Source organism: Gorilla gorilla, chromosome 22 (genome assembly GCF_029281585.2).
Source record: "Gorilla gorilla gorilla isolate KB3781 chromosome 22, NHGRI_mGorGor1-v2.1_pri, whole genome shotgun sequence".
NCBI lineage: Eukaryota > Metazoa > Chordata > Mammalia > Primates > Hominidae > Gorilla > Gorilla gorilla.
Genome location: NC_073246.2, coordinates 43,310,710 through 43,453,486, shown reverse-complemented (window position 1 = coordinate 43,453,486; position 142,777 = coordinate 43,310,710). Strand labels below are relative to the sequence as shown.

Genomic DNA, 142,777 nt, shown 5'->3' with positions numbered 1-142,777 from the left:
GCATTGTCACCTTTCCCAAATCTTTCATTTCAGGAGAGAGAGAGGCACGTGGCTCCAAACAGTTCTGTGAAAAAGCCTCTGCGTCCTGCGTGTTGAGCCATTTGCAGGACATCCCAATGCCCAGCAGTGAACTCTGCCAGCCAATTTTAAACACAGCCCTGAGCCGCTGCCGCAGCCCCTCCATGCCTCTCAATCGGATTGTGAGGGCAGCGCCTGGGACTTGCCAGACTCTCTGTCCTCCGGGCTCTTTCAGGACCCGTCCCCTTCAATCTCTCCGTGCCCCCTTCTCATACTCACGGGTCCCTCCAGTCCTCGTAGGGTCTCCTTCCCACCTTTCCCTGTCAAACTTCTCGAAATCAACATCCGCTACCTGCAGCTTCTCACCGTCCCCCTGCACTCTGCCTCTTGCCATCTGGTGTCCACCTAGAACTCAGTAGAAATTGCTGCGGAGGGAAGAGATGGGAAGGACATCTTCTTTCAAGAGCCAGTTCCTCCTCCACCACCTGGACACACCCAGGGTGCTTGACACCTGGAGGGTAAACATCTTCCAGCCTGGACTCCCAGGACTCCAGGACCACGAGCTTCCTGCTGGGGCAGCCAGAGGCCCAGCTGTCCAGACCCAGGGGTCTTCTTCAGGCAGGTCAAGAAGCAAAGGGGAGGATGAAGAAGAGGAGGTGGGAGGCAGGTCACCTCTGGTTGGAGCTGTGCCAAGTGGCCTAAATGACAGACTTTTCTTCCAGCTCCCCTGAGACCCCTGTTCAGCACTGTCACCTGAAGACTTGGCTGTGCACTGCTGATGGCCCCCTGCGCCATCTTGTTTCTCTCTGAGGTGCCCCAGCAACTCTGCAAATGACCCAGCAGGACCAACTTCCTGGTCCCAAGGCTGTTGGATGGAGCTTAGGAGAGAGGGTAGATGGAGCATCGCTCATCCAGACACCTCAGAAGGGGCAGACAGCAGCACGCAGAGTGCCAAAGGGGAAGAGATGCGGAGCAAAGAACTGGAAACTTCTCAGGTGTGTGTACTTGGGGGCATGGAGGGGGAATGAGTGTCCTGGTGGGAGAGAAGGCAAAAGAAGGTGCCCATCTAAAGAAGGGGCATGTGCTGCCAAAATCTGAGGGTGAGAACAACACCAGGGCCAGTGGGTGAAAACGGGAGGGCATGGGCCTTCTTAGAGCAGTGGTTGTAGAGTTCTAGGTGGACTCCAGCCTACAGGGCACTACAGATGAGGAGGTGGTGAGAAGCTTTCAGCAGCAGATGCTATTTTGAGAAGTTTGCCCAGGAAGGGGAGGAAGGAGACAGTGTGAGACACAGTCGGAGCAGATGGAATGGTGTGGCTCCGGGGCAGCGCCCACCGCCTGCAGGTGTCGTATCCCAAGGCTGGTGACCCTCCGAGGCAGCTTGACCAAGCCAGCCCTTTAGGAGCTGGAGTGGTGGAGGGGCCGCAGTGAGGATGACTTCATAATTCACTCCTTAGAGAGGCCACGTGAGAGGAGGAAGTACAGCTGGGCGAGGCCCTTGGACATTCAGGTTCCAGGCCATTCACCCCGTTGCTGCCCCAACCTGGACAAACTTCCAGGCCAAAGGGGAACAGCAGCCACAGCTCCCTGCTAGGGGATTTCCCTGGGTAACTGCAGGGCTGGGGAGCATTACACGGCCACTTAATGGCAGAACAGGTGACTCCTTCAGGAGAGCTGCCTCCAGAACCTTCCAGGCCAAGATCCGCCTGCCAGCTGTCCCCCTCCGAGAGGCTGGAGGAGCCGGGCCAGGCCACATATGTGGAGCCCGAAGGCCCGTGTGGCGCTTTTCCTATTCTGTTGAGTGGTAGTTTGCTTTGTTTTGTTTTCATTTTTTTTTTTTAGTTTGTTTTCTTACTTTTAAGGCAAAAGTTAAAACTGCCTACATTAAATTCTGGTTAAAATTCAACATGCTGCCTGCCACGTGTCTCTGTGTCTGGGCGGCTCAAGCCACTGCTCCCTGGGCGGTCCTACTGCAGCCTTTGCCTGCCAGTGCTCCTCCGGCCCACACCTTGCAAACCCGGTGATGAAGGCTCATTCTGGCCCCCATGGTGGTGACCCCAAAGCTGAGTCCCTGGCCCTCCCTTGTCTGTGTTATTTTGGGGGCAGTGATGATGCCTCATGGTTGATGGTGATGCTATTGTGGGTCATGCTTCTTTCTCTCCTCTGGCTGTGATCTTGGCCTGAGCAGACCAATCCAATGGTGCTCCTTATCTGTGAGGGTGTGTGTGTGTGTGTGTGTCTGTGTGTGTGTGTGTGAGAGAGAGAGCGCAACAGAGCGCACACCAGCCATCCATCCCCCTGCAAGTAAGGCAAGTGATCCTGCCCCAGGTGGGGAGAAAGCTGGGGTCCCCTCCACACTGCTCTAGGGCCATAGAGGCAGACTTCAGGCACATCCAGTGGTGCAGGTGTGCTGGCCTTGGGAGTCGACACACGACAGGCACTCTGTGCTGATGGAGAATCCTGCAAAATGTGGCACTCCTCAAATACCCCCAAACGTGGCAGAATCTGGTAAAGCGAGGATAAAGGGGCTGGAGCAGGTTGGAGCAGAGAGGAAGGGAGCAGGAAGCCCGAGCAGAGCCCGGTTCCGCCTCAGTGCTGGGACCTAGGGAAGCACATGGCCTTTCTAAAGTCTCGGTTTCTCAGTTTCTCCATATGTAAAATGAGAGAATCAAACCAGAGGATCTCTAAAGCCCACCTACCTAGAGACTCTGCAGGGGACTAGTCACCTGACCCTGCCAGCAGGACACTGCTACCTGGGCCCCTGAGCCACTGCTGACTGCCGGGGAGGCTCTCTGCCTTGAGACTGGATGAGCCCTCATGGTGACAGCTCACTGATGACCATAAAGTGTTCCAGGAAAGAAACAATAAATGAGACACCCCTGTTTATCAGAGCCATTACTGAGCTGTGTGGTAGGTTTCAGGTCAGTAGAGAAGTGACTTTTGCCCAGAGGAGGTCGGCCCGAAGGGACCCAGCGGACACACCCGGCTGTTAGAGGAAGAAGCTGCAGGGAGAAGTGCCCACACCCACAAGGTTTAACAAAGTGTGACCCACCCCTGCAACAATTTTCCTGGGAGCTGATTTAAAATGCAGATGCCCGGGCCCTGCCTCAGACCCACTGATGCAGCGTCTGTGCAGGTAGGACCAGGGAATCAGCATTTTACACCAAGCGTGCCAGGGGTTTTTACGCATATGAAAGTGTGGAAAACCCTGAGAGGCTGGGCAGCAGTTTGATTCTAGAAGGGAGTGCTTTAATTCCTCCAAAGTTGGCCAGCTTTTATTTTAGTGATAAGGTCTCACGGAAGTCGACTTGGAGATGCCCTTGTTTAGACAGCTGGGTTAATGAGCGCCTTGCTTTTTGTGCTCACATAAATAACCCTTTTCCTGTTCACTGCCTTCTGGACTTACAGCATCACCGTCTTGTTCCCTAGGCATTCACATTGGCAACTCCTGTTCCAAGAATAATTATTTATGACAGATTTCAATTTTCGGGGCAGGGATGGTGTCTTACTCATCCTGGGCTTCAGGGCATCTGTGTAACAGACGCTCCAGGTAATGCTTGTTGAAATGAACTAAAATGAAATGCTTGAATGAAGGTCACTAGGCTTTCAAGGAAGCCCCATGCAATCACCTTATTGTCCAATAACCACCCAGTGCCTTGCCCAGAGCGTGGTATCAAATCGTTGTAAAACACACATACGTATAAGATTAGTTGGATTTCCCCACCATAGTTAAGGAAGTAACCGCACCAAACGATAAACTGACTCATCCAAAGTCCCCCCAGAAAAAGCTTGGCTGAGACTAGATTTCTGAACCACCAACACCCTCGAATGAGCTGGCTGTTCCAGATGTGAATAGTAGAAATAGGCCAAGAAGAAATAAAAATAAGCAATTTTCTAAATTACCAACACACTCTCGATATTGCTAATTTGTTCAGAAAACAATAATTTGTTTAATGCACTGATTCTTTACCTAAGATAGTCATGAAAATGAGCCAATTCTGTGCCTTCTAAAGAACTCAGTGCTGTTCTTTCTAAGGGGTCTCCACAACTACTCAGTAGACTCAATGCTCCCTTCTCCTTTTCATTTCTTCCGGTGTTCTTGACCCAGAGAACTAATTCGGTGGTTCTCAAACCTGGCTGCCCCTGGAGAGATTTGAAAACTCCTGTAGGTGAGCCTCATTGCTTACAGATTAAAGTGGAACCACAGGGACTAGTTTCTAATGTGCAGTGAGATTACAATCCATTGATGTGAATAACATGAGGCCACCAACCGGCCCTTCTCCCCAGAACAAATATAAGTTACTTGAAAAAGGAACGGGAAAAACTCACTTGGGAGAGAATAAGACAAATGAAATTCAAATTGTTCAAAAACCCTCACACCAAGCAATGAAACTGTCACGCAGAGGATCCCATCCCCAAATAATAGTTCATTGTTAACTGGCAGTTGACTGATTTTGGTGCTTTTGGTAACCTCTTCTGAATTCAGTTTTCTTCTTCTGGAGTAATTAGGTGAAGCAGTGATGTCAACCCTGGCTGAACACTGCAATCACCTGGGAAGATCAAAAAGCAACACCTCCTGCGTCTAGGTTTGGTCTGGATATTGGAATTTTTTAATGTCCTGGTGGTTTTAATGGGCACGCAAGGTTGAGAACTACTTATTTATAGTTTTCATCAAAAGTCTGTCTGGTAAACTCTTAAGTCTTTTTCAGTCTGAAGTCTTTATTTTGAATTCAATCTTAATAAAAATTTGGTGGTTTACAGAATTCTAGATTGAAAGTCATTTTCCTCTGACTTTTGAATATTTTCACTCACCACCTTCCTCTTTTTATTTATTTATTCATTTATTTATTTATTTATTTATTTATTTTTAAGACACAGTCTCACTGTGTTACCCAGGCTGGACTTGAACTCCTGGGGCTCAAGCCATCCTCCTGCCTCAGCCTCCTGAGTAGCCGCCTTCCATTCTTAATGTTGAGATGTCAGCTCTTAGCCTAATCTTCCTGGCTTTGTGTAGGTTTTTTTTTTTTAATCTTTTTTGCTCTAGTGGCCTTTAGATTTTCTCTTTTTCCTCGATATCCTGCGTTTTTAATGCACTGAATCTGACTATGAATTTATCTTTATTTATTCTCCTTGTTTCTCAATGTTATCTTTCTATTTGGAAAATCATGTCTATCTTCAATTTTGGAAAATTGTCAGGTATTATAATTTGCATATGTCCTCCATCATTTCCTGTATTCTCTACTTCTGGAACGTCTATTCGACGCATGTTGGAGTGTCTTATATTATTTTCCATATTATTTTGTCTCTTTCATATGTTTTTACTTCTTTGTCTCTCTGTCCTGTTAGCATTAATTCCTTGGTACAATCTGCTGTTTCTCGCTTTAACTGCATTTACTTGTTTATTGTTTATCTCAATATTTATAGTTTTTTATTTTCAGAATCTCCAATCCTTCATTTATCTAATCCATGTCTTCATGTTGATAGCTGCTCAAGCTGTTCACAGCACCCTATTTTTGTTCTTTCCTATGGTTGTCCCTTCTTTCATCTCTTTGAACATCACGCACAGTTAAATAAATCCTCTGATGATTGGTCTATCATTTAGATTTCCTCAGAAGCGTTCTCCAATTTGTCGCATTTATTGTAAATTTTTTCAAGCCGTGTATTTTTCCCCCGGCTTTGAAACACTCTTTTGCAAGCTCCCATCGGTTGGTTTGTTTAGCTCTCCTTCTTCTCTCACCTCTCTGTTGTGGCTGGTAGGCCTGCGTTTAACTCCACCTCGAACTTCATCCTCTTCCAAGGTCAGACAAGCAGTCCTTATCAAAGCAACCTGGCCTTTTACTCCTGGGAGCAAAGTCCTGCTCCTACTCTTTGTTTCCTAAAGAGGCTGACTCTAAGCTCCTGAAGCACACACCACAGATGCCCCTTCCCATTCAGGAGCTGGGATCCTGGTGGCTCTGCCCATTTCTACGTCTGTGGGTTCTGCCTGCCCCTTCTGTGTATATCCATTCCCTTCCTAACCCATAACATTTTTTATTTTTAGGATGGCTTTGTATGTAGAATATTTTCTCTATGCATGTTAAGATACTTTTGAGTGCAATAAGCAGAAATGGCAATTCAAAGTGTCCTTAAAATAAAGCAATTGACAGCCTCATGCAACTGCAAATCCAGCAGTGTCCAGTTGCTCTAAGAGGCTGCGCGCCCAGCTTGCACTTGTCCTTCCAGGTTGCCTCAGCAGCCCTCTCTGTCCCAGCAAGCTGACCTTACAGACTTCCATTTGAATTCAGCAAATGGGGAGCATCAGCAGGTGATCATAGTAGAAAGCAAAGTGAGTTTGGGTATTTATTTCCCTAGCTGTCTCCCTGTAGGCTCCCCCACCACCAGGCTGGTGCAGCCTCCTCCCAGAAGGCCTATCCATGAGGCTCTCGGTCTTCAGGTTCTGGGAATGTACCTCCCAACCCCACTTTCAGAACTTGGTGGTGGAGAACAGGATGGGGACACCTCCTCCCACATTCACTAACTTCAAGCAAGTACTTCCCTTATCCATTCTACACCTTTTAAAACAGTTGCTTTATTAAACTTTCCCTAAATTTTCCCAATTTCAATGTACCATTTACTGGGACTTTGATTAATTTAAAAGGTCACCAAATATCAAGGTATTTTTGTGTCTCTAAGCTTCATTCTAAAAGTGGTTGGTTGACAGATGGCCACAGCAGTCATAGTGTATACACATGGTAACATTTAGTGACAGAGAAAGACGTCTTCCCTTTACAGAGCAAGGGATTTTTTTTTCCAGCAGCTTCCAGCCAACCTCCCCGCTGTTTCATTGGCTTTAATTGGTCTCCTGTCCATTTCTGAGCCAATTCCTGGCTACCATGGAAATGCCTTGTGTTGATTGGCTTAGACCTGGGGGCTCTGACCAATTACTCTCAAGGAAGCTGGAATTTCAATGGTTGGCTTAGATTCTCTAGAGCTGAGAACCATCCTCTAGGGACACCTTGCCATTTCTGCTAAGTTTGGGAGGACAGAGGATGAAGTGGTGAACCTGAGAGTGTATTTGGATGATTGCTGTGCATTCCCCTTTGCTGTGCTGCTTGGCAGTCTACAGAAATTTACAGTTCGGAAGGCATTTGTTATTTGAAAGTAATGGCCCCTAAAAACCTTCGTCAGTCTCCAGGCCCAAGGCAATTATCCAGACCCAAAATGCCCTCAGTTCCCTTACCTGAGCCAGAACTAAAAGACAGAACACTGCTTGAAAGATTGAATGAGATCGTGTGTCATTCACACCAAGTGGGGAGGCGGCTGGCCTGGTTTAGGCACAGCTCTGTGACCAGCTCCTCCCAACCTGCTTCGTCCACGAGTCAAAGTCTGACCATTGTGAGGGCTGGGGGATTGCTCAGAACGGGTCAGATGCCAACTGAGGGTCAACCTTTCTGTGCAATGTGGCTCTCAGGCAGTATTTTTTGTTTTTTATTTGTTTGTTTGTTTGTTTTGAGATGGAGTCTCACTCCTGTCGCCCAGGCTGGAGTGCAGTGGCACGATCTTGGCTCACTGCAACCTCCATCTCCTGGGTTCAAGCAATTCTCCCACCTCAACCTCCCAAGTACCTGAGACTACAGGCACGTGCCACCACACCCAGCTAATTTTTGTATTTTTAGTAGGACAGGGTTTCACCATGTTGGTGAAACTGGTTTCAAACTCCTGACCTCAAATGATCTACCTGCCTCAGCCTCCCAAAGTGCTGGGATTACAGACATGAACCACCATGTAAAGCCTCTCAGACAGTTTATTTCGGGCTTCATTATTAAGTCATTTTTATTTCCTGAGAAGAGAAATGAGAGAAAAGAAATGAGAAATGAAAGAACCATTTCAGATCAGTCTATATGACTACAAAAATATGATTATTTAATGGAACACATGAAACTTTCCATGATTCTTCACTCCCTTTCCTTCTCTCTTCCTCCCCTTCTACCATCAGTAGAGACTGAAGTGTCCTCACTCTCGCTGGGTGAATCTTGAACTGGAGAATGGAATTGCTGAAAAGAAAACAAAGGATGACAGGGGTGCCTGTGTGAAAGTGTGTGTCTATGTGTACATACACTTGTGCCTTCCTGCATATGTATACATGTAACTTGAGTGTGTGAGCTTGTGTGCATGGGAGTGCACAGTTGCACACACCCCACTGCATACCTCTCCTGAGTACCTAGAAATCAAAAGTAGATAGAATTTAGAGATCAACTAATTCAGAATCTTCCTTGATCACAATGAACTAAATTAGAGCAAAAGACCTAGAGTTCTGCCAGTATCTACCCATGTTCATGCTGCATCAGAAAAAGAATTTGGTGATAACAACAAAATGGAGACAAGGAAATATTCAACTTGCCCTAGAAATGTTTATGAATGACTTATTTATGCTTCCATTGGAAGAGAATATTGGCTTATATATATTACTTGAATTATGAACAACACTCCATACAGTTACAAATAATATGATAGTTTTAATATACCTACTGTGAGAAAATTTTGCCTATATTTTCATCTGTGCAGATTTACAGGCAGCAGATTGTTAATGCCTGAATAAGGCCTGTAGGGATTAGGCTGCATCCACATATGTTTATCTGGCAGAGAAAGTTCAGGTAGCACCTGTGACCTCCAATGGTACAAGGCTCCAGGCTTAGTTACAGGAAAATCCTAGACAGTTCTATTAACATATTACTCCTGAGTTAACCAAACAACACAAATTGATTAACAATTTGTTAACTCAAGAGTAAAATCAAATTGATAATACTAAGACTGATATTAAGAGTAACTTATAAGCAGAAAGCATGAAGCAGCAATGGAAAACCACAGCCAACTCAAAACAACACTAATGATACCACAAATTCAAAATCTTCAGCAATCACAATCACTGAATATGTTCCTAAATATTCTTCCCCCTCAAAAAATAACCTTCTAAGAGATTAGTAGGTTGCTTTCCACTTAAATTCTCATGAAGTCTTTTATAAGGCATTCTTATACTTGCTTTTTAAACTCATGTTTTTATTGTGAAACATAACAGCAATAGCTTTTCTACAAAAGGCCAGTTTCTTTTTCCAGGAGGCACAGTAGCCTGGGTTGACCTCAATCTGTGCTTGCTGGGGACGTCCAGAGTGGCCAAGGGGGTGAATCACTAACAGTAGATAAAGAAGAAAAGATATTTAACACTGATTGAATTATTCCAGGAGGTATGACCTCATATTCAGAGGTGTAGGGTGTTAAAAATAAGCCTTGTTGGAGGTTGCAGTGAGCCGAGATCGCGCCACTGCACTCCAGCCTGGGTGACAGAGTGAGACTCCATAAAAAAAAAAAAAAAAAGCCATGTAAAGACCACATTAAGAGCAATAGGTTGTCTATGTTGTGTAAATTCTCTTACAAAAGGAATGAAAAAGAAACAATGTTCTAATGTTATATAAATAGTACTTATAGCTAGGGATAAAGTTTCCAGCAACAGTATCTTGAAGTCAGCAGAGCTCAAAGAAATTAGAGGAAACTGAAGACCTTATAATGTTCTCTTGGAAAAGATTAGCTCAAAAGGCACGTCTGTGACAAGAAGACTGTATGTCATAGAGGCAAGGAGAGTTAGAATGAAATGGCTTCATCAAATGAGAGCTTGGGGAAAAAAACAATGTGGCAAATTGGAATTTATATACACACAACCTCTGACCTTTCTAATGTGTGTCATGAAATTAACACATTTTATATTTTAAGTAAAGATCGGACTAATCCACACTGTTAAATTGTCTATGGATTTTCTCATAGGATGGTGTCTTTAATGGCCAGTGTGGCCTAGTTCCCGGGATATGAGGCAGCTTCATGAATACGGGAGAAGCGGGAAGCGCTCGGGGCACCGTCGGGGCCACTTTGGAATTTTTTGTAAAGTAGCAGGCTGCTCATTTTAGCTAGGGAATACATAACATTAGTAGTAATCTTTTTTTTTTTTTTTCTTTAAGACAGAGTTTCCTTCTGTCGCCAGGCTGGATTTGCAGTGGCATGATCTCTGCTCACTGCAAGCTCCGCCTCCTGGGTTCACGCCATTCTCCTGCCTCAGCCTCCCAAGTAGCTGGGACTACGGGCGTGAGCCACCACACCCAGCTAATTTTTTTTTGTATTTTTAGTAGAGACGGGGTTTCACCATGTTGGCCAGGATGGTCTCGATCGCTTGACCTCGTGATCCGCCCGCCTCGGCCTCCCAAAGTGCTGGGATTACAGGCGTAAGCCACTGCACCCGGCCTGTAATCTTTAATAATTTATTTCATAAGCTATAGGCAAATAGCTCATTGCTTTACACAAACTAAAATCAACATAACTCTGCCTCTTTTCCAGGTGAAAACCCAAAGCAGGCTGGTTCTTCTTGCCGGCTTCCTCCCAGACCCGTGCCTGGCCGGGGAGGGGCCACACTTGGAGAATTCCTGCTACAGATGGGTCAACATCTGGGAGTGGTGTTTCTCTCAGGACAGAATGAGCTAAAGGAGAGAAACTCTACCTGAGAAAAACAGGAAAAGAGGAAACTTGAGACAACTCAGGGCTTGGGTTCAGTTAGTAGCAAAGAGTTACATCTCTTTGTTTCTCAGGTCGATCAGCTACAGTGTGTCAAATACAAAGCAAAAAAAAAAAAAATTCACTTCTGTGAATTGTGCTGTGATGAACACACCATGCATGCGTCTTTACAGTAGAACAATTAATATTCCTTTGGGTATATGCCCAATAATAGGATTGCTGGGTCGAACGGTAATTCTGCTTTAAGTTCTTTGAGAAATTGCCAAACTGCTTTCCACAATGGCTGAACTAATTTACGTTCCCTTTTCTCTACAACCTTGCCAGCATCTGTTATTTTTTTTGACTTTTTAATAATAGCCATTCTGACTAGTGTGAGATGGTATCTCACTGTGGTTTTGATTTGCATTTATCTAATAATTAGTGATGTTGAACATTTTCATATGCTTGTTGGCCACGTGTATGTTTTCTTTTGAACAGTGTCTGTTAATCAAGCTAAATGTCCATTAACGGTAGATTGGATGAAGAAAATGTTGTGCATATACACCATGGAACATTACGCAACCATAAAAAAGGATGAGGTTGTGTCCTTTGCAGCAACATGGATGGACCTGGAGGCCATAATCCTACGAGAACTAACACAGGAACAGAAAACCAAATACCATGTGTTCTCACTTATAAGTGGGAGCTAAACATTGAGTATACATAGACACAAAGAAGAGAACAACAGACACTAGAGTCTACTTGAGGGTGGAGGAAAGGAGGAGGATGAGGGCAGAAAAACTATTGGGTGCTATGCCTATTACCTGGGTGGTGAAATAATCTGCACACCAAACCCCTGTGACATGCAATTTACCCATGTAACAAGCCTATACATGTATCCCTGAACCCAAAATAAACGTTAAAAACAAAAACAAAGAAGGAAAAACCCTTTGCTTATTGGTGCACTGGGCCTTTTTACCAGTGGAGGCTTTCAACCTGTCTCATCTGGGAGTTACCTGGGAGTCACCTGGGAGGTGAAAATCCTCCTGAGGCCTGGGTCCCCCAGGGATTGGGACCTGAGCAGTAAGCACTTCCATTACTAAGCCTGTCAGTCCACAGGAGTCACCTGCAGCCTCCAGGCCAGAGGGCTGACCACTAGGCTGAGGGGCGCGTCTTGTCCTCCAGTTCTACTTGGACTGGGCTGCTGATGGGATCACATGCAACCACCCACGGCTAAGGCAGCCTTTGAGAATCACCTTGAAGACACACTCCCACCCACTCCTGGGGCAGCAGTCTTTAGATCTTTACTTATAGAATTTCTAAAGTGTTTTGAAAGACCACGACCCTTTTGTACTTTTAAAGCTGATATCTAAACGCTTCTATCATACATTTAATTAGTCAAGTAGGGAATCAGCGTAATTTGAATATTGACATTTTAAACAAAATTCACATCATCTTTAAAATGTATCCAATGGAATCTAACTAGCACAGCAATCTGACATCAGCCGCTAGTCGTTTAAAAAGCGTGAAAACCAGCTCTCTGACAGAAATTTTATGGGAATGCTTTTCTCCGTGAACTTGCATTTCTATTCTATGGCCTCTACTGATTTTATCTAAATGTAATACATTAAATATTGACAACGTTGAACTTTATCTGGAGGTTAGGAAATCCTCTTACCCTTTTGTGTTCCAGAAAATGGCTTACTGCAAGGAATGACCTTCCCATGTGATGTACATGCAAGTCACCGATGGTCCATGTTGACCTAGGACAAGGCCAGTGTGAGGCCTTCCAGCTTTCTATTCTTTGGCCATCAGTGATTAGCTGAGTTGCTCTGCCCACTGATCAATCAGAACAAAAGCCTCATTAACCAAACTTTGGTTAGGCTTCTTTCCTTCCCTGGGCTCCTAAACTTGGACTGCCCTCAGCCTGCGCCTGCAGGCAGCCCCTTCTGAGAAGAGGCTGGCCTCAGGTCAAACCTTCTTTGACCATGTGCCTGCCATCCATGTCACTGCCCCAGACTCTGCTCTTCCTAGTTTTGTTTACTCCTCTCTACAAAAGAAAATCCCTTTGTGCCTACCTCTTCAGATACTTGCAGGTCTCATGGTTGGAGAATAACTGCTTCCAATTCCCAATTGTAATTCCCAATTACAATAGTTTCCTTCCCTCTTTGTAACAATATCCTACCCCACTGCAATGGCTTCCCTCCCGGTTTGCAGTAAGTTCTCCTCCTCCATTGAAATAGTCCTCCTGGGCCGGGTGCGGTAGTTCAGGCCTGTAATCCCAGCACTTTGGGAGGCCGAGGTGGGCAGATCACGAGGTGCAGAGACGGAGACCATCCTGGCTAACACGGTGAAACCCCGTCTCTACTAAAAATACAAAACAAAATTAGCCGGGCATGGTGGTGGGTGCCTGTAGTCCCAGCTACTTGGGATGCTGAGGCAGGATTATGGCTTGAACCCAGGAGGCGGACCTTGCAGTGAGCCGAGATCGTGCCACTGCAGTTCAGCCTGGGCAACAGAGCAAGATTCCGTCTCAAAGAAAAAAAAAAAAAAAAGGAAATAGTCCTCCTCCCCCATTGAAATAGTCCCCCTGTCCCTATTGTAATAATCCCCCTTCGCATTTGCAGTAGTCCTCCTTCCCCATCGCAATAGTCCTCCTCCCCCATTGCAACAGGTCGTCCTTCCCCATTGCAATAGGTCCTCCTTCTCTGTTGAAATAGTTCTCCTCTCCCATTGAAATAGTTCCCTTGTCCCTATTGTAATAATCCCCATCCCCCATTGCAATAGGTCCTCCTCCTCCACTGCAATAGTCCTCCTTCCCCATTGAAATAGTACCTCTGTCTCTACTGTAATAATCCCTGTCCCCCATTGCCATAGTCCTCCTGTCCCTATTGAAATAGTCCCCCGTCCCTAGTGTAATAATCTCCCTTCCCCATTGCAATGGTCCTCCTCCCCCATTGCAGCAGCTCTCTCGCCCATTGCAGTAGGTCCTCCTCCCCCATTGCAATAGTCCCCTGTCCCTATTGTAATAGTCCCTCTTCCCCATTGCAATAGTCCCTTTCTTTCTGTTTGAATATCTTATCCAGTAAAGTTTCTCCTAAGTCCAAATTTATTTAACAATATTTATTTCTGTCTTTTTTTGGATTAACTTGTCATACTCCCCTAGAAGAAAATGCAAATTTAAAACTATCTGAGGCATAGGGCCCTGATAACTCCTGAATTGGAGTTATCATCTCAATGATTAATGCACAGCTGGTGACAACAATAAGTATAGCATAGATATTGTTACAATTGTAACTTCTGTGTTTAATAGCATCTACCAGAAAAGGATCTGTTCATGAGGTGGCAGGATTTGAGAACTCATACCCCTCCACACAGACACACCCAGACACAGACACAGACACGGACACACACAGACACAGACACAGACACAGACATGGACACACACAGACACAGACGTGAACAGACACAGACACACACAGACACACACAGACACAGACATGGACAGACGCAGCTCCCAGTCTGAGAGGACTTCACCATCCTGTTGTCCTTGTCACATTTCTTGACCATTCCGGGCACCTGCGTCCTGACAAATGGTTTGATTACAGTAACTCCCTGAAAGACCCGTCAACACTGCAGTGGAAGATATCAATGGACAACGCTAAGATTCTTCCAAACACCTCGCTTCAAAATCCTCTTCTGGCTGTTCCCACCAGTCCTCTGAAGGCCCTAGCCAAGTTCTAATCATGTCCGCCTTCACCTGCCAGGCAGTGAATGTCCTGCCTCAGGCCACCCTTCAAATTGACCATAAATTCCAATATTCCCTTCCCCCTTTGGAGACACTCCCCGAACTCCATGGGGCTGGGTGCCAGCTGGGCACAGCCTGAGCACAACCAGCTACTTACCGACGTGCAGGGGTAGAAATCCAGTTGACAGGCTGAGCATCCGTGCATGGCAGGGGCAGAAATCCAGTCCACAGGCTGCTCTGAGGTTCCCATTTTGTTTATGCATCCGTGCGTGAATGAGACTGCTCAGCACCAATTTGGCCTCTGTTCTCTGATGTATCAGTGGAAGTGCTGAGGAAACAAGCTTGCCTTGGACAAGTGGATGGGAACATGGGGACTTTGCAGAGTCATCCCACCCACTCTGTGAAGTCCTCCCAGGTTACACCCCAGAATTCACGATGAAAGCCACACTTTTAAGTTCCCAGCCCTGCTCATTTACTAGGTGTGCAACCTCAGGCAGGCTATTACAGCCTCCTGTGCCTCAGTTTCCCCATCTGTCATCTGGCAATGTCTGCCTTATGGGATGGGGAGGATTCGTGGGTCCTATGGTCAGTAACGATCAATGTGATTTTAATGGTCTCTCAGGGGGCAACGAATTTAGGGCTTTCATCTGCCCTGCTTAAAGCCAAGAACTGGAAACTTCCTGGTTTGCAGGATCAATACCTAGTCATGGGGTGCTTGCTGTCTCCACACCCCAATCACCTCTTCCCGCTTTTGGGGAGGGGGAGCTGGGTGAGGTCAGGAGGTGGAAGTGGAGGGGGGCTGTGTCTTCAGATGCCTCTCTGGCAGGGTGCTTTGGGTTGGGAGGCCCATTTGTAAAATGAAGATCTAACTATTGATTACCTTAAAACTATCCTCACTCGCTGCAAGTACCCTCTCCCCGCCCCCACCTGCTTTAGGGGCTCACCCAAGGATGTTAGAAGCCCCCTATTTCAGGAGCCTATCTTTCCAGCCCCACCTGCAATCTTTTACTAAGAAATCTTCCTTCACTTCTGGGAGAGCCCTGTCTCAGCTTCGGGTGTGTCTTCTCTGACGGCAACAATAGGACATCTGCATTTAGATACAGTTCTTCTCCCAGGAGCTTGGCCTCCTCCAAGTTCCCTTTGCCCCTCTTTGCAAGGATCTGGGAGATGTGCCTAAAGGATCCTTTCTCTGCTGCAACTTCTAACAGAAGTGCTGGTGGCCTCTTAAAGGGGGTATGGTGGGAGATGTTTCTTGACCTGTGTTGTCAGAAGCTCATGCATTCAAATCCCAGACGAGCTGCTTTAAAAAGCATGTGGGGCCAGACATGTTGACTCACACCTGTAATCCCAGCATTTGCGAGACCAAGGCGGGTGGATCACTTGAGGCTAGAAGTTCGAGACCAGCTCGGCCAACACGGCAAAATTCTGGTTCTACAAAAAATATAAAAATTAGCTGGGCATAATGGTGCGCACCTGTAGTCCCAGCTACTTGGGAGGCTGAGGTGGGAGAATCCCTTTGAACCGGGGAAGTGGAGGTTGTAGTGAGGCCAGATCGTGCCCTTGCACTCCAGCCTGGGTGACAGAACAAGACTCCATTAAAAAAAAAAAAAAAGCCAGTTACTTAGCCTCTTTGAGCACCTTTGCTGCTTTCTATAAAATAGAGATTCCACAAACCTTGAAGGCTGTAAGGATTCCTTAGGTAAGAGCAGAACCTAGGCTGCAATGGATGCTCAGATAGGTCTCAGGTTGGGAGCTGGGCCACCCACAGAGGAAACAGCTCAGCAACTGTGCACCCATGCCAAAATAAGTCAGCTGCCACTCTCAGGGCCTCTGCTTATTCCTGTCCATCACCGGCCAGGACTCCTGGCACCCCAGAAAAGGAGACAGGTGTCTTCTGTCCATGCACCCCCAAGAGCCTCTACCCAGCCCTGAGTTCTTGCCAGCCTCCCTGCCAGCAGCCTCCCAGCATGGCCCAGTTCTAACTGCAACTGTTTTTATAGAGCAAATCTGTCGCTCTAGAATAGAAGTGGTCCCCAGGCTGGGGAGTGTTGGGGATGGGGGCCAGGTAGAAAGCAAGTCAGCTTTCCTCTGCCTCAGGCCAGTTTGGTGTTCCCCACTCTCAAAACCCCCTGCCTTACAAAGCTGGGCCTCAGTAGCATTTACCAAGTATTTCCCCACTGTTTTGTCACGCCACCTGGCCTCAGGACCAATTTGCCACCAATTGAAAGTCTGTTTCTTGGATTTCTGTTTTATGCCATTGGTCTGTCTGTTGTTCTCTGAACAGTTCCATACTGTTTTAATTTATGTATTTATGATGAATTATGATACCTAGGAAGATGAATTTTCCTTCTTTAAAACTCTTGGACTTCTGATTTTCATATGAATTTTATAATCAGCTTGGCAAGACACTTGGAAAACCCTTAGAAACTTTGCTCAAAATGGCATTGCATTTGCAGATTCATTTGGAAAGAACAGAATTGACATCATTATGATATTGAGTCTTTCTGTTTATTAGCATGGTATGTTTTTATTTAAATCAGCTTTAAGTTTTCTCTTGCAGATTTTTTGTTAGATTTAGGGATCAAATAATTTTTGCTGCAATTATATGGAATCCTTTTTTGGATTACATTGTGGGGTGTAAACACCTGCTGCTAATTTTTATATGCTGGTTGTGTATCCAAAACCTTGCTAGACTCTCTTGTTAGTGCTAGTAGTCATATACTCTCTTGCATTTTCTAGTAGCCAGTTATATCTACTGCATATAATGACAGCTTTTCTTATTCCTCTCTAATTCCTTCCTCCTTTCCTTTCTTCTAAAAAAAAACCTTAGCCACTCAAGTTAACAGAGTTTAATTGAGCAAAGTTTAACTGAGCTTGCAAATGGGGCAGCCTCCCAAGCCAGAGTAGGCTCGGAGACTCCGGCACAGCCACGTGGTGGAAGACAATTTAAGGACAGGAAAAGGAAAGTGACATACAGAAAACAGAAGTGAGGTACAGAAATAGCCACCTTGGTTACAGCTTGGCATTTGCCTTATTTGAACATGGTTCGAACAGTTGGCCACCTTTGATCGGCCAAAACTCAGTGACTGGCACGAGAGTAGGCTATGGTCTGCTTACAACTCCATTTAGGTTATAGTCACCAGGTACAGAGAAACCTTTGGGCTGAACTTAAAATATGTAAGGAGCAGCTTGAGGCTAAACTTGATTTAACCCTTCCTTCCTCCTTTCCTTTCCTTTCCTTTCTTTCCCTTCTTTTCTTTCTTTCTTTCCTCTTTCTTTCTTTTTCTCTCTCTCTTTCTTTCCTTCCTTCTTTCTTTCCCTCCCTCCCTCTCTCTCTCCTTTCTTCCTTCTCTTTCTTTCTTTCCCTTCCTTCCTTCCTTCCCTCCTTTCTCTTCCTCCCTGCCTCCCTTTCTTCCTTCCCTCCAGTTTCTTTTCTTTCTTGCTTGCTTGCTTGCTAGAATCTAGCACAATATTGACCAGAACTGGTTATAGAGAGCATCTGTAAAGATAGTTTATAAAATTAATAGACTTTTGCATTGCTATGATAAATCCTACTTGGTCTTAAGTTTTTAAAATATATACTGCTGGATCTAGTTTGCTGATATTTTATTTATGTATGTAAATAAAATATTTGCATCTAAGTTCATAATTGAGATTAGTATCTAACTTACACTGCTTTCATTTGGTTTTGGTGTTCAGACTCAAAATGCTTCAACTTTCTTTTCTAGTCTATGTAACTGTTTGCATAAGATAAGCGTTCTTTGAATTCTTGATAAAAGAAAAAAAATTCTGTAAATTTGGGCTTAGTATCTTTTTAGGCTGTAAGGAGGTATTTGATGCAGATTCCATTTCTTTAGTGGTTGCATTGATTTACTCAGGCTTTTACTTTCTTCTTGAGTTAATTCTGGCGATTTGGGTTTTTTTTTAGAAGTGTACACATTTTGTGCAAGTTTTAAAATGTACAAATATAAAGTCATGTATATATTTTGTTAAAATGTTTAATCTCTCTTTTTATCTTCCCTATTATTCTTACGTAGTTTGTGTCTTTCCTCTTGTTTCTTTGGTCAGTCTTGATGGGAAATTATCTATTTTATGCTTTTTGTTCATTTTAAGAACCAGTTTGATTGATTCTCTTTATTGTTTTGTAGGTTTCTATTACATTTACTAGCTTGTATAGGGAACTCTATTAATTGTTTCCTTACAAAGTACTCACATACTTTGTAACATGTTATGTAATCAATTTTAATATATGTTACATGTATCCTTTAAAAGATCGTAGATTGCCATTTTATTCTTATATGGAGTTCTTTATCCCTGCTTATGCCTTTTCCTTTAAAATCTAATAGGGGAGAAAAAGTAATATATTTTTCTCACCCATCGCTAGGTTCATGGCCCAAACCCCTATAACGAAAGACAGATGTAAGAAGAGAAAAGCATACAAAATTATTTAGTGTCAGGTTTATGTCACACGAGAGCTTTCAGAAATAAAGACCCACAGAAGCAGGGAAATGGTGTATTTTTCATTTTGTTTTGTTTAGAGACGATGTCTTGCACTGTCGCTCAGGCTGGAGTGCATTGGTGCCATCATAGCCCACTGCAGCCTCAGCCTCACATGCTGGGGCTCAAGTGATCCACCTCAGCTTGCCCAGTAGCTAGGACCACAGGCATGCACCAGCACACCCACTTTTTTTTTTTTTTTTTTTTTTTTTCCTGTAGAGACAGGATTTCACTATATTGCCCAGGCTAATTTCAAACTCCGGGGCTCAGGCAATCCTCCTGCCTCATCCTCCCAAAGTGCTGGGACTACAAGTGTGAGGCACCATGCCTGGCTGAAACTGTGTATTTCTATAAACAGTTGTGGAAAAGTATGACAGGGGACAAATGGGGTTTGATCTAATGGTAATACATGAAGGTTTATGAAGTTTTTTAAATACGTTTAATGAAGGTTAAGGGAGCTTAGCCAGACCTGTTTGTTCAGATTCTTCTTGGCATCTCTGTGTCTTCCTTCCTTTCTTCCGGGTAGAGGAGGACTCCTCTGGGATGAGGGTCTTATGACCTATTCCAGGAGAGAAGGAAGGAGGAAGCTCAGAGAGCGAACGTCCTGCTTCTGCGAGATTCTCAGTTTCCTTCACCTTAAAATACTCAGTGTGCCAGGGTGTCCTATTCTGGGGCAGCATATTCTGAGCCCTGGGATTTTATTTGTCTAATTTTCATATGACTACAGCAGCTTTCTTTAGGTTATTGTTTACAAACACATTACCTGGGCTTACATCTTTTAAACAGCATATGGCTGGATTTTGTTTTTCTATTCAATCTGATCATTCCTATCTTTTGTATGTGATTTACATTTTTTTGTGGTTGCTAATATATTTGGGATTTCTCTAGTTCACCTTTTGATTTCTGACTGAATTTTTTCTTCTTTCCCTTTTTCTCTCCTCTTCTACTTTCTGTTGAAGTAATAAAATTTTTGCATTCCCTTTTCTCCCTTCTCCTGCTTTGGAGCTTTATAAGTTTCAATCCCTTTAGAGATGATCCTTCTTTAACATGCTTAAGTCACCACAAATTTTCTTTAAACTATTAAGAAAATCTGGCTGGGTGTGGTGGCTCACGCCTGTAATCCTAGCACTTTGGGAGGCCAAGGCAGGCAGATCAGCTGAGGTCAGGAGTTCGAGACCAGCCTGGCCAACATGGTGAACCCCATCTCTACTAAAAATACAAAAATTAGCCAGGCATGGTGGCACGCACCTGTAATCCCAGCTACTCGGGAGGCTGAGGCAGGAGAATCGCTTGAACCTGGGAGGTGGAGGTTGCAGTGGGCCAAGATTGCGCCACTGGACTCCGGCCTGGGCAACAAAAGCGAAACTCCATCTCAAAAAAAAAAAAGAGAGAAAAGATTAAGAAAATCCGCATTTCTATTCTCCTTCTCAAGGAGACACTCTGACACTCTTAGCCATGCCTCTGCGGACTCCTACTGCTGCTGTCCCCTGCCGCTTGGGTTTAATCACTCTTAGCCATGCCTCTGTGGACCTCCTACTGCTGCTGTCCCCTGCCGCTTGGGTTTAACCACTCTTAGCCATGCCTCTGCGGACTCCTATTGCTACTGTCCCCTGCCACTTGGGTTTAACCATTCTTAACACACTAAATAGGTGTGTGTGGGGGGGTGGGGAGTGGGCGGGTGAGTGGATGTATTAGTTGTTTTTCCTATTGCTTCTGCAATAAATTACTACAGATGGAGTGAGCTAAACAATACAGACTTATTATCTTATAGTGTTGCAGGTCAGAAGTCTGACATGGGTCTTGCTGGGTCCAAACCAAGCAAGCCAATGGGGTTACGTTTCTTTCCAGAGATTCCAAAGGGGACTCTGTTTCCTTGTCTTTTCCATCTTCTAGAGGCTGCCCCATCCTCTTTCCTCAAAGCCAGCCTCATCGTGTGTCTCTGACCATTCTTCCATAGTTACACCTCTCTTCTCCTGACCCTGGAAAGGTTAATTTCTGATTATGTTAGACTCACCTGAAAACCCCAGAATAGTCTCCTGTCTCAAAATTCTTAACCTTAATCACATTTGCAAAGTGCTTTTTGCTAAGTAAGGGAACATACTCACAGGTTTTGGGATTTAGGGCCTGGGCGTCTTTTGGGGGCCGTTTTTCTGCCTACCACTCTTTCTTCCAAGAGGAAATTTAATTTCCCATTATTTTATCCATTTCTATGTTTACCTTCATTTCTTCAATCATTCAATCACTGGTCTTTTCCTAGCTTTCTTTCTTTCTCTCTTTTTTTTTTTTTGACACGAAGTCTTGCTCTCTCGCCTGGGCTGGAGTGCAGTGGCGTGATCTCCACTCACTGCAACCTCCGCCTCTGAGGTTCAAGCGATTCTCCCGCCTCAGCCTCCTGAGTAGCTGGGATTACAGGCATGCACCGCAACGCCCAGCTAATTTTGTATTTTTAGTAGAGACAGGGTTTCGCCATGTTGGCCAGGCTGGTCTCGAACTCCTGATCTCAGGTGATCTGCCTACCTCTGCCACCCAGAGTGCTGGGATTACAGGCATGAGCCACACTGCTCTCAGCCCTTCCTAGTTTCAATTTGCTTCTTACTCAAGGACATATATTAATATCCCTTTAATGGGAGACAGTGAGTGGGAAAACCACTAATTTTTTATTATCTGAAAATATTTTTATTTCCACTCCACTCTTGAATCAACTATTGCTGGGTATAAGATTCCACTGGGTGGGTTTTTTTGCTCAGTGCTTTGAAGCTCTTCCTCTTTCCGGTGTCTGCTTCTGGTGATCCAAGTTCGCTGACTGCTAACGTTTGTTCCTGAATCCATCTGCTCCCTCTGGTGGTCTTGGGATTTCCCCTCCATCCTTAGCGTTCTGAAGAATCACTGCAGCATCCCTCATCAGACCTCGGTTTGTTTCAGGTGGTTAGCACTTGGAGGCCCCCTGGGTGTCACAGACAGAGCGAGAGCCCTCACCGATGGACTGTGAGGACAGTGACAACGTGGCCTGGGTGGATCACCACCGCTTGCTTTGAACATGAAATTGTTTCACTTGATAGGTAAGTGATTTTTAACCCCGGGAAAGTCTTTGAAGAAACATAGAAATTATAGTTGAATTTACTATGAAATCAATGAAGTTGAAGCTTCAGGCTCTTTAACAGCGTGTGCCCCTTTGGAGTCCCTGGAGCTCGCTTCATAGTCATGAATGTGCGTTCTTTCTCTTAAAGAGAGCCCCGAAATTGTACAAGCTGCAGGCCCCAAAAAGGGTGAATTTTATCAAATCCCCAACAAAGACAATGAAAAAACCAGAGAACCAACACTTAAAAAATTAAGTTAAGGAATAACCTGTGTAAATTAGGGATTTAAAATGTTTGTAATATTTCAGACGGTTTGGACTACTTGAGAATATAGCAAATTGGACTTGTGATTGCAATCTAGTGTGTTTTTGAGGCATTAATTTAGATCTTTGCTATCAAGCTGAAAACAGACCTCTTCTGTTTCTTGAAACAATACTAAACTATTTAAGACAGCTTACAAATAACCACATTTATAAATGAATGCTATTACAATTACACATGTACTTGAAAAAGTTTTGTTAGACAACTGAAGTACTTAAAATGAAACTAAAAATATTTAAAAATGATAAATGCAATTCAAAACATTTGAGAACATTTAATAAAAATTGTAAAGCCCCTTTTCTGAGTGATTATCAAAATTCTCCAGATTTCTAAGTAGAACAAGAGGAATTAAACATGAAAGCCTAAGGAAAAACCATGTTTTAAAATTTGTAGCTGTTGAAACATCAAATATATTTTTTAAAAAAGTCATTGCAAATCGTCTTTCCTATGCATAAAAGATACTCCGGGGCATCATGAAATCCAAATAGAGAAATAGAAGTTATCTCTGTGAGTGGACTTCGCATACCTATTTTAAAGTCTATGTCAGATTTTCTGTAAAATTAATTTTCCTGGAAAGAATGCCTATTTTTTTTTTTAATTGAAGTCAAGCATGGTGGCTCATGCCTGTAATCCCTGCACTTTGGGAGGCTGAAGTGTGAGGACTGCTTGAGCCTAAGGGTTTGAGACTAGCCTGGGCAACATAGTGAGACCTTATTTCTATAAAAAAACAAAAAATTGGCCAGGTGCGGTGGCTCACGCCTGTAATCCCAGCACTTTGGGAGGCCAAGGTGGGCAGATCACGAGGTCAAGAGATGGAGACCATCCTGGCCAACATGGTGAAACCCTGTCTCTACTACAAATACAAAAATTGGTATTTGTATTGAGGCAGGAGGATCCCTTGAGCCAAGGTGTTGGAATCCAGCCTAGGCAATACAGTGAGAACCCATCTCATTTATTTATTTATTTATTTATTGAGATGGAGTCTCACTCGTTGCCAGGCGGGAGTGCAGTGGCACGATCTCGGCTCACTGCAACCTCTGCCTCCTGGGTTCAAGCGATTCTCCTGCCTCAGCCTCCCGAGTAGCTGGGACTACAGGTGCATGCCACCACACCCAGCTAAGATGCATATTCTAATGATGGCTTTTCTCATCTGTGCCCTGCATTGGCATTTGTTCTGGAGTTGTGGTGCCCCACCCCATTTGAGGAGTGCCATCTCCTTATGCAATTTCTTTTCTCTCTGTGGATTTCCGTGACTGCCTCCTCCTGCCTGCTGGTCTCCGTCCAGGACCACGTCTCACCGTGACATTCACAATCCCTGCCTAGAAGTCAGCGGAGTGTCCCTGGCCCAGCATCTCAGTTTTTCCCATCCTGCTGAGACACCTTCTTGTCCCCAGGCCTGCTGGGGACCAGTTTGCTACAAACATTTCAGGAGGGAGGTCTGCAGCACTCTCATTTCAACCTGCACTCCCAGAGTCTGATTCTGACCCTGACTCCTTGTCTCTCTGGATGCCCTCTTGGCCCCATGACCCCTAGCCCCAAACCACGCAGGACCCCTGGGGCAGGAGCCCTTCTTCAGCTGGTGGCTGCAATGTCCCTCGCTGCTGCTGCTAAGCGTTTCTGTCCCATTTCTGCCCCACAAAAGGTGTCCATCTGGATTTTCAGCAGTTTGTTTTTTTTTCTAGCTTGCATTGTATTCATTGGACAGTGATTATCTAGGCAATGGAAATAAAACTAATAAAAGTTTAATAAGGGGTTAATAAAATGTTCCCAGTGGGCTGATCGCTAGCAAGGTGGCAGACAGAAAACCGAGCGAGGAATTCTCTTCTCGTCGTGTCCACAGCAAATGAGAAATTGCATGCTAAATGCCTTGGTAACAACCAGATCTGTTTTCCAGTCTGTGTCTTCTTGTTTTCTCTTTATATAGATTATCTATCTGTGTGTTTTGAGACAAACAAATATGTGAAGCACCAGTCACGGTACCAGATTTTAAACTATTTCCAAACATATCTGTTCCGTTATTATCAGAAAACAATTCAGAACGCTCACGGGGAAGGAGGGACATTCCCAGCCTTACTCTCACTTGACCCCCAGCAGCAGTGGCCTCCTGGGCCCCACTCTGCGATGCACGATTTTCCCAAGTTCCCAGGCCCCGACCTGTATGAGTCCAGGTTCCCAGGCCCCCACCTGTATGGAGCGGCAATAACAAATCCCACAGGTGGGGAGCTTCAACGTACATTTATTGGTTCAAAGTCCTGGAGGCTGAAAATCCAAGATGAAGTTATTGGCAGGGCTGGTTCCTCTGAATCCTCTCTCCTCGGCTTGCAGATGGCATCTCCTCCCTGTGTCCTCACAGGGTCATCCCTCTGTGTGCATCTGTGTCCTCATCTCCTCGTCTTACAGGACATAGTCAGATCGGACCAGGCCCACCCTAATGCCGTCATTTGAACTCAATCACCTCTACAAAGACCCCGTTTCCAAATAAGGTCACATTCTGAGGTACGGGGGTTAGGACTTCAACATATGGATTTTGGGGGCCACGATTTAGCCCAAGCACTCCCTTCACCTTGTTTTCCTCCTGTCCCTCCTTAGAGCTTTCTGCTGTGCCCCAGGGAACTGCATGGGGCTCTTGTCTCCAGCTTCACTTCCTGGGAGATCCCAGCCAGCATTATGGCATTAAAGATTGTCTTGATACCCACACGGGAAAGACTCCCGCGTTCCTGCCCCCAGCCCGGGCCTCTCTGCAACTCCAGACTCGGATATTCAGTTGCCTCCTTGGTGTCTCCCTTTGGGGATCCAGAATTCATATCAGATCTAACTTGTCTGAACCCCAGTGATCATTTCACCACCAATTTACCCCTGTCTGCTCGGGGATGGCTCCTCCATCCTTCCTGGACTAGAAACACCAAGTGCTATCTCTTCACTAATAAGGAGATAAAGGCAATGAGCTACCTGTGTCTCTTCTGAACTAATCAAGTGAGGTGGCTGACAAGTAAAGACACGGAAAGGAAGAGAAAGGGTGGGGACCGTGCACTGGTGCAGGGCAGGTGGGCTGCACTGGCCTTGGTCTCCTCCTCCCGCTTCACCTGCAGAAGCAGAGACAGACGGGCTTGCAGGGGTCCAGGTTGGAGGAGTCCAGGTAAAGGGCCCGCCCAGGTCTCACTGGCTTGAGAACAGTGGGTTCAGACCTCCCAAGCACTACAGAGAAGCTAGGTTGGTTCCAGAACTTTCCTGTTGAGCTCAAATGGGAGATTTCCTGGAAAGCTGGAGCCTAGAAGTCCTGGGAGAAAGCTGCATGGCTGTGGCATTTTGCGAACATTGCAAGAGTAAGCTATTTTCATGGCAGTGCTGAGGATCGCTGTCTGTTTCTCTTCATGCTCTCTCTCCTCTCTGGGTGTCCTGGCCGTAGTGCAGTGGTCAGGCACACTGGAGCAGTGCTAAGGGAGTGGGAGGTGCACCAAAGTTGGGACCAGTGAGTAGTTCTTGTTGTCAGCAGTCATGTGCAGGTGATTTGTGGTTAACTCTGAGCCGTGGGAATGGCTTCCAGGAATATACGTAACACACACAGTGACTGCTGGGTGGCAAAGTGCAGGGCCAGGTGTCTCCCCACCACAGAGGTACAGTATGCCCCATGGTGCCCAGCACTTTAAGTTTTCGGGAAACGGAGTAGAGAAGGGGGTTTTAGAATTCCAGAGCCAGAAGCTACCATGTCAAGAGAAGGCTGAAGTATCCTTCCGAGTGCTCAGCAGGAATGCCGTTTTTATAGTTATTGTCCTAAGAAGTAAGCAAAGAGTGTGCACCTCAAAGCTGTAGTTTAAAAGGAATTATAAAATTAATAAAATTATTATATTATTTTTGTGGATTTGTGATGTTATGATACTGTTAGCTTTTTAAAATTTGTAATCCATTATATTTTCATTTCTCATTTTAAACAAATATGATCTGCTTTGGATCTGCTCTTGTATTTATAATTTTGTATACTATTCCTTAGGGAAGTTCCCCCACATTGTATAAGCTTCATCCTCTACAAAACTAGCATGGGCCCCTTGTAGGCTTCTTGCAAATATGCCGCATCCTCCCTCCAGCAGCACTGAGCGCCCAGAGTTTGTGCAGAGTGGGTGCGTCTTGCCAGTGTTGACATAGAGAATGAGCCGGAATGAGCCGAGACCAGAGAAACCCCGGCCCACCCAGCCAGGTGTGGACTACTTTGGTGCTTCCTTCTCTCTTCAAAGCATTCTCAGATCTATTATTTCACGTGGCCACTGGTTGGGCAGATCACCAAATCCCCACGTTACAGAGGTGAGGCTGAGGCCGAGGGCTCGGTGGCTGGCAGACAGCCATCTCGCTGGAAACTGGGGGCCTGGAGCCTGAATGCAAACATCCTGGGCTCTGGACCCTGCCTGGATGTGCACATGAGTCCATATAATGCACGGCGAGGCTGGCATTTCTGGTGGCAGCCAAGATGTGCCTAAGGAAACATTCTCTCCTCCAGGCCCAGAGGCTGATGCAGCTCCGATGGGTGCATCTGGTCCAACTGGAAAAACCGGCAAGCCAATCCCCCGGGGTGACCGCAGGCTGACCAGGGAAGAGAAGTATTTTCAGATGCAGGTAGTGAGAAAAGTAGCAGAAAAAAAAATGCTGAATCGTTCAACAAGTGGACAAATCATTGCAATCCCAGCTGGTAGAATGACAGAAGTGGATCCTGGGGCCAGTACGGGGCCATCACCTCGACCCCCAGGGCAGTGGATGCACAGCACGCAGGCATGGGCAGAGGACAGGTCAGGACTCACTTCCGTCTCTGTCCTGCCACTTCCTCGCTGTTCCTGCCAGCTCTCCCAGCTTCTCAGCTTGCCCCTGGCTACCAACCCAACTCCCACGTGGAACAGGGAATGCTCTTCCAACAACCTTACCCCTGGCCAGTGCTTCCTTCTGGACCGAAAAATAAAGCTGGAGTTTTGGGAAACCTCCCCCGCCACCATGCTGGGTTGTCTGGGTGCAGATGGATTGCCCCTAGGGTTCATGCCCAGGCACAAGTCTATTGGCACCCACTCAGGGTGGCACTGGCCTGGCTGGTGCCTTCTCCGCATCCCTACCCACCTTGACTGCACCGTCCCTGGCTACACAGTGTCCAGCCTGACTATACTGAAGGTAGACATAGCCCCGTCCCCCTCTCCTCTCCAAATCCAGCCCAGCTCCCAAATACCAGGCAACATTGAACAACAAGCTCAGACCCTGTGCTTCCTCTGGAAAACAGGGCTACTAACCCCACCTCCCAGTGTTATTCCAAGGATGGAATGAGAGAATATTCAGGAAGCATTTATCAAAATACTGGACCTGTGACACATCACTTAAAAATCAAACCTATTTGATTACAGTTCTATTATGAATGATGAAAATTTTAAATTAGAATATTTATTGTAATTACTTTTTATAGTAGGTATCACAGGTTCTACATATCAAAAATATTGACCATAAACTCTCCCTTCTATGGCTTTGCTCCTGCTGCTCTGGGTGTCTTTTATTGATTGCCACAAAACCAGAGCTGATGTGGCACCATGAAATCCACTCACACTCCCAGCTCCTCCCGATAAAATGGTACTCAGCTAATAATGTCTTTCTTAAGGAAGTTACATGACTCTAGGATTTGTAAAAACAGTAGTGCATGTGGTTCTTCTGTCATTTTCTCTTTATTGAATTTCAGGACAGGGAAGGCATTTTCCATATACAGATCAAGCTATGGCTGGGTGGGGGTCCAGCTTCATGTCTGCATCATCGATGCCATGGGTGAAATTATGAGTTTAAAACATTTATTTATTTATTTATTTTTGAGAGAGTCTCTCTCACCCAGGCTGGAGTGCAATGGCATGATCTCGGCTCACTGCAACCTCTGTATCCTGGGCTCAAGTGATTCTCCTGCCTCAGCCTCCCGAGTAGCTGGAATTACAGGCATACGCCACCACGTCTGGCTAATTTTTGAATTTTTAGTAGAGACAGGGTTTTACTATGTTGGCCAGGCTTTACTTGATCTTCTGACCTCAAGTGATCCACCCACCTTGGCCTCCCAAAGTGCTGGGATTACAGGCTTGAGCCACCGTGTCTGGCCAATGAGTTTAAAATTTAGAAACAGGGCTGGGTGCAGTGGCTCACACCTGTAATCCCAGCACTTTGGGAAGCCGAGGCAGGAGGATTGTTTGAGCCCAGGAGTTCAAGAACAGCCTGAGGAACATAGCAAGACCCTGTCTCTACAAAAAATAATTTTAAAAAACCTAGCTGGGTGTGGTGGTGCGTGCCCATAGTCCCAGCTACTCAAGAGGCTGAGGTGGGAGGATCACTTAAGCCCAGGAGTTCGAGGCTGCAGTGAGCTATGATCACTCCACTGCATCTAGCCTGGATGGACAGAGCAAGACTCTGTCTCTAAAAAAACACAAAGGTTTAGGAAAAAAAACAGACAAAAATGCTCAGGATCGAGCCACAGGCTTCTTTCCTAAGTCCTGGCCCTTGGCATTTTAATTCCTCCAGCTGGTTCCATTCTCTCCCACCCCTTGGTTTTACGTCAAGCTATCATCACAGGTATTCTCTAAAAGTAGAAACACTTTTTCTTTGTCTCTTTATCTTGGGGTTGACCTGGGGTCTGAAAAACACACGTGAAAGAATTTTGACCATTGTCAGATGCTGCCCAAGTATGACAAGGAGAGGCTGTGCTTCCTCAGAATCCAGTAAGCATCATGCTGGTGCCTTAGGTACCTCGTGGCTTTCGTCTTTTCAATCAACCTACAGCATACACAGTCTTTGTCCCATCTCATGGATGAGGTAACTGAGGCTTGGGGAATTTAAGCAACTTTTCTAGATTACACATCTCAGGAATGACGGTTCTAAGGGTTAAGACCACTTGTCTGATGTCAAAATCAATGTTGTAACCAACTTGAGCAGAACACACTGGTCAGCCAGTCCCTCTTTATAATCGTCCCAAGCACAGAGTGAATTCCTGGAATCAAGAGGTGTCAAGCGGGTTATAGTGTCTGGACTCCAGGAGCTTTTATCCCCAACAAAACTGTCTCCCAAGTAAAGAACTGCGGCGTTGATTTCCAGAAATCCTCCTGGTCACTGACTGCATTTCTCCCTGCTCTCCTACTACCTTATACCCCAGCAGCCAGCACAGTCCCTGCTACTGAACTGGGAGTGCCCTGATGGATTCTGCTCCCCATCCCTTCTCCAAGCATCCTTCAGGTGCTGTCCTCTGCCCCTCACCCCCACCATGCCCAGCAGACCCCTCCAGCTGGCCACAGCCACCCCCCTATGCCAGCCAGCCGCCTGGTCAGGTGATGCCTCTCTGGCTGCTTCTCATTGCTCCCATGCAGCATCGGAAAGGGAGATCCCATTGGCTTTCACTAACTTGTGAAATAAATGCAAGAGTGCTCAGGACGTGTGGATGTGGACCCGTTGACTCTTTGCCCTTGGGGTGGGATCTATATTCTCTCAGCTTCATGCTGAGGGCGGTGCAGGGGCAGCAGGCTGAGACAGAAGTGGGGGGTTTTGTCAGAAAATTGCCTACGACCCGAAATTCAAGCTTACAACGTCAGTGTAACAGCCACGAAGCAAAGGACAGGGCTGGAATACATCATTTCTTTTCCTGTGTGTGTTTTTTTTTATTATTAAAAGTAATACAAGAAATCCAGGAAGGGTCAAGTGCGGTGGCTCCCGCCTGTAATCCCAGCACTTTGGGAGACCGAGCTGGGCGGATCACCTGAGTCAGGAGTTCGAGACCAGCCTGGCCAACATGGCGAAACCCTATCTCCACTAAAAATACAAACATTAGCCGGACATGGTGGCACACACCTGTAATTCCAGCTATTCCGGAGGCTGAGGCAGGAGAATTGCTTGAGCCCGGGAGATGAAGGTTGTAGTGAGCTGAGATAGTGCCATTACACGGTAGCCTGGCCGACAGAGTGAGACTCTGTCTCAAAAACAAAACAAAACAGAAATCCAGGAAGACAGTAAGCTCTGGGTGCATGCACTATGCAAAAATAAAATAAAATAAAATAAACCGTAATGTTTAGAAGCAGAGGCAGATTGCAGGGTCTTTCCTAATGAAAGAGGTGATATCTTTTCCCTGATGGTAGAGAAGATACTGAGGAAATGACCAAGACTTTCTTCCCTGGTGGCCGCATGGACACCCTCTTTATTTTTCACCTCTGGATTAAGAGTGGCAGGGCCTAGACTCCAGGATGCCTACAGCTTCCTAGCAACAGCAGGAGAGGAAGACAGATGTCTCTGGGGGAAGTCAGTCCCCAGGCGCCCCGGGAGTTTGTCCATGGATGTGCACCCCTCAGAGAGGTTCCTTCCAAATCTAGGTGGGGTTCTGAGAAGCCCAGGACCCCTCCCTGCATTTCAGCGGACTCAGTAGCTGTCACTGGAATCCCTGTCTTACCTTAGAGTCATGTTTCTAAACCTTTTCAGCCTTGGACATCGGGCACTGTGTCCAGGTCTAAGAAGAGAAGGAGCCAATAGCCAGTGGTGTAAGGTTATTTTTACAGCCAACCTAACTCAGATGACTTAAGAAAGGAAATGTACCATGAAATTATAAACTCTTCATCTTTGGTGAACTAAGGACTAAACTCTGATTTTTTATCTTGCCCAAATTCCTATCTAAGGGGTCTGGGAAGTCATTTCCTACAAACTATAAATTTTCATCAGATGGGTTTTATTTAAGCCTATATATCGTGACTGACTTTCCAATCTGACTCTGGCATAACATTATGTGACAAATAAGAAAATCAAAGTATTTTACCCTGAAACGTGTTTCTTTGCCATATTTTGAAATGCCCTGCAAAGATGTCCTTTGTGGGAGAAAATTTGCGTCTGTAAAGAATCTCTATTAACACAGCTAGATCTTGTTTCTTCCAGGCCCTCCCAATCCTGAAGAGATTAAGAGCCTAGCACCTTTTAAAGGTCTGAACACGAAGCATTTGTCATTGATTGTCTCTAAGGGCAGCCACTATGAGACTTTGGAAGAACCCTGGTCTCCACAGTCTTTTATCTTAACCTGAGCATTTCCTTTCTATGGATCCCAGGTCTTTAGACAAACACAACCAGTTGTCAACCAGAAAATGTTTAATTTGGCCGGGCGCAGTGGCTCACACCTGTAATCTCAGCACTTTTGGAGGCCGAGGTGGGCGGATCACCTGAGGTCAGGAGTTTGAGACCAGCCTGACCGACATGGAGAAACCCCATCTCTACTAAAAACACAAAATTAGCCCGGCGTGGTGGTGCATGCCTGTAATCCCAGCTACACGGGAGGCTGAGGCAGGAGAATCGCTTGACCCTGGGAGGCGGAGGTTGCCGTGAGCTGAGATCACGCCATTGCACTCCAGCCTGGGCAACAAGAGCAAAACTCCGTCTCAAAAAAAAAAAGAAGTGTAAATTCACCTATAGCCTGGAAGCACCCTCCACCCATCCCCCACCCCCCCAACTTTGAGTTGTCCTGCCTTTCTAGACCAAACCAATGTATTTCTTAAATGCATTTGGTTGATGTCTCATGCCTCCCTAAAATGTGTAAAACCAGACTGCACCCCAACCACCTTGGACACATGTTCTCAGGACCTCCTGAGGGCTGTGTCATGGGCCATGGTCACTCAGATTTGGCTCAGAATAAAATTCTTCAAATATTTTATAGCATTTCACTTTTTTTGTTGACACGTGGCCGTGTTTTTATGTATTTATCAACAATGGAAGCAAAAGAAGAGGGTACAGGGGGCTCACAGACCATCTCACAGTGGGTGACCTTCAGACAGAGGCACCTAGGGCTGGGTGTGTAGGGAGGGGTGGCCTGGGCCTGCCCCCTAGGTAGGGCTCTCATAGACAACAGGGGGATGCCCCCTAGAAGTCACAATGCAGAGCTGCTTCTCACTCTTCCAGGCTGAGATCTGACTTCTCAGCCCACCAGAGGCAAAAAGAGGACAGTCTCACGGTCCCCAAGCCCAGAGACCACTGGGAGGGGAGCAAGTGGGGTCTGGACCACCGACCTTAGCTTCACCTCAACCCCCAAGAACACCTGCCTCGTTGGAGGTAAGGCCTGGAAATTTGCATTTTTTTAAAGTCTGGCTTTCTCAATAACTCTTATATGGAATGACATTTGAGAATCACTGGAGATATTACCTATATACCCCCAACACACACACATACACACACACACACACACACACATACACACACACATGTGATTGTTCTGACCAGAACCTTGAGCATTCTGTCCCTTATATGAGGTGCTTCTGTCTCTAATCACAGCTGCCCTGGCCAGGAGACCCCTGCTTCCCATCTGGGTCCCCTTGCCCTCACTGACAGCAGGCCCGACTAGCACTGATTCCCGTGATGGCATTTTGTAAACTCCTGTGGCCAGCCAACCCTGCTCGTTAGTGGCACATTCTTCTGTTTTTGTTTGTATGTTTAGTTGTATGCCGTACTTTTGATTCATGAAGATAAGATCTCACTGGCATTAAGCTATTTTTATCTTTTAAACGTAACCTTGAATACCTATGCTCTGATCCTGTGTGAGCTGCCTTTGCAGTTTTATTGTCAGAAAGTAATTATGTGATTACTTTCAACTTTTGGGGCAACAGCCTTGTCAGTCACTTCATCTAGAACAACAAATACTTTATTATTATTATTAATTCTATTATTTTGCTTAATCTCATGCTATAGGCAAGATCATGGCCTATGATCCTGTCTGGTCCTATGCTGTGACATTAGTAGTGGTTTTGTACGTGCCCAGTTATTTTTGGATATTAATTTATGTATTTTTCTTTTGTTTTTCCCTTTTCTCTCCCTCAGGCAGACTGGAGCTGGCTGTGGATTTTATTTCTCAGGAGAAGGAGGTGGGAGCTGGAGAGAGTGACCCGTGCATCTTTCCAGCTTTTCCTTGGCCACCTGGGTGGCATGGGAGCTGGGAGTCAGAGTTCTGCTGAGCTGTAGGACCGAAGGCCACTGGCTCCGCTGCACCTGCGGACTGAGACACCCACCTGCTGAGACCCAGCCTCTGCGTGCTTAGGGGTCCCCTGCTACAGGGCATTGAGGTGAGGTCCGCCTTTGCCCAGTGTGAGAGCGCTGCTTTCAGAGCTTTGAGAAGGCTGTTATCATTTGTTTCTTTTTGAACTTGCCACCTCCCCACTTAGAGAATATTTCTGGGGACAGAGTTTCGTAACTCCTGCCGCATAGTTGGTGCCTGCTCTCGACTACATTAAATCTATTTTCAGTGCCCCTCTTGCAACAAAATAATGCTTTTATTTCTCACATCCCTGGCAACACTGGGTTTATTTTTATTTATCGTTACTATCTCAAGTACGTGGGATTTTAACACTTTAATATCATCCTCATTCCTTTCCTTCCATGTCTGTGCTGTGCACTTTTTCCAGGTGGACAGAAATCGTTTTCACAGCTTCTTGCTCATTCATATCTTTCCTGGAATCCCCCCATTCTGCCTCTTATGGGCAGCCCTAGAGCTCTGTCCACCGGCTGACCCTCCCTCCCTGGGGAGCTCCTCTGGGCCCCAGCTCCAAGTAGCACTTCCCTGGCGGCGCCCCCCAAGTTCACATCTCCATCCCCTCAACTCCAACTGCCTGCCACCACCTGCTCTTCCCGGTTTAATTAGCACCTCAGGTTGAACATGTCCAAGGCCAAGTTCTTGATGTCATCTTGCACATCCGCTTTCCCCATCTCCGTCGGTGGCGGCTCCATTCCTTCAGCTCTTCAGACTAAAATCCCTGGGGTCACCTCTGACTGCCCAGTTCCCCTCAGTCCCCACATTCCATTTGCTAGTCCTCCATTCCCACTCCCCGCTCTAGGATGTCTTGAGCACTATTGAACAAGCCTTCTGCTAGGACCTCCCCTCCTTGGCACTGCTCCTGGCACGTCGTTTGTAACACAGCAGATAGGCTGGGCGTGGTGGCTCACGCCTGTAATCCCAGCACTTTGGAAGGTCAAGGTGGGCGGATCACTTAAGGTCAGGTGTTCGAGACCAGCCTGGCCAACATGGTGAAACCCCATCTCTACTAAAAAAAAAAATGTAACACAGCAAAGAGCAGACTGTTTCTTCTGAAGTGTTAACCAGTATATGTAATTTCTCTGGTCCCAGCCATCCAGAATACAATTTTGAATCCTTCCTGCAGTGTTCAGGGCCTTCCATAATGCACTCTCACCACCCTCCTGAAAGCTCTTCCCTGAGCAGAGGCACCTGCTGCTTCTCCTGGGCATGGACACCCTCCCAGACTCCTGCCGGAGATGGAGCCCCTTCGATGGTCAGGCTGGCCTCTTATCCTGGCTTTACTTTTTTGTTTTGTTTTGTTTTGTTTTTTTAGCACTGGCACTGCACATTCATTATGTGTTAGTTTCTGCCCTCCTTGCTGGGACACAAGCTGCAGGAAGCTGCATGTTCTGCTCTCTTTGAACTTCCCAGCACAGGTGGGCAGTAAATGTGTGCAGCCATCCTGCAGAGCAGATGCAGGGGTGCAGGTGTGGGGCCTCCATCGTTTTCCTCATTGTTTCTTTTCTTTTTCTTTTTCTTTTCTTTTCTTTTTTTTTTTTTTTGAGACAGAGTCTTTCTCCATCACCCAGGCTGGAGTGCAATGGCATGATCTCGGCTCACTGCAACCTCTGCCTCCCGGGTTCAAGTGATTCTCCTGCCTCAGCCTCCTGAGTAGCTGGGATTACAAGCGCCCAACACCACACCCAGATAATTTTTGTATTTTTAGTAGAGATGGGGTTTCACCATGTTGGCCCGGCTGGTCTTGAACTCCTGATCTTAGGTGATCCACCAACCTCGGCCTCCCAAAGTGCTGGGATTACAGGCGTGAGCCACTGCGCCCAGCGTTTTCCTCATTGTTTCTAAGCTAGGGAAGTTAGGAAGCGGAGAGGGTGCACAGAGGGAAGCCAAGATAGTTCATGTGCTTGGCGGCAGCTTCTGACCTCCATTCTGCGGGGAGACGGGGTCTCTGGAGCTCGCTGCTTGGCATCAGGGGTTGACCAGATCCCAGCACCTCCTGGAACAGCTTAGGACAGTGGAATTTCAGTTGCCTGCAGGGCTGCCACTCAGATGCCCGCAGGGCTGGGGAGCTCCTTCCTGCTCCTCTAAAAGGTGGCCCAGTGAGCCAGGTCTTCCATGTTTCAAAGAGAAGCTGGAAAGCTGAATTTTATGTGAAGTCTCCTAGTTTTAAGATGTCAGTTCAAATGTTTGTAAACTTCTGTGTTTCTAGTAAGACACATTGTACCTGGTTTGGCCCACTACAATCAACTGACAGCTTTGTTCTGGATCAATCTAAAGTTGATTGATGCATTTTTAAAAGCTGATGCTTTTATTTCTGGCCTCCAGCTGTATATGTAAGTCAAAGAACAATTAAGATACAAAACTGTGATTCAGTGTTACAACCCATGTAGAAGAGAGTTCAGCCTTAAGGTTTAATTTCTTTCACCTTACAAAATAGGGCGTGGACAGATAACCTCACCATGAGTTTGTTCAACATTTTCTTATGAATATGAATACATCATCCTTTTCATAAGACATTTTAAGGCATCTACAGGAAAATATCATGTTAAATATACATATCCTTCATGACTACAAATGTGAAAGTCATCCCTACATTTGTACCGTATACAACCTGAACAACTACACATGGCAACCCTAGGTATGGATGTCTCTGTCCAGCCCAGCCCAGCCCTAGACTGCTTTGCAAGTTGCCTGAATTCTCTACTTCTTGGAAAATATACCTTGTATTTGCCTAGCTCTTTGTAGTCCACAAGTCTCTCTCTATTCATTGGTTAATTTAATTCTTCATGACCCAGAAATACATTATTATGCCTATTTTATGGATAAAGCAACTAATTCTCAGGGAAGCTGAGCAATCTGTGTATGAGATTACAGAAGTAGTTACAGGTACCGTGAAAGGCAAATCTGTGCTCTGACCTAAGGGGTCCATGGAGCTGATACGCTCCACCCTGCATGATTTGGTGCATCTTCCTTATCCTTTGGGCAGGTGGGTATCCTCACCCCTACCCCAGCACCCACAGTCCACCCTGGGGGTAAGTCCCTACTAGTGTGCTGCCTGGGTGACCAGGAATCAGTGTTTCAGTGAGCAGTTAAAGGCCTGGCTGAGCCAGCTCACAGGCACTGAGCACAGGTGCTTTCACCTTCCACGTGCATCTCACACACGGGGCTGGGTGACACCCAGGAGGCGAGCATAATCACTACACACATGCCTGTGACCTCCTGTCACCTGTGACGACCTCATCATCTAAAAGCTCTAACTCAACCTTGTGCAGGAATCTTGAAATTCTTGACCATTTTTTTAGGATCTCAGATATTAATTTTCAAACTGCCATTAGCCTAAGGGGTTGCAGGTGACTTTTGAAGGACAGAGTAGGTAAAGAAGGAAGTAACTTCCCCATGCCCCGCTTTCTTTTTATAGTAGAATTCTTTACTATTTTACAGCAGACATTTTGTTCCCATGATTGGAAGACTTTTACAACCAGGAACATAGCCAGTTTTATTTTCTTTGTTAGTTTTATTGAGTAGTTTATCACTGTATATTTACATATGACATTGGTTATTGGCAGACATAGGCTCTCCAGATCCCTAACACACCAACACAAAACGAGCTTATTAGTCACGGTGATAACTGAAGCCATGCAGTGCCTGGGAGGCAGGAGGGCAAGGTTGGAACCCCCTGAAGATTGGAGTTGGGATAAAGTGGAACATGCCCTGTCCAGGGGTCGAGGGGTTGATGAGGAGTGAGTGTGGACCATGTTGCACCAGCCCAAGCTTGGTGGAAACAGCCAGGCAAGGGGTTTAAGTGAGAGATTCAAAGAATCTTAGAGCACAAAGTTGCTGCTTTCCATTGAAGAGCTGATGGGTCTTTCTGGAGGTTTCCATGAGAAATTTGCCCCATTCCATTTACTGGGGCTGGAGTCTCCTGGAACGACTTTGCCAGTCACGTGAATGGAAACGGTGGAAGAGCAAAGTCTCTCCTTAATTACACAGGGAGCTGTTTGTGGTGTGGGGCACAGGTGGTTTAAGCTTTCATTTCTGTTTTTTTTTTTCTTTTTTGAGACAGAGTCTCACTCTGTCACCCAGGCTGGAGTGCAGTGGCGCAATCTCTGCTCACTGCAACCTCTGCCTGCAAGGTGTAAGGATTCTCCTCCCTCAGCCTACCGAGTAGCTGGGATTACAGGTGTGTACCACCATGCTTGGCTAATTTTTGTATTTTTAGTAGACAGGGTGTCACCACGTTGGCCAGGCTGGTCTCAAGCTCCTGACCTCAAGTGATCAACCCACTTTGGCCCCCCATCAGTGTTAGGATTACAGGCGTGAGCCACTGCACCTGGCCAAAGTTCTTGTTTCTTAAAGGACAGATTCGCTAAAGCAGCTACAGTTTCCAAAAACCAGTGGGAAAAATGGGCACTTGTGTATTTGAATCTTTAACTATATATTTATAAATATAAATATATATTTAACTATATTTGTATTTATGTATACATACTGTATATATGCCTGTTTGTACACATATGTGTATACACATGCATACACACATATGTATACACATGCATACACACATACACATATATGTGCATAGACAATTAAGTTGTTCTCAGCATGTTATATATCCCAAAATCTGGAAGTAGAGGTGCTCAAGTAGGATGAACTGTTGCTCCTTGATCAGTTGGTTTACTTCCTGACCGGATGTTGGGAGTGATAACAGCAGGCTCACAGTGTAGTGCTTCTTTGTCCCTGAAGAAATGAAAGAGGAGTGACCTAGCCATCTGCGACGGGCAGCCACCCCAGGGTCGCTCCTGTTCAGCACGGAAGCTTGTCGCCCGCATCCCTATGGATCTGCGTGTTTCACGGACCCTTTGCTCAGTCCCTCTTTAGCTATACTTCATGTTTGTTTCTCTGCAAACACAGAGATTCAAGGGTTTTATGAGCCTTCCTTTGGGCCAGCCATTTTCAGGAAAAAACAAAACAAACAGAAAACAGGTGCGGTTCCCTAAGTGGACTCTCTGACTGGGCAGTGGGGTTTTGGGACTGGGAGGAGGTGGAAGGGGCAGGGGGTGGGTAAGTGCAGCAGCAGAAGCAGTGCCTGGCCATCAAGGCTTTGGGAGCCCCAGAGTAACCCAGAGCCTCAAAGGCGTTTAAGTGTGAGCACCGTGGGAGCATCCGTGATTGCCCGGTTGGCTTAACTTATTATTATTATTATTTTTTTGAGATGGAGTCTTGTTCTGTTCCCCAGGCTGGAGTGCAGTGGCGCAATCTCGGCTCACTGCAAGCTTCGCCTCCCAGGTTCAAGCCATTCTCCTGCCTCAGCCTCCCGAGTAGCTGGGACTACAGGCACCCACCATCACACCTGGCTATTTTTTTGTATTTTTAGTAGAGATGGGGTTTCACCATGTTAGCCAGGACGGTCTCCATCTCCTGACCTCGTGATCCTCCTGCCTCGGCCTCCCAAAGTGCTAGGATTACAGGTGTGAGCCACCACGCCCAGCCGGCTTAACCTATTTTTAAAAAATTACTTGCATGTATTTTAGCTGGAAAAAAGAAATGTACAAGGATCAAAAGGCTTATTTTATGATTATAAAGACTTGTGAACGGCCGGGCGCAATGGCTCACGCCTGTAATCCCAGCACTTTGGGAGGCCGAGGTGGGCGGATCACAAGGAGATCGAGACCATCCTGGCTAACACGGTGAAACCCCGTCTATATCAAAAATACAAAAAATTAGCCTGGCGTGGTGGCAGGCGCCTGTAGTCCCAGCTACTCGGGAGGCTGAGGCAGGAGAATGGCATGAACCCGGGAGGCAGAGGTTGCAGTGAGCCGAGATCGCGCCACTGCACTCCAGCCTGTGCAACAGAGCAAGACTCCGTCTCAAAAAAAAAAAAAAAAAAAAAGACTTGTGAACAAAACCTTGAATTTTAGATCTTCAAAAACTTATTCTAGGTGGAATAATGTTTCTCACTTTTCTCCTTTTCAAAGCAATGAAAAAAAATATGATCCTGATTATCTTCACCCCTGAAGAGACTCCTCTTTGTTGGGTGGGAGTGGAGGAGGGCAAAGTCCTAGCCTTAGGGGAGGGCTTCAGTGAGGTCCATTCTATCAGAGCCACCTTTCTGGAAATAAAATTGCATTTGGCAACAGATATACTTTATTTTCTCTTGACAGACAGTAGGTAATGTGTTCTGAAACACATAATAAAAACTGTACTACTCATTTAGAAACAAATTTTAGTAAAATGTTAAAAATATAGGAGAGGTAGATTATTTTTTACCTCTCTTCATTTAAAGCAAATGAAGCTTTAAAACTAGTTTCCTGGGCTTCCAACCACACTGACGTCTTATCCCCCAGAACACAGGCATGTGCCCCTTCCTACTCTGGACCTGGCTGGGGTGGGCAGAAGATGGGAGGGGGCAGGAGAAATCAGAGGTGCACGTTCAACATCCGTACATTGAGGAAGGAAGTCCCTCCCCTCTTGAACCCTTGCAGGATGCCCTTGCCCTGAGGTCAAACTAAGCTCTTTGGATGAGTCTGCAATGCCTCCAGGGTCTCATCGATCCCTGCCTCCTCCTCAAACAGCAGGGACTTTCAAACCTTTGAAAGCAGCAGCCTCCATTTTGCAGATGAAATCTTGCACACCCTCTTCAAAATGGGCCCCAGCCGAGATGGATAACAGAGGGTGTTCAGACTGCTGGTGCCTGTCCTCCCTTGGCCCCCACCCTGGCCATCCCCTCCCCACTGCTATGGGACTGCCCTGCCCCATGCCACAGGCAGAGCTAGGTACCAGGGCTCCTGTCCTGGGGAGGGAGAAGCGGCTCCTCCAAGCTCCCTCTGCCCCACACTGGAGCCCCTGGCTGCCTTTCCTCATCCCTTCCTAGTGCAGGGAACTCCCAGGCCGTGGAGAACTCCCAAAGGACGAGATGATGACAAAGACGCTCTGCTTGATTTAACCCAGCAATCCCATTACTGGGTATATACCCAAAGGAATATCAGTCATTCTATTACAAAGATACATGCACGTGTACGTTCATTGCAGCACTATTCACAATAGCAAAGACATGGAATCAACCCAAATGCCCATCAATGACAGACTGGATAAAGAAAATGTGACACATATATACCATGGAATACTATGCAGCCATAAAAAGGAACAAGATCATGTCCTTTGCAGGGACATGGATGGAGCTGGAAGCCGTTATCCTTAGCAAACTAATGCAGGAACAGAAAACCAAATACTGCATGTTCTCACTTATAAGTGGGAGCTGGACAATGAGAATGCATGGACACAGGGAGAGGAACAACACACACTGGGGCCTGTTGTGAGGTGGGATGTGGGGAGGGAGAGCATCAGGATAAATAGCTAGTGCATGCTGGGCTTAATACCTAGGTGGTAGGTTGACAGGTGCAGCAAACCACCATGACATATTTACCTATGTAACAAATCTTCACATCCTGCACAGATACCCCAGAACTTAAAATAAAAATTAAAATTTAAAAAAAAAAGATTCTCTGCTTGATGGAACTTTAGTCAAGCTCCTGAGCTTTTCTTAGGGCCCATATGTGCACTTCCTTCTAAAATCCAGCTCCAGCAAAGAACCCTGTTAAGTCAGTTTGATGAGAACTCCACCCTCGATATCTGATGGGGTTCCTCACCCTCCACCATCCCCCGGATGATGTTTGATCACCTCAGCCTGTTCTCAGCAAGGGCAGTTTAGCCAGAATCCCCCTCACCCCTGATATTTCCCCTTAGTGATTTTCTATCCAAGGACCCCACTCTGCTCCTGAGCTATCAGTCCCCACTTGCCTGTGCTGTAGTTAGAGTGGAGCCCAATCTCTCCCACCCCGGAAAGTCCCATTGCCGTGGTGCCTGGACCTATTGCGATGGTCCTGAATAGTCCACCTTTCCATCTTTAACAAGGGTCTTTGAATAACTTTTTCAACCATGGAAAGCAGGTGCTGCCTTTCTGGGAAGCATTTGGGCACTGATCTTACCTTGTAGGCCCTTTTTAAAAAAGCCTTGTGACACTTCACCCATCTTTGACATATACAGCCTTTCATTCAAAATGGTGCTTTTTCAAAAAGCCCAGGATGTGAGCTTGAAATGTAATTTTGGAAGCTGACCTTCGATGAAGTTTGTTTAATCATAAACTCTTATTGTTGGAGCTAGTGCTGCATCTCTTAAAAGCTTTAAAGGGTACGGCAGGTACTCATATCTGATTAGCATCTGCACTTCACCAGGTGGTCATTTGTTGTCTAAAAATGTTGACATTCAACAATGTAATGAAAATGTTGGTCCTGGATGATAAAAAAAGTTTTTCACACAGCAAGGCAGAGGACAGTGCACTCTGTTGTGGGGCGCAGGTCTCCCTGCACCACTAACTAGGGCAGGGGTGAGGAAGTGGTGGGCCACACCTCAGCCTGGAAGACGTGGTTTTTCCCAGGTACTTCAGAGGCTCTTTTCAATGTTTGCAATTGTGGGGGCTCAGAATTCACCAGGATTTAACAGGACTGGAGGAGGCCAAATTCACTAGGATTTAATAGGACTGGAGGAGACCAGAATGGGCTCCCCAGAGGCCTCAAACCCCCATTCCTTTCTGTCACCCAGAGTGACATATAAGCCTCCTCCCCACCTTTTTCATGGGGGAAGCTCTTATTGCAATGATCCTGTGTCTCCCCATCATTGTGAATGGCCTGTGTTCGGACCAGTTAGAGTTATGACAGAGGCCCCAGAGCCACCTCCAGAAGACCTGCCTACCCAGTGAGAGGACTTCTCAGCAGCTGGTGACCCATCCTAGACACAGGGGTTTCCCCGTGGAGTTGACAGCAGTGAGGAGGGAGGAGAAGGAGGCCTACAGACAGGGAAGCAGGAGACGAAGCAGACCAGGTGTCTCACCCTCAGCTGCTGCTGCACTCCCCATGCTCTTCCAAACACCCTTCCCCCTGCAACTGCCTCCCTCTGGGTTCTGGAGCTAAGAGAGCCTGCAGGACTTGGGGCCCCTGGGGACAGAATGGGAGCAGAACAGCCCCACCAACAGGGTTCCCTTCCCAAATCCTGACCCCAGGAACCCCAGCTCCTGATTCCAACTCAGCTGCCCATCTCCTAGGGGCTGTGTGGTGCAGCCAAGTCAAGTGCCCTCTCTGAACCCCAGCATTGTCAGCTGTAAAATGGGGAGATCAGTGGGTCCATCTTGCACTGAGGTAATGTAAACTCGAGTGTGGTGACTGGCAAAGCAAATATTCAGTAAAAGGTAATTGTTTTTATAGCATACACAGTGAGCCTTGGGGCTGAGCCTTATAACTTGCTTCAACCATGAAAAACAACAAATATTAAACAACCTTTTCCTTGTTTGAACAACTGGCAACTGGAATTCATCTGAAGAATTTGCTGAAAGCTTGGTGGTTGTATGAAGAGAGCCATGAAAGTCTTTGCTATGGTATGAATGTGTCCCCCTAAAAGCATGTGTTGGAAACGTAATCCCTGATGGAACAATATTGGGAGATGGGGCCTAATGGGAGGTGTTTAGGTCGTGAGGCTTAACTCTTAGGGATGGATTAATGATGATTAGAGGGCTTGAGGGTTTGAGGCTATGTGTTCCAGCTCTTGCTGTCTCACCTCGTGATGCCTTCTGCCATGTTATGATGCAGCAAGGAGACCCTCGCCAGATGCAGCCCCTCGTCTTGGACTTCCCAGCCTCTAGAACCATGAGCCAAATAAACTTCCATTGTTAATAAGTTACCCAGTCTGTGGTATTCTGTAACAGCAGCACGAAACAGACTAAGACAGTCTTTATGTTTTTCTAAACAAGGGATCTCATTCATCCCTTGAGGACATGGCCAAAGGTCCTCGGCACACCAGAGATTTGCTTCACCTGGCTCTTAAAATTGCTGATCATTCCATCTATAGCATTCTACACATCCTGTCTTTACAAAGAACTCGTGAATTCTCTGTCTTGCCTTCTGACTACGAGTACTTGTGGGAATCTTAGAGCTGGTTCACATCAAAACTAAAGTACAGACACTGGGACAAACACTGGGACAAATATTGTTTTATTGCTGACATCATGAATAGCTGCATTATTCCTTTTCAGGTACACACATTTTAAAATCCATTAATGATAAATCAAATGTCACTTTTTTTTTTTTTTGAGGTAGAGTTTCACTCTTGTTGCCCAGGTGGGAGTGCAATGATGTGATCTCGGCTCACTGCAATCTCCCACCTCCTGGGTTCAAGCAATTCTCCAGCCTCAGCCTTCCAAGTAGCTGGGATTACAGGCACCCATCACCATGCCCAGCTAATTTTTTGTAGTTTTAGTAGAAATGGGGTTTCACTATGTTGGCCAGGCTGGTCTTGAACTCCTGACCTCAGGCAATCTACCGGCCTTGGCTTCTCAAAGTACTGCGATTACAGGCGTGAGCCACCATGCCCGGCCAAATGTCTGTTAAGAAACAGATTATTGCCAATACTATTTTGCCCAGTTCCCCAGTTTGTACCCCCACGCCCACTGAATCTCCATTCATTCCCACTAGGGGAAATCACCCTACTGAATTTTATGTTTATTAATTTCTTTCCCTTTTTCATAGATTTAGTATCTAGGCATATATTTTTAACTATACATAATTTAGCTCCGGTTGTTTATGAGCTTTATGCAAATGAGATCTGCAACTGGTTTTCTTGCCTAGTACTTTGCTTCTGAGAGTTATCCATGATGGATACAATGGTAGTTCACCATCTTTCATTGTTGGAGGGCATTGTGTCACATGCATGCACCACTGCACGTTTATCTTTCCTCTTGTCAGTAGGAACTGACAGAATTTCCTATCAGTATTTGTTTTCTTTTTCTCCAGGTTTTGCAGTAGAAATAGTGCTTCTCTGAACATGTGAAGGTTTTTGGTGTGTTGCAAGAGTTTCTTTAGGGTGCATACTTAGCAGCGGGATTTCCGGGTGAAAGATTTTCATATCTTCAACATTACAGCATGATGCTGAAAAGGTTTTCAAAGTGGTTGTATCAATTTATATGCTCATCTCATTCCCTCTGCCCCCAGCAGATCCCCAATTTTGGCCATACCTAATATTGAGCAATTTTAATTTTTGCCAGTCTGGTGTGTATAAAACGGTAACTCATTTCTAAAATTTTGGTAAAATATACATAACATAAAATTTATGATTTTACCATTTTTCAGTGTACAGGTGAGTGGCATTAAGTACATTCACACTGTCATGCAATCACCACCGCCATCTATTTTCAGAATGTTCTGATCTTCCCAAACTGAAATTCTCTACCCATTAAACACTAACTCCCAACCCTTCACCTTCGCCCCTTAGCCCCTGGCACCTGCCATTCTACCTTCTGTCTTTATGACTACTTTGGACTTCTCTAGGGACCTCATATCAGTGGAATCATACAGTACTTGTCTTTTTGTAACTGGCATATTTCACTGAGCATAGTGTCCTCAAGGTTCCTCCATGCTGAGCACTCATTTGGTTTTGTGTTCCACTTGCTATAATGATGTGGTGTGTGTGTGTGTGTGTGTGTGTGTGTTTAAAAGGGATTGCTTAGAGGATTTGGCCTTCTGGGTCAAACTGTGGGATCTCACTAAGAGGTCTCTCAATGGCTCTTGTCTTTGCATCTGATGCTGGAACTTCAAGTCCACAAGGCAAGCATTTGGGAAGAGAAGGAGGTTATAAAATGAAGAAGAACAAGGACAAGCTGGAACCAATGAGCATGAGCTGGAGCCCACAAGGCCAGACCATTGCCTATAACAGTGACAAGAGGGTCAAGATGGGGCTGGGGCATGGGCTCATCATCTTGAACATACACACCTGGCCCTGGAATCAGACGAGCTGATGGAAGATCCAGGGGAAGGCAGAGCAGTTGCAGATTTAGGCATTCTTCTTTGCTTTATTTTGCTTGGTTTCATTGAGTCATCTCCTTCTCGCTCCTCTCATCCCATTTTTTAATTATTTGGGTATGGATGCTAATCATATTTTTTATATATATATATATAAAGTCTTTTTTCCACCAGAAGAATACAATGATTAAAAGGCTTTAATTGTGTTCGCTTTAATTGTGTTCATCGCACTATCGGCTTTCATGGTATGGTTTTCCAATACTTCAGTTCTATCTTTGTGTTGTTGTCATTGTTGTTGCTCTTTTACAAGTTAAATATTGCTACTGGAGTTTCTCTATGCTGTAAATATTAGCTTAGATTTACCCACATTGTCAGGATTTTATTGGTTCACCATTTTCTCTTGCATGTCAGACTTTCTCCTGGGATTATTTTCCTACTTCCTGAGCAATATCCTTTAGAAGTTTTTTTTGTTGTGGTCAACACTGTTTTGTTTTGCCTATAAATGTATTTTCCCTCTCTCAAAGGATATTTTGCAGGATATAAAATTCTATGTAGCCTGGTGCGGTGGCTCACGCCTGTAATCCAAACATTTGGGAGGCTGAGGTGGGCAGATCATGGAGGTCAGGAGTTCGAGACCACCCTGGCCAATATGGTGAAACCCTGTCTCCACTAAAAATACAAAAATAAGCCGGGCGTGGTGGCAGGTACCTGTAATTTCAGCTACTAAGCAGGCTGAGGCAGGAGAATGCCTTGAACCCAGGAGGCAGAGGCTGCAGTGAGCTGAGATCAAGCCACTGCACTTGAGCCTGGGTGACAGAGTGAGACTCTGTCTCAAACAAACAAACAAACAAAATTCTATGTTGACAGCCACTTTTCCCAAAGACTTTAAATATTTTATTCCACTATATTCTAGCTTCAATCTGGATGTTGTCTTTTGTTTTATAATGCTTTTTATTTCTATTTATTTATTTATTTTAAGATGGAGTCTCGCCGTGTTGCCCAGGATGGAGTGCAGTGGCATGATCTCAGCTCATTGCAGCCTCCGCCTCCTGGGTTCAAGTGATTCTTGTGCCTCAGCCTCCTGAGTAGCTGGGATTACAGGTGTGCACCATCACGCCAGGCCCATAATGCTTTTTAGGTCTTCTCTTCACTTCAGGGATTCTGAAATTTCACTAGGATGTGTTTCTACAGGTTTCTCTTTTTTTCTGCTTGGGATTTGTTGTGCTTCAATAATCTCAGACTTTCTGACTTTTATCAATTTTGGAAAATTCCTGACTATTTATTATTTTAAATATTGATTCTGCCCTATTATCTCAATGATCACTTTCCAAAAAACTAATCACTTTTTAGATTTTTTTACTCTATTTTCTATACCACTTAGTTTTTCTCATATTAAAAAAAAAACAACAACAACTTTGTCTTCCTAGGTGAATTTTGAATAATTTCTTCTGGTCTATATTCCATGTCACTGATTCCATCTTCAGCTATCGAAAACTTTCAGCTTTTTACTTCTAGAAGTCCTCTTTAGTTTTTTTCTCTGCAATTCTGCCAGGTAATTTTAAACAATCCTGATTCCCCTGAGGATCCATCCTACCACCCTTTGCTCTAGACCTGTAACTAAACTCAAGTTATAACAGGCTCCTAAAGGTGAGGTCCAAAGTCTGACCCATAAAGAAATGTGCTGCATTCCAAAAGAACTACTTGAGTTTTCTAATTTATACAAACAGGAATCCAGGGAACATGTGTGGAAATGGATATTAAAGGTATGGATAATGGTGGTAGGAACACAACTTTGGATCAAACCAAATTCATTGAGATGGGCTTGCTAAGCAGGGACTCTGCATTGAATGTTGCAGCTCAGGGAGTTAGAGAGGGCTCTAACAGTTTGGTAGGTTGGCTGAAACATGGATCAAAAGGTGACCCACAGCCAGTGAATTGGAAATGCTGGACTTGCCTTGGTTTAACATAGAGAAAAGGATTCAAATACTTAGGAAGATTGAAATGTGAGGGTGGATTTGTTATTTAAGACCTGCTTACCCACTGTGGGAGGGGCCAGTGTATCTTACTTTTCACCAGTACTTTGATAAATAAGTTTGTAAGAGGAGCCTCAGCATCGTTAAAGAGCTGTGTGATTACTCTTTGGTCTAGGCCAGACTTTACATGAGAAATGCAATCACTAAATTGGGAAACCTCAATGCAATAAGAGTAGATGGATCCCAAGGTGGCAAGGGCCAAGTGGAAGCACTCAACTGCCAAAGGCAAGGTGGGCATGGTTACTCTAATGGACAGTGGGTATAAAACAAAAATCAGAATAGTCCGACTCATGTGGATCTATGGCATGAACTATTCATGGTGTCTTGAGACATGAACTAGATGGGAAGCCTACTAAACCCTTACTTGATTTGTATGAGCAGACAAGTTCTGCGGCAAATGAGCAGGCCTAACCTGAATCATCAAAACGGAGACTCATGCCCCTCAATCAATTCCCAGGCTTGAGCCAGTTTACAACCCAGAACCCTTTGAGTGAAGGAGAGACTGGGTCCCCTTGAGGAAGGATCCCAGGACACTACTGAAAATGGATCCTGTTAGTCTTTCTCCCATCCTTTCCCAAAGGAAAGGGACCTCTGGCCTTTTACCAGAGTGACTGTGCATTGCGGGAAAGGAAAGAATCAGACCTTTTGGAGATGACAGAACACTGCGTCTAAACTGGCATTGATTCCAGGAGACTAAAAATGTCTGTGTGGCCCTTCAATCAGAGTAGGGGCTTATGGAGGACAGGTGATGAAAGGAGTTTTAGCCCATGTCCAACTTACAGTGGGTCCATTGGTTCTCAAACCCATCCTATGGTTATTTCCTTGTTCCAGATGCATAATTGGAATAGATATCCACAGCAGCTGGCAGAATCCCCACTTGGGTCCTTGACTCATGGAATGAGGGCCATCATAGTTGGAAACACCAAGTGGAAGTCACCAGAACTGCCTCTACCTAGGAAAATAGTAAATCGAAAACAATATTGCATCCCTGCAGGGATTGCAGAGATCAGTGCCACCATCAAGAACCTGAAAGACACAGGTGTGGTGATTCCCACCACATCCCCATTCAACCCTCCTGTTTGGCCTGTGCAGAAGACAGATGGATCTTGGAAAATGACAGTGGATTATTGTAGGCTTAACCAGCTGGTGACTCCAATGGCAGCTGCTGTATCAGTTTGAGCCAATGAACACATCTACTGGTACCTGGCATGCAGCTGTTCACCTGGCAAACACCATTTTCCTGTCCATGAGACCCACCAGAAGCAGTTGGCTTTCAGCTGGCAAGGCTGGCAATACGCCTGCACTGTCCTACCTCAAGGGTCTATCGTCTCTCCAGTCCTATGCCATGATTTTGTTTGCAGGGAACTTCATTGCATTTCTTTTCCACAAGGTATTGAATGGTGTATTACCCTGATGACATTATGGTGATTGGCCCTAGTGAGTGAGAAGTAGCAACTACTCTAGATTTATTGGTAAGATGTTTGCATGTCAGAGGGTGGGAAATAAATCTGAAAAATTTCAGGGGCCTTCTACCTTAGTGAAATTTCTAGGGGTCCAGTGGTGTGGGGCCTATTGAGTTGCCTTTTCTAAGGTGAAGGATAAGTTGCTGCATCCGGCCCCTCCTACAACCAAAACAGAGGCACAATGCTTAGAGGGTGTCTTTGGATTTTGGAGGCAACACAGTTGGATGTGTTACTCTGGGCCACTTACTGAGTGACCTGAAAAGATGCTAGTTTTGAGTGGGCCCCAGAACAGGAGAAGGCTCTACAACACGCCAGGCTGCTGTGCAAGCTGCTCTGACACCAGGGCCATAGGACCCAGCAGATCCAATGGTGCCTGAAGTTTCAGTGACAGAGAGAGATGTGATATGGGGCTGTCGGCAGACCCCGGAGGTGAATTGTAGCACAGGCCCTGAAGATTTGAAGCAAAGCCCTGCCATCCTCCACAGATAAATACTTTCCTTTTGAGAAATAGCTCTTTGCCAGCTACCAGGCCTTAGTAGAGATGGAAGACTTGACCATGGGCCAACAAGTTACCATGTGACCTGAGCTCCCGTCGTGGACTGGATGTTACCTGCCCCACCATGTCATAAAGCTGAGGATGCACAGCAGCACTCCATCGTCAAATGGAAGTGTCTATACGTGGTCAGGCCTGATCAGGTCCTGAAAGCTTAAGTAGATTACATAAAGAAGTGACCCAATGTTCATGGTCTCCACTCCTGCTACACTGCCTTCTCCCCCGCTGCCTGCACCCATGGCCACATGGGAAGTTACCTATGATCAGGTGACAGAGAAAGAGAAGACCCAGGCCTGGTTTACAGACAGTTCAGCACCATGTGCTGGCACCACCCAGAAGTACCCAGCTGCAGCGCCACAGCCCTTTTCTGGGACACCCCGGAAGGATTGTGGTGAAGGGAAATCTTCCCAGTGGAAAGAATGTAGGGCAGTGCACCTGCTTGTGCACTTTGCTTCGAAGGAGAAATGACCAGACATGCAATTATATATGGATTCATGGGCTGTAATCAATGTTGTGGCTGGATAGTCAGGGACTTGGAAGAAACATGATAGGAAAATTGGTGGTAAATTTGGGACAGAGGTATGTAGACAGACTTCTCTGAGTGGGCAAAGGATGTGAGGATATTTCTGTCCCATGTGAATGGCCACCAAAGGATGACCTCAGCAGGAGAGGACTTTTTTTTTTTTTTTTGAGATGGAGTCTTGCTCTATCGCCCAGGCTGGAGTGCAATGGCATGGTCTCAGCTCACTGCAACCTCCACCTCGCAGGTTCAAGTGATTCTCCCGGCTCAGCCTCCTGAGTAGCTGGGATTATAGGCACGTGCCACCATGCCTGGCTAATTTTTGTATTTTTAGTAGAAACGGGGTTTCACCATGTCAGTCAGGCTGGTCTTGAACTCCCGACCTTGTGATCCACCAACCTTGGACTCCCAAAGTGCTGGGATTACAGGTGTGAGCCACTGCACCCGGCCAGGAGAGGACTTTAGTCATCAAGTGGGGCCAGGCGCGGAGGCTCACAACTGTAATCCTAGCACTTTGGGAGGCCAAGATGGGTGGATTGCCTGGGCTCAGGAGTTCGAGACCAGCCTTGGCAACACAGTGAAACCCCGTCTCTACTATAATACAAAAAATTAGCTGAGCATGGCGGCAGGTGCCCATAATCCCAGCTACTCAGGAGGCTGAGACAGGAGAATCACTTGACCCTGGGAGGCGGAGGTTGCAGTGAGCCGAGATTGTGCCACTGCACTCCAGCCTCGGTGACAGAGTGAGACTCCGTCTCCAAAAACAAACAAAAAAATCAAGTGGATGGGATGACCCATTCTGTAGATACCAGTCAGCCTTTCCCCAGCCACTCCTGTCATCACCCAATGGGCTCATGGACAAAGTGGCCTCGGTGGCAGGGATGGAGATTATGCATGGGCTCAGCAACATGGACTCCTACTGAACAAGGCCAAACTGGCTACAGCCACAACTGAGTGCCCATCTGCCAGCAGCAGAGACCGGCACCAAGGCTCTGATATGGCACGGTTCCCCAGACGATCAGGCAGCAACCTGGTGTCAGGTGGATTACATTGGACCACCTTCAGTATGGAAGGGGCAGCATTTTGTCCTTACTGGAATAGACAGTCTGGATACAGATTTGTCTTCTCTGCACACAGCGCTTCTGGTGGAACTCACAGAATGCCCCATCCACCATCATGGTATTCCACACAGCATTGCTTTTGACCGAGGAACTGACTTCTCAAAGAAGCATGGCAATGGGCTTATGCTCATGGAATCGACTGATCTTCCCATATTCCCCACCCCCATGAAGCAGCTGACTTGATAGAATAGTGGAATCGCCTTTTGAAGACACAGTTACAGTGCTGGCTAGGGGACAATGCTCTGCAGGCTGGGGCAAGGTTCTCCAGAAAGCTGTGTATGCTCCAAATCAGCATCCAATATGCGGTGCTGTTTCTTCCATAGCCAGGATTCACTGGTCCAGGAATCAAGGGGTGGAAATGGGAGTGGCACCACGCACTATTACTCCAAGTGGCCCACTAGCAAAATTTTCGCTTGCTGTTTCTGTGACTTTATGCTCTGCTGACCTAGAGGTCTTAGTTCCGGAGGGAGGAATGCTGCCACCAGGAGACACAACAATGATTCCATTAAACTAGAATTTACGACTGCCACCTGGCCACGCTGAGCTCCACATACCTCTGAATCAACAGGCAAAGAGAGAGTTATGCATTGGCTGGGGAGACTGATCTGGACTACCAAGGAGAAGCTATAGACTACTTCTACTCCACCAGGAAGGTAAGGAAGAGTGTGTCTGGAATACAACGATTCCTTAGGGCATCTTTTAGTTTTACCATGCTTGTGATTAAGGTCAATGGAAAACTACAACACAATCCAGGCAGGGCTATTAATGGCCCAGACCCTTGAGGAATGAAGGTTTGTATCACTCCATCAGGTTAAGAACCATGACCAGCTGCCATGCTTCCCGAAGGCAGAGGGAACGCAGAGTGGGTAGTGGAAGAAGACAGTTACAAACACCAGCTATTGCCCATGCTACCTGTTATAAAGCATTAGATTGTCACGAGTATTTTTTCATTATTTTTTTCTAAATACATTTGTGCACATATTTGTATATACAGTATATATCTCTGTTGTCTTTTCTCTCATATTCCTTTATTACATAACTTAAGGCGTATTGACCTTATATCATTGTATTAAGTATTGTTAATTTTACATTATGGTATTTAAGTTATGGAATACCAAGGAGAAGTGTAAACACTGGAGAATTTTACATCCACTTCTGGGGAAGGGCTTAGTGCATTTTTTTGGTTGTATGCAGAAGAGTTTTATCACATTAGGCAAAATTATTACTTTGCTATTGTCTTTAGAGATAAAGTATGGTGTAAGGAGATGTGTGGGTGTGAAGTCGACAAGGGGTCAACTTATGGTGGCATATATATTCATGCTTAGATAAAACTAAGGTCACATTCTGTCATACAAGCTAGAGCGCAGTGGCACAATCAAAGCTCACTGCAGCCTCAAACTCCTGGGCTCAACTGATCCTCTCACTTTAGCCTCCCAAGTAGCTTGGGCTACGGGTGCGCACCACCACACTTGGCTAATTTTTAATAAACTTTTTGTAGAGGCAGGATCTTGCTATGGTGTCCAGGCTAGTCTCAAACTCCCAGGCTCAAGAGATCCTCCCACTTCAGCCTTCTAAATCGTGGGATTACAGGTGGGAGCCACTGCATCCTGCCATGGTTAATTTTATGTGTCTAGCTGACTTGGTCATGGGATGCCCAGGTAACTGGTTAAACATTATTTCTGGGTGTCTGCGTGTGAGGGTGTTTTTGGAAGAGATTAATGTTTGAAAAGACTGTGTAATGCTGATTGCCTTCAATTTGGGCAATCTGTTGAGAGCCTGAATAGAACAGAAAAGGGGAGGAAGGTTGAATTTGCTCTCTGCCTGACTGTGTGAGCTGGACTTTGATCCTGCCCTCAGCACTCCTGGTTCTCAGGCCTACAGACCTGGACTGGAATCTGTTCCATCTGCTCTCTAGTTCTCTGGCTCTCAGGACTTTGAAAGCTACAACACCAGCTTTCCTGGGTCTCCAGTCTGTAGATGGCAGATTGTAGAGCTTCTCACCCTCCATAATTGTATGAGTCAATTTCTTAAAGTAAATCTTTATATATATTATAAATAATATTTATTACAAAAAAGCTACATATAATACATATCATATCTGTATTATATTATGCATATAAAATGCATGTTTATGTATATATTTATATGTATTTATTTATAATATATAAGATATTTATAATATTTATAAATAATATAGAGAAATATAGATGTGTGTATAGACATGTGTGTGCATGTGTATATACATGTGTGTGCATATGTATATGTGTGTATATATTTGTATTTCTCCTATTGTTTCTGTTTCTCTGGAGAACCCTGATTATTAATATAAAAGGAAAAATAAATGGTGAATGAACAATCACTCCAAGAGGCCTGAGTCTGAGGCAGCACTTACTCCCTGGTTTCTGGGTGGAATTAGCAGGCACCAAACACACTGTCAAGACAGAAATAAGTGAGTTGCCGCCAAAAGACAACTGCACCTGCCCTGTGTGCTGGAGAGGGTCTTTGAGGGTTTCCCACTGGGGCAGCCTGGAGCGCAGGGCAGTGTGGGGGATGGGGAGGGCTGGGGCATACTGGGGACAATCCCTGTTGTGGGTGCCACCAGCAGACCACAAAAGGTGCCAAAGGAGGGAGTGAGAGGGAAGGGTTTACTAGGAAAGTCCTGCCCCACAGGAGGCTTCCGGGAGAGCTTCCCAGGAAGGGAGAGTGAGCCAAGGCAGCCTGGGATGGGACTGAATGGGGCTTTTTTCTGCTTTCACCTCATTTTAAAGCAAATCATGTTGATTTGTATATTATGCAGGGGAGGAGAAAACATGCTTCCCCTCTACCCTTCTAGTTCGTTCAGCTAGTCTACAAATTAAATTGGCATCAAATAGATGAACAGGAGAAAAGCTGTTTTAATGTATGTACTCACAGATGGGAATCCCACAAGAATATGAGACTTAAAGAACAGGCCAGGTGAGTGAGGGGTCCAGTGCGGGGGCTCACACCTGTAATCCCAGCACTTTGGGAGGCCAAGGCAGGTGGATCGCTTGAGCCCAGATTGGAGACCAGTCTGGGCAACATAGGGAGACCCCCATCTCTACAAAAAATTAAATTAGCTGGGCGTGGTGGCACACGCCTCTAGTCCCAGCTACTCGGGAGGCTGAGGTGGGAGGATTACTTGTGCCCTGGGAGGTTGAAGCTGCCATGAGCCATGATTGAGCCACTGCACTCCAACCTGGGCAACAGAGTGAGACCCCTTCTGGGGAAAGAAAAAAAAAGGTGCAGCAGCCCGATGATTGAGGCTTATTTGTCACTCTGAGTGACAGAAGGAAATGGGGGTTTGAGGCTTCTGGGGAGCGGTGGAGGAGTGAGGGGAGCGTGAGGAGAGGAGGTCTCTGGTGAACGCAGGTTGCCGTGTGTGGTGAACGCAGGTTGCCCTGTGTGGTGAACGCAGGTTGCCGTGTGTGGTGAACGCAGGTTGCCGTGTGAGGCAGATAAAAGTTTCCCAGGTGATAAAAGTTGTCCGGGAACAGCTCTCTTCCTGGTACAGATCTGCTGACTAACAAACATCTCCTTTATAGGTGCAAATTTCCTTTACAAAAGGGCATTTTCTCAGAGGTACTCTGGTGTCTGCAGTTTCTCAACATAACCAGTTCCAAATCATCAATGTGCCAAAGAGGACTATGTTGGGGTAGCAGATTCTGGTCTCCTCCAGTCCTACTTGGGGTGATGAATTCTGGTCTCCTACGGTCCTATTAAATTCTGGTGAATTCTGAGCCCCCACAATTGCAAACATTAGAAAGAACCTCTCAAGTGCCCGGAAACAGCCACGTCTTCCTGGCTGAGGTGTGTCCCACCACTTCCTCACTCCCGCCCTGGCCGGTGGTGCCGAGAGACCTGGGACCATCCTGGGGAGCCCTTTCCACCGGACGCTGGTGGGGGCCAAGAAATGCCAGCCTAGGCGGACTGGGGAGGGTCTTGGGCGTCCGGCGCTGTGTCCCCGCCACTCGTGCTTGGGCCAGCAGTCCCCAAGGCCGACTCCTGGGTCCTTGCCCAGAGGCCACAGTGGGTTCCCCGGAGGCCAAGACGGGGCCGGCCGCCTACCGGAGCTCGTGAGGTAGCAGCTCCGGGGGCTCACCCAGGACTCCAGGAGCGCTCCCCAGAATACCTTTCCTTAACCCAAACTCAAGCCCTCGGGCAGCGCTGCGCCGCGGACCGGAGAGGGGCAGGCTAGCCGCTGGGGCCGGGCCTGGGAAGCGCCCCAGAGTCCCTTATGGGTCCCGCCGCAGCCGGGGTTGAGCCAGGCAGGGAACCCGTCCCGGACTTCCCTTGGGAAACGCCTCCTCCCGCCGCCCCCGCCCCCGCCCCCGCCCGCCCAGGGTGACCCGCGACCCGCTTGGGGGTGTCGCCCTGGACCCTGGGACACCGCCTCCTGAGATTAAAGCGAGAGCCAGGGCGGGCCGGGCCGAGTAGGCGCGAGCTAAGCCGGAGGCGGAGGAGGAGGGCGAGGGGCGGGGAGCGCCGCCTGGAGCGCGGCAGGTGAGCGGCGCCGGTACCAGGGTCCCGGCTCGGGGTCCGGGCTGGGGAGGGGAACCTGGGCGCCTGGGACCCGCCGATGCCCCCTGCCCCGCCCGGAGGTGAAAGCGGGTGTGAGGAGCGCGGCGCGGCAGGTGAGTGCGCCCGAGGGTCGAGCGCTGGGGCCAGCCGGGCAGGGCGCCTCCCGGGGTGCTGGGAGAGTGCTGGGCGCCTGGGACCCCTTGCGCACGGCCGAGAGCCCTCGCGGCCCCTGTTGGCTTGGCATCGCGAGGTTGGGGCAGGTGGTCCTGTGAGTCCCTAGTCAGTTGGTGGAAGAGAGTCCCCCGGGGTCCCCAAAGCTGCCTCCTAGTCCGCCTGCCCTCCACGGCCCCCGCCTGGGAGCACCGGTGCGCCTTTTCTCTTTGGGGACGAGGACTGGGAGTGCTGTCGGTTGGCTCCTTTGTTTGGGGGAAATCTCTGCAGTCCCGCAGTGTTACCTGAACTCCTTCTGCTTCTTGGTTCCCTACTGAGGTAGGGAGAAACTGGAAACTCGCTGAGATGCCGGGAACGATACGGCCGGCGCGGCGGGGACCGCTCGGCCAGGCTGCTGGAGGGCCCCCGGGCGAGGTGCGAACGGCCAGTCAGTCCCGGGGAGGGACTGCTCGCGACTCAGGCCCTGTTGCGGCGACCCGCTGGGGGCGATCAGGGCCGGGGCCGCCTGGACACCCGGCACCGGCAGGAGCCCGCCCGGGAGGAGCCGGTCTGGCTGCTCCGCTTGAGCTCCGTGCCGGGTTGGGGGGAAGGCGGGGCACCTGGGCGCTTCGGTCCACCTCATCCTGTCCTGCCCGGCTCGGCACAGTGGCACCCTGAGTGGTCAAGTGCTCCAGTCTGGCAGTGGGCGCTCTGCTCGAGCACGGGTCCAACTGAAAAACTGCCCCATGTCCAGAAAGTTTGTGCGCCGAGAGCCCTGAGCGCTTGTGGCAGAGGAGGGCCTTCGCCCGCTCCGCCGTAGAGCACAGCGCGGTGGCCCTGAATCCTGTTCAGAACGCCCTGGTGGCAGGCCTAATCACGAGGAATCCTGGTGGCTTGTTTGGGAAGGAAAGGATAGCACGGCGGCCCGAGGTGAGCCCTGCGGGCAGGGAGCACCCAGGGCTCGCCTTCGAGGCTGCGCAGCCCTTCCCTCCGTGCGAACCTGTGCAGTGGTCCCGCGGGAAAGATGAGCGCATCGCGCCCAAGGCAATGCCTGACCTCACGGAGCTCCCAGCCGCGAGAACCTCCCGAATCACGGAAAATTACAAAGGCTACGCAGCCCAGTTACAAGGCGTTTGGAAAACCTAAAGTGAGACTAAGTTTGTTGACCTGTCCCAGGAGATCTGGGAAGGTACTCCAGGAAGTGGGGATGGAGCCAGTCTCCCCTGCAGGAAGGATGGGGGTTGGGAGTGTGGCAGGGAGAGTTTACCAGCGCAAAGGGCCTTGGGGACGCAAGTAGCTAAGTCAGTCCTGGCTCCTGAGCTGCTGCTGTGAAGGGAGGACCTGGTGGGCCAGGTAACCAGGAGCTCCCCCAGAAAGTCACTGGAGGTTGCTCAGGACTTCCCCACCTTTACTGAGTGCTTTTGAAGAAGTAGGACCTGCCCTGCTCCGCTACAGAACTACTGGACAGATGAGGTTAGAATGAAACCTAGCAACACCCTCGGGTAAGGACACACTAGGCTGGAGAGTTCGGGGTGCAACCTACGGGCTGAGACCTCTGCCTGGAGATGGCCATCGACACCTCGGCCTCTGGTTATTTTTAGTTATCAGCTGGTGAACTGGCTGGGCTTTTGTTCTCTGCTTGGACATTTGTTTGGTCCCCAGCAGCTTCCCTTATTCCCACCAGCCAAGGACAACCTTCTAACAACAAGCTTGTGCTGTTGCTGGAGCCTCAGGCAGAGCCTCCCAGGTTGCTAGGTGCTGGCCTGCCTGGCACCGTTGGCCACTCTATCTGGAACTCAAGTCACCTTAATTGCAGGAGTATAGTTGGCTGCACTGGCATTATAATAATAACCACAGACATTGATGTGGCACTTTTTTCAGCCAGGCATCATTGCAAACCCTTTATAATATACTTAGCTCAATTGTAAGGAAACTGGGGAAGAGAGGTTGGGAAGCTTGTCCAAGATCTTGTAACCTGTAAGGGGCAGAACTGGGGATAAACATGGCCTGTCTGGCTCCATAGGTCAGTGCTTCCAGTGTCGGGCTCTGAGTTGGAGACACAGGATGCTTAGAAGGGGCTTTAGTGACAATCGGCACAGTATGGATTCCTTTTGATCCTTCCTTGGGTTCTCCCTCCAGGATGTTGGAATGTTACCAGCAAGTGGAGGAAAGGAGGGAAGGAAGCTGGAAACAAGGCGCCCGGAATCCTGATTGAAAAGGGATTGTTCCTGGGCCAGGCTCTGGTTCTCCCTGACCTGAAAGAGCCCAGCCCCTGCCCACTGCCCTACCTGGGCTCCGTGCTGCTCCCTCTAGCAGTATGACATGGCCAGAGTGCCTGGAACTCTGAAAGGGGGCCTGAGGAGGGCTGACCTTCTAGGCCATGGGGGCATTGAGTGACAAGACGCTGGTGCAAATGTCCTGTAGGTGAAAAGGTAGATGCATGCAGTACCTTATGCCAGTAACCATCACCACCACCATCATCATCATCGGAGTGTGTTGTCCCCCTACCAGGAAATGTAAACCAGAAGTCTGGCTGATAACTCTTACTCTTTTCCACCTGAATCTGCGGCAAGATTCCCTAGGGGATCTTCGTAATAATATGGGATCATTGCCTTGGTCCCAATTATTACATCAGACTCTGAGAATGGGGCCCAGGCATCTTATTTATTTATTTATTTTTCTAAGTCCTCTTGAAAATTCTGGGTTTGGGGAGCACTGATCAGATCTAAGCCTTGAACATTGAGGTAGAAAGGAAAGGCGAATGGTCAATGGAGTGCTTGTTCAGTTTTGGTTGCTGAAGACTTGGAAAGTGGCCTTGCTAGTGGGGAGAGTGAGGGCAGGGAGAGCTCCCTGTGGGGAACCAGAGAGCCCAGGAGCATTGAAGGCCCAGGTGCATTTCTGCTCTCTGGTCCCTCCTGCTCTGCACTCCCTGAGTGTCCCTCATCCCACAGTCACCAGGCCTTTGCTACTCTTCCCCACCCCTCCTTACTTTCCAGGACACCTGCCAGGGGATCCTCCAATACGGGATGCACTGCGTGGCCTCAGGACTGGGGTGCAGGAGCATTATGTACCTGAGAGCTGAGGCCTGTATGGAGTCAGCCTTTGTGGGGCCCCTCCTGGCCCTAAGGGTGATTTGGGAAGCCCTGACTTGCAAGCACCAGGGGTATGGGCCTGGGTGTGAAGAAGGGGGCTTATGATGTCCCCATGGCCATTGACCACCCTGGCCCCACCTAGCCTGTGGACACCCAAGGAGGAGCAAAAGGGGGATCTGTGACAGGGTAGCAGCTTGGTTGAGCACACAGGCAGCTCTTCAGCATGACCTAGAACAGAGGCTGGGCTCCAGGAGGAGGCAGAGCCTGATCTGGGACTTGGTTATTCCTGGTTGCTGAGCAATGGTCAGGAGAGAGGAACTGAATGAGTGGAAATGCGCTGGTTGGGAGTCGAGGCTGGTTTTCTGGCAAGGGTGTGGGTGGTTACTTTTGTTGTAAACAGAGTGAAGTTTGAGAGGGCAGGAAACTCGAAGACAGGCTTTTCATCCTCCTGGAGGTGAGTCCAGGAGAGGGAGGTGAGGGCTCTGACATCTATGTGTGGACGGCGCTGAGCCATTGGGCATCCATGGCAGGAGGGCAGGAGGAGTTTAGGGCACAGAGTTGTGGTAAGAAAGCAGGAAGTGTTTGAAGGGCACCTTGGCTTGTGGTTGTGGCAGCAGAAGTCTGGAAGTTCACTCAAGGGCAGACTAGGTGGAAAAATCGGGGCTGTCAAGTGGGACTCAGAATGAGAGGCTGTGACGATTGGATTTGTTAGAAAAATATTTTCAAGCGAGGTCCGACTTGGCAGATGGAACTAAGCTGAGGCTTTTTATTATTGCTTGTTTGTACGAGGTGCACAATGCAGTGTCAAATTCCCTTTAGGGCCATTGCTTTCCAAGGGGCTGTCCTGGCGGGGCACTCAGCCTGACCTCACTGCAGTATAGCCCAGGGGTCATGGGAGACCATGCTTTCTAGGGACGATGGGCTTGGAGTTCTTTGTGCAAGATTCTGATAACAGAGAATTTGCTGACATTTTCAAGTTCACTGGTGATGATGCATTTATAAGGAGTTGGGAGTAATATTGAAAGATCACTATGTCTGGTCTTGATGCTCAAGCCTAATTCTGTTCTGGAATATGTTGGAGAAATGATCCTCCAGTCTTGAAACACACATTTTTAGGTTTGAGGAATTTGGTACATTCTAAGGTAGCTCCAGGCCATATGTGAACTTTCTAATTGTTGGAACCTTGATTTCCCCAGATAGAATCCAAGCCTGCTCTTCTGGAAATTCTGATCATGATTCTGGTATTGTCCTTTGGATGTATGCAGGATAAATTGAATTCCTTTTCCACATAGCCGGCTCTTAGGTGTTGGAAAATAAACCTTATCTGCCATCATTATGTTATTATTGAGCGCTCATCATGGGTTGGGCACTGAGCTACGGCCTTGCTTTCTCACTTAATCCCTGCAACAACCCTATTTCTGTATCATCCCCATTTTGCAGATTGACTTGGACAAGTTCTTTAAACCTTAGCCAGTGGCTTGTGTGTGGTGTTGAAGTCTCCGCCTGGAGTGACCTGAGGGCCTCTGCCACCTGCCTGCCTGTCATGCCAGGTTGCACTCAGCTTGAGGCACCTGGACTCCTGGGAGGTCACCCACTGTCCTGACTTGGGCTGCTGGTGTTGTCTGGGTGTGGGCATCTTATCGCCTGCTGCTAAATTTCATCTTACTCATTTGGCCTTTGGAACTCAAAAAATATATATTTTTTCCTGCAAATTGCATTGTATTTCAAATTTACATTTCCGATCGTCTGTTGTTGGTATATAAAAACACATAGATTTTTATATTGATCTTGTATCCCTCAACTTTGCCAAACATGCTTATTAATTTTTTCCCCAATAGTTTTTGGGGTACAGGTGGTAAGAACTCCATAAAAACATTTAAATACTGTCTTTGTAAGCTACAAAGTGAGATTTAAAAAACAAACAGAAAGAGAGAGAACCAGACCTGATTTCTGCCCTAAAAAGTTTGTAATCTCTTTGGGACAATGAGTCATTCACAGGAAAAGAAACTTGGATGACGCAGGCAATACCTCTCCTGAGGTGATCTTTCTGTTTCTCGCTCAACCTTTCTCTCTCAGTAGAACTCTTGTGCCAATCATTGTGTATGCAATTTACCTGATTATACATAAACGAGTTTCTGCTGAACAGCCACTGAAATCCACTGTTGGCTAACTTTCATTTAGTCGTGCATTCTATCCTTAAGAGGATAGAACATCTCATTGTATAATGTGATGTTAGTGCGGTTATTTTGGCATAAAGGGCTCTTTTTGATGATTTGGTCATTGGCTGGGATGTGTCCGTGGATGGTGGTGGTGCTGTCTGGATTTTGAAGAAGGGGCACTGAGTCTGAGGCTGTCTGTTCCCTCTCACACCTCCAGCAACTCGAACTGTACCAGTCACAGGTGGGGGCTTCGAGAAGGAGAAGGTGTGTGCACAGTGGTGCACGGTGAGGTCAGTGGAGACTTCATTGCAGAGAATACCCCTGGATCTTGGGTGGGAGTCAGTGTCTACAAGCCTAACTTCATTCGCGTTGGCTTGGTTGTTTGGAAAGTAAGTCTCCAGTAAACGTGTCCTGAGATCTCCAGAGGAGAGAAACTAGGAGAAAAGATTCTTGTTTTGGCAGTAACTTCATCATGCCATGGGATGCGGATACGATGCCACAGCATCGTCCTGCTGCATGGTGGCCAGGCAGGTGACTCATGGGCTGACTCAGCTCTCAGTCCAGGATGGACCAAAACAGTGTGAGGACAGCTGCGTGCCATTGTGAGATTCAAGTGGGTGACACTGTCTGTATTGAAGGAAGAGCTCCCTGCCAGCCAGGAATGGAGCCTGAATGCCACTCACTGTTGCTCTTTCACACTTAAAGGAAAATTTCCCCAAGCACTCACGGTGGCTGGCTTTCCAGAATTGAGCGCCATCATCCCGGTCCTTTAAATGACAGGAGCAAGCATTCGCTAAACAGCATTGTCTCTCGCCATCTACGTTACATCTTGCTCCTTTCAGAAATGAGTTAATGCAATGTACAAGCTTGTGTGAATGAGGAAATGCCTGTTTTGAAGATGAACAGGACTGAATGTGATTTCCTGGTCTTTTCGGGACAGCAGTGCTTCCCCTTGCAGATCTAATGTCAGAGCGGGACATTCCCCCCCTTGTTTTATTTTCAGTTGGAGAATGTTGTTGTTGTTGTTTGTTTTTGTTTGTTTTTGTTTTTTTTGTTTTTTTTGAGACAGAGTCTCTCTCTGTCACCCAGGCTGGAGTACAGTGGCCTAATCTTGGCTGACTGCAACCTCTGCCTCCCAGGTTCAAGTGATTCTCCTGCCTCAGCCTCCCAAGTAGCTGGGATTACAGGCACCCACCATCATACCCAGCTAATTTTTGTATTTTTAGTAGAGATGGGGTTTCACCATGTTGGCCAGGCTGGTCTTGAACTCCTGACCTCAGGTGATCTGCCCGCCTTGGCCTCCCAAAGTGCTGGAATTATAGGCGTGAGCCGCCGTGCCCGGCCCAGCTGGAGAATGTTATTGGCAGCATCACTCTGGTCTTCCATTCCGAAGTCCATGGTAGCTGATCTGGGCACACTGAATATTTTTGTTTATCATGTTCTGATTGCTGGAAGAGATAGGATTATCCTGTGACTGCCTCTGGGTCCCGTGGCTTTTATTTGACAATTAATGGTGGTGGCTCCCGGTGTTCCTTCCTTCCCTGGCTTCCTTGTTAGGGATCGTGAACCAATAGCCAGTGTGGGTTTTGAGTATTGATTCTTCACTCCTTTCAGAGGGCTTCTGAGCTGGGAGAGCCGCCAATGGGATCGAATTTTCACTTCCTGAAACTTCAACCAAACCTGTAACTGGGGAGATAGGAGAGCGGAGAAACCAGAGGCGTGAGAATGTGTTTGGTTAGGCAGGACTCTTTGAAAGCAATCTTAGGACGGTACTGAGTTCCTTCCTGCTTATGAGACAAGAATGCGGGATTTATTGTGTTGTCAAGCCTGAGGATCCTCTCTCTTCACAAAGCAGACATAGGCAAGGTCTATTAAGATGTGACTAAAAGGCTTAAACGTTTTCGATACATTTTAAATGGTGATCCTTCCCACCTGTATATTAGTCACTTTCCTTTCCTTATACCCAGGAAGGTGTGAACTTTAGTTTTAATCCTAGAAAAAATCCCAAAGCTACAACACGACCTGGTTCTTGTATTTTTATCTGTACTTGAAGAGTAAATAAATGATTGGTGCATGTTTGTTGTAACCTGTTGGGTGAGGTTTCTCGAGACTAAAAAGCCATATACTCATTTTCATTTATGGCAGGCTGTTGGGGTTTTATAGTTTAATGATTCAGCAACTGGTTCTGCTTAGGACACAGGAAAGCGATGGTGTACTGAAGCCGGCCCCACTCTGCTTGGCTCCGTGGTGGGCTTCATGTTGGTAGCCTGGGAATACTTACCAGAGGCAAACCTGCAAATCAAGACAGCCCTCTTTTCCTTCAGCAGGTTGTTAAATGTTTATCAGCTTTATAATTCCTCTTATTTAATGGAAAGTTATATAGCACTCATTTCATGCTAAGCATGAAGCACTTCATTAGTATTAACTCACTGAATGCCCTGGAGGTAGGTGTTACTATTATCTGCATTTGCAGATGGGGAAACTGAGGCACAGAACCTTCGATAGCTTCCTCCAGGTCATGGATAATGAGTGGCTGAGCCTGAGTTTGGATCTAGAGTCTAGTCTCAGAGGTCAGGGGCTGAACTGCTGCCCAGTGCTGCCTGCTGCTGTTTGAGCACCTGCTGGATCTAGAGTCTAGTCTCAGAGGTCAGGGGCTGAACCACTGCCCGGTGCTGCCTGCTGCTGTTTGAGCACCTGCTTTGTGCCAGCAAGTGGGAAATATTCTTCTGTGGGCATGTCACAGACAGTGGACACTGGTCTGGCCAGGTCTGAAGCCCAGAGCCTCCTCCAGGTTCTTGTTCCCTCATTGGGAACATGGTCTTGTGGATGGATAATCTTGAACCCCGTTTCTTAAAACATTCTTTGGTCATTTAAAGCCAAGTGGGAAGGGGTGGAAAAAAGCCCTTTATTTGCTCAAGAAGTGCATGTTAAAGAAAAAAAAATCCTCCAATGACACTTGTTAAAAATGGTGAAGCGAACTTTATTCAGGACCACGGAGACAGGTACAGGGACCACAGACAGCAGATTTTGCAGTGGGAAAAAGAGACTGGGATCCGTTTGAGTACAGTATGGGCAAGTGGGAGTTAATTTATAACCAAGGATCAGGGTGGGGTTGGTGGGTGGAAAAATCACAAAGAGAAAACATCAAGGGTAAGGGGGATTCTGGCTAAACCAACCAAACAGGATTCTTGCTGAAGACAGGCTGGGTGATCAGACATCACCTGTGGCACGGTGGAGGCTGAGAAACCCGATCAGATATCCAGAGTGATCAAATACCGAGGGTGGGAGGTTCTGGCTAAACTGACTGAGCAAGGTTTTTTGCTAAAACTGGATTTTACAAGGAAATGCACAGATGGCCTAGAAGGTTCAGGAGCTTGATATAAGTTTGATCAAGCAAAGAATCTTTGTCCATGGAGAGTGATGTCAGAATGTGGCTTTACTATACAGCATTTCGTGTTGACGGCATCTCTAGCTATTATTGTTAACTGTTCACAAAGGACAACAAACAAAATGGCCCACAGCTTTCTTTTCATTACTGCTAATCTTAGCAATGGTCAAAATGGTTGGCTCTGAATTTCTTTCTTTTTTGGGTTTGGGGTAGTAAATGGAGTGACTGTGGACATGTTTTATGGATTATTTTAAACGTATGTATCTATTAAAAATTGAGAGGGCCCACATGGCCTGCTTTAAAAAGTCAACTGTGAGCTGTATCTGGTGCTGAGCCCTGAACCACCCGCTGGGCGGTGGGTGGCTACTGGCAGTGCCTGTGGACGTTCTCGGGGAAAGACGGTTTGATTGCCCCTGCTCTTCCTCAGCTCCTAGTACTGTGAGGCACTCTTTCCCCACTCTCCCAAAACCCTCAGCTTAACACAACTGTGGTGATTGCTTTGTCCGTTTTCCCATGAGGACCCTGAGATTTCAACAAGGTTCAGTAACTCACACATCGACACTTCCAGGGAGCTGTGTTGCCAGGAACTGGCCCAGGTCTTTCCCTCCTGGGCCCATCTTGTCCTTAATCTCTGCTGACATTGATGGGTTTAGTTACCTTGTCGTGTTTCTTCAGTGTTTTATCCCATGCAGTCTCCCTTGAGTAGATGTTCTGTATAGAGGATATCACAGCTGCCTGGTGAGAACTGGGTTAAGTCCAGCAGGATGCCTGGGCTTAGTGGCACTGGAGTTGTGGGTGGCCTTGAGCCCCAGGCAGTCCCCTGAGAGCCCTTCCCGATGGATGTTTGAGTCACTGAGTGTGTTCCTTCTTCTTTCTGGTCAGGCTGTCCTGGCCGCTGCACTTACAATTGCACCCCATCCTCCTACCCACTCTGATCCCAGAGGAGAGTGCTTCTGCTGTAACCTCTAAGGTACAAGTGGGTCCCAAAGTCCTTAAATATGGAGGGATGTGGGGAAGCAGTGGTGAAGATGCAGGCCAAAGGTCAGCAGGCAACACTGGTCTTTGTTGTAGGTAACCTTCATCTAGAGATTCTTCTAGTTCTTTCCAGATTTATCTTCTAAAAACTAACTGGTATGGAAATATTACAGTCCTGTAATTCTTTCTTCTAGGTCATATTGAACATTCCAGATACCTATCATTACTCGATGCTGTTGATAACAGCAAGATGGCTTTGAACTCAGTAAGTGGTTAATTATTACCTTCCTGGCCTTTTCTTTGTTCCCTTGTCCCTTCTGTTATTCCCAACATTGTTTGGGGTCAGCAATTGCAAGGGCTATTTGTAGGGAATGCTGGGCCACGCTGATGCTGTTCAAGGCACCCTCTAGAAAGAGTGAGTCAGGTGCACAGCCACACAGCTGCCCAGGTGAGTCGCAAAAGCCATGGCTGTTGGGTAGACGTGGGTGATATTCATTCTCACCTTGACCTCATCCCTTCCTGCTTTGCAGGGCAGAGGGCAGGGACAAGGAGTGGGGACAGATGAGGCAGGATGGCGATAACAGGGGTATGTTCCAGGGAAGAGACCCACGTGGGATCCCATTGATGCCCAACTGAAGGACTAGGAAAAGTCATAACTGCATGAGGCATGGGCGGGCCCTCCCTCTCCCTGGAGCCCACTCCCTTTGGAGACAAATGTGGCTAATCTCTGCTCCCCATTGTAACTGACCCATTTGCCTTATACCTAAAATAAGTGCATTTAGTAAAGAGTTTGAAACACTTCCTAGATTCTATATCTGGAAAATAGACCTTGTTTTCCCCTTTATTTGTTACTGATATTCATTTTTTACGGGGTCTGTGTTTAATTTCAAGTCCACTGCTCAGGAATTTTCAGGGACAAACCTGCTTGCTAGTGGATGGCAAGTTCTTAGATGGCTGAGATTGCAGCCTCTGGCTCCTTCATTTAGATGAGAGATTACCTTGTGTTTTCCCTCTGTGTGCTGCTCTGGTTCAGAGCTGTAATCTTCGGACTTTTGAAGGATAGCATTAGTGAGTTATTAAGTGGAGGTGAACTCTGCGGGCCTTGTTTGGCTCATTCCATTGTAATCAACTTCCCTGGAGGCCTCATTTAAAGTTCTAAGAGCTATGCTGCCTCTGCTCAGAACACCTGTCCATTGAGTACAAACTTGCTGTCATTCTCTGAGGTCAATAAGAGACAAGGGGCAGGCCGGGCGTGGTGGCTCATGCCTGTCATCCAGCCCTTTGGGAGGCCGAGGCAGGCAGATCACCTGAGGTTGGGAGTTCGAGACAAGCCTGACCAACATGGAGAAACCCCGTCTCTACTAAAAATACAAAAATTAGCCGGGTGTGGTGGTGCATGCCCGTAATCCCAGCTACTCGGGCGGCTGAGGCAGGAGAATCACTTGAACATGGGAGGCAGAGGTTGTGGTGAGCCAAGATCGCGCCATTGCACTCCAGCCTGGGCAACGAGACGGAAACACTGTCTCAAAAAAAAAAAAAAAAAAAAAAAAGGAGAGAGAGACAAGAGGCAGAAATTAATGAATAGGGAAAAGTTTTGCATGGGGGCCCTTAGATACAGATAAGAGGAAAACGTGGCCTCCCAGAGTGGCCCAGCCAACAGGTAACTGGGGAGAGCTGAAAGAAGGGGAAGATGTGGGCTGGTGGGGCCCAGAGTGGCCTGTTCAGGGCGAGTCTTGACAGGGTAGGTCTCGGGAAGGCAATTTTTAAGTAGGCTGAGGAAGGGGAGGTGCGCATTCTAAAAAGACAGGCACCAGCTAAAGGATGGAGCTGAGAATAAAATGCTACTTCTAGGCAGTTCCTTTCACATTTATGTATGGCCACACTCTGACCAGAAATTTCATTTAAAGGGATTTAGCTACACCTTTCTACCCTCTGCACAAAAATGCATGTAACGTGTAAGAATGTTTATTGCAGCAGAGCTGCTAACAGCCCATGTTGTGAACCATTCAAATTTCCATGAATAACAGATGGTGAGTGAATGACGATACATTCCTTATATGAGAGAAGAGGATGTAGAAGAGGTATTTGCAGGATAACACAGAGACTATGCTCCTTTAGGAACATTACTTCACTCAGTTTTTTTCTCTGCAAAATGTTTGTATTAATTCACACCTGTGCCAGTCTCGCTGGCAGTGGGAGGGATTATAGTGAGCGCTCAGGGAGATTATGAGTACAGGAGCCTGGCGGCAGCTGAGTTCTCCAATGTTAGCTATTATTCTTCTCATTATAATTATGATATTGCTAGTTTACAGTTTTGTATATCAATATTCAAGGAAAAGACTGGAGGAACTAAAAGTACAGGATTTTGGCTTAATGGATTCTAACTCCAAACCTCTACACAACTTTTTAAAATTATTACTATATTTTACTAAATCCCAATGTCTGCCACTTTTTTTTTTTTTTAATTTTAAAGAATACATAGCCCACTGGGCAAACTTGGGTTTGCATGCTTGGCTTTTCAGCAGATGCGGAAGCCCTGGGGTGGGTTTGCCCTGGCTTGTGTGGTTCTCGAGTTTGAGTCTGTACATCTCGAGTGGGTCAGGGGCCCCAGAGCTTTGCTGCCATTGATTTCTCCCCAACAGCAGACAAAGTCTCACAATGACCTCAATTTTCCCTCTTTCTTTCTTTTGAAGGACCCATTTTTCATGGTACTTGTCTTGACTGTTTTCATAGTGGTTTTTTTTTTTTTTTGAGACGGGAGTTTCGCTCTTGTCGCCCAGGCTGGAGTGTAGTGACGTGATCTCCATTCACTGCAACTTCCGCCTCCCGGGTTCAAGCAATTCTCCCGCCTCGGCCTCCCAAGCAGCTGGAACTATAGGCGTGCACCACCATATCCGGCTAATTTTTTGTATTTTTAGTACAGATGGGGTTTCACCATGTTGGCCAGGCTGGTCTCAAACTCCTGACCTCAGGTGATCCACCTGCTTTAGCCACCCAAAGTGCTGGGATTACAGGAGTGACCCACTGTGCCCAGCCAAATCTGTATTTTTGTATGTAGAGGGAAATAATTTTCTCAACCGTAATCGTGAATAAATATTGTATTAAATTGTCATGAAGGAACTCCTGTTTAATAAATAGACATGTAAGAAAAAAAGAATGAATAGTAAAACCAAACCAAAACAAAAAACTTTGGTAATTGAAAGTTCTGGTTAGTTTTTATTCTAAATAAGTTCAATGTTTGACATAGTTGTAGACACCTAGGGAGAATCTGTAGTACCTTTTCTTTTCTATTACTTTTTTTTTTTTTTTTTGAGGCAGAGTCTTGCTCTGTCGCCAGGCTGGAGTACAGTGGTGAGATCTCGGCTCACTGCAATCTCTGCCTCCCAGGTTCAAGCCATTCTCCTGCCTCAGCCTCCCGAATACCTGGGATTATAGGCACCCACCATCAAACCCAGCTAATTTTTGTATTTTTAGTAGAGACAGGGATCCACCATGTTGGCCAGGATGGTCTCGATCTCCTGACCTCATGATCCACCTGCCTCGGCCTCCCAAAGTGCTGGGATTACAGGCATGAGCCACCGCACCCAGCCTTGTAGTACCTTTTTAAAATCTTGTCACTTTCTTATTAATCTCTAACTGTACAAGTTGTGTAGACAGGATGCATATTTCACAAAATAAAATAAAAACATTATCAATTTAAAAGATCATTGGTATAGCTGTGATATGATGTGATAGTTTGTATGTAACCCTTTAGTGCAAATAAGAGTTTTATATTATTCATCTTCTTTTCAATTGTTTAGGGGTCACCACCAGCTATTGGACCTTACTATGAAAACCATGGATACCAACCGGAAAACCCCTATCCCGCACAGCCCACTGTGGCCCCCACTGTCTACGAGGTGCATCCGGCTCAGTACTACCCGTCCCCCGTGCCCCAGTACGCCCCGAGGGTCCTGACGCAGGCTTCCAACCCCGTCGTCCGCACGCAGCCCAAATCCCCATCTGGCACAGTGTGCACCTCAAGTAGGATTCTCTTTGTGTTTATTTCCTGTAATAAACCCAGAGTCCTGGGTCTACCTCCCCAGTGGGCTCTCTGCTCCCACCACCACTGTCGCCAGCTCTCCTGGTCTGACCCTTCTCCTCCATCTGCCGGAGCCAGCCTGTCTTCATGCCTTTCCACTCTCTTCCTGCTGGGTCAAAGCTGTCGCTGCCAGGCCTAGCCTCTTGCCCAGGGCCTGCAGATACCTCCCTCTTCCGTTAACTCTCCTGTACAGCTTTGCCTGTTCTACTCAGCGTAGGCTTTCCAGATCACCTTCTCTGGGTTTCTTGGCTGTGTGGCTTATTGGTGGCTGCTCTTGAATAAATGGTAAGCTTCCAAGAGCAGAAATCAACTATCTTACCTTTCTTTGTCATACAGTCCCCTGGATATGACAGGTCATGTTTAAGATGCTCCCTGTTACTTTGTGTTTAGTGGATGACCTGGCTGGTGCGGTTGTCACACAGAAGTATCTGAGCTGTCTCATTGGGCTTCAGGGTCCTGCGGGTGGCCGGAGCAGGCCAGAGCGAGCGTGGGAGGACTGGAGGTTAAATTTTATTTGCTGTCACTTCAGTCCCTCCTCTTCCTCACCCTACCATTCATCTCCTTTCTTTGCCATTTCGTTTGGTCTCATGTCTTTCCAGTCCGCCCCCTCTTGCACTGCCTCCCAGCTGTTAATTCAGGCTAGTTTCAGTGCTAAGAATTGTCCAGGTGGAACCCGCACAGCAGTGGCTACGCCAAAGATCTTTTACATTGATCTTTTAACTGATAGTGCTTTTATTTTATTTTGTGAAATGTGCATCCTGTCTCTACAACTTGTACAGTTAGAGATTCGTCAGAATGTGAATTTCCATGTGTCCACATCACATAATCAGTCATCAACGCGATTAATGCCAGTGCTCTGTGAAGCCCTGTCTGTCCCCACCTCTCCCCCACTCAGGACAAGTGCTGTCACTCCTGCGTTTCTACCCCTCCTCTCACCCCCTCGCCCTTCACAAATGGCTCTTCCACCCTGTTCCTCTCCAGCCACCTCCTGTCTCTGAGTTTTCTACCCCTTCATGAGCCTTAATTCCTTTCTCTCCCTTCTCTCTTTCTCTCTTTCCCTTCTGATGCTCCCCACCAAGCAGATACTTGTGTTTGCACTGATGTTCTTCTGGGGGTGGTTGGGTAGGTCAAGGCCAGTGGTTCTCAGTCAGGACAATTTGGACCCCCAGAGACAATTGGCAGTGTCTGGAGACAGTGTGGGTGGTTACAAGTGGGGAGGGGGTGCTGCTCCTAGGTAGGCACCGGGGATGCTGCTCAACCTCCTGCAAGGCACAAGACAGCCCCCCCGACAGCAAAGAATCCTCCAGGCAAAATATCGCTTAGTGTGGAGGTTGGGAACTCCTGATCTTTGTCCATCGTGGGGATGGAAGGAAGCCAGGGTGAAAGGGTTAAGGAACTGTCTGGTGAAAGGGTTAAGGAACCGTCTGTGTGAGCTACCCCCCTAAGAAATGGCAGTGAAGGCCCTCTCCTGAAGTCAACATCTCCAGACGGTGGTGTTCCCACCAGTGACGGCCAAACCCAGGAAGGCAAACGAACCCCTGGCCCACATGATGGACACATTTCCACGTTTCCTCGGAAAGACTAGATGATGACAGAGTTGGACAGGGATATATCAGTCCCTTATCAGTTGCTTTTATAAGGGAAGAATATGAACCTACATGTATGATTTTTGCATTATAAAATTTATAAACTCAGAAATAATTTAGTAATTTAATTGAACTTACCCTGGTACTATTTTTAAGAAAACACTGTTGGCATCTAATATATAGAAATGTATACATTTTGAAAGTGTAATGTTTGGCTTTGAAACTCTTCTCCCGGTTATTGAGTAGCACCAATTCAGAAGCACCCATCAGGAGTATAAGGAATTTTTCTAGACTTAATGTATTTATTTGCTTTAGCAACAGCCGTAGAAGGTTGATGATTGAATAGGAGCGAATACACAGCTTAACGCTTAGGCTTTGGAGAATCGAAGGTCCATAGTCCTCCAAATGTGCATGTGAAACAAGCAGTTAAACATGAGAAACCATAAGGCCGAGTTGACAACCTTAAGTTGGTCATGATTGAGGGAAATGGATAGTGGGTTGTGTGTGCGTGGTTTTTTTTGTTGTTTGTTTGTTTTTTGAGACAGAGTCTCGCTCTGTCACCCAGGCTGGAGTGCAGTGGCACAATCTCAGCTCACTGCAACCTCTGCCTCTCAGGTTCAAGCAATTCTCCTGCCTCAGCCTCCTGAGTAGCTGGAACTACAGGTGCACTACTGCGTCTGGCTAATTTTTGTATTTTTAGTAGAGACGGGGTTTTGCCATGTTGGCCAGGCTGGTCTCGAACTCCTGACATCAGGTGATCCTCTTGCCTTGGCCTCCCAAAGTGCTGGGATCCACTCCCAAAGTGCATGGGTGGTATGAGCCACCGTGCCGGGCCAGTGAGTTGTAATTAAACTGTGCAACAGCAGCCGTGACAAGCCAAGACCCAGTGGTGTCTGTACTGACCACGCGCTGACTACAGATGCCTGTCCAGCAAAGTAAACTTGAGGGTTTCCCGCTTTACACACGCTCCTGGTGAGAACTGTACAGATTGGCACATGCTCAGTGTGAGGTTCAGGATACCTAACTGAATAGCCCTCATCTCAGCAGACCAGTTATTTTATCTTGGATAACATGGCACTCGGGAAGCCATAGACGGAGGAAAGTGTCCTTGGTAATGGGCCAGAGAGGGCATCTGGAATTTCTCTCATGAACTACCTTGGCCCCAGCTTGCCTCCATCATATATAATCATTGCAGCCGAGTTATGAGAACATCGTGTGCCTGGGCATGGTCCTCAGACCAGTGGTGCTGGCCTCATCTGTGAGCCTGTTAGAAATTCAGATTCAGGTCGGGTGCAGTGGCTCACACCTGTAATCCCAGCATTTTGAGAGACCGAGGCGAGTGGATCACTTGGGCCCAGGAGTTCGAGATCAGCCTGGGAAACATGGTGAAACCTCATCTACCAAAAATGAGCCAGGCATGGTGGTGCACATCTGTGGTCCCAGCTACTTGAGAGGTTGAAGTGGAAGGATGGCTTGAGCCCAGGAGGTGGAGGCTGCAGTGAGCCATGATTGTGCCACTGCATTCCAGCCTGGGCAACAAGCAAGACCCTGTCTCAAAAAAAAAAAAAAAAAAAAATGCAATGCAGATTCATGCCCGACCCCCAACTGAAACAGAATCTCTGGTGATGGGAACCACCACATTCCCCAGGTAATTCTTAAGCCTGTAACAGTTTGAGAGTGATGGTAGAATTATCAGAATGTTGTCACAAAGAGAGAGGCATGGCATTGAGCCCTCAGCAGATGGGTCAGCTCTGAGCTTATCGCCCTGGCAGACCTCTGGAGGCACAGGTGTGGCCAGGTGGGGAGTTCCAGGCTGCCACACCACCTCTCCAGCCTGGGAGGGTCTGTTCAAATGCCTTCTCCTCCCCTCTCCTCCACCTCTGCACCTTTCTTCAGGGAAAGCTCCTGGGAGCTCCTGGACCTGGGGCTGCTGGGCATCACTGGGGTGATGGGGATGGATGCCCTCCCTCCTGGCCCATGAGCTGGCTGAGCCCAGCGTCTGACTCTGCCATGCCTCTCTGGCGCCTGTAGCTGTCTTCTGAACTCTGTGTGACTTTTGGCTTGCCCTCTGACCAATAATGCTATGTCTCACTAGAGAAAAATCAGTGACTTTTTCCAAATTCATTTTTTTTTTCTGAAATGTGCCTTTCCTCTGAGTTTGGTATTTCTGCACTTGGACCAAAAGGCCTGTGCTGGCGCTGTCCAGCAGGACTTAGGGACACCATGGGAAGGTTCTACAGCTGCACTGTCTGACATAGTAGCCACCAGCCATATATGATGACTGAGCACTTGAATTTACATCATTTTACTTAATTCCATGGGACATTAATTAAATAGCCACATGTGGCTTTGGCGGATGTCCGAATGGGACAGTAGCATCCATTCGCTAAATAGCCTTGGGTAAGACAATTTATTCTGCTTTGAGTACTGCTAACAGAGTGATGATAGTTTTTAGGACAGTATTATTATTTTGCTTATGCTTGTAATTACCAAGATGAGGTCTTAGTTCTTTTTCTTTTTTTACATTAATCATCTGCCTAGTTTAAGACCCTCTTTTAGCATACTATACTTTTTTTTTTTTTTTTGACAGAGTTTTTGCTCTGTCGCCCAGGCTGGAGTGCAGTGGTGTGATCTCGGCTCACTGCAACCTCTGCCTCCTAGGTTCAAGTGATTCTCCTGCCTCAGCCTCCCAAGTAGCTAGGATTACAGGCACCTGCCACCATGCCCAGCTAATTTTTGTATTTTTAGTAGAGATGAGGTTTCACCATGTTGGCCAGGCTGGTCTTGAACTCTTGACCTCAGGTGATCCACCCACCTCAGCCTCTCAAAGTGTTAGGATTACCGGCATGAGCCACTGCGCCCAGCGAAGCATACCATACTTTTTAAAAGAGCCTAACCTCCGTGTACTTTGCTGAAGATCACAGCTTCCTCCTGTTGGTCTCCAAATTGCATAAGGTTTAGTGTTATGGAAGAAGTAGGATCGTCCATGATATTTCTTAAAATTAAAAGTCACATTTTTAAGTGTATATGAAATAATTATTTCTTAATATGGTGTACTATAAAAATAATAGATAACATTTGAGAGCATGACTTCTAAACAACTCTGGTCTGAACATTGCACTCTCTTCCTTCTTCCAGAGACTAAGAAAGCACTGTGCATCACCTTGACCCTGGGGACCTTCCTCGTGGGAGCTGCGCTGGCCGCTGGCCTACTCTGGAAGTTCAGTAAGTGCAGGGAGCCTCGATCCCACCATGTGCTCCTGCAGTCCCCAGTGCTCTGAGCCAGACCCTGCTCTCTGGGCTATTGAGACCTCTGGAGCCCCTCCATGAGGTTCCTCTCTTACATAACGAGGCTGTCTCTCTTCCCTTCTCTTGTTTAGCTATGAGATTGACACATCATGGGGAAAGCATTTAGAATGTACCCAGTGCTTTGGGGTGCTTGGTGCCACCCAGCACTGTGAGCACAGGTTCTTCTACCTTGGGGCCACACCCAGTTACCTGTATCTCACTGCACAGCAGTGGCTGTTGGGGACCAGGCCCGCCCCTCCATGTCCCACCTCCTGCAACTGCAGCCTGAGCCTTCCCGTCAGCCTGGGGTGGTGCAGACCCATGCGCCATTGTGGATCCTTGAAGTTACCTGTGTGGCAGAGAGGACGTGTGAGTGCCGTCCAAACCCAAACACTGAGAGGGTCCTTCCAATTGCCCCCACGGAAGTAAGGTGCCCCAGTGCTAATTCCACTTATACTTGCTGGTGGCAAGGACACTTCTCCTCCTTATTAAAGTGGGGGATTGGCTGGGTGAGGTGGCTCACGCCTGTTATCCCAGCACTTTAAGAGGCCAAGGCAGGTGGACCACCTGAGGTCAGGAGTTTGAGACCGCCAGCCTGGTCAACATGTTGAAATTCCATCTCTACTAAAAATACAAAAAATTAGCCAGGTACCTGTAATCCCAGCTACTTAGGAGGCTGGGGCAGGAGAATCACTTGAACCCAGGAGTCGGAGGTTGCAGTGAGCCAAGATTGTGCCCCTGCACTCCAGCCTGGGTGACAGAATGAGACTTCATCTCAAAAACAAAACAAAACAAAACAAAACAAAACAAAACAAAACAAAACACAGTGGGGCCAGGAGTTGGAGGCTGCAGCGAGCTACAGTAATGCCACCGTGTTCCTCACTCCATGAGGCTCATTTGGTTTCTCAGCCTGACGGGCACCTCTCTTCTGTTTTCTCTGCAAGTGGGCAGCAAGTGCTCCGACTCTGGGATAGAGTGCGACTCCTCAGGTACCTGCATCAGCCCCTCTAACTGGTGTGATGGTGTGTCACACTGCCCCAGCGGGGAGGACGAGAATCGGTGTGGTGAGTCAGCCTTGGCCTTGGGAAGGGACTGCTCTGCTCACCTTAGAGACAGCAGCCGGGTCCAGGGGCCTTGGGGTGACTGGGCCTGGCGTGCGTCCAGTACGCTGACACATGATGTCATTGAATCCCTGCTCCAGGCTGAGCCCTGGGGCTCAGAGAGTTTGTGTTTCCGGCCCAACCTCACCCAGCAGGTGGGAGATGACAGGGCCACCGAGGACTGTGTCATTGGAACCACACGTGCTCTGAACTGCCACAGGAAGTCAGTTAAGATGAGTAAACTGTTTATAAAGTTGGAGATGCAGGCTAGGAACGGTGGCTCATGCCTGTAATCCCAGCACTTTGGGAGGCCGAGGCAGGTGGATCACCTGAGGTCAGGAGTTTGAGACCAGCCTGACCAATATGGTGAAACCCTATCTCCACTAAAAATACAAAAATTAGCCAAGCGCGGTGGCGGGCGCCTGTAATTCCAGCTATTCAGGAGGCTGAGGCAGGAGAATCACTTGAACCTGGGAGGCGGAGGTTGCAGTGAGCTGAGATCACGCCACTGCATTCCAGCCTGGGAGACAGAGCTGTCTCAAAAAATAAATAAATTAATTAAAAACAAAATTGGAGATGCACTATGTTATTTTCAAAACAAGCTGCCTTTAAAGGTCTACCTGTTGTCACAGAGTGGGCTCATCTGTTTCATTTTATTTTCTGTGGTTTATCTATTTATTTATTTTAATGAACTAGGAAGCATTGCTCCTATTTATGGCATACCACATGATGTTTGGATACGTGTATGCCTGTGGCATGGCTAAGTCAAGCTAGAACATGGGCCTTACCTCATATACGTGTCTTACTAAGAATACATAAAAACCTACTCTTGTAGTGATTTTCAAATATGCAACATATAGTTTATTAACTGCAGTCACTATGATGTACAATAGATCTCTCAAACTTATTCCTCCTGTCTAAGTAAGATTTTGTGACCTCTGACCAACATCTCCCCAGTGTTGTCACCCCCCGCCCCCAGCCTCTGATAGCTGCCTTTCTACTCTCTGCTTCTGTGAGTTTGATGTTACATTCCACATGTAAGTGGCCTCATGCAGTGTTTCTGTCTCTGTGTCTGGCTTGTTCACTTAGCGTAATGTCCTCCAGCTTCATCTGTGTTGTTGGGAATGACAGGATTCCCTTCTTTCTTGTGGCTGAATAGTATTGCATTGTGCATATACACCACATTCTCTTTATCCCTTCATTCAGTGATGGACTCTTAGGTTGATGTCATGTCTTGGCTGTTGTGAAAAATGCCGCAGTGAGCATGGGCGTGCAGGTCCCTCTTCAACACACGGATTTCCTTTCCTTTGGATATAAACCCAGCAGTGAGATTGCTGGATCACATGGCAGTTCTGTTTCGAACCTTTTGAGGAAACTCCATACTGCTTTCCATAATGGCCGTAGCAACTTCCACTCCCACCCCCACGGTGCAAAGTCTCCATTGCTCTTCTACAACCTCACCAACTCCTGTTATTTTCCATCTTTTTGATAGTAGCCATTTGAAGAGGTATGAGATGATACCTCATTGCGGTTTTCATTTGCATTTTTATTTGTATTTTTCATGAATTTTTGAGGGTGATTTCAAGGGTAGTTAGTGACTGGAACAGGGAAACGATCCTGAGTATGAGGGTTGTGCTAATCATCCCCCTCCTGCCAGCTGCGTACGGAAAGGGGCTCTGCAGATGGCAGGGAGCTGGCTCATTTCTCTTTAAGAGCTGCCTTTTACTTTTCTTCCTCTTCCTTTAAAACTTATTTCCTGGCCGGACGCAGTGGCTCATGCCTGTAATCCCAGCACTTTGGGAGGCCGAGGTGGGCGGATCACGAGGTCAGGAATTCCAGACCAGCCTGGCCAAAATGGTGAAACCCTGTCTCTACTAAAAATACAAAAATTAGCCAGATGTGGTGGTGCGGGCCTGTAGTCCCAGCTACTCGGGAGGCTGAGGCAGGAGAATCACTTGAACCTGGGAGGAGGGGGTTGCAGTGAGCCGAGATTGTGCCACTGCACTCCAGCCTGGGCGACAGAGCCAGACTCCATCTCAAAAAACAAAAAAATGTTATTTCCCAAGCACAGCCATGTATTCCAGGCTTGCGGCTTGCGGATCAGCGTTGGTGGTGGTGTGTGCTCTCATATCTTAGTCCCCGCTAAGCACACTCTGACATGTTTACACTAGAACCATTTGTTTTTTCTAGAAATAGAAATTTCAGAATTGTAGAGTCAGAGGACTTACCAGAAATCTCTTAGATAGTTCTCCTCCCCTCCCTCAAGTGCAGTCCTAACCTCCTGGAGTTTTCTGTAGAAACCACAAGCCTCAGAGCTGGCCGAGAATTCTAGCCAAAGATTTTTCCATGCCAAAGTAATCCCCCCTCTCCTAAGGGCCATCTTTGGTGGGGACTGGTTTCCTGTTAAGCCCTCGCTGTCAGTCCTGGCTGTGGAATTTCCTGGTGAGGAGCACTGGCCCGTGGAGCTCGGCCCTTGTGCCGGCCTTGAGCAGGCTCAAGTGTTCCGTGTTCTTGAGACCTTTCCTCCAGCACAGCCTTGCTTCCCAGAAAAGGGTTTGCACTTGAAAATGATGCATTTGCTGATTAAACATAGTTCTTTTGCTTTATTTGGTTTCTAAAATAAAGTGGGGAGTTTTTGAGATTGAGTAGTGTGAGGTTAAGATAGCACGTGGAATGGCTTTTTCTTTTCTTTCTATTTTTTTTTTTTTTTTCCTGGAGACAGGGTTTCACTCTGTTGCCCAGGCTGGAGTGCAGAGGCATGACCATGGCTCACTGCAACTTTGATGTCCTCGGGTTAAGCGGTCCCCCAGCCTCAGCCCCACCAAGTGGCTGGGACTACAGGTGCTTGCCACCACGCCTGGCTAATTTTTGTATTTTTTGTAGAAATGGGGTTTCGTCAATGTTGTCCAGACTGGTCTCGAACTCCTGACCTCAAGCAGTTCTCCCGCCTCAGCCTCCCAGACTGCTGGGATTACAGGCGTGAACTACCGCGCCTGGCCTGGAATGGCTTTTGATGTTCTCCTATGTGCACATGTGGGTGAATAAACACCAACAAAGTCCTTTTGTTACCTGAAGACTTGCTCTCTTCTTAATATTTAAGTCGTGTTTATTTAAATACTTTAATAGTTGTACAGTATTAAAGTATTATTAGGTCAAAATCAAGGAAGTACAAAAGGGTATGCCGTGAAAAATCTCTTCTTCCTTGCTCTGCTTACTTACCTACCCCCCATCCCCCCATACACCCTAGACACACACACACACACACACACACACACACACACGCATCACTCCCATACATGCCCACCTGTTTACCAGCCAATCACATTTCTTGGGGCAACTCATCTGAGTTGCTTCTCTTTCCAGAGAGTTTTTGCATAAAGAAGCACAGGCATTTCTGCATTACCATGACCCTATTTCCCAGTGGTTCCTAGCCAGTTGACTCTCCTGCACTGGATACCATCCTGGACAGCATTCCTTAGGGAAATGAGCCCCCTGTTTTTTCCCACCATGGCACAGTTGGTCCTTTGCATGGATGCACCATTATTGCCCCTGTCTCTTCTTGGTGGACCTTAAGGTTTTCTCCACCCTTTTGCTGTAACACGCACTGCTCCAAGTGTGTGAGTATATCAGTAGGAAACGCTTCCAGGAGTAGAACGGCTAGGTCAGAGGGTGTGTGGATCTGTAACCTGACAGACCTAGACCGGCTTCAGTTTGGTTTCATCCAGTTTCCATATTGATTATTCATATAAAACGAAACAGACAAACAGAACGCTGTGCATGTATTCTCTCTTAGACCAGAACAGGAATAGGGCGCACTTTTAATTTGTCCATTTCGTAGAGTAGAAATTGTTTTTGCTGAAATGCACACCTTAGGATGCTGAAGAATATGACCCGTCCCATGGAAAACGTTCAAAAATGTGTGTAGCGCTTTCTTTCCCAAGGGTGTGTGTGTGCATATTTTAACACTAATTCACTTTCTACTTCCGTTGCTATCCTTTCTGTGAGTCTTTCTCAGAATCTCAGAAAAGAAACTAAATTGTTCACTCTAGTTAACAATGCTGTACTCTATACCTGGAATTTGCTAAAAGGGCAGATTTTAAGTATTCTCACCACAGAAAAGAGAAAAGAAAATGGTAATTATGTGAGGTGGTGGACATGTTAGCTAGCTTTATTACGGTGAGCATTTCACAGCGGATATCCAGTCATCACGCTGTACACATTAAACATGTACAACTGGGTTTTTTTTGAGACAAGGTCTCCTTCTGTCACCCAGTCTGGAGTGCAGTGGCTCAGTCATGGCTCATTGCAGCCTCGACCTCCTGGGCTCAATCCATCCTTCCCCCTCAGCCTCCTGAAAAGCTGGGGCCACAGGCATGTACCATCATGCCAGGCTAATGCATATATATTTATGTTTTTTGGTGAAGATGGGGTCTTGCCATGTTGCCCAGGCTGGTCTGGAACTCTGGGCTCAAGTGATCCTCCCGCCTTGCGCTTCCAAAGTGCTGAGATTACAGTCATGAGCCACAGCACCAGGCCTACATGTAAAATTTTTATTTGTCAACTATACTTTGACAAAGCTGAGAAAAAAATCCTAATATTTTTTTTTTAAAAAAGGACTAGCTTGAGACCTTTTCCAGCTCTCTGGCTTATCAGCTGCCATCTCTTCCAGATGCAGATAGCTGGAAAGGAAAGAAAATCCTTAAAATTACCCACAAGCCAAGAATGAAGTGTCTCCCTTTGAGCCACAGTGGCAGTTTTGTTTTTAATCATAGAAGTGTATTTTGAGCCAGGTGTGCTGGCTCACGCCTGTAATCCCCGCACTTTGGGAGGCCGAGGCCAGGGGCGGGGAGGGGTGGGGATCGCCTGAGGTCAGGAGTTCGAGACCAGCCTGACCAACATGGAGAAACCCCGTCTCTACTAAAAATACAAAATTAGCCGGCGTGGTGGTGCACGCCTGTAATCCCAGCTACTCAGGAGGCTGAGTCAGGAGAATCTCTTGAACCCAGGAGGCGGAGGTTGCGGTGAGCTGAGATCATGCCATTGCACTCCAGCCTGGGCAACAAGAAAAAAAAAAAGAAGAAGAAGAAGAAGTGTATTTCATTTCAGTTACTTTTTAAAAAGTGAACAGACTTTATATTTTAGAGCGGTTTTAGGTTTACAGAAAATGAAACAGACAGGGCAGCGAGCTCCTTGTACTCCTCCCCAGCACACAGTTGCCCTGTTATGAACATCCCACATCAGTGCTGTGCGTTCATTAACACCGATGAACCTGATGCATACATTATGAAGAACTGAAGTCCTGGACTTCACCCTTTCTCTTGTACAGTTCTGTGGGATTTGACAAATGCATAATGCTGTACAGCCACAATGATAGTATCGTCCAGAGTAGTTCTCCTGCCTTAAAACCTCTTTTGCTGCACCTGTTTCTCTCTCCCCACTCACCCCAGCTATCTGATCTTTTTAGTGCCTCCGAAGTTTTGGCCTTTTCAGGATGTTGTAGCATTGGAATCATGGAGTATGTAGCCTTCACCACATACGTCTTCCTTCACTTTGTTGGCTTCCTTCGCTTAGTAATATGCATTCAAGTTTCCTCCATGCCTTTTCATGGCTTGATAGCTCATTTCTTTTTAGCACCAAATAATATTCCGTTGCCCAGATGTAGCACAAAGTTTATCCATTCATGTAACCTGTGACCGACTCACAGGTAGGATGTGGAATCACTCACCACAGAGGCATTAGACAATAATCAGACCCAAGTCATTTCATGGGGGAACAAGCCCACAGGTACCAGACTGTCCAGTGAGTCAGGGCCACTCGTAGGAAGTAAGAAGAGAGGCTACAGCATAGCCAGGTCCTCACTTTATACTTTAAGCCCATGTGTATTTCTCCCAAACCACACAGCATTGTTTCCATGCTTTCAGCTTTGCATGAATAACGTGATACTGAACGCATCATTTATCACTTGCTCTCTTTCCCACGGCGCTGTTTTCAAGCTTCTTCCTGTTCATGATACTCTGCTTAACCCTTAAGCTGCATGGGATTCTGTTCTGTGAATACACCCACCCCACGTATTATCCTGCCCAGCGAAAAGTCCCCAAAACTCTGGATGGTGGTTACCTCTAGGGAGGGAGAGAAGAGACTGGGAATAGGGAGTGACTTCAATGGTGTTTGTAATGTTTTGTTTCTTTAAATAAAAGAGCTGAGATCATTTCAGCAGAATGTTGATTTAGAGTCTCCTGGACAATTTGTTGCTCAAAGTGCTCTCTTAAAGAGCACTTAAAAAAAAAAACCTTTTATCTTATTATTTATTTATTTATTTATTGAGACAGAGTTTTGCTCTGTCACCCAGGCTGGAGTGGAGTGGTGTGATCTCAGCTCACTGCAACCTTTACCTCCTGGGTTCAAGCAATTCCCCTGCTTCAGCCTCCCAAGTAGCTGGGATTACAGGTGCATGCCACCACACCTGGCTAATTTTTGCATTTTAGTAGAGATGGGGTTTCTCCATGTTGGCCAGGCTGGTCTCAAACTCCTGACCTCAGGTGATCTGCCCACCTCGGCCTCCCAAAGTGCTGGTATTATAGGCGTGAGCCACCATACCTGGCCTATCTTATTTATTTTTAAAAACAGCTTATTGAGATCTAATTTATGTACCATAAAATTCAAGTATATAATTCAGTGCTTTTATATATAAAACATATATATGAAATAGCTTATTGAGATATAATTTTTTATATGAAACAGCTTATTGATATGTAATGTATGTACCATAAAATTTAAATATATAATTCACTGGCTTTTATATATTCACGAATATGTGCAACTATCACCACAGTCAATTTTAGCATATTTTCATCAGCTCATAAAGAAACCCCAAGCCCTTGAACTATCACCCCATATCCCTCCTCCCAGCCCGTCCCTCCTACTCATAAGCAACCACTAATCTACTTAGTGTCTATAGATTTCCTACTCTAGGCATTCCATGTGGGCAGGCTCATGCAGTATGTCCGGCTCCTTTCACTGAGCGTAAGGCCTTCAGCACTCATCCAGGTTGCAGCCTGTGTCTGAATTTCATTCCCTCTTCTGGCTGAATCGTATTCCATTGTGTTTCTTAGACATATCCTACTCTGCTCACCCAGCCGTTGGTGGGCGTTTGGAGTGTTTTCACCTTTCGGTTGTTTTAAGAGGGCTGCAGTGAACACTTGTGTTTTGGACCCAATGCCTGTTTTCAATTCTCTTATGTAGAGAGCACTTTTTAGCAGAAAAAGAATAGATTTGTGGCCTCCCTTTGTGTGCGGTCAGTGCCTTGAGAAGAATGAACTGTGCTGCCACCTCCGGAGCCGTGGAGAGCGCGGGGCTTGGGTAGCAGCTAGGACGATACAAGTTGGGACAAGGCCAGGTGCAATGGCTCACGCCTGTAATTCCAACACTTTGAGAGACCGAGGCAGGGGGATCACCTGAGGTCAGGAGTTTGAGACCAGCCTGGCCAACATGGTGAAACCCCATCTCTAATAAAATAGAAAAATTAGCTGGACAGGGTGGTGGACGCCTGTAATCCCAGCTACTCGGGAGGCTGAGGCAGGAGAATTGCTTGAACCTGGGAGGCGGAGGCTGCAGTGAGTGGGGATCAGACCACTGCACTTCAGCCTAGGTGACAGAGCGAGACTCCGTCTCAAAAAAAAGAAAAAAAAAGAAAGAAACTCATGGATAATCCTCCTTCTCGTGCAGTTCGCCTCTACGGACCAAACTTCATCCTTCAGGTGTACTCATCTCAGAGGAAGTCCTGGCACCCTGTGTGCCAAGACGACTGGAACGAGAACTACGGGCGGGCAGCCTGCAGGGACATGGGCTATAAGTGAGTATGGGGCAGCACCCACCGAGTGACAGTAACAGACAGCAGAAACACGAGAAGACCCTCTCTCTGCCTCCCTGTGAAAGCACCAGCACATGAGTGCTGGGGACAATTGTCACCTTCCAAAAGCTGAGCCCTGTAACCAGCAGGTGGAACTTGTCCTGCTAGGGCTGTGCCCAGCACACGGACCTTGGCTCACTGCCACCTTGTCCTGCCTCCTCCTTGGCCTCTATAGACTCCTGGTTCCTCGGGAGTGCCCAGTGCTGTGGTCATCCGGTCAGAGGGGCAGGCTGAGGGCGTTAGGTGCCTCTTTTTCCAAGGTGCCTCTCAGCCAGGGTCCATTCACCTCCCTGGGTAGAGGTTGGACCAGAACAGCTGGCGAGGAGGGTTGGGCTGGGGAGAGCAGCAGAGACAAATCCTGTGCCAGTTTCACTTCATTCGGGAGCCATGGAAGCCTTTTGAGCTGGGGAGAGAATCAATCAATCAGATTGATACTTAAAAAATGTCATTCCTGCTCGTAGCTCTGAGGGAAGGTGGGAAGGCTTAAGGGGGTGTGTGTCGCCTGACAGTGATTCCTAACGGGGGTGGGGCGGTGGTTACCACTTATCAGCACTGCCTGGGGAGATGCAGCAGCCCTCAGGCATCGGGGCAGAGGGTGGTAGGATGCTACTGCCACTTTGTTTTCCATGGGAGGGTCCCCAGGTGATTTCTATGCAACTTTAGGGTATTCAATATGCCAGTTTTCAGAATGAATTACCACTTGGTGAGAAAGTTGGCATCTTAGCTAGTCACTGTGACATCCCTAAACAGCAGGGGTGAATTACACAGCAAAGCCCCCATCACAGCCCAGGAACCTGGTGGAATTGATAACTGGGACCATGTTAACATCTGTACCTTTTATTAGACTAAATGTGTGTGTGATTGTACAATCCTATGTCCTTCTCATAGTTTCTTGATCCTAACCTGGATAAGAAACACGACCAATGAAGGAATTTTATGTGACACTTTAGGGTTATTGAATCGAAAAATCGTTACAATATTCTAGCACTTGGTTAGAACGTGTGATTTTTTTCCCTAAATGCTAAGGTTTTTCCCTCTTATTCTGAATGTCGTATGAGCGGTATTATGACATAGTATAGGATTTGTGTTTGCTTATGCCTTAACCATTATCACAAATAAGGTTTTCTTTTTTAGGAATAATTTTTACTCTAGCCAAGGAATAGTGGATGACAGCGGATCCACCAGCTTTATGAAACTGAACACAAGTGCCGGCAATGTCGATATCTATAAAAAACTGTACCACAGGTATGCAGCGATTTCTTCTTGAAAAATTTTGGAATGAAATCAACTAGGAGACACCATGGGGAATCGCTGTCCTGAGTCTGATTTCTCTGAGCTGCAATACTCGGTCTGGATGGGTTTTGCATTGGGAGGAGATTAGAGTCTGACCAGGCCTGGTTACTCTAAGCAGCCCTTGGTTTATTCATAGGAAGTGGCTGAGGTTTCTCTGCTATTTCATTTTCAGCCTCTACCGTCTGCCCTTGTTGGTAGCGGCTCACACTGCAACATCAACATTCAACTCTTATTTAGTTTTCTTTCCTCTTCAGACATTTAGAGGTGTACCTATTTTGTCAGGGCGTGGTTCTAGGAATCCAAGATAATGTCTCAGTGTCCCAGCCGGGGTGACCGGCTCATTCCAGTTTGCCAGGGACTTCACTGGCTTGAGCAAGGAAAGTCCTGCTCCATTCCAGGCAGCTGGGCTGGCTGGTCCCCTTAGCCCCAACCCCGGGACAGCAGTGCCAGAGGGTGCTCTGTGAGGGATGGGCAGCATTCTGGTGGCCTGGAAATGAGTTGTGGTGTGTCCAGGGGGTAGAAGTGGGTACAAGCCACAGTTCACGTGATGAGTGGCTGACCTGGCTGGGAGGGCAGAAGAGGGGATGGACTTAGGCTCTTCCTTTTGCTTTGCACATATTTAGGATGTTTGCAGACTTGCTATAATTGTTGCTGTTATGTGTTTTCTGATGTGAAAGATACACAGTGTCCTTTGCCCATGAGCTCTCCTTGCCTCCCAGGTCCCCAGGGCTTATGCCTGGTGTCTAGGCATCACCTCCCTGCCCGCCAGGTGCCAGGTGCTGCGTTTCGGGGGAGGATGAACTAATCACCCCGCGCCACCTTTCCTCTGAGTGGGAGCCTGGGGCAGGTTTGCATTCCTGGTGGCTGCTGGTGGAGGTGTCTGGGGGCCTGACTTCCACTGCAGCCTGCTGTCCTGGGGAATGTGGCAGGGCAAGCCCAGTGGGGAGGGCTGTGCACGGCCAGGTGCACCCATCAAAACAGCAGGGCTGCGGTTTGTCCCTGTGGAGAAGCTAAACACAGCTGCCTGGGCACTTTGTAAATGCTGAGTGGTTCTTTGTCTTCCTGGGTTACACACGGAATCAGGGAGCCAAGTCCAGCCGGGCAGGGGCGGGGGGAGGGGAGGAGGTGCTGCCGTCCCTTGGCAAGAGCCTTGGGAACTCACAAGGAGGCTGGAGGGCTTGGAAGAAAGAAGAGAAGGCCATTGTCTGGTAGGCTCTATTCTATCTCGGTGGTGGTGGGGAGGGGAGGCGCACTTCTTTTCCTCTTTCTGTGCAGCAGTTGCCCTTTGATGCCTGAGTTCTTGGCTTGTTTTCTGTCGGGCTTCTGTGAATAACCACATGTGCCCTGGTGCTGTGACCACACAGGGCTATTCCTACCGACCTTAGGATTCTTAGGAAATGTCTTCTCTTAAAGGGGACATGTCTTCACTTGGCCGTGTCAGTGCCCCAGAGCCAGAGTCCACCTGGAATGCACCTGTAGTCACTGAGAACCCGGGGGGTGTGCATCAGTAAGAAGGTGTCAGGAAGGACCTATTATTGTAGGGCCTGGGCTCCTGCAAGGTGGTTTGGAGGTGGTTGGAGGAAGCAGAGATTTGCTCTGGATTGGTTGCTGTCAGGAAGCAGGGGTAATTCTGTGAGGCTGCTTTATTATTTTTTTTCTAGGAGGAGGTTGGAATGAGGCTAGGCTAAAGCTATGATTGGTAAAGAAACGTCCGTCGCTCAAGTTAGCCAGGACAGGAGGAGACATCAGATCGTGATTTTGTGGTTGTGAGCACAAGGTTCCTGTTCCATCTGTTCAGACATCATTTCAGAGGAGGCTCCTTGTGTCTTGCCCCATCTCGGGCATGGAGGGGCCTAGTCCGATGTTGATGCTCAGTGAAATAATTCAGGTTCCGCAGAACACACGACCCAGCTGTCGGGGCGGGCCAGCTCTGCATGCCAGGGGCTGCGTCTTTCCTTCTCAGCATAGCCTGGCAAATTCACTGCAGGACAAAATGCATCAATTACTTCCTCTTCATCCATAACCTAGGATGTTTGACTCCCAAATGAGTAACTCTTACGTTTCTTCTAATCCTAGGGAAACTATTGGTTATATTGCTTTCAACACTACAAATTTAAAGCAGTTATAGGAGCCCAGAGGTTTCCAAATGGCTTCCTTACAAAATTAGAAGATGATTTTAAATTCCAAGAGGAAAAAGGAAAACTAGCATTATTGTATGCTTACCCTCACAACCATCCTAGGAGCTGGTACAATTTTAAGAGAGGTTAAGTAACTTGCCCAAGGTCACACCGTGGGGATGTGAGCCGCGTACCTTGGCTCAGTGTCTGGTCTTTGCCACTGTCCCTATATGGATTTACTTACCTTATTGGAGTTGTAAGTAGCAGACCCTTCTATGTCTCAGAAGACAGGAGAGGGAACATCGGAAGAAATGACTGATTTCTAAGCATGTGAGAGGCAGGTGACTCCGCACTATCATGACCAGAATTTCCCCTGTTCTTTTTGCAGTGATGCCTGTTCTTCAAAAGCAGTGGTTTCTTTACGCTGTATAGGTAAGTTCATCTAGAGTCCCCCTTTTGATACTTCTAACTAGGAAAAGCTCTCTACTTTCAGAACAGTACTCCCTGTGTCTCTGGGGGCGTGGGAAGGAAGAAGGTGGGGTCACGGGTTGGAATGTGCCCAGTGGCGTCTCGCTCTTTCCAAGGAGCTCCTGGTTTAGATTTCTATGGCCTGTAGACACCTTCAGCCTTGGGTCCAAGGGACACCCCCTGAGATCAGGCACGCTCAAGAAGCTGACAAAGCCCTACGCTTTATGCCACCCATGAGCTGGAGGCCCGGCAGGTCTCTTTCTCCAGAAAGCAAAGGGGGGTGGCGTTAGTGAGCCCTGGCAGCCACCTAATGTGGACTTGGAGCATCTGCGGGGCTGTGGTCCAGCACCACAGTGTGGCCACCAGGTGCTCATCAGCCAGTGGGACCCAGGAGGAGGGACAAGACCAGAGAACAACAGTGCTCTTGCCTCTTCTCTCCTGAATTTTGGACGGTGGCTTACACTTGGGTGTACCCATCTCTGTGTTTGGAGTGCTTACAGTTTCCAAACTGTTTGCAAATGTGGAAGCCACCGTCCCTCTCCTCTGGGATGGCCCAGTGCTGTCGTGGGGCCGTGGTCCTGAGCTCAGCTTTTCATTTGAAGAGGTGGAAGGAGTTGACACAGTCCCATCCCGGCAGGGCTGGCTCAGGTCTTCTTTAGGTCCTGAGTGGGGGTCCAGCACAGCCCCAAGGGTGCGTGGCACCCGCCCTGCCCTCTGCCCATGCACTCATCTCCTGGTGGAGAAGACACTCACACACAGGAAGCAGGGAAGGCAGCAGGCCTCACTCACCCCTCACCCCCTCACTCACCCCCTACTCACCCCCTCAACCTCTCATTCACCACTCACCCTCCCCACTCACCCCCTCACTCCCTCAACCCTCACACCTCCTCACCTCCTCACTCTCCCCCTCATCCCTCCCTCACCCCACCCTGTCACCTCCTCACTCACCTCCTCACCCCCTCACTCACCCTTCACCCCCTCACTCACCACCTCACCTCCTCACTCACCCCCTACTCAACCCCTCATTCACCCCTCACCCCCTCACTCACCCCCGCACCCCCTCACTCACCCCTTCATCCGCTCACCCACCTGCTCACCTCCTCACTCAACCCCTCACCCCCTCACTAATCCCTCACTCCCTCACCCCCTGACGCCCTCACTCACACCTTCACCTCCTCACTCACCCCCTCACCCCCTCAACCCCTCACTCACCCCCTCACTCATCCCTTCACCCCTCACTCACCCCCTCATTCACCCCTTCACCCACTCACTCACGCCTTCACTCCCTCACTCACCCCTTCACCATCTAAATCACTCCCTCATCCCCTCACTCACCCCCTCACTTGCCCCTTCACCCCCTCACCCACCACCTCACCCACCCCTCACCCACCCCCTCACTCACTCCCTCACCCCCTCACTCACCCCCTCACCTCCTCACTCACCCCCTCACCTCCTCACTCACCCCCTCACCTCCTCACTCACCCCCTCACCCCCTCACCCCCTCACTCATCCACTTACCCCCTCACCCCCTCACTCACCCCCTCACCCCCTCACTCACCCCCTCACCTCCTCACTCACTCACCCCTTCACCTTCTCACTCACCTCCTCGTCTCCTCACCCCCTCACTCACTTCCAGCCCTGCCCCTCCCATCTTCCTTTTCTTTGTGTGAGAATTTCGGGTCCCTGAGTGGTGTCAGTCCCTCCAAGACTCAAGGAGTCCCCAGGGCCTCGTTATCCAGAACACCCCACCTGGGTCCCGGGAGACCCCATGGGATTACAGGAGTGTTCAGGGAAGTGGTGCTTCCTGGGTCTGGGTGGGCTGGAGGGGCATCCTCCCTTCCCCAAGAGGAGACCCCCAGGAGCCCCCTAAGTCCATCCCCAGCAGTGGTGCCCCTGCCCTGTCCTTGCAGCCTGGGAGACTCTTGGGAGGGGCGGGCGCTGGGTGGCTGGGCGGCTTCTGCTGGTCTCACCCCACTGGCCTCCTGTTTGTCATCCTCAGCCTGTGGGGTCAACTTGAACTCAAGCCGCCAGAGCAGGATCGTGGGCGGCGTGAGCGCGCTCCCGGGGGCCTGGCCCTGGCAGGTCAGCCTGCACGTCCAGAACGTCCACGTGTGCGGAGGCTCCATCATCACCCCCGAGTGGATCGTGACAGCCGCCCACTGCGTGGAAAAGTATGCCGGGGCGGCGCGGGCCGGGTGGGGGCTCTGGGCTGGCCTACAGCCACCCTGTGACCTTGAGCAGGTCTCAACCCTTGCAGCCCCGGCATCCTTGTGTTTCAATGGGGAGAGTATTGCACCTGCTTCCTAGGGCTGTGAGACATCAAGTGCGCTCATGCCAGGCAGTGCATGGCTGTATGCACTGAGTGTCCCCTGCACGCAGGGCACAGGGTGCAGGTGGAACATTCTCCACGATGTCGCCGTGACCAGCGTTCCTTCCAGCCACTGTCCTCTGAGCTCTGTCCTGCCCTTGAGCAAAGCCCCCGCCCCCTGAGGTATCCTGTCTCTGGGACGCTAGTCCCAGGAGAGGGCACACTCAGACAGGCTTCAGGCTGCCCTGCTGGAAGGTCCCTGGGGTTAAGTGTTCTTGGCCACAGCATTGCTCATGCAGAGGGTTAGGTAGGGGTGAGGCTAGCCGTGACAGTGTTAGCATTTATGGACGCTACCACCGCCTCCCCTTTTCCTTAAACACATAGTGCTTTTGGTCACATGCTGCTTTGGAGGAGGCCTCACTCGGCAGATGTATTTTTCTGCCTTAGAGAGAGGCTGAACTGGGTTTGACTCTTGGCCCAGCCCTCTCTTGCTGTATGCCCTTAGACGATTCACTCAACGTCTCTGATCCATGGCATGTACAACTATAAGACGGGCATGCCCTTCTCCTCTCGGGCTGTTATGAAGGTCAAGGAAGCAAGGGCTGTTACCCAAGGGTGCTCCCTTCTCTCCCCCTCTTCATACCCCTGGGTGCTCTGGGCCCACTAGGAGCTGGAATTCTCTTAAGAGGAAACTCTTGGATAAAGGAAATGGTTTGATTGATATTGGACTTCAAGTCTGTTCATTAGTATCCATTTATTAAGCACCTACCATGTGCCAGGAAATGCTTTGGCGTACAAAGGAAAATAAGAGCCAGTCCTGTTAGAAATGGCCTTGAAACCCCAGGGAGGGATGTCGGCCCATTGTGGGTGCTGCAGATTCCTTGAAGGTGACGCAAGAGCCAGAAAGAAGGATGATGTGGGGGGCTGAGGCAGGGAGTCAGGGTGGGGGGAGTGTGGGGGAGGAGGGGAGACCGAGCCCCTCTTCCACTATCTCCCTGTGTGGTTTTTGGTGAACCATCCTGCCTCTGGGTGTCTTGCCTCCAGCTTCTGATGTTGGAAGTTCATCCACCGAGAGCTCTGTGTTTATGGCTCTGAGATACTGAGTCCTTCTTCTCTCCCAGACCTCTTAACAATCCATGGCATTGGACGGCATTTGCGGGGATTTTGAGACAATCTTTCATGTTCTATGAAGCCGGATACCAAGTAGAAAAAGTGATTTCTCATCCAAATTATGACTCCAAGACCAAGAATAACGACATTGCGCTGATGAAGCTGCAGAAGCCTCTGACTTTCAGCGGTACGTGTGGCTCAGGCTTGGCAAGCAAGTTGGCAGAATCTTAAAGAGATGTTGATTGGAAATGACACTTGTGCTATGCCAAATGGAAGGGAGGCATTTGCGTTGAGCGAGGGTAGCGTGCAGCGGGTGGCCAATGGGAGAGGCTCGCAGAGGCTAAGAGCACCTGCCGCATTTTGGGGGAGGCAGCAGCCACCACATCTCTTCTGTACTGTACTGAGTGGTGGTGATTCAAGCCAGGCATGGAAAAGGCTAGAACAGGGCTTTCCCACTGCAGCACTCTTGACATCCGGGGTGGTTCTCTGTTGTAGGGCTCTCTTGTGCCTTGTAGGATGTTTAGCAGCGTCCCCAGCCTCTACCCACTAGAGGCCAGTAGCTACCAAGCTGTGACAACCAGTGTTGCCTGCTGACATTGCCAAACATCCACTTTGTGGCAAAGTCACTTCCAGTTGAGAACTACTGGCCTAAAATGTGTAAAGATCCTTGATTTTTAAAGATACATTATAAAACCAAGTTGCTTAATTCAGGACAAACATGCTTTCTCTTAGCCTCTTATTCGGTCCCACTCTGGTCCATCCAAGGGTCTGGAATGTTCTAGCCCCATGTGGATACAGAAGAAGCAAAACCTCAGCCCTCCCTGCAGCATGTCTGTATTCACATTGGGAAATGGTTCACATATAGAAGAGCGAATGCCTGAGCAATGGCGTGGTGCCTCTGGGGCGAAAGCTGACTCCATTGACTCCATCGGCTTTTTGGCTGTTGCCTCCTGTGTGTCTTTCCCGTCTTGGTCACCTGGAGATATGTAATTTTGGAAGCAGAGCTAGCAAATAATTCCTCTTATAAGCAGAGCTAGCAAATAATTCTACTTATAAGTAGCATAACTTCTTGCCTGCCAGAGGGAGGGGTCTGGCAGGGGGAGAAAGTGAGAATGTGGGACTTGTTGGGATGCAGGGTCCTCTGGGCAGGGTGGCCGGGGTGCCAGGCCCAGCAGCCTGCATGTGGGAAGGCCAGGTGGAGACATAGCCCGAGGCCTTAGGTGATACCAGCCTGGCTCACTGTGTTTTCTCTTCTTGAAACAGACTTAGTGAAACCAGTGTGTCTGCCCAACCCAGGCATGATGCTGGAGCCAGAACAGCTCTGCTGGATTTCCGGGTGGGGGGCCACCGAGGAGAAAGGTGAGGCTGCTCCTGGACACACAGGACTGCAGGGCCCACAGATGGAGCATTGGGTTCGGAAGTGGGAGGTCCAGGTTTTAATCCCAGTTCTACTACTCAATGATTGGATGACTTTGGTTGATTCCCCCAGTCCTTGTGCCTCAGTTTCTCCATCTGCTAAGTGGCAGAAATCCTGCCCAGCCTACCTAATACACTGTGTTCTTATCATGATCACACAGAGCAGCATGTGGAATGGCTTTTGAAGTATCTGGGCCATACGAGTTTAGAGGTGCAGGATCTCCTGTGTTGCACTCATTGTGAGTTTAGAGCTTCCCTGGAGATCCCACCAAGGCCTGCATGGCTGAGTGACAGGGGGCTTGGTGAGGACGGGCGTCCTGGACCCATGGTGGCCACATCTAAGCCTGTCCTCTGCCCTGATAACCACAGAGAGAGGCTCTCTCCACCCCCTTGCGTTGCAATCTGCATTTCTCTCTGACAGTCTTTCAAATGAAGGGAGCCTGGCTGCTTCATTTTTATGGAGGGTTGGAAGTGCTTAGTGGCAGGCACAAAGGTTCATTTTACATATTGTTTATATCCTTCTCAAAAGCGTCTAGGCCATACAGACAACAAATCCTTTCAAACAAGGGGAAAAGTACAAAGGTTGGGTGATTTTTGGGGAGCATCAGGGAAGGTAGTGGGGGGCATCCTGGCTCCTCATCAGCAGAAACTTACTACAGTGGAGCCACAGGCTGGGCAAAAGACCTCATGGAATCCAAGGTGAAGGGAATATCGACAAATATTTGTGCGCACCTGCACCTAGTACAGGCTAGGTGCTACTCAGGTGCCGGGAATGCAGAAGTGAACAGAGTAAGACAAACGTCTCTGCTGTCAGGAGCTTTACCTCTCTTGTGGATGTGGGTGGTGGGGACGGGGCAGGTGTGGTCAGACAGATGGGAGACAAACAACTGAGCGAGGTACTTCCAAATATCTGAGGGTGGGGATCGCAAGGTCCTGGCTACTTTGAAGGGGTGGTCAGGAAAGGCTTCTCGGAAGAGGTGGCATTTGAGCTGAGACTCAAATGGCAAAAATGTGTACACATCAAAAAGGCTAGTGCATGTATCTTCAGGTGTGGTCAAGGGGCCAAGGAGGTGGGCTGGGGCCAGATTGCATAGGTCCTTGTGGATTATGGTGAAGACACCAGCTTCTCGTCTGCTTGAGGTGGGGAGATCGTGAGCCGGGGAGTGCCATGATCTGGCAGCTGCGTGGGGAGTGGGGATGAATGGATGGAGACGAGGATGATGGTGACGAGTCCATTGCTGTGGTTCCTTGAGACAGGAAGCCAGCTCATAGCAGAGTGCGGGCGTGGATGTGGAGAGATGAGGGTACACTAGGGCTAGAGCCACCAGACTTACTGATGGGTTGCATGTCTGTGGGAGAGAGAGTGAGAAGTCAGGGACGATGGCTTTCCACTCTGCGGCTGAAGCCCCAGGGTGGCGGTTGGTGCCATTTTTCAAGCCAGGAAATATTGGTTGGTGAGAATTTGGGGTGGGAGAAGGTGTGATGGAGGGTTCTGGTTTTGCACATTAAGCCCACGGTGCCCAGCAGATACCCGAGGGGAGGCAGCAAAGCGAGAGTGGGAAATGCAGAGGTGGCAAGTGCAGGCCGTGTCTTGAGAAGCTCTAATGTGCAGGGGAGCCGAGAAGCAGGCGGCCTCGGGAGGGTCGCGTGTGCTCCAGAAGAGTGTGTGCATGCCAGAGGGGAAACAGGCGCCTGTGTGTCCTGGGTAGGGTTCAGTGAGGAGTGGGAAACTGGTTCAGCAGAACCAAGCCGTTGGGTGAATAAGAGGGGGATTCCATGGCACTGATAGAGCCCCTATAGTTTCAGAGCTGGGAATTTCTTTCCCTGAAGCTGAACTCCAGAGCTGCATTCAGCACAGGCACTGCCAGTTATAAGGAGAATCCAGGTTTCCCAGGAGAGGGGTTGGTGCTGGGATGAGCTGACGGGGGCAGGGCTGGAGAATAGGGCTGTGACCATCTGTGTAGTATGTGTGGAGGTCTCAGGGAGGGAAGTGTGCTCTCCCTGCAAGAGCTGCTGGCAACACTGGGAGCTCAACAAGTCTCCCTGTCCTTAGGGAAGACCTCAGAAGTGCTGAACGCTGCCAGGGTACTTCTCATTGAGACGCAGAAATGCAACAGCAGATATGTCTATGACAACCTGATCACACCAGCCATGATCTGTGCCGGCTTCCTGCAGGGGAACGTCGATTCTTGCCAGGTAATTCAACATTTTTATTCTACCTTTGGCCCTTACCAGATCCTACTGAACCCCCCATGAGAGAGAGGGCATTCTTGGGGTCAGCAGAGCCTCCTCAGTGACACGGAGCCAGCCGGGGCAGTCATGGGAAGTGATGGCCACAGACAGTGTGAACGCTTCTGGTGGCAGAAGCAAGTACAATCAACAAATCACACACACCCTCTGAAAAACTGGTATTTGGTAAAAGTGCCAGTGGAACAGAAACAAGTATTTAGACTATTTTAAATTATGAACGGTAATTTATTTAGTAACTATTAGCTTGAACAGATTAAAATTCAGGATGGGGGCTGTCTCTTTGGGGGTTACATCTCTGTCACCATCACCCCTTGATGGTGGAGATTCGAAGCCCACACAGTCACTCGTAACTCACACTGCGACTCCCCCCCCCACCTCCTCTAGGCCTGGTCAGTGGTGTGCGGCAGACTGTGACTTGATTTTCTGCTCTCTGTATCTTGCTGTGTCCCACAGGGTGACAGTGGAGGGCCTCTGGTCACTTTGAAGAACAATGTCTGGTGGCTGATCGGGGATACAAGCTGGGGTTCTGGCTGTGCCAAAGCTTACAGACCAGGAGTGTACGGGAATGTGACGGTATTCACGGACTGGATTTATCGACAAATGAGGGTAACTATCCTGTCCTCCTTCTGACTGTGTTCTCCGATTCCTCGAGCCAAAGCCAGACATCTGTTAGGTGTGGTTCTGCTGCTGGAAGCTGACTGGTGACCACTGGTCATCATGAAGCAAACCCTGCTTCCTCCAGCCACAGCCCCATCCCCCCAGTGTCCACCCATTGCCCATTGCCTCTCACTGGCTTCACTTGCATATTTCCCCTGGTGTTTGGATGAAAAGCACTGGGGCTCAGCTTGTTTGAAATTCCTTGGTGCTCTGCCGACCACACTTTGTTCTGGCTCAGCTGACTCAGCTGTTCCACCGAGGCCACCTCAAGTCAAACTTTTTCTTTTTTTTTTTTTTGAGATGGAGTCTCACTCTGTCGCCCAGGCTGGAGTGCAGTGGCACGATCTCGACTCACTGCAACCTTTGCCTCCTGGGTTCAAGTGATTCTCCTGCCTCAGCCTCCCAAGTAGCTGGGATTACAGGCATGCGCCACCACGCCCAGCTACTTTTTGTATTTTTAGTAGAGATGGGGTTTCTCCATGTTGGCCAGGCTGGTCTCGAAGCCCTGACCTCAGGTGATCCACCCACCTCAGCCTCCCAAAGTGCTGGGATTACAAGTGTGAACCACGGTGCCCGGCCTCACATGAAACTTTTGATTTATAGAGAGCAGAGGGAAGAGCCGGCTGTGCCCATCCTTTTCTGGGGCCATCGAGTGGCCCATGGGCAGCCCCCAAGGTTAGGAAGGGCAGGAGCAGCCAGGGTTCTCTGATGCCCCAGATTCAAGCACGAGGGAAGGTCTCAGGGGTTCCCTGTGAGCCTCATGGACGTCTCTGCTTAGCAGAGCCCTGGCTTTGGGCATTGTCCAGATAGGGGGTGAGAACCAGATCTTCTCATCTCCAGGACCTCAGACGTATAGTTTTCTCAGATTTCTGTGCTTTCTGGGGCTCGCTACTAGTGGAAGAAAGCAGTCTATTCTGTCTTCTCCCAAATCTCCCAGATGCCCAGTATGTTGAAGGAGGAGCAGAACCAGGGGGCCTTTCCCGCTAAGGCCCAACCTGTGTCTCCTTCAAATGACACGCGGGACTCAGGGCCTTCCCATGCCATGGGGCCCAGCTGGGCGTCACCTGGCCCAGGGCCCAGTGCTGGAAACAGATGACCCCAGGAGGAGGAGGCAGGGCAGGAGGGAAGCTGGCAGGGCTGGGACGGTCAGCCAGGCTGAGGGGCGGACTCGCACCAGGATGGAGCTAGCAAATGATCCAGGTGTGTTTGGCGGCTGCAGGTGGGTCCGCGTGGCTGTGCAGGGAGGGAAGGGCTGTGTGGCAGGAGAGCAGACGGGGGAGGCCCAGACTCTGCTGAAGAGATGCCCGTCGTGCCGGCCTCCACATCCGCTGCCCGCTCCTTCTGGAGCTCCTGCCCCGCCATGCTCAGCCTGACTCTGACCAACACGTTGGAGAGAAGAATGATCCCTTTGTGCTATTAAGCTTGCTTATTTGGTTTCTAAGTGCTTCATGCGAACCTAGAGGAAAAAATTATTTTCCACCTTTGTCTTAAGAAAATAACACACTTTTTTTTTTCCTATTTGAACAGGCAGACGGCTAATCCACATGGTCTTTGTCCTTGATGTCGTTTTACAAGAAAACAAAGGGGCTGGTTTTGCTTCCCCGTGCATGATTTACTCTTAGAGATGATTCAGAGGTCACTTCATTTTTATTAAACAGTGAACTTGTCTGGCTTTGGCACTCTCTGCCATTCTGTGCAGGCTGCAGTGGCTCCCCTGCCCAGCCTGCTCTCCCTAACCCCTTGTCCGCAAGGGGTGATGGCCGGCTGGTTGTGGGCACTGGCAGTCAAGTGTGGAGGAGAGGGGTGGAGGCTGCCCCATTGAGATCTTCCTTCTGAGTCCTTTCCAGGGGCCAATTTTGGGTGAGCATGGAGCTGTCACCTCTCAGCTGCTGGATGACTTGAGATGAAAAAGGAGAGACATGGAAAGGGAGACAGCCAGATGGCACCTGAAGCGGCTGCCCTCTGGGTCCACTTGGTAGTGTCCCCAGCCTACCTCTCCACAAGGGGTTTTTGCTGATGGGTTCTTAGAGCCTTAGCAGCCCTGGATGGTGGCCAGAAATAAAGGGACCAGCCCTTCATGGGTGGTGACGTGGTAGTCACTTGTAAGGGGAACAGAAACATTTTTGTTCTTATGGGGTGAGAATGTAGACAGTGCCCTTGGTGCGAGGGAAGCAATTGAAAAGGAACTTGCCCTGAGCACTCCTGGTACAGGTCTCCACCTGCACATTGGGTGGGGCTCCTGGGAGGGAGACTCAGCCTTCCTCCTCATCCTCCCTGACCCTGCTCCTAGCACCCTGGAGAGTGCACATGCCCCTTGGTCCTGGCAGGGCGCCAAGTCTGGCACCATGTTGGCCTCTTCAGGCCTGCTAGTCACTGGAAATTGAGGTCCATGGGGGAAATCAAGGATGCTCAGTTTAAGGTACACTGTTTCCATGTTATGTTTCTACACATTGCTACCTCAGTGCTCCTGGAAACTTAGCTTTTGATGTCTCCAAGTAGTCCACCTTCATTTAACTCTTTGAAACTGTATCATCTTTGCCAAGTAAGAGTGGTGGCCTATTTGAGCTACTTTGACAAAATGACTGGCTCCTGACTTAACGTTCTATAAATGAATGTGCTGAAGCAAAGTGCCCATGGTGGCGACGAAGAAGGGAAAGATGTGTTTTGTTTTGGACTCTCTGTGGTCCCTTCCAATGCTGTGGGTTTCCAACCAGGGGAAGGGTCCTTTTGCATTGCCAAGTGCCATAACCATGAGCACTACTCTAACATGGTTCTGCCTCCTGGCCAAGCAGGCTGGTTTGCAAGAATGAAATGAATGATTCTACAGCTAGGACTTAACCTTGAAATGGAAAGTCATGCAGTCCCATGTGCAGGATCCGTCTGTGCACATGCCTCTGTAGAGAGCAGCATTCCCAGGGACCTTGGAAACAGTTGGCACTGTAAGGTGCCTGCTCCCCAAGACACATCCTAAAAGGTGTTGTAATGGTGAAAACGTCTTCCTTCTTTATTGCCCCTTTTTATTTATGTGAACAAGTGTTTGTCTTTTTTTGTATCTTTTTTAAACTGTAAAGTTCAATTGTGAAAATGAATATCATGCAATAAATTATGCAATTTTTTTTTTCAAAGTAATTACTGCATCTTTGAAGTTCTGCCTGGTGAGTAGGACCAGCCTCCATTTCCTTATAAGGGGGTGATGTTGAGGCTGCTGGTCAGAGGACCAAAGGTGAGGCAAGGCCAGACTTGGTGCTCCTGTGGTTGGTGCCTTCAGTTCCTGCAGCCTGTCCTGTTGGAGAGGTCCCTCAAATGACTCCTTATTATTATTCTATTAGTCTGTTTCCATGCTCCTAATAAAGACATACCCAAGACTGCAATTTACAAAAGAAAGAAGTTTATTGGATTTACAATTCCACATGGCTGGGGAGGCCTCACAATCATGGCAGAAAGCAAGGAGGAGCAAATCACATCTTACATGGATGGCAGCAGGCAAAGAGAGAGTTTGTGCACAGAAACTCCCATTTTTTAAACCATCAGATCTTGTGAGACCCATTCACTATCACAAAAACAGCACAGGAAAGACCCACCCCCATGATTCAATCATCTCCTATCAGGTCCCTCCCACAACACATGGGAATTATGGGAGCTACAAGATGAGATTTGGGTGGGGACACAGAGCCAAACCATATCATTCTGCCCCTGCACCCCGCAAATCTCGTATCTTTACATTTCAAAACCAATCAGGCCTTCCCAACAGTCCCCCAAAATCTTAACTCATTTCAGCATTAAGTCAAAAGTCTACAGTCCAAAGTCTCATCCAACACAAGGCAAGTCGCTTCCACCTATGAGCCTGTGAAATCAAGAGAAAGTTAATTACTTCCTAGATACAACGGGGGTGCAGGCATTGGGTGTATACAGCCATTCCAAATGGGAGAAATTGGCCAAAATAAAGGAGCTGCAGGCCCAAAATCCAGCAGGGCAGTCAAATCTTAAAGCACCAAAATGACCTCCTTTGACTCCATCTGTCATATCCAGGTCACACTGATGCAAGAGGTGGGTTCCCATGGTCTTGGGCAGCTCCACCTCTGTGACTTTGCAAGGTATAGCCTCCTTCCTGGCTGCATCATGGGCTGGTGTTGAGCGTCTGCAGCTTTTCCAGGCACATGATGCAAGCTGTTGGTGGATCTACCATTCTGGGGTCTGGAGGATGGTGGCCCTCTTCTCACACCTCCAGTAGGCAGTACCCCAGTAGGGACTGTGTAGGGGCTCCAACCCCACATTTCCCTTCTGCATTGCCCTAGCAGAGGTTCTCCATAAGGGCCCCACCCTGCAGCAAACTTCTGCCTGGGCATCCATGCATTTCCATACATCTTCTGAAATCTAGGCAGAAGTTCCCAAACCTCAATCCTTGACTTCTGTGCACTGGCAGGCTCAACATCACATGGAAGCTGCCAAGGCTTAAGGCCTGCAACCTCTGAAGCCACAGCCCAAGCTCTATTTTGGCCCCTTTCAGCCATGGCTGGAGTGGCTAGGATGCAGGGCATCAAGTCTCTAGGCTGCACACAGCACAAGGACCCTGGGCCTGGCCCATGAAACCACTTTTTCTTCCTAGGCCTCTGGGCCTGTGATGGGAGGGGCTTCTGTGAAAACCTCTGACATGCCCTGGAGACACTTTCTCCATTGTCTTGGGGATTAACATTCAGCTCCTCATTACTTATGCAAATTTCTGCAGCTGACTTGAATTTCTACTCAGAAAATGGGATTTTCTTTTCTATTGCATTGTCAGACTGCAAATTTTCCAAACTTTTATGCTGTTTCCCTTTTGAAACTGAATGCCTTTAACAGCACCCAAGTCTCTACTTGAATGATTTGCTGCTTAGAAATTTCTTACACCAAATACCCTAAATCATCTCTCTCAAGTTCAAAGTTCCACAAATCTCTAAGGCAGGAGCAAAATGCCACCAGTCTCTTTGCTAAAACATAACAAGAGTAACCTTTGCTCCGGTTACCAACAAGTTCCTCATCTCTATCTGAGAGCACCTCAGCCTGAATTTCATTGTCCATATCATTATCAGCATTTTTGTCAAAGCCATTCAAAAGGCCGGGCATGGTGGCTCACCCCTGTACTCCCAGCATTTTGGGAGGCCAAGGCAGGCAGATCACCTGAGGTCAAAAGTTCAAGACCAGCCTGGCCAACATGGTGAAACCCCATCTCTACAAAAATACAAAAAGTAGCCAGGCATGATGGTAGGTGCCCATAATCTACTGTAAGCTACTCAGGAGGCTGAGGCAGGAGAATCGCTTGAACCAGGGAAGTGGAGGTTCCAGTGAGCTGAGATTGTGCCAGTGCACTCCAGCCTAAGCAACAGAAAGAGACTCTATCTAATTAAAAAAAAAAAAAAAAAAAAAGGACATTGAACAAGTCTCTAGGGAGTTCTAAACTTGCCCACATTTTCCTGTTTTCTTCTGAACCCTCCAGACTGTTCCAGCCTCTGCCTGTTACCCAGTTCCAAAGTCGCTTCCACGTTTTCAGGTATCCTTACAGCAGTGCTCCACTCTACTGGTACCAATTTACTGTATTAGTCCATTTCTGTGCTGCTGATAAGGACATACCCAAGACTGGGCAATTTACAAAAGAAAGAGGTTTATTGGACTTGCAGTCTCACATGGCTGGGGAGGCCCCACAATCACGGTGGAAGGCAAGGAGGAGCAAGTCACATCTCACACGGATGGCACCACAGCATTTATTAAGCACCTGCAGCATGACAGACCCTGGGTTCCAGAAAACTGGGGCTTTCTACTTTGGTTTGTTCAATACACTCCTGGCCCTGTCATTGCTCTGCTCCTAACTCAACCCCATCCTATGGGGTCCCCTGAGCCCCAGACGTGCCTGGAGTGAAGGTCCCTGAGCAGACATCATTATAATCCTGTCTGTTCTGCTCAGGTCAATGGACCATTGAGCCAGTGCTTATGTTACTGGTGGTGAGTGTCCAGGTTCTTGGTGTCTTGAACAAAGAATTAGGCAGAACACACAAACAAAGCAAGAAAAGAATGAAGCAACAAAAGCAAAGATGTATTGAAAATGAAAGTACACACCACAGGGTGGGAGCGGCCCGAGCCTAGGGGCTCAATGGCCCCATTACAGTTTTTGGGGGGTTTAAATACCCTCTAGAGGTTTCCATTGGTTACTTTGGGGGCCCTATGTAAATGAAGAGGATAAAGTAAAGTTACAAAGTCATTTACTCGGCATACGCCCTGTGGAAGGGATAGTCCCTGTTAGAGTTGAAGTGTGAATCAGCCTTACATTCCTGCCTCCAGACCCGATTTTCCTGCCTCACTTACAGGGCAGGCCACGGAAGCCGGAGAGCAGGGTGTGATGCCAGCGCTGCCCGTCATGGCTGGGAATGGAGGGGTGGGTAGGGAGGGGCAGTTCCATTGCTTGCCTGAACTCAGGGCCCCTCTAAGTGCAGGAAGGAGTCACACAAAATGGTCTCCAGGGCTCTCTCCCAGTTCTGGCCGCTGGGGCCACTCCCCTCTCTGCTCTGGATGACTAGTTAGGACAGGCCTGGGGGATCACCACACATGTTCATTTTGGCTGAAAGGAACGTCCTTGCGGGCACCTTGGGGCATCCCCAGCAGGTTCACTCTGCTGGGGAAATTGAAATTGCTGTTCTCTGGGACACATACTGTCAACTTTCTTCCTCCATCGTCTCTGGTTATCACTAGCAAAATTCTAACAACAGCAAAATAGAATCCTGTGCAACACTTTGACACCTCTGACTCTGTTTCCCGTGCAGCAGAAACTTAAGGCGGGTGGAAGACTGACTTGGGTGGTGGTGGAAGGAAGGGACGTCTTGTAGTGGAGAAGTTTCTCAGGCCTGCCACGAGAGGGCACCTGCCTCATGGAAGGGCCGGGCTGTCTGACGCACCAACACAGCCAGAGGACCTGGGACATGTCCACTGCGAGAACGCGTGCCTAGTATTGAATTAAGAATGCTTGGATCCACCCTGCCTTACTCTTGCAAACCTCTGTGTGTGTGTTGGTGTCATCTCTCCCTTAAGCATGAGTCAAACTGATCAGCCTCTGTTAACAGTAGATCAAGTCAACCTGCAGGTGCACTTCAGCACCTGGGGGAGCTATAAAGTTACTGCCCAGCAGCAGCTGCTGACCCGGGCTTGTGAAATGTCCACTGCTCTCCGGACATCCTCTCTTATAAATGTATTCTCAAACTTCCCGAAGAATTGAAAACTATACAGTCCCAAGAGTCAGAAGAGATCTGAGATGGTGGGGGGAGGTGGGGGGGAGTCCAGAGGGGAGAGGATGGTGTTGCTGGTCCAGCCCCCACCCCCAACCTGACAAGCAGCTGTGCAGCTTGGCCTGATGCCCCCACTGCCTGGGACCTCACAGCTCTTGAGGAAGCCATGCCATCCGTGGGCCCCTCTGTAGAAAGTACCCCCATTCCCCACACTGATCATCTAGAATATACCTCCCCAGAGGATGTCACACCTTGGTGCTCACATTTCATCTCTCTTATTGCCTTTTGGCCTTCTCTTTCCTAGGCTCGGGCAATCCTGATCCTTCAACTCTCCCCTTAAGGGACAGAGTGTCCGGTCCTCTCCTGCCCCATCCATCTAGTCCTCTGTTCAATTTCCTGCCCTTGAGCCTGCCCTGGCCTCATGGTGAGGAGGCCCAGCAGCAGCACTGATTGGGAGCCATGGTTCTCAGAGTCAGGGCGTAGGAGTGTGGCTCGAGTCTCCCCCGACCAGGCTAGACCAAAGAGAACTTCAGTCAGGTTCTCCTCCAAGGTTAGTGTTCTGCCTTCTCTGCTTCCCAGACCACTCCCCCAGCCACAGCCTCTGCAGGTAAAGTCCTACTGGGAAACCTTTTTTTTTCCCTGAGATGGAGTCTTGATCTGTAGCCCAGGCTGGAGTGCAGTGGCACGATCTGGGCTCACTGCAACCTCCACCTCCCGGGTTTAAGCAATTCTCATGTCTCAGCCTCCTGAGTAGCTGGGATTATAGGCACACGCCACCACACCCAGCTAATTTTTGTATTTTTAGTAGAGACAGGGTTTCACCATATTGGTCAGGCTGGTCCTGAACTCCTGACCTCAGGTGATCCACCTGCCTCGGCCTCCCAAAGTGAAGGGATTACAGTGTGAGCCATCGCACCTGGCCTGGCAACCGCTTCCTGACTGGGCCTTGTGCTTTTCAACTCCATGCCAGGTACCCAGTGACTCAACAAATTGGACATTTGATCAATGCACATTATTAAGAGTTAGCACCGTTGGCTTCATATTGTTTCATTTTTTAAAGTGTGTTCCCCCATTTCCCTCCAGTCTCTAGGAAATCATCAGACCCTGTTCTTTTGCTTGCTCCTACCTGGCCCCGCCACAGAGGGCAGCTTTACGTCGACTGCTCCACTGCACCCTACCTGCTAGTTTCAGGCTTCTCGCCAAAATACAAAACATGGCAGAGCAGTGTCTGCTAGAAATGAGTTTATTACAGAGAGAGGAGACGGGGCTCCGACAGGACGCACACACACGGCACTCATGCTCCTAAAACACTGGGTTTGTGAAGGGACATTATAAAAACGGCGAAATAAGCTGTGATGTTCAGCATGTGTCAGTTTCTAAGAATACAGAGAAGGGGAGAGCTGCAAGGTGGAGCGATTCTGAGGGCTGAAAATCCCTTTCCCAGTACGAAGACAGCATCCTTCATCCCCGCCAGCTCATGTGCATCTGAGGGTGGGGCTCTGTCTTCATGCTGGAAACCAAACTGCTCTCACAGCTTCTTGCTAAATCACCATGGCTAACGGATAAGCAGAGACGGACTATCAAGTCTGACTACTGAGCACTCAGGTAGTCAGTCCAGTGGCTACCCGGGAACGGGGGCAGACAGTGTGCGTGCACGTCTACGGGGCTCGACAGAGAGCGTGGTTAACCGGGGAACTGGGCAAGCCGGCGCCGAGCCTGCGTCAGCCGTGCAAGCCGCTCCTTCAGGAACTTCCGCTTGTCGCTGGTGTCGCTCCGCTCCTTCAGGAGCCAGCTGTAGGTGTCCTTGTCCTGCAGGAGCTGCAGCATGGCCTTCTGAAGCTGCTGGCCATACGTCTGGAGCATGAAGAACTGGATGATCAAAGGGATGTGGCTGGAGATGCGCTTGCTGGCCTCCTGGAAGGAAAGAACAGTTCACGGGAGGGTGGAGGGGACACTGTGAGGAGGGGACTCTGACCTCACCATGTGCACACGAGGGGATCCAGATTCTCAATGAGGGATACCCTCGCAGGGCAATGACCTTCCCCTGGGTTTCAAACCCATCAATCTCCTCCATGGTGGTGGCAGAGAGCAATATGCACAGTGCAGAGAATGTCCCAGCTATGAGTCATATTCCCACCAGCTTTTCCTGACCATTAAATGGGTAATTCTGATGGAAGAGGGCAAAATATGCTCTATAAAGGTAAGCAGGCAGACAGTGCAAAAACCGCATTTCCAGACCAGCCTGGTCAACGTGGTGAAACCGCGTCTCTACTAAAAATACAAAAAGTAGCCAGGTGTGGCGGCACACCATGAGAGGCTGAGGCAGGAGAATTGTTTGAACCCAGGCAGGGGGAGGCTGCAGTGAGCTGGGATCGCACCATTGTACTCCAGGCTGGGTGACAAAGCAAGACTCTGTCTCATAATAATAAATAAATAGGCGTGAAACTCTGACACTTGCTACCACCTGGATGAGGACATCATACTGCATGAAACAAGCCAGTCACAACTCCTATGAGGTACTTAGGTTAGTTGAATTCACAGAGACAGACAGTAGGATGGTAGCTGTCAGGGATTCAGGGGCGGGGAATGGGGAATGTGTTTAATGGGGACAGAGTTTCAGTGTGGGAAGGTGATAGGGTCCTGGAGGTGGCTGCTGGTGATGCTGGCACAATATGAATATACTTAATGCCACTGAACTATGTACCCCAAAATGGTTAAGATGGCAAAATAGACATGATGAATATTTCTGCACAATTTAAAGAAAGAAAAAGTGAGGGTGATGTGGGGGTGCTGGCTGCACTAGATGGTAAAACATAAGAGAGTGATGTACCAGTGTGACCTTGGTGACACTGACGGATGAAAAGAAGGAAAACAGGGCTGAAGACAGGATGCAGACAGGACCCAACGCAGAGGGGAAGTGAGTGCCTGAGTGGGCGTGTGGAGTACCAGTGGGAACTAGACGACCCTTCCAGGATGGGACTGAGACCTCTACTGCCATCTGGATCCTGCTCATTCTTGACATCAAAGAACTCCAAATGGGCCAAAGGTATCATGTAACAGTTAAAATAAGAAATTAAAGAAAATATTGTCCACCTCATTTATCATCTCAGGGAGACAAAGTCCCTTTAAAGTATGGCAAAAACCACTGAGGCCCAAATCCAACTTGAGTTTCTGCTCTAGAAAACTTAAGCATAGTCTAAAACCACCATAGACAAAAATGACAAAGCAAGTGACAAAATGTAGATCGTCTGCATCAGAAATCGCAGAGGTCTACTATCTCACCAAGAAGCTCTTCCTGGATGAACTGTTTGCTGAGCAAGAAATAGAAATAACCCTCAACACACAAAAAGATGTACCAGCTTGTTGTCATAAGAGAATGCCAATTAAGATTGTAATGAGATGTCATTTTCACCTATTAGGCTGTCAAAAAACCCCAACAAGCCCGGGCGTGGTGGTTCACGCCTGTAAACCCAGCACTTTGGTAGACTGAGGCGGATGGATCACACGGTCAGGCGTTCAAGACCAGCCTGGCCAATATGGTGAAACCCCGTCTCTACTGAAAAAACAAAAATTAGCCGAGTGTGGCGGCACGTGCCTGTAGTCCCAGCTACTCAGGAGGCTGAGGCAGGAGAATCGCTTGATCTCAGGATGCAGAGGTTGCAGTGAGCTGAGACTGCGCCACTGCACTCCAGCCTGGGCGACAGAGTGAGACTCTGTCACCAAAAAAAACCCAAACAAACAAAAAAAACCAACAACTTTAGTGCAGACTAAAGCGGCCAGTGTGGATGAAGCAGGCCTTCTCTGGGTCATCTTTATCAGTCTAAAATAAGCCATCCTTTCCCCAGCTGTGATGGTGTGTTTCATGTGTTAGCTTGGCTAGGCTCGAGTCCCCAGTGATTCCATCAAACACGAATCTAGGTATTGCTGCGGAGGTATTCTGTAGATGTGGGTAACATGTGTAACCCACTGACTTTAAGTGAAAGAGACCATTCTCAATGATGTGGATGGGTCTTAAGAGGAAAAATGAGGTTTCCCTAAAAAGAAGAAATTCTGCCTGTGGACTCAGCCTTAGCTCCTGCTGCAATTTCTGGCCTGCTCTCCCTGCTGGCCTGCCCTGGGATTTTGGACTTGCCAGCTCCCAAAATGGCAGAAGCCAATTCCTTGAAATATACATATATTTCTTTCTTTCCTTCTGTTTTTGTTTTGTTTTGTTTTGTTTTTTGTTTGTTTGTTTGTTTTGAGATGGAGTCTCGCTCTGTCACCCAGGCTGGAGTGCAGTGGTGTGATCTTGGCTCACTGCAACCTCTGCCTCCCAGGTTCGAGCAATTCTCATATCTCAGCTTCCCAAGTAGCTGGGACTATAGGCATGGGCCACCATGCCCAGCTAATTTTTTTGTATTTTTAGTAGAGACCGGATTTCGCCGTGTTGGCCAGGCTGGTCTCAAACTCCTGGCCTCAAGAGATCCACCCACCTCAGCCTTCCAGAGTGCTGGGATTACAGGCATAAGCCACCATGCCTGGCTGAAATATACTTCTTTACATACATATATCTGTGGTTCTGCTTCCCTGCACAATCCTAATATACCAGGAATCTCATTTCTAGGAATTGATGCTTCCAGATAGATGATATACAAACAAACCTATTCACAGCAACACACCTGCATTAGCAAAAGACTGCAAACAAACTGTTCGCTTAAAGGGAGCTGGCTCAATATACCACATCCATAAAATGGGATACTCAGCAGCCATTGAAAAGAACAAGGCAGCCCCATCAGAACTGAGGCAGAACAATCTCCCAGGTACAGCAAAAGAGGCAGGGTACAGAGCAGCACGTCCACTCCTCTGCTAACCTTTGTGTAAAAACCATTATAAAATGTATATGCATGGGAGCTTTTGAGTGCATGAGTCAGCCTCGGAGGACAGAAATGAACCCGGAGAAGGGCTGCTTCTGTCTGGGGAGCTGCTTGGCTCGGAGACTCCTCTGCCATTGTCACTCATCCTATTGTTTGGATTCTGTGCATGTATATGCCTCATCTACTCTGAAGGTAACTGTTCATTCTAGGAGGCAGTGGAAGCAGCAGACAGGTGTGAGCTTGGCTGCAGGAGAAGCTGGTGTGCATGCCTGTCTTCCCCTTAACTGGCTTCACTCACGTGCATGCAGCTCCCAGTGTCTGGAGGAATGGATATTGACCCTCGGTTTAGAGCCTTGCTGCTCCAAGTGTGGCCTCTATCCAATAGTATGGCGACCCCTGAGAGCCCGTTAGAAATGCAGAGGCTGGGCATGGTGGCTCATGCCTGTAATCCCAGCACTTTGGGAGGCCGAGGCAGGCAGATCACTTGAGGTCAGGAGTTCAAGACCAGCCTGGCCAACATGGTAAAACTCCATCTCTACTAAAAATAGAAAAAATAGCTAGGCATGGTGGCAAGGTAAGCCTGTAATCCCAGCTACTTGGGAGGCTGAGGCAGGTGAATTGCTTGAACCCAAGATGTAGAGGTTGCAGTGAGCTGAGATTGTGCCACTGCACTCCAGCCTGGGTAATGGAGTGAGACTTGGTTTCAAAAAAAAAAAAAGAAAGGCAGAATCTCAGCTTCATCCTGACCTGCAATCAGCATCTGCATTTCCACAAGATCCCAGGAGGCCTCTGTGCTGGGTGGAGTTTGAGAGGCCCTGCTTTAAAGCATCCAAATAGTAAGGCAATGGGGACATCTGATAAACCGAGAGATTACAATTTGCTTTACCTCCTCAGGTGTTTACACATCCCAAGGGCTCTACCTGAGTTGTGCCTGTGTTCACTGCCTCCTTCCCTAGGATGAATTAGATTGTACTTCAGGTTAACTGAATCGTGCAGTATCAACCAAAGCATGTGTCTACGTGATAGCTTCCATTTAGTCTGCTACCATTGCATTCCAATGCTGCACTAAGGAAATTGTTGTAAACCAGAAATAAAATCCTATGCCTTCCAGCCAACTCAACAGAACCCCTCTTGGCCAAGTGGACCCCAGAGAAAGCTGAAAATCTGAATTCCTGGCCGTAACAGGAAGAGAAGCCAGGCCCTTTTGGAGTTTAGGTTGAAATTGAGATCATAAGGTTGGCCAAAAAGACTCTGGAGTAGTAAGATACCATATTATAAAGTCATGTGAGGCAGGGGTTAAGTCACACACACCCCACAAACCATAAAATCTCCTTGGATGAGTTTTCATGAACTCAGTGTAAAATGGCTGACTTTCCAACCCGACTCTGGTATAGCATCGCAAGACAGATTGCAGGACCTAAAGGAAATACAAATATTTTACCTAAAAATATAATTTTTGGACATATTTTGAAATGGCTGTAACAGGACCAACAGATTGAAATGGCCCTGCCATGTTTTGTGGGGGGAATTTGCACCTGTAGAGAATCTCCATTAATGCAGTCAGACCTCTCCCCTTCTAGGCCTTCCCTGAATCTAGGAGAGATTAACTGAGAGCCTGCTGCCTCTAAGTCCTGAAAAGAAACATTTACCATTTATTCTCTCTGAAGGCTGCTAGCCAGAGTCTTCATCTACATACCTTTGGCCTCTAACACTGCCCTTAACTCAGGCATTTCTTTCTATTGATGTCAAGTCTGTAGACAAAGTTTAACTCTTTCAAGCAATTGTCAACCAGAAAATCTCTGAACCCACCTATGACAGGTAAGCTCCCCTCCTTCAAGGTGTCCTGCCTCTTTAGGGAGGGCAAGTACTCCTCCCATGTATTGATTTATGATTTTACCTACAATTCCTGCCTCCCTGAAATGTATAAAATCAAATTGCATCCTGACAGCCTTAGGCACACTTCCTCAGGACCTCCTGAGACTGTTCCCAGAGCCATGGTCCCTCATATTTGGCTCAGAATAAACCTCTTTCAAATATTTTAACAGAGTTTGGTTTTTCCATTAGCAATCCATTATCATCATCCACACTCGTCTCCTGGAATATGCACTAGAATCTATGAGGAGACACCATTTTACAAAGAAAGCCGAGGCTCAGAGAGGTTAAGTAACTTGGCCAGAGCTAGACAGCCATCAAAACCAGATGTCACTGGCTCTAAGCCACCATCTCTCTGTCTGAGGTTGAGCTGCTTCTATGAAGGCGATATGCTTTGGCTCTGTGTCCCCACCCAAATCTCATCTTGAATTGTATTCCCATAATTCCCACATGTTGTGGGAGGGACTCAGGGGGAGATAACTGAATCATGGGGGCAGTTTCTCCAACACTGTTCTCATGGTAGTGAGTAAGTCTCATGAGATCTGATGGTTTGATAAGGGGAAACCCCTTTCACTTGGCTCTCATTCTCTCTCTTGCCACCGCCGCCAGGTAAGAAGTGCCCATTGCCTTCTGCCATGATGGTAGAAGGCCTCCCCAGCCATGTGGAACTGTAAGTCCGTTAAACCTCTTTCTTTTGTAAATTGCCCAGTCTCAGGTATGTCTTTATCAGCAGCATGAAAATGGACTAATACAGGAGGCTAACAAGGAGGTAAACGACAGAGCTGACCAACGTCACCTACAGAGAGAGCAAGACTAAAGAGAGAGGCGTTCAGAAGAAAAGGAAAGAATGGAAGCTGGCATCCTGAACCACACAAAGACGTACCTGGTGATAGGCCATCAGGTGCTGAAAGATCTCCTCCATGGAAGAGTCTGTTGCCGAGCTGGACTGGAAAGCCCCAAAATCCCAGGATTTCTTCTTCTTTTCTTCTTCCAGCTCCTTCTCTCTGACCTTCTGCAACGCACCCCTGTATACATGGTCCTGGCAGTAGACAATCTGTTCCATCTGGAAGTGGAGGCGGATCAGCTTCTCACCTTCTCTCTCTTGTTCTGCTCTAATGTCTTCAATTTTGGACTACAGTAAAAAAAAAAAAAATACGCAACTCAGTTTCCCTCAAGACACAAATTCGTGAGTCACAGGAAAGTAGGAAAGAAGTCCGTAAATACCAGGTTACCCAACGTGAGTGAAACAGCACGTTTCCTGGAACAGCCCTCTGGGCCGTGCCCTGGTGTATCTAAGGCAGGTTTCTAGCCCTGGCTGAGGGTCAGAGCTTCCCAGGAGGCTGGAGCCACAGATGGGCCGGACCCCCATCCCGGGGCCTGGGGACCTGCACAGGCTTGCTTTCAGGCCCCGTAACTCAGCTTCTTTCCTTTCTCTTTTAGGGGCTTCTATATCTGATGGCGAGGATTGTCATATCCATCAGATAATCCACAGGGATGAGCAGGAGAGCCATGTTTAAGTCAGAAAATTCTGTTTTATGTTCCCGGGGTTTAGAGAAACTGGCTGCCAAAACCTGAGGAGGAGAAACTTCACCCCTGGACCCTCCAGGCCTTGATGAGAGGCACAGTGCACAGGGGCAGGTGCACCCTAAACATCTTACTCCACGTCCATCTCGACCTTCTGAGGAAGGCCTTATTAGTCTTATTTTATGAATGAGGAGTCAGGGGCACAGGCTGGAAGTGGCACATCCCAAGGCCTCCAGCTGGTGAATCATGGGGCCAGGCTCCTCATCTGTGCCGGGGACACCTATTTCTAAGAGTGGCTAAGTCTGGTCTCTTGGCCCAGTCTGTCCCCCAGGCTCATTTCCTGTAGGCTCTTTCCTCACTCTGGATGGAAAGATTTTTTTTTTTTTTTTTTTTTGAGACAGGGTCTCGCTCCATTGCCTAGGCTACAGTGCAGTGGTGCAATCTTGGCTCACTGCAACTTCCGCCTCCTGGGCTCAATCAATTCTAAAGTGTCATCCTCCCAACTAGCTGGGATTACAGGCATGCACCACCATGTCCAGCTACTTTTTTGTATTTTTAGTAGAGATGGGGTTTTGCCATGTGGGCCAGGCTGGTCTCAAACTCCTGGCTTTAAGTCATCTACCGGCCTCAGCCTCCCCAAGTGCTGGGATTACAGGCTCATCGTGCCCACTTGGGCCAGAAAGATTCTATTTTTATATGTAGTTTCCTCAGTGAGTTTCTGGATTTGGAGCCATTGCCCTTAGATGTGATAATCTTCTCCGCTAACTGTGGATCTCTTGTTCTATGCGTTTAAGCACTCCCTCCTTTATTGCTTTTAACCAGACATCACCGGTAACATCAGAAGAAGCACTAGTGAGTGATGTTATCTGCTGTCTAAAAGTATACAATAAAGTTGAAATAATCCTCATCCAAGAAATCTATTTTCTAGTGTCAAGCTTAATTTTTTTTTTTTTTTTTTTAAACAACACATGGTTGGTTTTACCTTGGCGGTTCTGTGGAGGTTAAAAAATTCTTCAAAATTTTTTATCGAAACATCTGTGAAAGCAAGCCGGACCATATCTAATCAAAGAGAGAAAAATAGTTCAATATTGGTAGGATCATTTGTTCTCTTCTTAAGATGCAAAAAAATATGAGGATCAAATGGTATGAAGTAAAGTTTCCCCTCTCCCCGTTCCCTTCTTCTCTTTACCATGAAAAAGCAAGGCGTGCTCTTTTTGCTTAATAATTTGCTGGAAGAATCTTAAAAGCAAATGACCCCTGGCATACATTTATTTGATATTTAAACTTTTTATCCTAAATAGCTGCAAAGAATGTAATTTCTGTTAAATTATAAATATTAATATTTTATAATACAACTCAATATAAGTCAAATCACTCTTAAATATATCAATGGAATTTGAGTGTCTACATTATCCATTTGAAAAAAATACAAGAACAAGCTCTTATTTAGATTAAAAAGTTTATATTATTTATCTTTTATTTTTGAAACTCATTTCTATTCTACTTCCTCACAGAATTTTATTGTAATACAAGGTATAGTATCTTTATGATTGAAAACCTCTTATTGATCTCCATGTCATACATTTCTGAAAAAGAAATAGGTATATCTATGTTGATTTTTATGACTATAAGGCTCTAAGTATTATAAACTTTCCTCTGGAATGAGTTAAGAGTCTACAATGGACCAAAACAACATGATTGCAGGTTTTGGTATATGATTATTAGGGCTAAAAGGTCAATTTTACTGGAAATACACCTCTGAATGAGCTGTTCTGAGGCTATCTCCAGCTCCTTAGTTCATGGATCCATGAGTGATTATTAATTACTGCTAAGATGAGGCAGCTGAAGTGTGAGTAAGGATACTGTCAGTCAAGGAGAGGATGAAGAACAGAGATTTAATACCTGGAAAACCAAGAAAGCAAAGCATTTCAAGAAGGGAGTGGATCCACAGTGGGATCTAGTTTCCTACCTATCCGTGACACACCTAGATTCCTACAGCACTCTAAAAGGCTCCAAACACATCTACACGTGCAGTTATGGAACCATTGGCTTTACTCCTCGGAGATTTCAAATAAACAGCCGATTTTGAGTGTGAAGTCAGCATAGCAGTGGAGCAGGGGGGAGGTGTGGTGTGATAGGAAAAATGTAAATATTTTGTCTTTGTCCCCATTTCCTAACATAGAGCCCCTACATCTCTTGGAATGTCCAGCCTTAGGAGTATCTTGTGTTTTGAAGAGATGACGCCTGGTGGGCCCCTACATAGCTTCAGGATTGGGGCCGGGCACTAGAAAGACCAAGCCTTGGCTAGAAACTTAGAACTTCCAGCTCCACAGAGGAGGGAGGGCCTGGAGATTGAGTCACTCCTCCATCATGCCTTCATGATGAAGCCTCCATAAAACCTTCTCCGCAGTGAGGTTCCAAGAGCTCCCTGGTTGATGATCACATCCCTGTGTCATGAGGGTGGTGCCCCCAACCCCGTGAGGACAGAAGCTTCTGTGTTCAGGCCCCTACTATGCGCCTCTCCAACAGCTTCACTTGTGCCCCTTATCAAATCCTTTCTAATAGACCAGTAAATGTCAGTGAAGTGTGTTCCAGAGTTCTTGGTTGACCTGAGGAATGGGTCGCAAGAAACTTGATTTATAAACAGTCCATCAGAAGAATGGGAGGGTCTGGGACTTGTGACCGGCATTTGCAGTTGGGGCCAGTGTTGTGGAACTGAGCCCTTAAGCTATGGGGTCCACACTGACTTAGGGTAGTTAGTGTCAGAATTGAATTGAATTGTTGAATACCAACTTGGCATCTAGAGAATGAGAGGTTTGCTCGTTGGTGTGGGATGCACCCCAGGAGGAAAGCGCTGAAGTTTGGTGCTGGCTTTGGTTCGAACCTTTCCCTTCTTTAGAAATCAATGCTCAGAGGTGAAACTGAGCACTCACCTGCCACGGTGTGTAGCATATCCACAGCCGGCTCTTCCAGCGCCTTGATTTGCTGTTTCACGATTGTCTCAAATGTCCTGTAATTCACAAAGCCTGGCAGCTCTCTACCACGATACTGATTTTCAAATTTCTGGATTTTTCTACTCAAAATTTTATGGCCTATAGCAGGAAAAAAAAAACTCTAAATTATTTTACAAAAATAATCTTGCACATTTTTCTAAACACAATATCATTCTAAATTTTCTGAAAATATAAATGGCACGAAAAAGTGGTATGAAATCAAATCTAACTGGTAAACTAAAAATATCCAGGGATTACACAGACACACACACACACACAAAAGCCAGATCTGAAGATAATTTTCCTTAGTCATCTCAGGAAGGGGAGTGCAGAGCCAGGTACGATGCCAGGAACCCACACATGCAGAAACTTCGAGTAAGACCCTTTTTTTCATCTGTTTGTTTGTGACAGAGTCTCACTCTGTCGCCCAGGCTGGAGTGCAGTGGCGCGATCTCAGCTCACTGCAAGCTCTGCCTCCCGGGTTCCCGCCATTCTCCTGCCTCAGCCTCCCAAGTAGCTGGGACTACAGGCACCCGCCACCACGCCCGGCTAATTTTTTTGTATTTTTAGTAGAGATGGGGTTTCACCGTGTTAGCCAGGATGATCTCAATCTCCTGACCTCATGATCCACCCGCCTCGGCCTCTCAAAGTGCTGGGATTACAGGCGTGAGCCACCGCGCCCGGCCAAGACCCCTTCTTAAAAACGTACTCGAGTATGAAGTTTTGTGAATCCAATTTTAGTTTTACCAAAGAAATTGTACCATAATACATTCCTTGCCCTCAACTGCACGCCCATTAGAAATGAGCATGAACACTTTCTGGAATTAACAATACATCACATATTCATGTGTCGAAAGTATTGCCATGTGTAGAAAGTGTTTACAAGTCAAATGGGATAACAGAGTAAACCAGGCACATCAACTTGTATGAATGTGATACAGTAGCACTGTTCACTGTGTAAGATGCTGCATTTTTCTTTAAACTTTTGGAATGATTTGTACTCCCAACAATCCACACTATAGAGAGTTAGCCCCATCAGAATTTCAGAGGGTTTGAGTTCCTTTTTGAGTGGTAATCTAGAACACTTTTTTTAGTCAGGAAATATTTTCCCATAAGGATTTTTCTAACTGAGATGTCATTTACATAGTATAAAATTCACTCTATTAAAAATATATGGTTCAGGCCAGGCACAGTGGCTCACGCCCGTAATCCCAGCACTCTGGGAGGCTGAGGCCAGTGATCACCTGAGGTCAGGAGGTCGAGACCAGCCTGGCCAACATGGTGAAACCCCATCTCTACTAAAAATACAAAAATTAGACAGGTGCCTATAATCCCAGCTACTAGGGAGGTGGAGGCTGAAGCAGGAGAATCGCTTGAATCTGGGAGGCAGAGGGTGCAGTGAGCCGAGACTGAGCCACTGCACCCCAGCCTGGGCAACAGAGTGAGACCCTGTCTCCAAAGAAAAAGAAAAAAAAAAGTGTATGGGTGAGTGAATTTTAGTATATTCACAAAGTTGTGCGACCATCCCCAGACATAACTCCCAAACCCCACATCCATCACCCATCAGTGATCACTTCCCACTTTTCCCTCCCCAGCCCCTGGCAGCCACTATTCTGCTTTCTGCCTGCCTGGGTTTGCCTGTTCTAGCCATTTCCTATCAATGGAATCATAGACCATGCGGCCTTTGTGGCTGGCTTCTTTCGCTCAGCATGACATTTTCAAGGTTCATCCATGGGGTGCTGTGGACCAGCACTCTGTGCCTGTCTGTGGCTGGAAATATTCCAGGGCTTGGTGTTATGGGCTGAGTTTGAGTTGTGACCTCTTCAAATTCCAATGTTGAAGTCCCTAACCCTCAGAAACTCAGAATCTGACTGTGTTTGGAGACAGGCAAAGAGGTAATTAAATTGAAATCAGGTTACTAGGGTGGGCCCTCATCCCATCTGCCTAGTGTCCTTGTAGGAGGAGATGAGGACGCACACACTGAGGGACAACCACATGAGGACCCAATGAGAAGATGCCATCTGCAAGGCAAGGAGAGAGGCCTTAGAAGGAACCAACTCCACCAACATCTTGATCTTGGACTTCCAGCCTCCAGAACTGCAAGAAAATAAATTTCTACTGTTTAAGCCCCCCCAAGTCTGTGGTACTTTGTTATGACAGCCAAAGCCAACCGCTACACACAGACACACGCCAGTTGGTTTATCAATTCATCAGTGGATGGTCATTTGGGTTCAGTGATATAGAAGAGAGCAAACATGGCTTTAGTTGTCACTAGCTCCTTATCCTGACCATCCTCCCCAACTGCCCCACTCTTCTCTGTCTTGAGCCAACATATCAGGTTTACCACGGTATTGACTCATTGCTATGGTCTACATGTTGGTGTCCCCTAAAAATTCCTATGTTGAAACTTAATCCCCAGTGTGATGGTATCAACAGAGGAGACCTTTAGGAAGGACTGGGTTATGAGCACTCTGCCCGCATAATGGGATTCCAGGCATATCTTGTTTTATTGCACTTCACCGATACCGTATTTTTTACAATCCCACGTCAAGCAAATCAGCACCATTTTTTTCCAGTAGCACATGCTCACTTTTTGTTTCTGCATCAGCAATTTTTTAGCAATAAGGTGTTTTAAACTAAGGTGCATACATATTTTTTAGGCCTAATGCTATTACATACTTAATAGACTGCAGTAAGGCATAAATGAACTGTTTATGCACCAGGAACCAAGAAGTTTATGTGACTTGCATTATTGCAATATTCGTTTTGTCTGGAACTGAACCCACAATATCTCTGAGGTATGCCTATGGTACCCCTGTAAAAAAGAGGTCCGAGGAAGCTTGTTTGTCCCTTATCCCATGAGAGGACACAGCTAGAAGGTGCCATCTTTGAAGCAGAGAACAAGCTCTCACCAGACACCAAATTTCCTGATTCCTTAAGAATAGATTTCTCATCTCCAGAACAATGAGCAATAAGTTACTACTGTTTATAAATGACCCAGTCTCAGGTATTCGGTTGTAGCAGCCCAAAAGAAGGGACTAAGACACTCACCTTCTTGAAAATTGTTTTCAATTATTGTACTCCATTTGTGAAACTCGTGTCGGAGTCTGGTAAACAGCCGAATGTCTTCCTCCCCTACAGTTTCCTCTCCTTGCATGAGAGCAGTGATATCCTGATTAAAGGCATTAATTTTCTGTCAAGAAGAAAAACATCAGTATAAGTGGATAGACTTCAAATCCAAGTGTCAAGGTCGTTTGGAGGCCGTGCCTATGTGGAGGGTGGGGAGTCATTCTTTGCTTTCTTATGGGACACTGTGGATCAGGGGAAAGAAGAGGTTTTCGCACTAGAAAATCCTATCCCACCCCTTACTGCCTTAGGGATCTGGGTGATGCTCGTGACAGAGTAGGCACAACGCAGCCTGAGCATCCCTCGCTGCTGACTCCACCCCCACACCCGCACTCCCTGCCCTGCCTCTCTCAGCCCTGTCCACCCTTTGAGTGCTACGGGCCAGATGTCTTTGGATCAGCCTTGGGGGAGTGAAGAAGGAAGTGCATAAGGCCCAGGGTCCCTTTTTTGACCATGACATGTGCTTCTCCAGCTCCATGCAGCTGGCAACACTCACATCTATCAGGAAGAACATTTTTTCATTTTCATCTTCCGGTATGTCGACACCATACTTTTGTAGCTCCTCTGTTATTCTCTGGTGACTCTCCTTGATTTGATTTTCTAACAGGGGCAGAGATTTCTGAGGAAAATGGAGAGAAAATAATGGAAATGTATAAAGATGAACAGAGAATGAAAAGGAGGTCCCGGGCCTCCCTCTGCAGAGGAGTTGTGTGGGCCATTTGACTTCCTGGCTTCCTCTAAAAGGAAGCTTTTCCAGACCCGGGGGAGGTGCAGGGGGGCACACACTGGAGGCACTGTTTTCTGCCCAGGTCTTCCCCCTTCCCCACTCCTGCGACAGCAGCCTCATGAGCAGCACTGTGGCACCCACTGTGCATGGGTCCTGGGCCCCGGCAGAGTGACCCAGGAGCAGTTCCTCTGTGGTCATATTAGGTAAACTCTCTGGAGGGAGACTGGAGAGATCCACTTGTCTAGTAGGTTCTGAAAAAGTGGCATTTGGAGCAATTTGAGATTCAACAACTTTTATGTTGCTTGCAATCAATAAAAAGTGATCAGAGACTTATGTTTTTAACAATACGGTTGGCGCCATATGCTGGCTCACCCTTCCATGGCAAACATCTAAAAATGCCGGCTGACATGTGAAAGCTGCACCTTTAAATGTATCGGTGGACTCACAAGTTAGTGAGGGGTAGTCAGAGGCCAGCCCCAGTAACAGTGGCCAGGCAGGGGCTCAAGGAGAAGGCAGCAATGAAGCCTGGCTCAGCCACAAGGGCATCTGTCTAGGTAAGAAAATTCGAACGGGAACTTATGAGCCTGACTTGGTGCAGAGGCAAAAAATCAATCCCCATGGGCTTGCTCGAGGTGGGGAATCTAGTAAGGAAGCATCCTCTTTCTGCATACAGTGGGACCCCAGAGGGCTCTGCGCTCATCATGGTCAGCTGGAAACAACCCTGTTCTGCATCCGCATTCCTGGGGACCACGTGGAAGACCTTGCACTCTGGTGCTGAGTTGGAAATTTGAAAAAGGCCAGTCTGGTCAACATGGTGAAACCCTGTCTCTACTAAAAATACAAAAATTAGCCAGGCATGGTGGTGGGCACCTGTAATCCCAGCTACTCAGGAGGCTGAGGTAGGAGAATTGCTTGAACCCAGGAGGCAGAGGTTGCAGTGAGCTGAGATCACGCCACTGCACTCCAGCCTGGGCAACAGAGTGAGACTCTGTCTCAAAAAAAAAAAAAAAAAAAAGAAAAGAAAAGAAAAGAAAATTTGAAAAAGGAAGACACTACATTCAGGCAGATTTTTAAAAAGAACCACAGAGAGCTTTTACAAAGCTTTTAGAAGTTAAAACATATGTTCATTAGAATGACTAAGACATTATAATAGTGGTTGTCAATGAGAAAGGAAGAGTTAGTAGCTTGTGCATAAGATTTTAATTTTTATTTTGGCCCAGTAGATATAGTCTATCAGCATCCCTCCTGACTGTGGTTCCCTGAAAAAGGAATATCCACATTGTCTGGGGGCTTGCTGGAAATGCAGAATTCTAGGCCCCACTCCAGACCCACAGAATCTGAAACTGCATCTTAACAAGATCCTCAGAAGATCTGTGTGTACAGTGATGTTTCAGGAGCCAGCAAGGTTCAGCTCTGCGTCCGTAGTATTCCTTTTACAGAACCCCCAGCTCTGCCCGTGCTTACACAGATATGTGTGATGAGCTCGCTGGTAAGTTTTTCTGCCAGGCAGGGAACCGTGGCCTTTCCTTCCTCCAGCAGATCCCTAGAAGAGAACACAGGACCGATTTCCACCTCGATGTAGCCAGAACACGCATGTCTGCCTTTTTGCTGTTGGGGAAAGTCAAGGCAAATTTCAGTTGCTTACAACTGGACGGAATGTCTTGCAGTTGGTACCCAACAAATACTCAGAACTGGATTGAATAGGATTATGACTGAATTTCAGCAATCTAGGATATTTCCACAATGATATGGAATGAGCTCTTCCAGCTGATATAATAAATGTGTATCATGGTGTTTGACTATAGACTTGGTCATCACAAAAATACACAGACATGTATAGATATGTTTTTATAACACATACCCCCTTCTATGTGTAATATGTGTAGGTAATCATAATGGATACAGACATATCTTCATACAAATACATTGAAGCATATTGAGATAAATGGGTAGCAGAACACTGAGGAGAAGAGACACAAGATACCTTGTCCAAGATAAAAACTTAAACCATGGGCTGCCTGGAAGAAGGAAGTCAAGCATCTTCTCACTCGATCCAAATTTGTGCCCACAGAGTGAGTTATTACAGGGTTTCCCACATTTTATAGGACATTTTAGGATAAAGGCAGCAGTGAAGCATGAGTTTCTGTGCCTTTTTGTGAGAGTATACTCATACCTAAGCTTCAGTTTCTCTGTCAATTTTTCTAAATTGTGGTAAAATACATATAACATAAAATTGACCATTTAACCATCTCTAAGAGCACACTTGAGTGGCATTAAGTACATTCACACTATTATGCAACCATCACCACTGTCTGTCTTCAGAACTTTTCATATTCCCAAACTGAAACAACGGCCCCATTAAACACTACCTGCCCATTCTCTCTCCCCCAGCCCCTGGCGCCCATCATTCTTTCCGTCTCTATGAATCTGACTACTCCAGGGACCTCAGCTAAGTGGAATCAGACAGTATCCGTCCTCTCATGACTGGGTTCTTTCACTTAGTAGAATGTTCCCAAGCTTCATCCATGTTGTAGCATGTGTCAGAATGTCTTTCCTTTCTAAGGCTGAAAGTATTCCATGTTTTCGTACAGACCACATTGCTTTCTGCATCCATCCATCAATGGACACTGAATCATCTCATCTTCTGGCAATTGTGAATGTGCAGAACAGCATGTAAGTTTCCATTTGATATTCCTGGAATTCTGAGTAATGGCTCTCTGTAGGCTTCTGGGAGAACTGAATGCAAGAATGTTTACAACTCTACATAGTCTCATCATTTTAAATCTTACCAATTTATCAGTCTTTTCCTTTTAAAAAATGTCACTTTTGGTAGGAGGGATAGAAAAATCTTATAAACTATTCACCTACCTTTCTTCTGAGATGCTTATTGCTTCCTCTTAATATTTAACTTTAAACTTTAACTATTTTGGTATAATGAGATAAGTAAGGGCGGTATTTTAGTTTTTTCCCAAATATTAATTATCCTAACACCATTAATAGATACTCAAGCTGATATAATCCACTATTTGATTTGAAACGCTGCATTTATCATGTGTCAAATATATATCTAGGTCTATTTCTGGGCTTTCTACTTTTTTCCTATTCTCTTCTATTTATGTTTTTATAAAATATGGTTCCAGCACCATGCTATGTAAATTATTGTACATTGTTCTCTCCCTATTTTGATTGGTTTTTAGTTTTTTTTTTTCTTGCAGTATTTTGTAATCCCCTTCCTATTCTTCTAGGTGAATTCCATAGTCCTTGTTGGGGAACAAGCATAGTCACACACACACACGCACACACACACACACACTCCACACATCTGTGGGACGGCTGCCACTGTCCCCTGGAAGGCCTGACATCCTGGGCTTGGACTGATCCACGATGAAACCCAGGCAAGCGCACCTGAAATATGGGTGGTCCTGAAAGAAGATCTTCTCTCTCTGCAGGGCTTCGGACAGGCTCAGCTGGTCCTGGATCTCCTGCTGGCCCCGGCACTTGACGATCATGTAGCCCTTCTTCAGGTGGAACACGAGGTTCCGCACCACGTCCACAACCTTGTCTTCAGTTCCTCTGTCCACCAGATCAGGCTTCGTCAAGATTCCTGCGAGCCACATGTATTTGGGGAGAGAACGTGCTCAGTCACGAGGCAGAGGTGAACGAACAACTGCTCACGCCCCCGGCCTCCCAGGGTTTCCTCCCATCCTTGCTTGAGGACAGGCCATAGCCCCTGCAGAACCATGGGGCCAGTGGAGCCCCGCTCCAGAAAAGAACTCCACGACAAGCCGCGTGAAGGCAGGGATGCCTCCCAGAACAGCATGTGGCTCTCCCCAAGCTCATTCACCCGGGTCCACTGTAGAACATGCCACGTTTTGTTTATCCCTTGAGTTATGGACATCCCATCTCAAATGCATTCTTAATGAGTACCATGTGCCTCCTGAGTTTGACCTGCTTCCGAGCCCACTGTGCCTTTCTGAGCAAGTAGATAAGGCTTACAAGGCAACCTAGCCAGTGAGAGTCAAAAGCAGCTCATTTCACTTGGCCTTGGTGGGCACCAAACCTGCTCCCTTGGCAGGTCCCCACTGAGCAAAGCCCATGGAGACTGGAGGGACACTTGCCCACTGGCAGACCATCGAGCACAGGCGGGCTCCCCCATTCTCACTGAGCACAGGCAGGCTCCCCCATTCTCACTGAGCACAGTGGGGCTCCCCCACTCTCACCGATGGTCCTGTCTCCCTCGGGGTCCACCTCCTGGGCCATGCTGAGAGCCTCTGTGGTGGCGATGTCCACATTACTGGGGACCACCACCAGGCTGATCGTCTCCTGCCTCTGGATGTACTTCTTGATGAGTGTCTTGATCTGTAAGGAAATGAGAGGAGGTGACTCGTGAGTATGGCAAAGGCAAGTGAGAGGTGAGACAAGTCCTGACCTTGCATTTGCTTCAGGCCCTAAGAGTCCCAGGGGTATTTCCTCCAAAAGAAGTAACTTTGGAGAAACGAACCCACAAACGCAACCCTGGAGGTACCAAGCTGGAATTATGAGAAAATAAATTATCTGTGGCAGAAGCAGAGCTATAGGCTCAGGGAAAACCAAGAAGTTTCAGATAATTAACCCCTAAGACCTCAGATCTGATGGTCACAATGAAAAATGGTGGCCAAAAAACCCCACTTCACCCCTAAATCTTTAATCTATAAAGTGAGATTCACTGATACTAAAATATCATTATACCTATTTCTTTCTTGCTTGTTTTGTTTTGTTTTTTGTTTTGAGACAGATTCTTGCTCTGTTGCCCAGGCTGGAGTGCAGTGGCACAATCATGGCTCATCACAGCCTCCCTGGTTCAAGCAATCCTCCTAGTAGCTGACAGGTGCACGCCACCATACCTGGCTAATTTTTTAACCTTTCTTTTATAGAGAAGGGGGTCTCACTATGTTGCTCAGGTTTCTGTCAAACTCTTGGGCTCAAGGAATCCTCCTGCCTCAGCCTCCCAAAGTGCTGGGATTATAGGACTGAGCCACTGTGTGTGGCCCATTATACTTATTTTTAATGCTCTCTTCCCACATAAGACCCCTTCCTAATACACAGCACTTTAGATACGCTGCAAAATGAATATAACCAAAAACAAGTCATTGCATGAAACATAAAACAAATACATAGAACACATTTCCAACTGTGCCCACTGGCCTCACTTTCTCCAAAGAAGCTTCCATTCAACTTGACAGAACAGACTGTGACCAACGGGCTCTCTAAATTCCCCACTCACACCTCCAAATACTAACTCCAAAACTCAGCTCTGGACTCACGGTTACTCTGATACAGTACCCTCTTTCTCCTCCCACCCCTCCACACCCCCATCCCCATGCCACGGCCAAGGTCAGAATGGGTCTGAAGTCTGACCTTATACCCAATGTCAGCAGGCTGATTGCCCACAGCCACTCTGGTTATCCCAGGAAGGTCTATTAGAGTCAGATCCGGGACATCTCGGGAGCTGACCTCCAGGGTGATTAGCTCATGACTGATTCCCATTCCTTCCCCGGCGATGGTATTCTGGGCTAGAAAAGAGACAGGGAAAATCAAACCCAAACAGAGCTTAGGATAAACGGATCTCATGACGGTGAATACTCTGAAAGCATCTTCTCCTCTCTGCGAGTCATGGATAAAAGCATATTTGGAGCAGATTCAATTTTCTGTGATTGGGATAAAAGAGATCTCCAAGGATAACTCAGTATTTTCCCTGCTGTTGGCCAGCACTGTGTGTAGAGAGACCTTGTGAGAACATCACCATCAGTGACACCCACTTAGACCAGTCCAAAGCTGGGCGGAAGCAAGAAGTTCTTCCTGGTAGCATTCCTAAATCCTTCTCATTGATGTCAGTAGGAAATTAGCAACCAAGCAAAATAAAAACAAATAAAAATATATGGAAATGCCTAAAATATAAACTGGAAAATTATATGGGGAAATGTGCTTATTTTAGCTAAGATAAGCACTGGCTGTTAACATCCCATTAAGAGATTTTATTTTGCTCCTTCCTCCTTAATGAATTTTAGGATATGAATTTGTTTCATCAAATTGTTGGCTAACACCACTTTACTCTTTTCTAAATCTAGAATGCCTTTTTGGGATGTTTGATATCAATTTAGAACTTAGGAAATATCAGTGGTTATGGTCCACTAATTGTTCCCCCAATATCCATGTACCTGCCACGTGGTCATGAGATCGGGTTCTGGCCAATGGGCCATGTGAAAATGTTATGTGCAACTTCCAGAAAGTGTGCTTACAAAGGCAGAGATATGCCCCTTGCCATGGTCCAGCTGGCTTCAAAGTGGACTTGCTGACGAAGTCACGGGGGAGGGGGGAGCTTGGAAACAGAGGCCACACCCAATGAAGAAACGGGAGAAGAATAAATCTTGGTTCCTGACACTGGAATCCCCAATCAGCTCTGGTCTGCCCACCTTCAGACTTATATGAGAGGGACAGAAAGCTTCTACATTGTTTAGACCACTGTCTTAGCAACTTGCTGGCACAATGGCATCCACATTCCCTTCCATCCCTGTATGCACGCTACTTTACAGGGTGCCTTCGTCACTTCCATGGAGAGAGAGAAAATTGGTCCCTTGAAATTGGGCTTGGCCAGGTGACTTTCTCTGGCTAAGGGGATGTTACACAGTGCAACGTCAGGAGAGACTGAAAGGTGTTAGATGTAGGGTCTTGCCCTCTCTTGCTGCTGGGAACCCCTCCACCCACATTAAGAAGTCCAGCTTAGCCTTCTGGAGGGTGAGAGACCACACAGACAGAAGGCCTGGTCACTCCAGCCAAGGGCCATCCTGGACCATCAGCCCCAGCCCAGCTAGCCCAGAGAAGAACTGCCCAGCTGGTCCATCAAATCATGAGAAATAAAAGTGGTCAAGCCATTAGTTTTAAGATGGGTTTGTTATACAGCAAGGGCTAAGGCACACAGTTATTTTGAGTTTTCTGCTGCAAGCAGCCAACCTAATCCCAACTAATTCAAAATCATGGTTTGTCAATAACATTATTTATCTTTCTATAAACAGTCAACAAATGTGATTAATGCTCCATCTTTACAAATGCTAAACCCGTCCCTTCCTACTGCTGGGCATTAGTTCATGTCTCTTCAGTACCTTCCCAGTGTGAATGAAACTTAAACATGTGACATGCTAGAAAAACACGAAGGTCGATAGGAAGATGTTATCCATGCATCTCACAGAGGCTGTTCTTTGTCAGCTACTCTACCCTGTCTACACTGCTGGTGTCATTTCCCCTTGCAGACACTTCAAATTGATCCTTGTGGTTTGCATTTATGGAGGCCTGCCATGAATTAGCCTAAGTTGGGATTATGCAAACACAGTCACTCCCCTTTCTTAGAAAAGGGTGCTGGTTCTCAGTGGGGTTCAGTGACGATCCTGTCCACAATGTGGAGTTCCTTGTACAAAGGAACAGGGGGAGGAGCTCCCTCACCCCCACATCTGGCTCCTCTTCCTGCCAGATCTAAGTAGGGAAGCCCTTGAATAAGGGACAGATCGTCCATATGTGGGGACATTTTAAAATTCACATTATTCTAGATACTTACATAATAAGCAATACATGTGTTTTTGAGACAGGGTCTCACTCTGTTGTCAGGCTAGAGTGCCGTAGCAAGATCACGGCTCACTGCAGCCTTGACTTCCCAGGCTCAAGCAACTCTCCCACCTCAGCCTCCTGAATAGCTGGGACCACAGGTGCATGCCACCCTGCCCAGCTATTTTAATTTTTTTTTTAAGAGACGGGGTCTCACTATGTTGCCCTTGCTGGTCTTGAACTCCTAGGCTCAAGCAGTCCCCCCGTGTCAGCCTCCCAAAGAGCTGGGATTACAGGCACAAGCCACTGTGCCCGGCCAGAAATAAATTATTGCTATCAGATGCTGATATCCAAGCGTGCTGGTCATAATGAGGTAAAAGAAGTAGAAGGAACCGGGGCCTGATGTGCAGGAGAAAGGTGTCCTGACAGCACAGGCCCAGGGAGGTGGGAGTATGAACAGTTACAAACAGACCCCATGCATGTCAGAAGGCTTGACCAGGCATCCAAACAGGGGGTACTCACCTTTATTAATTTCCTTTTCTACCTCTGAAGCATCCGAAATCTCAATCTCGTAGTCCTGGTAACTGACCTTGCCTCTCCACTTATCTTCATTCACAAGTTTCTTCAGTTTCAGCACCAGCGGGCATCTGGTCACGATCCCTAGGAGGCCACGCCCACATCAGTGCTCCACTTTGCTCTTAAAAGACCTACATAGAGCCTTAGGCCCATGGTTCTCAAACTTTTATATGATCATATGGGGAGACATTTAAAACTGGAAACTTCCTGGTCTTACCAGATACGCGGGGACATCGCACTGTGTCTGGGTGACCTCAAGAACATGCATTCTGAATATGTAACCCAGGTGAGTTTTTGCTTACTAACGCTTGAAAGCCACCACTTTCGGCTTCCTGCCTCATCCCAGTGTTCTGCCATCAGCTCAGGTGGCAGACCACATTGGGAAACCTCCAAAACTCATCCGAACATCTTCCATTATGCCCCCAACATACACACTCTACCCCCATTAGGAAAGCATCCTGCTGCTACCAGGCCACCTTACAACAGTCCTCCTACTGTAAACTCCTTCCATATTCTACCTACCATGCCTGACCTGTATTGCAAGACCCATCCCAGGCGTGAACTCTTTGAGACCTCACTGATATAGTTCTGAACTGGGGGACCCAAATGTGTTTATTCAGATTCTCCTCAAACTGTAGATTACATATGACTTACGTGAAAAAAATGTGCAATGAGATAGCGTTATGAAATGGTGTTCCCTCCAAATTCCTATATTGAAGCCCTAACCCCTAATGGGACTGTATTTGAAGATAAGGCCTTTAAAGAGGTAATTAAGGTTAAATGAGGTCATTAGGGTAGGCCCCAATCCAATATGACCAATGCCCTTATGGAGAAGAGGAAGAGACAGCAGAGATGCTCGTGTGCGGAAGGAAGGCCGCATGGGGGAGCGGTGAGGAGGTCGTCATCTGCAAGCCATGGAGAAAGGCCTCAGGAGAAGCTAAACCCTGATGTTGGACTTCCAGTCTCCAGAACTGTGAGAAAATAAACTTTTGTTGTATAATCCACCCCATCTGTGGTATTTTGTTATGGCAGCCTGAGCAGACTAATACAGAATGTAAGTTCTTACCGCTGCCTCTGGGAAGGGCAACTCCTGACAGTGCCTCCAACACGGAGCTCTTGCCCGAGCTCTGGTCCCCAATGACGGCGATGGCTGGCAGGGCCAGGTCCTGCTCCACACCTAGAGCCCGCAGGGAGTCAATGAGGTCGATGCAGGGGCGCACCTTCTCCTCATACTGGCTGCACAGGTTGTTCTCAGCCACCTGGAGGAAGCAAAAATGGAGAATTCTTCATGGCCTGCAAATCATGCTCATGATATGGTTTGGTTCTGTGTCCCTACCCAAATCTCATCTCGAATTGTAATCCCCATAATCCCTACGTGTCAAGGGAGAGACCAGGTGGAGGTAATTGGATTGTGGGGGAGGTTTCCCCCATGCTGTTCTCATGATAGTGAGTTTTCATGAGGTCTGATGGTTTTATAAGTGTTTGGCAAGTTCCTCCTTCAGTCATTCTCTCTCCTGCCGCCTTGTGAAGAGATGCCTTCCTCCATGATTGTAGGTTTCCTGAGGCCTCCCCAGCCATGTGGACTGTGAGTCAATTAAACCTCTTTTCTTTATAAATTACCTAGTTTCAGGCAGTTCTTTATAGCAGTGTGAGAATGAACCAATACACTCCATTAAAGACGGCCAACTTCAATAAGTCTAATACACAGGTTACTGGAATCCCCAAAAGAGGATGGAAGAGAGACAGAAAAAAATATTTGAAGAAATAATACATACAATTCCCTCAAACTTAATGAAAACCATAAACCCAAAGATCCCAGAAACTCAAAAGACATTAAGCACAGCAAACATAAACATCATCAAGCCATAACAGGGTCAAATTGCTCAAAACCAGTAATAAAAAGAAAATGTTAGGAGCAGCCAGAGAATGATACAGTGTGAGCAGAGGGACACAAATGAGAAATCTGCTGTCAATCTTATCAGAAGCAATAACAAGCGAGAAGACAGTGAAGCAGTATTTTTAAAGTACTGAAAAACACCATCAATCTAGAATTCTATACCCAGCAAAAATAACTTTTAAAAAGGAAGGCAAAACAAAGAGTTTTTTAGCCATTCAAAAGCTTAACTAATTCATTACCAGCAGACCTGCACTACAGGAAATGTTAAAGAAGTTCTTTAGGTAGAAGGAAAATGATACTGAATGGAAATCTGGATCTATACAAAGGAGTCTATACTAGAAGGGGTAACTACTACACTTTTTTGTATTCCTTTGCTATCTTTATTTAAAAGATAATTGAACGTTTGAACATCAATAATAACAATGTATTGTGGGGTTTATGATGTATGTAAAAGATGCATGATAGAAATAGTATGAAGGCTCAGAGCAGAGAGATGGAAATACACTATTCTAAGGTTCTCGCACTATACATGAAGTGACAGACTATCACTTGAAGGTTGACTTATTAAGTTAAAGATACATACTAAAAACACCAAGAGTTATACTTAATAAGACAACAAAGGAGACATGATGGAATCATAAAAAATAATCCAAAAGAAGGCAGAAAAAGATGAAAGGGGGAATGAAGAACAGATGGGACAAATAGAAAACAGATAGCAAGATGATATTCTCAAACCTTATTACCAGCCACATTAAATAGAAATGATCTAAATATTCTTAGTCAAAATGACTTTGAAAAAGAAGAACAAAGTCAGAGGACTAGCATTACCTAATTTCCATAATTACTATAAAACTAAAGTAATCAAAATAGTGAAGTATTTGCATAAAAACAGAGAAAGCAGCAGACTTCACACTCGGTCCTGCCTACCTACCAGCAGCTGGGTGCAATTTTCCGAATGTGGGCTGATTGGGGTTCAGGAAGAAAATATGAGAAAATCATTTTGTCTTTTACCTCTTTCTAATGACTATTTTTGTGCATGCTTCATCATAGACAAACGTTTTTACTAGAATAGCTTCTTTATAACAGGACAAGAAGCTATTCATATTTGGGGTTAGAAGATTGTTTGTTGCAGGGGCTACCCTACACATTGTAGGAGGTTTAGCCAAATACCTGGCCTCTATTCACTATTCACCCTGAGTTGTGACAACCAAGATGTCTCTAGACCTGGCCACAAGTTCCAGGGAGCAAAATGGGCCCTGACTGAGAAAGAACCACAGCCTTACCAAATGCATGAATACAGTTGGTAGCCTCGGTCTTAGTTCACCTTATAACTTTTTGTTTGTTTTCATTTATTTATACTATTTACAAAAGTGTATCAAACATAATAAAGCAAATATGCATGTACCAACCACTTGGGTTAAGAACACAAACACTCCCAGTACTTAGGACATTGCACACACCTCCCTGGGTCAACTCCTTCACCTCCAGAGGGTCCCTCTATCCTGAGGCTTGCAATCATCACATCCTTGCTTTTCTTTATAGTTTTGCCACCTATATGTTTTTCCCACAATGGTATATTGCCTATTGCTGCCTGTTGGGAAATTTTATATAAGTGGAATCATTTTGTATATTTCCTGTAACTTGATTCTTTGGTTCAACGTTGTTCATTTGATGCAGCCATTTTGATACCTGGAACTCTAGTTCATTCCTCTTTACTACTGTATAGAATTCTGCTACATGAACATACCACACTCCCAGTATATATTCCACCACGACAGGCACGTAGACAGGGTCTGAGTTTTGCTGTTATAAACAGTGCTGCTATGCATGTGGCCCCCAGGGGGATGTGCAAGAGTTTACACATGGTCCTCAAACTCCAGCACACAGCAGAATCACCTGGAGAGCCTGGTAAAGCACCGGGAGTGGGCCCTGCCCCAGAGTGTCCAATTCACCAGGTCTAAGAGTGGGAGGAGGGGCTGGTCATTTGCATTTCAATCAACTTCCCAGGTGATGCTAATGGGCTGGGCTGGGGGCCACACTTTGAGAACCACAGTCTATCCCCAGAAGTGGAACTGCCAGATCACGAGACACACTCTGTTCTCCTTGACTGGAAAAGGCCAAGCTGCTTCCAAAGCACGCAAGTATGAGTGGGTGAGAGTTCCTCCTGCCCCATACCCTGACATAATTACATCTCTTACAGCCAGACAAGAGATGCACCAGGGACAGAAATGCAGAAAAATGTAAACAGTGGTATCAGGGTGGTGGAAAGGTGGTGGTCCTCTGTATTTTTCTAAACGCTTCAATGTTTTTTGAATATTGTTTGAAAAATTGTTTAACATTGCCTAGGAAAACAGAGCCAGCCTGAAACAGACCGATGATCCACGGTAATAAGAAACTGAGCACTCTGAGTACCTGGACACTCCCTGCACTTTGCTCTCAGCCATATAAAGCAAAGACCATTATTCTCATTTTAGATATGGAAAACCAGGCTTATAACAGGAAGAATAACTACCCACGATCACACAGCTGAGAGTGTCAGCGTTGGGACCAACTGAGGTTGGACTGATTCCAGGGGCCATGATTGGTTCCCACCAAAAATATGTCTTGATTCTGGGCAAAAAATTCACCACGTGGCTTCCCTACAAAGATAATATCTTAATGATGCCCCAGGGTTTGTAGCTTGAGACTGAATCATGATGTGGGCAGGAAAAACAAACCTAGTGCTCCTTGAATCCAGGGTCTGGGCCAGTTCCTTCTAGTATAGATGAGCTGAACCCATCGACAGCTCAGCCAGTGTCCCCAACCCCAGCAGCACCTCCACCCACAGTGAGCTAAGGCAACGAGTCTATACATGGTTGTCAGCTGGCAAGTAGAGGGTCAGGATCTGCGTCCTGGCACAGGAGAGGCGAGAGAGCAGGCATATCTGGGCAGCAGTAGCACCGCTGTAGAAAAGGGCAGCCTCGAATGGGCATGGCTCATGTCACATGGATAGCGACTTTCAGAGAGCAACTTACCAAGCCTGGATTTTTCTGGGCCACATTAGCATCTCCATTCAGTAATAGAGGGTGGGATGCAGCAGCTGGATCAGCTTTTGCGATGTCCACTTCGGAAACAACCATCTTCCTTCTTTGCAAAGTAAGCTTAAAATAAAGCAGATGCCTATTGAACAGATAAGCAGCTGGGTGCATTCAACCATGGAACCAAACCCACCACCAGAACGGAAGGCCCCTGGAGGTGGGGACTCTGATTAGTTGTTCATGGTGATGTCCCCAGAGCGTAGAAGAGTGCCTGGGACACAGTGTGTGCTCACTGGCTTTTTATTCATGGAAAGAGAAACAGAGTGACCCAAAGAAGCCAAGGTCAGATAAAGACAAACGCTGCCTCCCTGCTCAAGGCGCTTCAAGAATATCCCTCCAGGCCGGGCCCCGGGGCTCACGCCTGTAATCTCAGCACTTTGGGAGGCTGAGGCAGGTAGATCATGAGGTCAGGAGTTCAATACCATCCTGGCCAAGATGGTAAAACTTGTCTCTACTAAAAATACAAAAAAATTAGCCAGGCATGGTGGCGGGCACCTGTAATCCCAACTACTCGGGAGGCTGAGGCAAAGAATTGCTTGAACCTGGCAGGCAGAGGATGCAGTCAGCTGAGATCACGCCACTGCACCCCAGTCTGGGCAACAGAGCAAGACTCTGTCTCAAAAAAAAAAAAATAGAATATGCCTCTGTTCCCCAAAATATTTTCTAAAACTATCTCCTGTCATAATTTTAGGTTGAACTTCAAAAACGTTTTCAGTATAAATTTGAATAGTTGCAAAGGATACAACTTCTGATGCAGTTGTAATACAATTAAAAAGTTTACATTTAAAGGCTGGGCGCAGTAGCTCACGCCTGTATCCCACCCAGCACTTGGGAGACCAAGGTGAGTGGATCACCTGAGGTCAGGAGTTCGAAGCGAGCTTAGCCAACATAGTGAAACCCCATCTCTACTAAAGATACAAAAATTAGCTGGAAGTAGTGGTGTGTGTTTGTAGTTCCAGCTACTTGGGAGGCTGAGGCAGGAGAATCACTTGAACCTGGGAGGTGAAGGTTGCAGTGAGCCGAGATCGCACCACTGCACTCCAGCCTGGGCGACAGAGCGAGACCCCGTCTTAAAAACAACAACAAACAAAAACTTTACTTTTAAAAATAAAATTGTTATAGAACTGTTTCCAATGTAGCCAAGAGAATCCAAATATTATGGTAATTTGATACCCAAACCTTTAGTTTAAAAAACGTGTAAGCTCTAAATCTTTTATGCTCTTTCTTTTGATCATCAATTTCATATTTTCATTCTTTCACTCCCACAAATGGGGGAAATGAAATGTCATTCATTTTACTCTTGAAAGCATGTAACTGACTGCCTTATACTTGTCTGCATTACAAATACACATGTATGTATTTGAAATTCATTTTTAAAATGTTGTAGGACAAGTGCCTAAATATGAAATTTTACAGTGTCTAATAATCTTGGATAAAAGTAACTGAAAATCTTCTCCTATGACTCAAAATAAATGTTATAGAAAATAGCATGCACCAACTTACCTCTAATATACGTTCCTTCAAATAAAAGTAATGTCAACAAGTTAAATGGTATCACAGAGCTGTTCTCCTGCACCTCCTTGAAATCAAGCAAAGTGTACAAGTAAGACCCAAACCCGCGGAACACCCGAGAGTACCCACCCACCCAGTCCCATTCCCAAGGCTGAGAACCGTGCAAGTGCAGGAGGGGTGTGCTCTGAAGCCGATTCTGACTTCCCAGAATCCTTTTCCTATGTTTTGACTATTTTAACTATTTTAACAGATGAATAAAGCACAGAGCTTTGCTGCAAATCTGCTGCCTGGATCAATAATATGTAAGGATGCTCTCCTTGCTTCCCCTCGCAGGAATCTCCCCCGAGAGCCATGTGATATTTGTCAGTACCATGAGGGTTGAAGGGACAGGTTGTTAAAACAAAACTCATCACCCCTGCCTGTCACCCTGCTCTGTAACATATCTAGCTGCACACCTGAGCCAATGCCATTTCTCCGTCACACTGGAGTTCACAGAAACGCCCATGTCAGGAAGGTTGGGAAGTGCTGCCATGGGTTCATGCTGCCTTGGCTAAAGAACACGTACCCAACACCAATACTTAAAACTATCCTTTTCTGTCTCCCTTCCCCGGGTTTATACACTTCCAGGGCAGGCATCCTTGCTTGATTTGGAAGGGAAGAAAGGGATGTATTTCTTTTTTTTTTTTTTTTTTTTTTTTTGAGACAGTCTCGCTTTGTCACCAGGCTGGAGAGCAGTGGTGCGATCTTGGCTCACTGCAACCTCCACCTCCCGGGTTCAAGCGATTATCCTGCCTCAGGCTCCCAAGTAGCTGGAACTACAGGTGCACGCCACCAGACCCGGCTAATTTTTTGTATTTATTTAGTAGAGATGGGGTCTCACAGTGTTAGCCAGGATGGTCTCAATTTCCTGACCTCGTAATCCGCCCACCTCTTTTGTCAGGTAGGATTGGGATGGTTATAAAAGGTAATCCATTGTAAATGGTACTTATGGAGTCTGACAATCTGGGAATTTATTCCCTAAAACTCCCATGCCTTTGGAAATACCTCATGTGCCCAGGGCATCCCAGGCTCGATATCAAAGACCACCACTTCATCTGCCTCTCAGGAGTACCAGTCTTCTGGGCTATGGTTGCCTCAGTTGGCCTTTCTGCAGCCAGATAAGGAGCATCACTGAGACCAGGACTTGTACCACATGACCACAGGTTCCACTCAATCAGCTGAAACAGGACTTGGTGAGTAGATTCCCTTCCCTAATTTGCTTCATAAAATGAGATTCTCTGAAAGCTAAACCTATGGGTTTTTTCTGTAAACCATAAACGTTTGTACCTTTCCCTGATCATTCGGAACATCAGTTTGGATTTCAGGGGCAGGGCAATCTCGGGAGTTCAAACCGGTTTCTTACTCCTCCATGGAACTTGGCATCCAGCTGCAGTCTTCAAACTGAACTGAGTGCAGCCACCAGTTCCGGCCTTGGAAGAGCCAAGAGGTGGCGACTCCTAGCTCTCCATCCCAAATTGCTCCTAAAATGTCTTGGCCGCACCCTGTGTTTGGAGAGGAGGCTGCAGGGTTCCAGCCCTCCATCCACTCGCTACTGCACAGCCCCACTGGTCAGAGCCTGAGATGTTAGGTGGGCATGGATGGGGTTATAAACCAGGCTCTTCTCACATCCTGAGCAACTGACCCTGTGCAGGGGCTTCCTTCCGTCCCTGCCCAGGGCAGGTTTGTGCCCGTGATATATAATAATGACTTGTGACCCTAAGGTCTCAAAATGGAGGCACTCACTAGGTAGCATTAAGCCCATAGTAAGTTTCTTTCTTTGGAAACAATAAACATACGTGTTTCTCACTTTCGCTCATAGTAAAGGGGTTTTTCTTCAAAGTGGTAAGCATGTGTGTGGTAGACTAAGGGGGTGAGGGAACACTTGCTGTGGCCCAATGCCACCAGAGACCCCAGTGGATAAGGACCCAGTGGCACGCACACCTGTGGAGGATCGCAAAAGCGACAAGGGACTGGCAATGTCTGAAGCGTTTTCGGAATCTTGGCAGTGAGATTTCTGAAAGCTTCTTCCTGACTTTGGCAGCTGGGCAGCCGAGGACAAGGCCCCTGGAGGAACAGATTTCCCTTCACCACCCAGCACTAGAGCAGGACTTCTGGACTCCCTGGAGTGGCTGTCAGTGGGCTGGCCTCCAGAGCCTCCACTGTGGGTCCTTACCCTAATCACTCCCTTTAATCATTGTACTGTGAATGCCTGCTCAATTGTGTGTGTGAATCTCTCACAATAAATCCTGAATTTGAGAATCACTCATTGCCTGCTGGGTCATCCTGAAACCTTTTGGGAAAGTGAAAGTTAGCGCACAGGTGGAGGAAACCTGGTTAACATAACAACTAAAATGAACCTGACTGGGTGCAGTGGCTCGTGCCTGTAATCCCAGTACTTTGGGAAGCCAAGGCAGGTGGATCACTTGAGGCCAGGAGTTTGAAACCAGCCTGGCCAATATGGTGAAAGGCTGTCTCTACTAAACACATACAAATTAGCCAGGTGTGGTGATGTGTGCCTGTAATCCCAGCTACTCAGGAGACTGAGGCACCAGAATCGCTTGAACCTGGGAGGCGGGGGTTGAACCTGGGAGGCGGGGGTTGCAGTGAGCTGAGATGGCGCCACTGCACTCCAGCCTGGGCAACAGAGTGAGACCTTGTCTCGAAAAAAAAGAAAGAAAGAAAAGAAAGAACCCAATGGCCCACTTCATTTCTGCCTTACCTTGGAATGGTGGCTGGATGGCGGCGTTCTTCACTCCAGATTTCAGGGAGTGGGAGTTTTCCTGTAGCCTCCAACCCAGAACCGATCTCCTAGCAGTGTGGCCACAGAATTCCTGCAGTGAGGGTAAAGGTGGCATCCAGGGTTGTCAGGGGGGTTCTCTCCTTGTGGTGAAGCTTCCTCAGCTCAGACCCCATAGAGGAGCAGGGATGGGAGGTAGGATTCAGCCCCCTTCCTCTCCCAAAACCCCTAATAAGGACCACCTACTGCCTACGTTCTAGGAAATGCCTAAGGTGGAAGAGGTTACACTTTCCCAACATAATCCAGTCTAGTTTTTTCTTTTTTTATATACTTTTAAGTTCTGGGGTACATGTGCAGAACGTGCAGGTTTGTTACATAGGTATACATGTGCCAATTCAGTCTAGTTTTAAAACTAACTCTTGCAGGACTGACATTCACCTTTTCTTCTGAAAGCGTTTTTCCCCCCCAAACCCTGCTGGCATTTAAATTTGTTATGAATAAAAGAGAGAACATCTTGCCCTTTAGACCAAATGCACTGCTACCTACCAAAGGCCCTGACCTGGGTGAGCAGGTGGGCGGCAAGGGCGCGAGGGAGGCGTGTCCACCGCGACACTGGGATTCCTGGCCGGCAACTGCGGTCCAAGGCTGAAAGATGACACAGCCATTTTAGGAGCCCTTTGGGACTGACACGGGTGGTGGAGGTAGAGGCGTGGTTAGCATCACTGGACTCTACTTCCCAGTAACAAACGTGATTTAAAATTTGACCAAATAACTTGGGCCATCCCAATTGCCCAGCTCGGCAGTCACCCGCTGTGAGTGTTGGTGGGATGGGAGCGCAGGTCTCAGCTGTGCCCGGGCTCCTTCTGCCACCCCCGGGACTGTCCTGCCTCCCTTCGTCCACCGCACCCACTCCACGATCCCGGCCAACTACGATGGACCCCGAGGGTGCGTCAGCCCCACGCGCCGGGGAGGCCCCAGGCATGGCATCCACTGGGGCGGTGGGGCGCGGGGGGAACAGCGGGCAGGGGTCTTCCCGCGCATGCCCCATCTCGGCCCAGCTCGGAACCCCCTTTATTCAGCAGGATCGGCGAGAACTCCTTTGAACCTTCCCTCCCCAGCGACCTCCGCAGTCTGACTTGGGTTTGCTTTCGCGCGTTCGCAGGAAATAGAAGTCGACGGAAAGCAGTGGTCGGCGTTCGGGTGGGCTCGTGGCCCGCGCAGCCGTGGATCTGAAACTTTCCTGGCGCCCTTCCCCGCTTACTAGAGTCCCTCGGAGACCTCCCCCGAGCCCCGTCCCCCACCCATTCCCAACCTCTCCTGCAGGAAGGCCGAGGGTTGGGGGATGTTTCTGATGAGTCATCAGGAGCCTGGGCAGCCTGGTGGGAATCAGAATCAGGCGTGCTCCGAGCCCGCCCATCAGCGCCCTTGCTATGATTATGACTATTATTATTACTGTTAGTTACTAGCAGCCGAGAAGGTGCCCCCGCCGTGCCCGTGCTCCGGAGCGCTAGTCTCCGCCACGAACGCCGCTCTCCCAATGCCCTTCTCCGCGCTCCTAGCGCGGTTACTGGGCGCTGCCCCCAGAAGCGACACTCACCGGTCCCTGCGCAGTGCGGGAGTGCGGCCTCCGCTCTCGCTTCGCCTCTTTCACCCCGCGCCCAGCCCCGCCCCGCGCCGCGAAGAAATGAAACTCACAGACCCTGCGCTGAGGGCGGCTCCCGGCGCAGAAACGAAACCTAGCTCCTGGCCCCGCACCTGCAGCACTTGCCTCGCGGGAACTCGCGGGAGACGCAGGTTCTCGGGCCCGAACCCAGGCCTGCTGAATCAGAAGCTCGTTTCATCAGGCCCGTCTGAGGATCAAGGTGCTCCGGAGGCTCCCTAATGGCCCGGAGTCATCCAAGCCTGCACGTATCCTTGAACCTAGGCATGCCCTTCCCCCCGTCGGTTTTGAAAACAGATGCATTGGTAATTGGGGGTCTTCAGTTCCCTCCCAGGGCTCACTGGGATGATCCCAGCACGAGCAGGGACTCCCAGGCATTGTGTGCCAATGGCTGCAGAGCCCGTCTTGTCCCGAACTCCGTCCAGCACTCCCACCCCTAACCAGGCACACCCATACCATCTTCCTCCTTTCCCGTTTCCCCTTGCCCACTTCTAGGCCTCCCTGGAGTCTGGCTCATCTGGTCTCTCCAGGGTGGAAATGGGTGTGTGGAAGGAAAATAAAATAAAATAAATAAAATAGTAATAATAAAGCTTAAAATAATAAACATAACATAGGTAATAGTTGTCAGGCCTCTGAGCCCAGGCCAGGCCATCGCATCCCCTGTGACTTGCAGGTATATATCCAGATGGCCTAAAGTAACAGAAGATCCACAAAAGAAGTAAAAACAGCCTTAACTGATGACATTCCACCATTGTGATTTGTTCCTGCCCCACCCTAACTGATCAATGTACTTTGTAATCTCCCCCACCCTTAAGAAGGTTATATGTAATTCTCCCCACCCTTAAGAAGGTTATATGTAGTTCTCCCCACTCTTGAGAATGTACTTTGTGAGATCCACCCCTGCCCACCAGAGAACCCCTTTGACTGTAATTTTCCATTACCTTCCCAAATCCTATAAAACGGCCCCACCCCTATCTCCCTTCGCTGACTCTCTTTTCAGACTCAGCCCGCCTGCACCCAGGTGAAATAAACAGCCATGTTGCTCACACAAAGCCTGTTTGGTGGGCTCTTCACATGGATGCACATGAAAATAGTTAACATTTAGTATAAGCTATTTAGAAGTAACACATAGGCTAAAATTTTAAGCAGCCCCTCCCAGCATTGTAACAAGTTGCAGATGCAAGCTTATCTCGAAAGCTTATCACCTGCCTCCGGACCCCAGCCTCCAACCCTAGTCCAGCTTGGAGGATGACTAGTCAATATAACTGAATTGCCAGTTTCCTCAGAATTGTCACGGGTTAAGTAATTTACTGTCTTTGTCTGAAACCTGTATCCTACCTTGTTTTTCCCATCTCAAACGACATATAAGCTAGCTGCTTTCTTTGTTGGGGTTGGCAGCCATTTTGGGCATGAGCCTGCTGTTGGCCTGAATTAAAAGTTCTGTTTTGGTCTCCAAAGGTCTCTTTGTCTTCCTTGGCTAGAGTTTTACTGCAAAGGTGAAAGGGGTTGGGGAGGGCTGAGTCAAGCAGACCCATGGGTGGTCCTCCCTTTGGGAGCTCCCATTCTCGGCTAACTGGCTGTGAGTGGGAGATGGCATTTCCCTTTGGGAGTGGTTGGCACCCCACCTCCATTCTCCTTAGCTCAGCTCACAGTCCCTTACAAGCCCCCGTTAAAGACTTCCATGATTAGGAAGGGTCACCCCCAACCAACCTCAAGGCCCAGAACCTGCCCCAGCTTTAGGTCCTGGGGTCAGGGGAAACCTGGATGGAATCAAATTCAATACTGCTGCACCTACAAGAGGGGGAGGAGCCCCCCAGCCCACTCCCTGTGCTGAAATCTATTTTGCTTTGCAGGATCCACTCCTAGGGCTGGGCAACCCCATCCAAGGGGTTCTTCATCCAAGGGGTTCATCCAAGGGGAACACACGTTCTCCCAGGAATTAGCAATGACCTCACTTCAACACACACACACACACACACACACACACACACACTCAACCCCTCTGGGCCTTTTACTTCCTAGTCAAGAACCCAGGCAACAGCACATCCTGGGGGGCTGTGAGCAGGCTGGGCTGATGCTTTCTGAAGCAGGAACAGTGCCTTGGGAACGCAGGGTAGGTGTGAGCAGAGCTGGCACTCATGTGAACAGAGACTTCACTCTGGGTGATGCTGCTGCTGTTTCCAACAGCAGGAGGCTTCCCTAAGGGCCCTTGTTCACGAACAAAATCAGAAAGAGCTGCAGGCAACTGATAACCAGATAGAGGCACAACCTCAGCCAGGGCAGGACTCGGAAGGGCAGTGAGGCGCCCTGCCCAGGAAACACAGCACACACAGCTCACTCCCAGTTGGTGCAATGCCTCCTTAAGTTTTAACGCCCTAGGCACTTCCCTTGTCCACCGCAGTCCCTCCCTGGCCTTAGATTTTGGTGCTTCATTGCCTCTAATATGCATACGATATGGCAGGGCCTTGGGGAGTATAGGTGGTTGTTTTGGGGTGTAATTCAGCAGTCAGTCATACAATAATAGCTCATGTCTACTGAGCATGTAGGATGTGTTAGGTGTCAGTGAGAGACAGGACTAGCTGGATTTCCTAGGCCGACTAAGAATCCCTAAGCCTAGCTGGGAAGGTGACCACATCCACCTTTAAACACAGGGCTTGCAACTTAGCTCACACCCGACCAATCAGGTAGTAAAGAGAGCTCACTAAAATACTAATTAGGCAAAAACAGGAAGTAAAGAAATAGCCAATCATCTATTGCCTGAGAGCACAGGGGGAGGGACAGTGATCGAGATAGAAACCCAGGCATTCGAGCCAGCAATGGCAACCCCCTTTGGGTTCCCTCCCTTTGTATGGGACGTCTGTTTTCACTCTGTTAAATCTTGCAACTGCACACTCTTCTGGTCCGTGTTTGTTATGGCTGGAGCTGAGCTTTCGCTTGCCATCCACCACTGCCATTTGCTGTCTGCTGCTGTTTGCTGCCATCACAGACCCGCCACTGATTTCCACCCCTCTGGATCCGGCAGGGTGTCCGCTGTGCTCCTGATCCAGCGAGGCACCCATTGCCGCTCATTGCCACTCCCGATCAGGCTAAAGGCTCGCCATTGTTCCCGCATGTCTAAGTGCCTGGGTTCATCCTAATGAGAACACTCACCACATGCCCCAAGATTCCATTGCTTGGAATCTGTGAGGCCAAGAACCCCAGGTCAGAGAACAAGAGGCTCGCCGCCATCTTGGAAGTGGCCCGCCACCATCTTGGGAGCTCTAAAAACAAGGACCGCTCAGTAACATCAGCTAGAGGGACTCGTGTGCAATCACTCACCTTAACAGCCACCCTCCCGGAGGAGTAGGATTGTCACACCATGTTCTCCATGAGAAGACCGAGGCCTAAGGAGCTGGGTTCCATATTGGTAGAGCTATGGTTCCAATCCAGGTGATCATTCTCCAAACCTGCGCTCTTCAGCACCTCCTCGCTATGCTGAAATCAAGAGGCAGCTTCTGTACTTAAGAAGCTCACAACCTCCCACCTGAATTGCAGAGGATGTGTGCTCTATTAAACGAACAGCAGTTACTCTTTTTTTTTTTTTCCTACCAGATAAGTTTCACTCTTACACTCTGAGAATGGCCCTCTCTTCTTCCAGGCAACTTCTGATCCAGTCTCAGTTCCCCCATTGCCATCCCTGAACTCAGGACCCAGGTCACACTCAGAGGCTTTGTTGATGCCTGTCCCTCTGCCAGGCTGCCCTCTGTCCACAGGCTCAAAGGGAAATTCATCTCCCCTGCCTGAAGTAAAGGAGTAAGAGAATGGCTACTCCACAGAGCAACCCTGAGGGCTGCTGGTTGCCCATTTTTGTGGTTATTCTTGATGATATGCTACACACGGGGTGGATTATTCATGCCTCCCCGTTTAGACCATACATATAGGGTAACTTCCTGACATTGCCATGGCATTTGTAAACTGTCATGCGCTGGTGGGAGTGTAAAAATGAGGACAACCACAGGTCACTCTCGTGGCCATCTTGGCTGTGGTGAGTTTTGACCAGCTTCTTTATTGCAACCTGTTTTATGAGCAAGGTGTTTATGACCTTTATGACCTTGTGCTGACCTCCTATCTCACCCTGTGACTTAGAATGCCTTACCCGTCTGGGAATGCAGCCCAGTAGGTATCAGCCTCATTTTACCAGCTCCTATTTAAGATGGAGTTGCTGTGGCATGCACCCGGTGTGGAGTTGCTCTGGGTGTGCCTCTGACAACAGGGATCTGTTTGGGAAAAAGAATGGCAGTGTTGATGGCTCAGTTCCCAGGCTCGATGTTTCCCTTGGCATAAGGAGTTTGGGGGTCCCGAGATATTTTCTTTTGCACACCTGTCCTCCTCCAGGCCCAGGTGGACTTAGGTGCCTGTGGGGAAAAGCAAGAGAGATCAGATTGTTACTGTGTCTGTGTAGAAAGAAGTAGACATAGGAGACTCCATTTTGTTCTGTACTAAGAAAAATTCTTCTGCCTTGAGATTCTGTTAATCTATGACCTTACCCCCAACCCCGTGCTCTCTGAAACATGTGCTGTGTCCACTCAGGGTTAAATGGATTAAGGGCGGTGCAAGATGTGCTTTGTTAAACAGATGCTTGAAGGCAGCATGCTCCTTAAGAGTCATCACCACTCCCTAATCTCAAGTACCAGGGACACAAACACTGCAGAAGGCCGCAGGGACCTCTGCCTAGGAAAGCCAGGTATTGTCCAAGGTTTCTCCCCATGTGATAGTCTGAAATATGGCCTCATGCGAAGGGAAAGACCTGACCGTCCCCCAGCCCGACACCCGTAAAGGGTCTGTGCTGAGGAGGATTAGTATAAGAGGAAGGCATGCCTCTTGCAGTTGAGACAAGAGGAAGGCATCTGTCTCCTGCCCGTCCCTGGGCAATGGAATGTCTCCGTATAAAACCCGATTTGTACGTTCCATCTGCTGAGATACGGAAAAACCGCTTTAAGGCTGGAGGTGGGACATGCGGGCAGCAATACTGCTTTGTAAAGCATTGAGACGTTTATGTGTATGCATATCTAAAAGCACAGCACTTGATTCTGTACCCTGTCTATGATGCAAAGACCTTTGTTCACGTGTTTGTCTGCTGACCCTCTCCCCACTATTGTCTTGTGACCCTGACACATCCCCCTCTCGGAGAAACACCCGCAAATGATCAATAAATACTAAGGGAACTCAGAGGCTGGCGGGATCCTCCATATGCTGAACGCTGGTTCCCTGGGTCCCCTTATTTCTTTCTCTATACTTTGTCTCTGTGTCTTTTTCTTTTCTAAGTCTCTCCTTCCACCTAACGAGAAACACCCACAGGTGTGGAGGGGCAACCCATCCCTTCAGGTGCCTGACACCACAGGCTCCTGGGCGGGCAGGGCCCAGTGGAGCCTGACCTTGTGGCACTGGCCTGGCCTCTGCTACCAGGCTGAGGACCGGGTCAACCGGCAACCCCAGGCCCACACTGGGTGCCGCTGCACTTGGGATCCGGGCACAGCGTGGTTCGATGCTTCTGGAATGAATGGGGAATCGGAAGGCCGGCCCTGGTCCTGCAAACGCGGGCCTCAGGGTCCTGCACTGGGCTTACTTCTCCCTGCGCTCTCCGCCCCCACAGCGAATTTCCCGGACAATTCAGTTTCGGTTTCATTTCTGCTCCCTGGTTTCCAGAAAGGAAAAGTCAAATTGCATGACTTCAGACTTCAGAATCCAGGGGGCGGGGAAGGGGGGGGGCAGGGAAGAAGAGGGCGGTGCCACGACGAGGGGGCGGTGTTACTTACATACACCGCTAGCACCTCCCCCAGCCTGGACCCGGTTCTGCTGGGCCGGGGAGGCGGGTGGTGGCGGAACGGCGGAGCATCCCACAACCTGCCCATCCTCCCGGCTGCATTTCCTGCAAGTCCGTCCGCCTGCCCGCGCCCGCGCCCGCGCCCCCGCCCTTGCCCGCTTCGTCCTGCCTGGGAGCGAGTAAAGGGACTGGTTTCCTTTGCCTCGTTTCGTTTCCTCTTCTGTGCGTGTTGTATAGACCCTTGCTTCTCAAAGGGTGGTTCCTGGAACAGCAGCATTGGCTTCATCTGGGAAGTTATTAGAAATGAACGGTCCGGGGCCATCTCAAGACCCCTGCATTACCACCTGTATTTTAAGGGCCTTCCTCAGGTGATCCCTTGGCAACTGGGCACGAGACTGCTGGCGTCTGACGTGGTCGCTCTTGGCCCTCAAGGTCAAGGCCGGACTTTTCCTTCATGTCTGTCTGGGGCCCACCAGAGAGCCCTGCGGAGAGGAGCAGAAGCTGAAATCCTTTGATACTGGTGAGCTTTGGAGAGCCGAGCTGGGGGCTGCAGGACCTGGGTTCAGGCATTGTGTACAGGTGGCCCAGCCACTGAAGGAAAGCAAAATATTTTACCCCCAAAATCTTTTTTTTTTTTTTTTGAGATGGAGTCTCACTCTTGTCATCCAGGCTGGAGTGCAGTGGGGCAATTTCGGCTCACTGCAACATTTACCTCCTGGGTTCAAGCGATTCTCCTGCCTCAGCCTCCTGAGTAGCTGGGACTACAGGCATGCGCCACCAAGCCCGGCTAGTTTTTGTATTTTTAGTAGATACAAGGTTTCACCATGTTGGCCAGGCTGGTCTTGAACTCCTGACTTCAGGTGATCCACACGCCTCGGCCTCCTAAAGTGCTGGGATTACAGGCATGAGCCACCGTGCCTGGCCCAAAATCT

General features: G+C 47.7%; 2 protein-coding genes and 1 non-coding gene across 31 annotated transcripts; 1 reads left to right on the top strand and 2 right to left on the bottom strand.

The window, feature by feature from the left end:
- Positions 1-23,932: 23,932 nt before the first annotated feature.
- Positions 23,933-24,053, bottom strand: LOC115931888 (small nucleolar RNA SNORA32). Its single transcript, XR_004068312.1, has one exon. It is a non-coding gene; the product is annotated as a small nucleolar RNA SNORA32 (small nucleolar RNA).
- Positions 24,054-55,195: 31,142 nt separating this feature from the next.
- TMPRSS2 (transmembrane serine protease 2) lies at positions 55,196-97,998 on the top strand. 4 transcript variants are annotated; one of them, XM_004062839.5, is made up of 14 exons: positions 55,214-55,259; positions 65,236-65,306; positions 68,842-69,064; positions 73,847-73,933; positions 74,941-75,060; positions 82,822-82,948; positions 84,140-84,250; positions 86,804-86,847; positions 88,883-89,054; positions 90,313-90,488; positions 91,565-91,660; positions 93,771-93,913; positions 94,421-94,573; positions 96,152-97,992. In XM_004062839.5, the coding sequence occupies exons 2-14, from the start codon at positions 65,292-65,294 to the stop codon at positions 96,161-96,163; spliced, it is 1,479 nt and encodes a 492-aa protein (XP_004062887.2). In that variant the 5' UTR covers positions 55,214-55,259; positions 65,236-65,291; the 3' UTR covers positions 96,164-97,992. The 4 variants fall into 4 exon arrangements, with proteins under 4 accessions (XP_018873446.2, XP_004062887.2, XP_055229601.1 ...); XM_055373626.2 differs by having other exon boundaries at positions 55,244-55,390; positions 96,152-97,998; XM_019017901.4 differs by having other exon boundaries at positions 55,196-55,259; positions 94,421-97,992.
- Positions 97,999-103,101: 5,103 nt separating this feature from the next.
- Positions 103,102-141,927, bottom strand: MX1 (MX dynamin like GTPase 1). 26 transcript variants are annotated; one of them, XM_055373595.1, is made up of 20 exons: positions 141,838-141,916; positions 140,403-140,436; positions 140,178-140,298; positions 139,361-139,516; positions 134,929-135,027; positions 134,365-134,476; positions 131,598-131,673; positions 130,032-130,157; positions 126,187-126,379; positions 125,067-125,204; positions 122,367-122,521; positions 121,190-121,328; positions 120,375-120,573; positions 118,434-118,512; positions 116,739-116,861; positions 116,168-116,309; positions 113,057-113,215; positions 111,106-111,182; positions 109,483-109,731; positions 103,102-103,788 (listed from the first exon to the last, which is right to left on the bottom strand). In XM_055373595.1, the coding sequence occupies exons 8-20, from the start codon at positions 130,134-130,136 to the stop codon at positions 103,558-103,560; spliced, it is 1,989 nt and encodes a 662-aa protein (XP_055229570.1). In that variant the 5' UTR covers positions 130,137-130,157; positions 131,598-131,673; positions 134,365-134,476; positions 134,929-135,027; positions 139,361-139,516; positions 140,178-140,298; positions 140,403-140,436; positions 141,838-141,916; the 3' UTR covers positions 103,102-103,557.
- Between the last annotated feature and the right edge of the window lie 850 nt (positions 141,928-142,777).

Coding starts and splice junctions, on each gene's coding strand:
- TMPRSS2 (XM_055373625.2), top strand. CDS start 55,336: ATGCCCCCTGCCCCGCCCGGAGGTGAAAGCGGGTGTGAGGAGCGCGGC. Junction 69,065..73,846: donor TGGCACAGTGTGCACCTCAA/GTAGGATTCTCT, acceptor TCCTTCTTCCAG/AGACTAAGAAAGCACTGTGC. Junction 75,061..82,821: donor GGAGGACGAGAATCGGTGTG/GTGAGTCAGCCT, acceptor CTTCTCGTGCAG/TTCGCCTCTACGGACCAAAC.
- MX1 (XM_055373594.2), bottom strand. CDS start 130,136: ATGGTTGTTTCCGAAGTGGACATCGCAAAAGCTGATCCAGCTGCTGCA. Junction 118,513..120,374: donor CAGGACCACCCATATTTCAG/GTGCGCTTGCCT, acceptor GTTCTCTTCTAG/GGATCTGCTGGAGGAAGGAA. Junction 113,216..116,167: donor TGAAAACAATTTTCAAGAAG/GTGAGTGTCTTA, acceptor TTCCTGCTATAG/GCCATAAAATTTTGAGTAGA.